The sequence below is a fragment of the Grampus griseus genome (genome assembly GCF_964374135.1).
Source record: "Grampus griseus genome assembly, chromosome: 17".
NCBI classification, from domain to species: domain Eukaryota; kingdom Metazoa; phylum Chordata; class Mammalia; order Artiodactyla; family Delphinidae; genus Grampus; species Grampus griseus.
Window position 1 is genome coordinate 78,619,262 of NC_139011.1, and position 144,179 is coordinate 78,763,440.

Sequence of the window (144,179 nt, forward strand, 5' to 3'; positions counted from 1 at the left end):
TGGATCTCACTGTGCCCAGCGGAGAAGCACCTGCTGTCCAGACACAGCGGCGAAGGCTTATAGCTCTTATATTTGGTGTTCTCCAGACACTAGTAAATTTATATATTTGTGTATAAAGAAATACATATATCTTTCTATCCTTTTTTTCCTACAAGACTTGAACCATTCTCTGCATACTGTATTTTTAAAACTTAATTAATTAATTTACTTTTGGCTGTGTTGGGTATTCACTGCTGTGCACGGGCTTTTCTCTAGTTGCGGCGAGTGGGGGCTACTCTTCATTGCAGTGTGCAGGTTTCTCACTGCAGTGGCTTCTCTTGTTGCTGAACAAGGACTCTAGGCGTGTGAGGTTCAGTAGTTGTGGCATGTGGGCTCCGTAGTTGTGGCTCACGGGTTCTAGAGTGCAGGCTCAGTAGTTGTGGCACACAGGCTTAGTTGCTCCACGGCATGTGGGATCTTCCTGGACCAGGGCTCTAACCTGTGTCCCCTGCATTGGCAGACAGATTCTTAACCACTGCACCACCACGGAAGTCCCTGCATACCATCCTATAATTTTGGGGTTTTTTTTAACTTAACGTGTCTTAAAATGTTTTCCATCTCAAAAATATAAATTTATGCCACAATATAACAGCTGTATTATATTACAGGATATACCTGGATCAAAATTTTCCTGATTATTCATCTATTGTGAGGAATACAAGTTGTTGTTTTCTATTTTCACTCTCATAAACAAAGACATGATGAAAAACCTTGCAGTTTTCCCATTATTTCCTAAGATTAAATTCCTAGGATTGAATTTACCCTGGATCAAAGGATGTTTACTTTTGAAATTTTGATACATGTTCATATTGCTCCCTGGAAAGGTCGATCCGATCTTCACTCTCACCAATAGCATGAGATTTCCCATAAAACCATCTTGGATGCTTAATGAAACACTCCCACCTTGAGATACTAACACCTGCTATGTCACACATACACAAGTGTATCAGTTTTCTTCTCAGATCATTCATTTATCATTTTTTTGATATGGTCTAAACATATACATAACGTTTTGATTAAAAGCAATTTTCCAGTGTAAAAATCTATACACAGACCAGAGGGCAGACAGCAGAAGCAAGAAATACAATTCTGCAGCCTGTGGAAGGAAAACCACATTCACAGAAAGATAGACAAAATGAAAAGGCAGAGGACTTTGTACCAGATGAAGGAACAAGATAAAACCCCAGAAAAACAACTAAATGAAGTGGAGATAGGCAACCTTCCAGAAAAAGAATTCAGAATAATGATAGTGAAGATGATCCAGGACCTCGGAAAAAGAATGGAGGCAAAGATCGAGCAGATGCAAGAAATGTTTAACAAAGACCTAGAAGAATTAAAGAACAAACAAACAGAGATGAACAGTACAATAACTGAAATGAAAACTACACTAGAAGGAATCAATAGCAGAATAACTGAGGCAGAATAATGGATAAGTGACCTGGAAGACAGAATGGTGGAATTCACTGCTGCAGAACAGAATAAAGAAAAAAGAATGAGAAGAAATGAAGACAGCCTAAGAGACCTCTGGGACAATATTAAATGCAAAAACATTCGCATTATAGGGGTCCCAGAAGGAGAAGAGAGAGAGGAAGGACCTGAGAAAATATTTGAAGAGATTATAGTTGAAAACTTCCCTAACATGGGAAAGGAAATAGCCACCCAAGTCCAGGAAATGCAGAGTCCCAGGCAGGATAAACCCAAGGAGAAACATGCCGAGACACATAGTAATCAAATTGACAAAAAACTAAAGACAAAGAGTAATTATTGAAAGCAACAAGGGAAAACTGACAAATAACATACGAGGGAACTCCCATAAGGTTAACAGCTGATTCCTCAGCAGAAACTGTACAAGCCAGAAGGGAGTAGCATGATATATCTACAGTGATGAAAGGGAAGAACCTACAACCAAGATTACTCTACCCGGCAAGGATCCCATTCAGATTTGACGGAGAAATCCAAAGCTTTATAGACAAGCAAAAGCTAAGAGAATTCAGCACTAGCAAACCAGCTCTACAACAAATGCTAAAGGAACTCCTCTAAGTGGGAAACACAAGAGAAGAAAAGGACCTACAAAAACAAACCCATAACAATTCGGAAAATGGTCATAGGAACATACATATCAATAATTACCTTAAACATGAATGGACTAATGCTCCAACTAAAAGACACAGGCTCACTGAATGGATACAAAAACAAGACCCATATATACGCTGTTTACAAGAGACCCACTTCAGACCTAGGGACACATACACACTGAAAGTGAGGGAATGGAAAGAGATATTCCATGCAAATAGAAATCAAAAGAAAGCTGGAGTAGCAATACTCATATCAGATAAAATAGACTTTAAAATAAAGATTTTACAAGAGACAAGGACGAACCCTACATAATGATCAAGGGATCAATCCAAGAAGAAGGCATAATAATTATAAATATATATGCACCCAACATAGGAACACCTCAATACATAAGGCAACTGCTAACAGCTATAAAAGAGGAAATCAATAGTAACACAATAATAGTGGGAGACATTAACACCTCACTTACACCAATGGATAGATCATTCAGACAGAAAATTAATAAGGAAACACAAGCTTTGAATGACATAATAGAGCAAATAGATTTAACTGATATTTACAGGACATTCCATCCAGAAACAGCAGATTGCACTTTCTTCTCAAGTACACACGGAACGTTTCCAAATTTTTAAGAATTCCTCTTTAGGAAAGCTGATTATATCAAAGCAGTGCACAGTATTAAGCAAATTACTACAGTGATAAATTCTTCCCTTGCAAAAATTCTATTCTTTAAACCCTCTGTGTTAGTTAAATCTGGGGAATCATATCCGGATGCATGAAGGTGCTGGTGGGTCTGTGAGGCTGTAGGCAGGCCTCCCTTCACATGGTTGGGCTGTAAAAATGACCATGCACACTGAAACCATGCTCAGTCCCATAACATCAAAGGGGAAAGTATGATTGTTCTGTGACTTTTTAAAGTTTTTGTCAAAATATTTAAAACTCTTGGACTTCCCTGGTGGTGCAGTGGTTAAGAATCCGCCTGCCAATGCAGGGGACACGGGTTCGAGCCCGGGTCTGGGAGGATCCCACATGCCGCGGAGCAACTAAGCCTGTGCACCACAACTACTGAGCCTGCGTGCCACAACTACTGAGCCCGTGAGCCACAACTACTGAGCCCGTGAGCCACAACTACTGAAGCCCACGCACCTAGAGCCCATGCTCCACAACCAGAGAAGCCACCGCAGTGAGAAGCCCGTGCACTGCATCGAAGAGTAGCCCCTGCTCGCCACAACTAGAGAAAGCCAGGGTGCAGCAACAAAGACCCAACACAGCCAAAAGTAAATAATAAAAATAAATAAATAAATTTATTTTTTAAAATAAATAAATAAAGCTCTTACTGTTATAAAGGAAAATGAAAAAAATTTAAACATTGTTAATGCTAATATTCAAATATGAATTTATATTAATTATACTAATATTCATTTAAATCCTAATGAATCCTAATTTTAAATATTAGGAACATTGAGAATAGAAATATTTTATTTCTTGAAAAACTTAAGAGCAACTTGAACACTGTATAACTTACAGAACAAAGGGAGCATATTTTCCTTGCTTTGGTCAATTATACTCCTTTCTAAATGGATCAGCTTCCAATATTTTATAGTTTGTGCCTTTGATGTCATGAAATATCGTCAAGAATTCCCTTAACGTGAAGCTTTCTGCCAGCGTCACGGTCTCTGAGACATTGTCGTCCTTTTCTCACAACCATGGTCCTTGTTTACGTTGATAAGTTCCTCTAGGCTGCACGACTAGAAGCTCTTGGGGCAGCAGGGTCAACATTGCTACGGTCCGGTTTCACTTCTATAATTCCATTGATGTTTCATTCAGATTTCACTTCCAGCATGGTCAGTTTTTGCTTCTTTGCTGCACTTTTGTCGTCGTTGGCCAGTTTCCTTTTCTGTGTCGATTTTCAGGAAATGTGACAGGGGTTTACAAGTGGGAGACAAGGAGTAAACAGAGCTACATGCTTTGCTGCCTGTGTGTGACCTGAGTAACCGCTCAGGGGCTCATCACCAAAGGACTTTGAAAGATGTGATGACACACACCTGCTATTTATGTAATGACATACACGCTGAAGACCTAGCAGTTAAATTTGTACTTTATCCACTTACAATTCATGTATGGTGGACACTGACGTTTCAACTGAGTTGTTGGGGGACTGCTTTATTGAGCTGAACGGGGGATAAATGAAGATTCATGCATATCGGGACCAACCAAGACAGGGGCTGCCTGTATTGTTTTTACTTGCACATGCCAATGACTTGGAGGAAACTTAGGGAGAGAATAGGACCTAAGACCCGCCTCCTGTTCCCTACATTATGTCTATGCAAGATCTTTCCTTTACCTATTTGCTACAGTAGCTAAAATCCCACTGATGGTCAGCCACCCTTTGGTGTTAATACCCTGCCCTCCTTTGATAAATATTTACTGAGTACGTCCTGTTCCGCACACAAGGAACGTAGTGGAGACGAGCAGAGAGGGATCTAAACGGAGCTTCCATTCCAAAGGAGAGAGTCAGAAAACAAAATGAGCAAATAAACCTGAAGCATGACTTCTGCCTGTGAAACTTGCTTTGGAGAAAGTAGAGAGGGCGACGTGATAGAGCTGAAGCCAGAGTGTGTGGGAGGAGGCTGTGTACGCGTGAAGGGGAGCAAAGGCCCGCTGAGATTTCAGATGAGCTGCGCCCTGCTGATGGGAAGAAGCCAGGTTTCAGAAAATGAAAATGCATTTGGAGTGTTTGAAAGAAAAGCGAGGAGTGCGGCTGGGGCCCCCGAGTGAGGCAGGGGGAGGAAGGGGACGTGGGATGGCAGAGCTGGGCCAGATCTCGGAAGGCCTGCAGGGCGCCAGAACGGAATGGGGTTTTATTCCACTTACAATGGGAAAAGGTTGGAAAGTGTTAGGCAAAGGACTGGCGTGATAAGAGCTTTGTTAAGATGGAAATATGTCTGGGAAGGGTGACAAGCTGCTGCCAGTTGGAAATAGAAATGGTAATTCTGTAGCTGAGCCGCGGAATAATTTGGGACGAGGGGTGCCAGCCACACCGAGGAGGATGAATTGGAACGCCTCCGTGCAGGGATGCGGTGCTCCGGGGCACCCAGGACCATCAGGAGGACAATGGGCACCCCTGGGCAGGAGGCCGACCCACGCTGCCAGGTGCTCTCCGAGCCCGGTGATCCGGCCTACAGCAGCCAGTGTGCTAGCGGTATAGACACTGCCTGCTAAAAACGGCAGTTTTCTACCCTGAAGGTTGTCATTGCCCGGCGTCCTTTTTCATTTCTTATCTGTTGTCGCTAACCCAGATCCCCTAAACCCAGCAGAGAGAAGTAGCTAAGAAAGAAAGAAGATGCATCGTGAGAGGCAGGAGGAATTGTTACTTTGCTGTGTTTCCAAGATCTTGGAAGGCAGTTGAATCTTTCCTTAACGCCTGGGGTCCTGGAAGTAAACCTGGAGTTCTGAAAACTGAAAGAAATCAGATTAAGAGCCCTTCCTATGATATTGTGAAATAAGGATCTTTTGTTAACAGAACCTCTTCGGGTTGGGGGATGGAATAGACAGGCTTTAAAGTCAAACGGGCTTAGATTGAAATTCCAGGGGTAAATCATTTTATGTCTGAACCTCCGCTTCCTATTTGTATGGAAAACGGGTTTTATAATCATACTGACCCCCCATGCTCCTCGGCAGGTGAGATGAGGCAAATATATAATACGTCAAAATCCCTGGCCCATAATGAGTGTGAAATAAATGTCTGGTATGTGAAATACGGAATCCATGGAAGTTTCCGGCTCCGATATGAGCTCAGATAGATTAGTCATCTTCCTCCCCCTCCGGCCGTTCCCCTCCCCGCCTCCCTCCCTTGAATGGGATGCATGGCAGGCCCAGACCATCTGAATTTTCTTCAGTATTAAAATATTATTATAAGGTGCCAGGATAGGAAAAAGAGGAAAAGGAAAACAGTCAGTCAACAGGAACATGCAGCGCGGAGCGGTTCTGGGGGAGCTGGAGGGCAGATCCAGGCGCCGCTGTCTTCCAGCGCTGGTTGGTGCCGCTGAGCCGGAGCCGTTTGCTAAAATGATGGGATCGCACCCCACCCCGGCCCTGAAGCATCAGCCATCAGTTCCCTGTGCACAGCACACTCTGGCGCAGCTGTTCCATGAACGGGGAAGAGGGCCCTCCAGGCAGGCTCGCAAACACATTCTTAATTTTTAAAACATCAAGTGACTGTGAAATGGTATTGAATGCTAAACAGAACATATATCTGTATTTTATATATATATATATATATAATATAATATACATATTATATATATTATATGTCCTTAATATAATATTTTTATATTATATTATATTATATATAATATATGTCCTTAATACCAGAACATATATCTGGTATTAAGGATAAGCGAAGACTCCTTACAACTTAGTAATAAAAACAAATAACCCAATGAAAAAATGGACACAAGATTTGAACAGATACTTCACAAAGAAGATATACAATTGGTCAGTAATCTCATTAAAAGCTACCCAGTGTCATTATTCATTAACGATATGCAAATTAAAATTGCGTAAGATGTCACTGCACACCCGCAGTAGCAAGTGCTAGCAAGCATATGAGGAGTAACTGAAGCCTCAGACTGTGCTGGTGGGAATGTGAAAATGGAACAACTACTTTGTAAAATGACCCCACGCTTCCTTCAAAAGGGAACCATACACCTACCCTAGCAATTCTCCTCCTGCGTATACGCCAAGTATCCATCAATAGGAGACTGGAAAAACATACTGCGGTGTATACATAAAATGGGACACTAATTAACAATAAAAAAAAGGAACAAGCTCTGAATACACACAACTACTGGAGGGGAACCTCAAAAGCATTATGCTGAATGAAAGCCTAACAGAAAAGAGTACCAAGCGTATGATTCCATTTACATGAAGCTCTGGAACAGGAAGACCTAACCTGGAATGTAGGAATGAACATAGTGACTGCCTCTGGGTGGGCAGGGACAAAGATTGGCTGGAGATGAGAAGGGGGGGCGAGTGTCTCAGGTGAAGAAGCTCTAAATCTTGATAGAGATTTGGAATGCATAGATGTATGCATTCATCAAAACTCACAGAATAGTAGACAAGATTTGTCTATTTCATTGTGTGTAAATTTTACCTTAAAAAAATGTAAACAATATAGAGTTTAGGGGAATTCCCTGGTGGTCCAGTGGTTAGGACTCTGCACTTCCATTGCCGAGGGCATGGGTTCAGTCCCTGGTCAGGGAACTAAGATCCCACAAGCCATGCGGTGTGGCCAAAAAAAATTTAAATATATGTATTATATATATATATATATATGTATATGTGTGTGTATATATATATATATATATATATATATCTTAGGGAAAGTGTACTGATTTCTGCAACTTACTTTGAAATGCATCAGAAAATAAGATGGGTTGATGGATAACAGAGGGATGGACAGATTGATAATAGGCAATAAAGCAAATAAAATGTTAATGGTAAAATCTAGGTTGTGGGTAAACAGGTTTATAGTGTAAAATTCTTTCAACTTTTATGTGTATTTAAAACTTCATAATTAAATGATGAAAGAAATGAACTTGAAAGATTTTCTTATACTTCTTGTAAGTTTAGAATTAATGCAGCACTATATTATTAACATCCATCTGGAACTGTCTACGTCTTCCAGATCTGGGCCATATTTGGCATTGCCAATCATGTTCTCACCCAGGCACCCCTCTTTATATTTGCACAGTTCATCGTCCCCCCCCCAAGCCCCCGTGCTCTACACTCCATTCAAATCTGTCAAGAGGCATCATGGTGATTATTGATCATGCCTCCATCTTTGTGGTCATTTTGAAACCATATACCTGTCAATCCTCTACCCCCAAACCAGGGCTGTGGTTTTCCAGGGCTTTTTACTCCATCTGATCTCTGTGCAGAGGCTGGGAGAATAGCAGTCTCCTGGGCTGGTCACTAGGCAGCATGTTTGCCCAGGTGCCTAATTTCAAGAGTCATCACATTGAGATTATTTTTAGCCACATAAATTTTTCAGCCACAGCCACCTTACACACGAGATGGCTCCCTGCTCCTGCTTTTCTCAGTAGGACCTTCTAATGAGACTATGCTATGGTGTGCTTAGGGTACCACAATTAGAGGTAAAATGAAGAGAGAAATCCAGGCTTTCTGATTTCACAAAGGTCCTTCCAGTGAATCCCCACCGATCTCAGTTCTGTTAATCTCATTTTAAAAAGAGACAGAGTAGAGATAAGGGAAAAGTTCTCCCTATTTGTGGAAATGTTTTATAGGAATACATTTACTCTTCTGAAGCACAGTAGGATGTCTGTGTGCTTAGAAGGCTGGGTGTCTGCTGGCCCACGAAAGCTATCACTAGAAGGAATTAAATGGTCTGAATGCCAACAGCCAGGTGCCGTCAGGATTCTCAGATAAATAGATGTGGATGAGGGAGAAGGTCAGATAGGAGAGGAGGGGGAGCAGGATAATGAGAATGAAGGTTAAATCTTGATTGTAAACTTTTCAATTCTGTAAGGCCATTTTCTAAAACTCTGTCATGTTGAAATGTTACCTTATTAATGACCATGAGCACGTCTCAAAAGATTCCAAACTTCTCCGTACTCTGGTCTTTCAAAGATAGTTTTTAATGCAGGTTCAGACATTCTCTGTGATACTGGAGAGAGCCCTGTTGGGCAGCAGGGCCCACGACCATTACCAATGCCCCGGGGAACCTCCGGTTGGGCTGCAGCAACTGGAATAATAACACCGAGCATTCTGACCTAGCCTGCAACCTCCCTTTGGAGCCCATGGGCCACCTGCCCACCTGTTCCCGTGCTTTCTATCAAGGCTACTTTCTACAGTAAGTGCTCTTACCTCCACCTTTGGTCTCTTTCCTCTTGAGTCATCACCTTAGTGTAAACATGATTTTCAACAACTGGTTAATTCTTTGCATTATACCTTACTTGTCCATTTTTGACCTTAGACCATTGTTTCCCTGTGATATTCCCATGACTTTACCTATTCGTATTCACACATCTACCAATGTAGATGTTCTTGTCTATGAGATTGGATAGAGGGATTCAATATAGGGATTCAAGGTATAAGGGAAATAACATAGAAGACTAGTTCATCTCTCAACTCAGAATCTTACTAGATGGGTGGCTTTAAAAAGTACACAACCTCTGTTTCCTTTTTAAAAGTGAAATAATACTATTCTGCCATCCTCTAAAGGTTAAGCTGATGGCCAAGTGACAAAATGTTTGTAAATTAGTTTGGGTCCCCCTCCCCCGTCCCGTGCAGATGAGACAAGGATTTAAATGCAAAGAGTGTATTTGGAAGGTTCTGGAAACACTGGTAGAGAAGGGAAGAAGTGACACCGGGAGGAGAGAAGTGACACAGGAGAAGAAGTGACACCAGGCAAGAAAATTCTGGGGAAAAGTACAAAACGCAAGTCTCAGAGTCATCCAACCCAAGACGCAAGGAAGCTGAATTGTTGGGTATGGAATGTTTCCGAGGGACTTATCCCCCAGCAATATAAAAACAATTGTTTCTATCCCACCTGAGAGTTCCTTTGTAGATGACCAATAAATGGAAATCAAAGCCACACTGAGCAGCAGTGATTTTTAATCAACTGTAAGAACTGTTTACATTAAGCACTGGTTTAGAGGATTTACTCTGGGTCTTTCAGGGTAAACACTTTACAACATTCTTTCAGTACATGTGCCACTAACCATGTACTAAAAAAGTTCTGCCCTGGGATAAGTGAGGGTTAGACAGGTAGATGTGTAATTTATTGTAATTTTCTGTCTGAACTGGTACACTTTTGAGAGTGAGAGGGAGTGGTATTAATGGGTTATTTGTTTTATTAAGTCCATCTGTTGATGGACACTGGGTTGTTTCTAGTTTTGGGTTGTGAGTAAATCTTCTTTAAAGATCTGCTATACTAGTATTTGTGTGGACATAGGGATTTATTTCTCTTGGCTAAATACGAGAGTGGGACTACTGAATTGTATGGTAAGCATTTAATATTTTTAAAAATTTTTTTAATGTATTTATGGTTGTGTTGGGTCTTCGCTTTTGAGCGCGGGCTTTGTCTAGTTGTGGCGTGCAGGGGTTACTCCTCGTTGCAGTGCATGGGCTTCTCACTGCAGTGGCTTCTCTTGTTGCAGAGCATGGGCTCTAGGCACACGGGCTTCAGTAGTTGTGGCGCACGGGCTTAGTTGCTCCGCGGCATGTGAGATCTTCCCGGAACAGGGCTGGAACCCGTGTCCCCTGCACTGGCAGGCGGATTCTTAACCACTGCGCCACCAGGGAAGTCCTAAGCATTTAATTTTTAAAGACTTAAACTTTTCCCAGAGTTGCTCTACCAATTTACACTCCCACCAGAAATGTATGAGAGTTACAGTTGCTTTGTGTCCTTGCCAGCATTTGGTATTGGAAGCCTTTTTAAATTTTGCATTTAGTAGGTATGGAGTGGCTTCTCATTTTGATTTTATTTTCCTAACGACTAATAATCACGAGCAGATTTTCATGCACTAATTTGCCATTTACTTCTCAGTGAGATGTACTTTGTTATGTTTAATCTTTCTGTTTCTTTTACTTGGGCTTTGACCTGTTCGTTTTATGGTTTTCATCATATGACAAATATTCAGCCGTTATCTCTTCAAACATTTTTTGTCTGAACCCCTTCTCCCTCCTTTCTAAGACTGATTATATGTATGATGTATATTAAGCTGTATTATGTTGCTCTATTCATTTTTGTAAACTCTTTTCCCTCTGAGTTTCATTTCGGTTATTTTCAATTGCTTTGTCTTCAATTTCACAAGCCTTCTTTTCAGCATCTGACGGTGTCTTACATGCTGTTAATCTCATCCATTGTTTTTTTTCATCTCAGATGTGATATTTTTCACATCTGGAAATTTAACTTGGATCTTTTTACAATGTGCATTTCGTTTCTCTAATCCCCTTGAGCATAAGAAGTATATTTTTAATAGCTGTTTTAATATCTTGTCTGCTGACTGTATTAGTTACGTCATTTCTGTATCTGCATCCTGGTTTTTTCCTCTTGGTGTTGGGACATGTTTTACTGCTTAATTTTATGTCTGGCAATATATGATTAGATGCCAATGCTGTCAGTTATATGCTATTGGATGTTGGGTTTTTTAAAAAATTCCTTTAAATATGTTAGGGTTTCAGTTCTAAAATGCAGTTAAATTACTTGAAATCCATGTGATCCTTTTGGGGCTTACTTGTCTAGCTCTATTAATGCAAACTATGAATGTATGATACCTAGCTAAGTAGTCTGTTTAATCTGATTTCAATTATAACCAAATAGCTGGGGGGGCGGGGAAAGGTGGTCCTGAGAGCTAATCCAATTCCCTTTATTCCATCATGGCCAGAAGTAGAAATCTATGCAAAATCTTTTTTGATAGCAGTTCCATGAGAATATTTAAGTTCTCTTATCAACCTTCAAGTACATAATACAGTACTGTTAACTGTAGTCACCATGCTATGTACTAGGTTTCCAGAAATTATTCATCTTATAACTAGGAGTTTGTACCCTCTGAACAACCTCTCCCCATTTCCCCCACCTACTGCTACTGCTACCACCACTGTTTCTATGAGTTCAGCCTTTTTAGATCCCGCATATAGGTGAGATCATCCAGTATTTGTCTTTCTCTGATTTACTTTGCTTAGCATAATGTCCTCAGGGTTCATCCACGTGACCATAAATGTCAGGATTTCCTTTTTCATGGCTGGGCTGTATTTCACTGTGTATTATTACCACATCATCTTTATCCGTTCCTCCATCAGCGGACACGAAGGTTGTTTGCATATATTGCCTATTATGAATAATGCTGCTATGAACATGGGAGTGCTGATATCTCTCAGAGATTCCGTCTTCATTTCCTTCGGATATATAGCCAGAGGTTGAATTGATGAATTATGTGATGGGGTTTAGTCACTTGTATTTCTTTAGTTACCTGTTAGTGTCATTTTGTCTTATTTCCTCCTTTTGAGTTCTTCATGCTTTTCTTAGAGATTTGTATGAGCTGTTTAGCTAATAAGCATCCAATCATTTTTTATAAATATTATTTCCTACTTTATTCTCTCATTTTATTCACAGTCAATTCACAACCATTGCGATGTATAGACATTTAGATCTTTTTTAGTCAGATCTCCCTACCCTTTCCTTTCAGAGGCCTGCCATCCCTTTGATGCTTAGAGACTTATTTACCTACCTCAGTGAATGGCTCAACAGCCAAACCAGAAACCTGAAACATACGTTATTATGTAAAGGCCCCTTGTTTGTTAAAATCATTATAAATATAAGTTTATTGTTAATGCCTAAACTAGTAGTAGGCGTGGTTGGCACCAGGACACCACAGAGACAAAAGTAAACAACATCCAGCCAGTCACCCTGCCTCTCCCAGTGTTTCCCTCTTCACTCCCACGTCCACCATCCTAGTTCCCATCTGCACCTCCTGCCTCTATTCATCTATGCATTGCTCCCTGATTGCCAGAGTGATTTTCCAAAAAGCCAAAACCGTTTCTGCCACTCCTGTGTTTAAACACCTTCAATACCTCCTTGAAGATGAAGTCTCAGCAGTGTAGCTTGACTTTGTTCATAGCTCATCTCTCCCCTTTGATTTAGTCACGCCCTAAATCCCACCGATTTTGCACACAAATTATTCCCTGTGGTGTTGGGAAAGTTTTAAATATCTTTTCTATTTAAACAATTTTTCTTCATTTAATACTACTGTCCTCTCTCATACACTCTACCCTTTGTCATAGCTGCAAACCTCCTTGGTTCCCCAAACAAGTGGAAATCTAACAAGTCCTTTCCACATTCTGATTTGCTTTCCCTTGAAGGAAGGATGGACGTGCAAAGGCAGTAATAAATGTATTCCCTGTCTACATTATAATGAAATACACAAGAGTCTACAGTGCCTTTTTTTTTTTTTTTTTTTGCCGCATGACTTGAGGGATCTTAGTTCCCCCACCAGGGGTCGAACCCACGCCCCCTGCCGTGGAAGCGCGGAGTCCTAACCCCTGGACTGCCAGGGAAGTCCCCACAGTGTCTTTTTAAATTTGCCTTCTCAAGGGTGAGGAAATATGCATGATGGCAACCACATATCAAGTCAAATGAAGTAGTCACTCTCTTAAGATGAACTTCACGGTAATGATTATTGGTGACGGAAAATTGCACGCGTTTTCGTTCATAATTTTGTTGCGCCCTAACTTATAGCCTCTGGAGGGGCAATTCATAAATAATCCAAACGATGAGGGCAAGCATTCAGCCTCAGTGTCACTGGCTCTTCTGGGTGAAGGTACTGATTCATGTATAGGTTAGGCTGCTAAGAAGCAGAACTGCACTTATCATGCCTGGCCAGTGGCTTCTGTGGCGCAAGTTTGCTGGGTGCTGAATTACCCCAGCACAGATCTAACTGTAGCTAAAAGCAAACCTACAACACAACCCATCCTTGCTTATCCTTTACAAATAAGAGAAATCAGACTGAAATTCCTATGGTAGCTTCTCAGCCTAAGAGCCTTGGTTCTTTATTGGTAAACACTGAATTTTGTGCACCTTTCTGGGTCAGAATGTCTGTAGCTATAAGCAAATTCCAGAAGGGGTTAATGATCCCCTAAAATGCTAAAATCTATAGTTTGGTAACCGGAACTCTGTTTCCTGTATAAACCCTATCCCACCTGACCCCCAAATTGAAAAGTATTCTATCTAATCTTCAACCTGAATTTACTCTTCCTGTTGTCCTTATCCTTCATTTGCCTGTTTATTTTGAATAATAAATACTGAATTAATTTTGTTGTGGCTTAATATTCAAATAAAAATCATGTGATTGACTTGAACTCAACATTTTAAAACATTTGAAGGTTTCTAGCTAATAGTGACCCCTGGTGTTACTTTGAAAAATATGCAGTATGCTATTCATATCTTTAAGATCATCCTTGAGATCTTTAAGATCATCTACTGATGGTCTACTGGCCGGAGTGGGCAAACTGTATAGAAGGCTCCTCCTTCCTGGTGACCCATGGGGTAAGTAGCAAATTTATCCACGTGAAATTAGATTCTGTGCACTAAACATACAAAAGAGCAGCACTGTATTAGGTAATACCTGCACATGCTATTTTAAAATTTTACAATAAAACCATTTGGGAAATAAATTCATTTTATCAACTCAAAACTATTAAAGCAATAGGAAAAATAAAAAGTGATTATAGGAATTCAGACTTATCTAATCTAGTGGAAGGCAATATCTAAAAGGAGAAACATAGATATTTTTCAAGTGCCTTAAAATCCACAATTATGCAGAATTAGGTGTTCCCCCAAGAAGAGCAAATTTAAGAAATCAGTTGTCTACGTAATAATATGAGATAAATCTAAGTAACTCATACTGAACACTAGAACATTTATCTCTGGATACGCTATTGTAATGAAAACAAAATGTTCACCTCAAATCCTTCATGGATGTATAAACATAATTTGTTTAACTTGTCTTCTATTAATGAACAATCCATATTTTACTACTACAAATAATATTTCAATAATTATTCTTGTTCATGTGTTCTTGTTCAGTTCCCATACGTGCAGTTATGTCTATAGAATAAATTAGAATTGACACTTTTATGGTAACATTAATCACAATGGATTGTCAAATTGCCCTCCTTTGAGGTTGTAATACACTTACACTCCCAGAAATAAATATGTGCCCACTTTCTCACCTCCTTTCCAACACTATTTTTTACTTAAATACTACGTTTTGGAGATATATATAGCTCTAGTTCATGCATTGAATAGTATTCAATCGTATAACTTAAATATACTGCTACTTATTTATCCACATCTCCACTAGTGGACAATTATGTTTTTCCCATGTCACTTTATCCTTGTCAGAGTGCCTCGTCCATGATAAATGTTTGTTGAGTGAATGAATAAACTAATGAATCAATGAGTAACAAAGAAACTGATTGCAAAGTATGTTAGACATCTGGTATGGAATATAGTTGAGAATCCCTACTACAAATTGCAGTGTCAAAGGGATGCCCAAGAAACTCCAAGCCCAGCTACCTGCTGTCTTTTCAAGACCTTAGAGGTGGATGGGAAGGGTTGGGGAAGAATAGCCTTTCACTGCTTTTAAGCTCTGTGTAATTTTTCAGTTTTCATAATTGGCATTAATATCCTCAATTATCACTTAATCGAAGTGTATATTAAGGATAATTTTTCTACTCTTAAATGTAAACAGTACCTCATTAGTGATCTTTTGAATTGTAGGGACACACCCAGCTAGCTACGGGCCACCACAACCTGAGTGTGGCTTATATTTACTGAATCAAGAATAAATCCGGCTAGGTTGCTTTGTTGTTAAAACAAGACCAGTTATTTGAAGCTCAAGTTCGAGTTCATATATTCTGATTCACCAGCTGGTTTTTATATCATGACAAAGGGACAGCTTCCACATAAGAACTTTTACAACACTGACATTCCAGTGATGGCAAGTTTTGGCATAGGACATTATTTAATATGTGGGAACGATGCATTTTGTGCTGGGGCAAAGGAACACTGAAATGTGGTCGACTGAGGCCAAGCTTAGAAATTTCTGATTCCATGGCAAAATGCCACACATCCTTCTTGCTGGTATCTAGCTTCCTACTATGGGAATAGAATTCACTCCAAAAGTTTTACAATTGTAGGTAGGAGAGAACATTTTAGGAGTATGTTAAAAGACAATAGTTTTGTTTCTCTCCTGTCCTATATTTTAGAATTGTACTTTATCTTAATGATTCTACATCCTCTTATTATTTACCTGTCTTTCAAAATAAAATTGTGCACCAAGACTTTCCTGAAAGAGCCATTTCCGGACAATTTTTCTTTGAGCTGAGTTCATGTTGACTAGGCAAGCTACAAACTTAATACATTATTCATTTGGCAAGCGTTAATTAAATGCAAGACTAAGCATCTAGGACTTCCCTTGTGGCGCAGTGGTTAAGAATCCGCTTGCCAGTGCAGGGGACACGGGTTCGAGCCCTGGTCCGGGAAGATCCCACGTGCCAAGGAGCAACTAAGCCCGTGCGCCACAATTACTGAGCCTGCGAGCCACAACTACTGAGCCCACGTGCCACAACTACTGAAGCCCACGCACCTAGAGCCCGTGCTCCACAACAAGAGAAGCCACTGCAATGAGAAGCCCACGCACCGCAACAGAGTAGCCCCCCCTTGCCACAACTAGAGAAAGCCCATGCGCAGCAACGAAGACCCAACATAACCAAAAATAAATAAATAAATAAATTTAAAAATAAAGTATGTTATATTATTAAAAATAAATAAATAAAATACATGTATGTACTAATATTTCCATAATCTTGAGACAATTGTCTTGCCATGAAGTATACTAATGTCCTGGAAAGGTATTCTTATTAAGAACTAAGAAAGTGCAGAAGTTTAAAAGTTACTAATTATATAAATAGTGTGCTACTATATTGTTTGGTTTTGAGAGAGCAATAATCAGCCCAAGACTGAGATAGCAACAAATCTGCTAACACAAATTATTCATGCTATTTAGAATTTTAAATAGAATTTGAGGAAAAATGGCCACTTAAGTAAGCCTGAGCTTGTATATAAAGCACCTACCATGATACCTCACACACGCTCATTCCATTTTCTTAGTTCCCTCTCCTTCTCTGAAATCAGTGGTGTACCCATTTAAAAAAATTTTTTTATTGAAGTATAATGGATGTACAATATTATATAAGTTACAGGTGTACACTATTGTAATTCACAATATACTTCATTCATAGTTATTATAAAATATATGCTATATCCTTGTGTTGTACAGTATACCCTTGTAGCTTTTTTTTTTTTGAGTTACGCTGGCCTCTCACTGTTGTGGCCTCTCCCGTTGCGGAGCACAGGCTCCGGACGCGCAGGCTCAGTGGCCATGGCTCACGGGCCCAGCCGCTCTGTGGCATGTGGGATCTTCCCGGACCAGGGCGCGAACCCGTGTCCCCTGCATCGGCAGGCGGACTCTCAACCACTGCGCCACCAGGGAAGCCCCTTGTAGCTTATTTTATACATAATAGTTTGTACATCTTAATCCCCTACCCCTGTATGACCCCTCCCCCTTCCGTCTCCCCAGTGGTGACCAGTAGTTTGTTCTCTATATCTGTGAGTCTGCTTCTGTTTTGTTATATTCACTAGTTTGTTGTGTTTTAGATTCCACATATAAGTGAGATCATACAGTGTTTGTCTTTCTTTGACTTATTTCACTTAGCATAATACCCTCCAAGTCCATCCATGTCGCTGCAAATGGCAAAATTTCATTCTTCTTAATGGCTCGGTAGTATTCCACTGTACATATACCACATCTTCTTTATCCATTCATCTGTTGATGGACATTTAGATTGTTTCCATAACTTGACAGTTGTAAATAATGGTGCTATGAACATGGGGGTGCATGTATCTTTTCAAATTAGTGTTTTGTTTTTTGGGAGTATATACTCAGGAGTGGAATGACTGGGTCATATAATGATTCTATTTTTAGTTCCTCCATACTGTTTTCCATAGCGGCTGCACCAATTTACATTCCTACCAACAGTGTACAAGTGTTCTCTTTTCTCTACATCCTCACCAGCATTTGTTATTTGTAGACTTTTTGATGGTAGCCATTCTGACAGGTGTGAAGTGATATCTCATTGTGGTTTTGATTTGTGTTTCCTTGATGATGAACGATGTTGAGCATCTTTTCATGTGCCTGTTGGCCATCTGCATTTCCTCTTTGGAAAAATGTTTATTCAGGTCTTCTGCCCATTTTTTAAAAGTGGGTGTTTTTTTTTGATGTTGAGTTGTATGAGCTGTATATATATTTTGTATATTAACCCCTTATTGATCATATCATTTGCAAGTAATTCCCTTATTCAGTAGATTGTTTTTTTATTTTATGGTTTCCTTCGCAGTGCAAAAGCTTTTACGTCTAATTAGGTCCCATTTATTTATTTTTGCTTTTATTTCCTTTGCTTTAGGAGACAGGTTAAAAAAATATTGCTATGATTTATGTCCAAGAGTATTCTGCCTATATTTTCCTCTAGTAGTTTTATGGTTTCCACTCTTACGTTTAGGTTTTTTAGCCTCCTACAATAAACAATTATCTGGCCAAAAATAACAACAGATTGAGGAAACCTGGCTTGGATTAACAAAAAATTTTTGGGGGAGAAGTATTTTTTTGGAGCATTGTTTAGGATTGCTGGCACATAGTGATAATAAAAGCAGACTGATAAAAGTTATATTTATTATTGTTAAATAATAACAATTATTTACAATATATTAATATATTATATATACAATATATTATAATAAATAATATATTATATATTATATATATTATATATATTATATATATTATAATATATAATATTATATATTATATATAATATATATTATATATATATTATATATATTATAATATATAATATTATATATTATATATAATATATATATAATATATATATTATATAATATATATATTATATATATAAAATATATAATATATATAATATTTATATATATATTTATATATATATATTATATATATAATATTTATATATATATTTATATATATATATAAAATATATAATATATATATAATATTATATATATAATATATAATATTATATATTATATATTATATATTATATTTGTGTATATATATAATATATTATATATACAAATATACAATATATTATAATATACAATAATATTTACAATATTTACAATATAACAATAACATCGACAGTGCTCTACCTTATTGCCTGCACCCAGGGCCAGTCATTAGATTTCCATTAGATTTCTCCTTCTAAAGGACTGCCACTTCAAGTGAGGGCTAAATTAGATTTCTGCTTTCAAAGTACTTTTAAAGCACTTCAGTGATAGTTAATGTGAACTAGAGCTTAGCAACAGGTGATTCACGTGGCTATGTTTTTCTGTTTACTACTTATTTGACTTTTTTTTAATAAATTTATTTATTTATTTTTGGCTGCGTTGGGTCTTCGTTGCTGCGTGGTCTTTCTCTAGTTGCGGTGAGCGGGGGCTGCTCTTCGCTGTGGTGTGCGGACTTCTCATTGCGGTGGCTTCCCTTGTTGCGGAGCACCGGCTCTAGGCGTGCACACAGGCTCAGTAGTTGTGGCGCATGGGCTTAGTTGCTCCGCGGCATGTGGGACCTTCCCGGACCAGGGCTCGAACCCGTGACCCCTGCATTCACAGGCGGACTCTCAACCACTGCGCCACCAGGGAAGCTGCCCTCATTTGACTTTTAAAAATATAATTTTAAAATGTTGTGAACTTTTTATTGAAATATAATTCACATACCAAAAATTCACCATTTTGGAACTTCCCTGGTGGCCCAGTGAGTAAGATTCCACACTTCCAATGCAGGGGGCCCGGGTTCGATCCCTGGTCAGGGAACTAGATCCCGCATGCCAAAACTAAGGCCTGGTGCAGCCAAAGTAAATAAATAAGTATTTTAAAAAAACAAAGCAAAAATTCACCATTTTGAAGTGTGATTCAGTGGTTTTTAGTATAGTCATAAAGTTTTGTAACAATCACCACTATTTAGTTTCAGAATATTTTCATCATTCCTATTTTCATCATTCCCCAAAGAAACATGCACATAATCTTTTAAAAAAATATTTATTTGGCTGTGCCGGGTCTTAGTTGTGGCACACGGGATCTTTTTTAGTTGTGACATGCAGGATCTTTAGTTGAGCCACGTGGGATCTAGGGATCGAACCCAGGCCCCCTGCATCTGGAGCGTGGAGTCTTAGCCACTGGACCACCAGGGAAGTCCCAAAACATGCACATAAGTATTCATCTCATTCTTCCCTTTCCCTAGCCCCTAGCAACCACTCATCTACTCTCTGTCTAGGAAAGTGCCTATTCGGCACAGTTTATATAAGTGGAATTATAGAGTATGTGACTTTTTCTGAGTAGCTTCTTTCACTTAGTATGTTTCCATGGTTCATCCATGTTGTAGCAAGTATCAGTACATTCCTCTTTATTGCCAGATAATATTCCATTGTATGAATAAGCCACATTTGGTATAGCCATTCATCAGTTGATATTTGGGTTGCTTTCACTTTTTGGCTGCTAAGGATCCTACGAACATTTGTGTCCACATCTTTGTGTGGACGTAGGTTTTTAATTACCTTGGGTATATACCTAGGAGTGGAGTTTCTGGGTCATGTGGTAATTGTCACGTGAGGAACTGAAATTCTTGCATCACATGTATTCTACTGTGTGGATGTGCCACATCTTGTTTATCCATTGGTCAGCTGGTGGATGTTAGGATTGTGTCCACTTTTTAACTGTTACGAATAATGTAGTACGAACATTTGTGTACAAGTTTTTGGTGGCGACGTGCTTTTGTTTCTCTAAGAATGGAATTGTGCGGCTCTATGATAACTCTATGTTTAACCTTTTGGGGAACTGCCGATCTGTTTTCCAAAGTGGCTGCACCACTTTACAATCCCACCAGCAACATACAGAGTTCCAATTTCTCCACAGCCTTGCTATCGCCTGTCTTTGATTTTAGGCACCCTAGCTGATATGAAGTGGTATCTTCTTGTAATTTTGGTTTGCATTTCCCTAATAACTAACAAAACTGAGGATGTCTTCATGTGCTTATTGGCTATCTGTATATCTTTGTTGAAATGTACATTCAAATCTTCAGCCCATTTGAAAAACTGGGTTGTCTTTTTATTATTGAGTTGTAAGAGTTCATTAGAGAGTCTGGGTACTTGTTCTTTATATGATATGTAATTTGAAAATATGTTCTCACCTTCTGTGTAGTCTTTAAACTTTTTTTTTTTTTTTTGCAGTATGCGGGCCTCTGACTGTTGTGGCCTCTCTCGTTGTGGAGCACAGGCTCCGGACGCGCAGGCTCAGCGGCCATGGCTCACGGGCCCAGTCGCTCAGTGGCATGCGGGATCTTCCCGGACCAGGGCACGAACCTGTGTCTCCTGCATCGGCAGGCGGACTCTCAACCACTGCGCCACCAGGGAAGCCCTCTTTTCACTTTTTGATGGTATCCTCTGAGGTATAAGTTTTTAATTTTGATGAGGTCCAATTTATCTAATGTGTGTGTGTATGTGTATTGCCTGCATTTTTGGTGTTATATCTAAGAAACCATTGCCTAATGCAAGGTCATAAAGATTTACTCCTATGCTTTCTTGTAAGAGTGTTATAATTCTCGCTATTACGTTTAAGTCTTTGATCCAGTTTGAGTTAATTTTTGTAAGTGGTATGAGGTAGGAGCCCCACTTCATCTTTTGCATGTAGATATCCAGTTGTTCAAACACCGTTTGTTAAGAAGGCTATTCTTCCTCCATTGAAGTGTCCTGGTACTCTTTTTGAAAATCAATTAACTTTAACAGTTCATTTCTGGACTCTCAATCCTTTTCCTTTAATCTGTCTAACCTTATGGCAGTACCACACTGTCTTGATTATCATAGCCTTGTCATAAGTTTTCAAACTGGGAAGTATGAATGCTCCACATTTGTTCTTTTTCAAGATTCTTTTGGCTATTCTGGTCCCTTGCACTTCCATCTGAATTTTATGGTGAGCTTTTGCCAGTTTCTGCAAAAAAACCTACCTGGGATCTTGGTAGGGCCTATGTTGAGTCTCTAGATCACTGTGGGAAGCATTGCCATCTTAGTAAGTCTTCTAATTCATGCACAGGGGATGTCTTTAATTTCTTTCAACGTTTTGTAATTTTCAGTGTACAAGTCCTACATTTCTTTGGTTAAACTTATTCCTATTATATGCTTTTAAAATGGATGCTATTAAAATGGAATTGATTTCTCTATTTCCTTTTTTAAATTTATTGCTACATTACAGAAATCTAATAAAAATGTTTTTAAGTAAACAGTACCACTGAGGCAGACACGTGAAATAGGAAAAGGATGTTTCTTAATCACTTAGTGTGGACTGTTGCTTTTTTTGAATGTGTACTATCTGCTCTGTTGAAGACATCCATTCCATAACTTCTTTAAAAAGCCTGGATGAACTTTCAGGAAACCTGTGATTCTCAGCTTATTTCTTGGTGCCGTTGGACATTTTTCAAAATGATAATCTTTTTTTTTTTTGACAGGTAAGAAGTGATTTAGAGAGAAACACACTCCACAGACAGAGTGTGGGCCACCTCAGAAGGTGACATCGGCAACAAAACAATAATCTTCTTGAAACAGGAGTAAAAGGTATTCTCGGGAGCCTTGTATAAAAAGGAAAAGACAAGCATTTCACACAAAGATCTCTCTTGGGTCAGCTTCTAGGAATTTAGAGGTATAAAGGAAGGAAGGGAAAAAGGGGAAGAGGTAAAAGGCCTATAATATGAATGTGACAAGATGTAAAATAAAGAAATTTGGGAAATTCTTTTATGTTTTAAACGTACCTAGATGTGTGTACTGACAAACACTTTATTAATTTCAAGAACTGATGGAGTTGCATTTTTCAAAATGTATCGAGTGGCCATTATATAATTATTGTTCTGGGCCAACACAACATGTCTTGAGTTGCCGTATATCTTACATGCCCTTTTTTTTTTTTTTGGCTCGCTGCATGGCTTGCGGGACCTTAATTGCTCTGACCAGGGATTGAACTGGGGCTCTCAGCAGTGAAAATGCGGATTCCTAGCCACTGGACTGCTAGGGAATTCCCTACGTAATATTTTTAAAATTTTAACCTAGAGAGTTAATGTGGAGTAGCTACAATAGGTATTGCCAACACCATTTTAACAGGAGGAACTTCAGATCATAGATTTTCCAAATCCAAATGAGATCTCAGGTTTTCCACCTCCTAAATGCCAACAACCTTATGAACTAGTTATGTAGAAATATACACATATTTAAAAAAATTAGGGCAGGGACACATAGTTTTAGAGGGCAGGAGCTCTCTGTGCTCCCCTTTGCCTGGCAAAACAATAAAGCTATTCTTGACCAGAGGGCAGACAGAAGAAGCTAGAAGAACTACAATTCTGTAGCCTGTGGAAGGAAAACCACATTCACAGAAAGATAGACAAAATGAAAAGGCAGAGGACTTTGTACTAGACGAAGGAACAAGACAAAACCTCATAAAAACAACTAAATGAAGTGGAGATAGGCAACCTTCCAGAAAAAGAATTCAGAATAATGACAGTGAAGATGATCCAGGACCTCGGAAAAAGAATGGAGGCAAAGATCGAGAAGATGCAAGACATGTTTAACAAAGACCTAGAACAATTAAAGAACAAACAAACAGAGATGAAGAATACAATAACTGAAATGAAAAATACACTAGAAGGAACCAATAGCAGAATAACAAGGCAGAAGAACTGATAAGTGACCTGGAAGACAGAATGGTGGAATTCACTGCCACAGAACAGAATAAAGAAAAAAGAATGAAAAGAAATGAAGACAGCCTAAGAGACCTCTGGGACAACATTAAACGCAACAACATTCGCATTATAGGGGTCCCAGAAGGAGAAGAGAGAGAGAAAGGACTTGAGAAAATATTTGAAGAGATTATAGTCGAGAACTTCCCTAACATGGGAAAGGAAATAGCCACCCAACTCCAGGAAGCGCAGAGAGTCTCATATAGGAAAAACCCAAGGAGAAACACACCCAGACACATAGTAATCAAATTGGCAAAAATTAAAGACAAAGACAAATTATTGAAAGCAACAAGGAAAAAATGACAAATAACATACGAGGGAACTCCCATAAGGTTAACAGCTGATTTCTCAGCAGAAACTCTACAAGCCAGAAGGAAGTGGCACGAGATATTTAAAGTGATGAAAGGGAAAAACCTACAACCAAGATTACTCTACCCAGCAAGGATCTCATTCAGATTCAACAGAGAAATCCAAAGCTTTACAGACAAGCAAAAGCTAAGAGAATTCAGCACCATCTAACCAGCTCTACAACAAATGCTAAAAAACTTCTTTAAGTGGGAAACACAAGAGAAGAAAAGGACCTACAAAAACAAACCCATAACAATTCAGAAAATGGTCATAGGAACATACATATCTATAATTACCTTAAACATGAATGGACTAATGCTCCAACCAAAAGACACAGGCTCGCTGAATAGATACAAAAACAAGACCCATATATATGCTGTCTACAGGAGACCCACTTCAGAACTAGAGACACATACAGACTGAAAGTGAGGGGATGGAAAAGGACATTCCATGCAAATGGAAATCAAGACAGCTGGAGTAACAATACTCATATCAGATAAAATAGACATTAAAATAAAGAATCTTACTAGAGACAAGGAAGGACACTACGTAATGATCAAGGGATCAATCCAAGAAGAAGATATAACAATTATAAACCTATATACACCCAACATAGGAGCACCTCAATACACAAGGCAACTGCTAATAGCTATAAAAGAGAAAATCAACAGTAACACAATAATAGTGGGGGACTTTAACACCTCACTTACACCAATGGACATATCATCCAGACAGAAAATTAATAAGGAAACACAAACTTTAAATGACACAAGAGACCAGATAGATTTAATTGATATTTATAGGACATTCCACCCAAAAACAGCAGATTACACTTTCTTTTCAAGTGCACATGGAACGTTCTCCAGGATACATCACATCTTCGGTCACAAATCAAGCCTTGGTAAATTTAAGAAACTTGAAATCATATCAAGCATCTTTTCTTACCACAACGCTATGAGATTAGAAATCAATCACAGGGAGGAAAAACATAAAAAACACAAACACTTGGAGGCTAAACAATACATTACTAAATAACCAAGAGATCACTGAAGAAATCAAAGAGGAAATCAAAAAATACCTAGAGACAAATGACAACGAAAACATGATGATCCAAAACCTATGGGATGCAGCAAAAGCAGTTCTAAGAGGGAAAGTTTATAGCACTACAAGCCTACCTCAAGAAACAAGAAACATCTCAAATAAACAATCTAACCTTACACCTAAAGGAACAAGAGAAAGAAGAACAAACAAAACCCAAAGTTAGTAGAAGGAAAGAAATCATAAAGATCAGAGCAGAAATATATGAAATAGAAACAAAGAAAACAATAGCAAAGATCAATAAAACTAAAAGCTGGTTCTTTGAGAAGATAAACAAAATGGATAAACCTTTAGGCAGACTCATCAAGAAAAAGAGGGAGAGAACTCAAATCAATGAAATTAGAAATGAAAAAGGAGAAGTTAAAATGGACACTGCAGAAATACAAGGCATCATAAGAGACTACTACAAGCAACTCTATGCCGATAAAATAGACAACCTGGAAGGAATGGACAAATTCTTAGAAAGGTATAAACTTCCACGACTGAACCAGGAAGAAATAGAAAATATGAACATATCAATCACAAGTAATGAAATTGAAACTGTGATTAAAAATCTTTCAACAAACGAAAGTCCAGGACCAGATGGCTTCAAAGGTGGATTCTATCAAACATTTAGAGAAGAGCTAACACCAATCCTTCTCAAACTCTTCCAATAAATTGCAGAGGAAGGAACACTCCCAAACTCATTCTATGAGACCACCATCACCCTGAAACCAAAACCAGACAAAGATACTACAAAAAAAGAAAATTAAAGACCAATGTCACTGATGAATATAGATGCAAAAATCCTCAACAAAATCCTAGCAAACAGAATCCAACAACACATTAAAAGGATCATACACCATGATCAAGTGGGATTTATCTCAGGGATGCAAGGATTCTTCAATATACGCAAATCAATCAATGTGATACATCATATCAACAAATTGAAGAATAAAAACCATATGATCATCTCAGTAGATGCAGAAAAAGCTTTTGATAAAATGCAACACCCATTTATGATAAAAAATATCTCCAGGCATAGTGGGAACCTACCTCAACGTAATAAAGGCTTAGATGAAAAACCCACAGTAAATATCATTCTCAATGGTGAAAAACTGAAAGCATTTCCTCTAAGATCAGGAACAAGACAAGGTTGTCCACTCTTGCCACTATTATTCAACATAGTTTTGGAAGTCCTAGCCACGGCAATCAGAGAAGAAAAAGAAATAAAAGGAATACAAATCGGAAAAGAAGAAGTAAAACTGTCACTGTTTGCAGATGACATGATACTATACATAGAGAATCCTCAAGGTGCCACCAGAAGACTACTAGAGCTAATCAATGAATTTGGTAAAGTTGCAGGATACAGAATTAATGCATAGAAATCTCCTGCATTCCTATACACTAATAACAAAAGATCAGAAAGAGAAATTAAGGCAATAATCCCATTCACCATTGCAACAAAAATAATAAAATACTTAGGAATAATCCTACGTAAGGAGACAAAAGACCTGTATGCAGAAAACTATGACATTGATGAATGAAATCAAAGATGACACAAACAGATGGAGAGATATACCATGTTGTTGGATTGGAAGAATCAATATTGTGAAAATGACTATACTACCCAAAGCAATCTACAGATTCAATGCAATCCCTATCAAATTACCAGTGGCATTTTTTACGGAACTAGAACAAAAAAATCTTAAAATTTGTTTGGAGACACAAAAGACCCTGAATAGCCAAAGCAGTCTTGAGGGAAAAAAACGGAGCTGGAGGAATCAGGTTCCCCTACCTCAAACTATATTACAAAGCTACAGTAATCAAGACAATATGATACTGGCACAAAAACAGAAATATAGATCAATGGAACAGGATAGAAAGCCCAGAGATAAACCCACGCACCTATGGTCAACTAATCTATGACAAAGGAGGCAAGGATATACAATGGAGAAAAGAAAGTCTCTTCAATAGTGGTGCTGGGAAAACTGGACAGCTACATGTAGAAGAATGAAATCAGAACACTCCCTAACACCACACACAAAAATAAACTCACAATGGATTAGAGACCTAAATGTAATACTAGACAATGGGCATCATCAGAAAATCTACAAATGACAAATACTGCAGAGGGTGTGGAGAAAAGGGAACCCTCTTGCATTGTTGGTGGGAATGTAAATTGATACAGCCACTATGGAGAACAGTATGGAGGTTCCTTAAAAAACTAAAAGTAGAATTACCATATGAGCCAGCAATCCCAGTACTAGGCATATACCCAGAGAAAACCATAATTCAAAAAGACACATGCACCCTAATGTTCATTGCAGCACTATTTACAATAGCCAGGACATGGAATCCACCTAAATGCCCACTGACAGAGAAATGGATAAAGAGATGTGGTACATATATACAATGGATTACTCAGCCATAAAAAGGAACGAAATTGGGTCATTTGTAGAGACGTGGATGGATCTAGAGACTGTCATACAGAGTAAAGTAAGGAGCAAAACAAATATCGTATATTAATGCGTATATGTGGAACCTAGAAAAATGGTACAGATGAACCGGTTTGCAGGGTAGAAATAGAGACACAGATGTAGAGAACAAACGTATGGACACCAAGGGGGGAAAGCGGCAGGTGGGTGGGTGTTGGGATGAATTGGGGGATTGGGATTGACATGTATACACCAATATGTATAAAATGGATAACTAATAAGAACCTACTGTATAAAAAATAAATAAAGTAAAATTCAAAAAACAATTAGGGCACATTTGAAAATGACAAGTGATTTCAAATGAATCCCTTCAACAGTACAAAGATATAGAAAGTTGTGAATGAATTAGTATTTATCTGATGAATTCATTTTGAGAGAAAGGGTAGCACTATGGATTAAAAGGAGAAGGAGTATTTTGTAGGACTGCAAGGGGCTGTAGAGATTTAGTCCTTTGTTCCTCAGGGCCATCATCTGCATTAGAATTCCCTTTAGACCATGTTAAAAAAGTCTTGGACCCTGTCACTGGTATATATCTAGTGTATTAAAGAGTGGATAAACTTCTAATACTCCATTTTTTCATATAACGAAATTAATTTAAGTAACAATCATGAAATAATAATAATGGCCAAAAAAGAAACACTGAAAATTTTTTTTAAGACTGAAAGTTTTTATTGAAAATTCATATAATCAAAGCAGTCAAAACTAAAGTTAAAAAATAAATATTACAGAAACAAAAAGGAAAACAATTTTTCTATAGTTTTCATATCTGCCTAAGAGTTTTTTTTTTTTTTTGCAGTATGCGGGCCTGTCACTGTCGTGGCCTCTCCCGTTGCAGAGCACAGGCTCTGGACGCGCAGGCTCAGCGGCCATGACTCACGGGCCCAGCCGCTCCGCGGCATGTGGGATATTCCCCGACCAGGGCACGAACCCATGTCCCCTGCATCAGCAGGCGGACTCTCAACCACTGCGCCACTAGGGAAGCCCAGCCTAAGAGTTTTAACATTAACCTTTTGTTAAGAGATCAACATGACATTTCGTGTAAATAACTGTCTAGCAAGTAATAAGTGAATTTTAATAAAACTGAGAGATCAAAAGATATCTTACGTAACTACTAAATCATACTGCTGATGTAATGCTTTCTTACTTGATTTTCGTTTTAAGTGGAACAACAGGCAATTAAGGATGAATTCCAATTTCAAAAGATGTTACTTAAATTCTGTAAAACATTTGCCGTGTACACTAAATTTGGCACTTACCAAGGGGCCCCACGGAATGACTGAATGAGATGGTGGGATGGAGTCCAGAGCCCACCACTCCCTTCAGTAGAAGGGACAGAAGAGTGGCTGGAGGGGGTACCAACAGTAGGCATGGATAGGTTTGCAGATTACTTGGCAGGAGAGCGGAGTTCTTTCTCACAGCTTCCACTTCTTCGTGATGTCGGAGGTGAGATTACTGACCAAGAGAGAGAAATTGCAAAGGAGTGGGGATTAGGGCTTTAAGAGCAGTGCAGTTTGATGGCGAGCAGAGTTCACTACTAGGGAAACAAACACAGCACAGATGGCTGAGGCAGGAATGGACACCAGGTTTCCAGACACCCAGTTTAGTGCTCTCTTTAATAAACCATATTAAAAAGGATGCCTACTGGGAAGAGTTTTACATGTATGGGCAGCAGGTAGGGTTCACTAAAACAAATGGATGATTTGAGGAAGCAGTAGTTTCTGCTTTTTTTTTTTTTTAATAGATCTAAGACAACCCAGTTCTACTTTTTGACGTTTTAAGTTCTTTGTCAAAATAATGAAAGACAGGAGCTCGATGTGAAAAAAATGACTGTTTTGTCTCAATCTATTGGTTTAAATCTGTCGGAAAATGAAGGATGCTGTATTTTCTTGTGGGTGTCGCATTAGAAACAGCTCACAAAGCTCCTCGCTAGCTCTGAAGATCCTCACTTGTAAATTAACTGTCATCATCATTAATAACATGTGAGTACCAGCAGAGCAGCTGACCGGGGCAGCTTTAAGGTCTGTAAATAGCACTGGACAGATTAACTGAATAATGCCAGAAGCCTCTAAGTATCGTACGTGACCATATCTTACACACCAAATAGCTATGGTCTTCAAAACAAAGTCCGAGACTTTTTAAAGGGGCTAACTTTTGAAAATGGAAAATTATGATTCATACTTTAAGTCATGTCCGTCGTGGTTACTGCTGTTTGAACATAATCTAAAAAATCAGGCTAATGACATGAAATTGTCTGAGAAAAATCTGACACAAATGGAGAATGAAATCCCCGATCAGGCAGAGTGAACAAAATTAAGTTGTGTACCGTGATCTTCCCAGTATCCTGATGTATTTTTGGTTAAAAGATTAATGTCATAAACTTGCCACTACGATGATTTTTGAATGATGCCCTGTCCGAGTTTTTGAGATACTTGAGGGCAGAAATTTTCCACAGTACCTTACCTACTCAACCTTCAACTTGAATATTTGCATAATTTATTACATTCAATATTTTATTAATTGCTAAGTGCCCAGCTCTCTATAAAGTTCTAGGAACTTAAAAATGAGTAATTCATAGTTCCTTGTCTTAAAGGTTTCAGACTTAGATGGGGAGCCAACAATTTACAGTTGTGTGATAGGAAGCAGAGGTGGTGGAAGGGGGAGTGATCGCTATGTTGTCTAGAAGCTGGCAGCTGGCTGAGGTCCAAGCTCTGTTTTAAAGGATGCCTCTGAAAGATGAACAAGAGTGGAAGAACATCCCTGGATGATGAAACTCATACCAGGCGTGTGTAAACGTGACAAGTGCCAGGAGATACCCTAGAGGTGGGTGGGGACCTAAGAGATTCTTATGCTAAGAAGCATAAATTGTATGTAAAACACCAAACAAAATCAGTGAAGGTTGTAGGTAGTTAGAGACAGGATGAGGTTGGTCTTAGATTGAGTAAATAACGAAAGATAAGTTGGGTGGTGAGCTGAGGTAGCAACTAAAAAAAACTGTAGGGCACTGTCAACAAATGTGAGCGCTCAGCACTGTACAGCATGCATTTGGGGAAACAGCTCCATTAAAGGACTTACATTTCAGCAGGTCAGATAGATGCTGAAAGGTACAAGGATCTAGGGGAACTACGGGCATGTCAGGGAAGACTCCCTAAGCAAGTGACAGTGAAGTTGAGACTTAGAGGAAAAAGAGGTGTTAAAGGCTGGATCTGATCTGAAGTATTTAGGGTGTTTAATAGACTTTTCCTACTCCTCTTACAGACTCAGAAAGAGAACCACTGTCTTTTGCAATCATGGGAAATCTATCAGAGGACCTAAAATGTTTATCAAATTAACGAAGTAGTGTGATGAGAACAAGATCAAGTCTCTTATCTCCGCGCCCACAGCACCTTATATTTTCATCATTTGCATCCGTATTATAACTACTTGAGAATTTGGAAGAGGTCCAAGTAAAAGAACAGATTTAAGAGCCAAGAGGGAGACACTACGAAGGGAAGGGGGAGAAAAAAAGATTTAAAAGTGTAACAGGGCAAATGGTTTAGAAGGTTCAAATTAAGTCTCAGCGTCGCCCATTTAATACAATAATTTGGGGGTCCTTATTAATCTGCAATTTCAGCAAGAAAAGTACAGTTGGCAAAAATGAGACTGTGGATCGAGGACTTCCTATCAAGAAGCTTGGGTGAGAAGGAACGCTGCATGAGGATTGTTTGTTCTTGTTTTCATTTATTAAGGGAGAGTGCAGAGGGTTTTCAATATCCTTGGTTTGAAGGAAAATCGACACACGCAGCATCAGGAAACTGTAACAGTGTTTTCTCTAGATAGTTAGATATATGTCAAAAAACGAACGTTGATACATTTTCACTTATCGCTAGGAAAGGACATGAGGCATATCAACTCTTACTATTTACACTCTGGAGAAGAGGAAGATGAGGATTGAATTAGGTTTTGTTTTGTTTTTTCCCCCAAATAAAGAAGTCGGGCAAGTAACATTTAAAACATTTTATTTAATAGATTATCATTGGCATATTCCAGTCCTGATTTTACACTCTACGGTGTATTGAAGTTGTGCTGCCGAACGTCACCGATAACTAAGAGGAAAGTCAAGCACCAATATCTTCTCTAGAGGCCTAATCCTGTGCTCCGCTTGCCAATTTTCTGGCTGAATCCCTTCTGACCACTTACTTTCTTTATGCTGGTTACCATGCTGTGCCTGATAAAATCAGCTCCTTTCTTCATCTTGCCAGTTCACACCTTCCCCCAAGGCATAACAACGGTTTAGCCTCTTAATTTTCAGTTCCCTGCAGTAGTACCTTGTTGGGGTGGTGTGATAAAACTCCACCCTTAAAAAAAAAGTAAAAATCACTCTCCAAAAACAAGACCTCTCCAGGATCGGCAGGAATGCAAACTTAAGAATCAAGTGGTAACACGTCTTAGCCCATCTCAGCCATGACTTTCAGATACCGGCTCAGCGCGATGGAAACTGAAAATCCGTAATGCTTACCAGCTGTTCGACGTTTTCTTTCAGTTCCTACCATTACAAACGACGGAGCGCAGATTTCGCTTGCCCGTAGCGTGTGTTCTGCTAGGGCGCCCTCGAAAAGGGTGCTGACACGCCTCTTTACGCAATCGCAACTCAAAAGCCCTCTAGTGACTCAGCGGTAGCACCTCCAAGCTGTTACTCATACCAGAGATTCCTGGACCCAACAGGAAGCCTAGAAGTCTTACGTATTTACTCTACCTGCAACTCCCGCTCCTCAGACTTGAATACTTGCGCGCTGCGGCTCCATTGCCCGTGACTCACCGTCTTCACAGCACCAGGACCCCCGACACTGCTTTCCTTAGGGGGCTCCTGCTAACCCACTAGAGAGCTCAGGCTCGAGCTGAAAAATGCGGTGGTCGCGGCGCTTCCGACCTCCTCCCCACCGACCCAGCCTTAACTGCCTTCTTTCCCTTCCCTGATCTGAGCCTGTGCCGCCAGCGCCTTCAGGCTTGCCAGGCCCCTGGCCGGCGGCCTGCAGGCCCGGCGGGGAGACACGCAGCCCCCCCTCCCCGGCGCCCCGTCCCCTCACGGGCCCTGGGCCGGTGGCGGGAGCCCAGGGGCCGCGACAGGCCGAGGGGGCCGAGCTCTTCCGCCCGGGTAACCCAGGATTCGGTGGGTCGGAGAGCGCAGGCCCACTCGCTGGAGCGAGAAGGTCAGGCTCACCTTGGGGCAGTCGCGCCCGGACAGCGGCCAGCACCGCCCCGAGCCGCCCAGCGGAGTCTCCCGGGTCACGCGAGGACGCCAGGGCCCCGAGCCGGGAAGCACCAACACCAGCACCGGCACCAGGCGGAGCCGGGTCCAACCCCTCCCGGCGGCCCGCCGACTTCCGGACCTGCGCAGAGCTGCCCTGCGCCCGCCGCGCCGCCCCTCCCCCGCCCGCTTCCCGGCGTGCCCCGCGCAGGAAGGGCCGGAGTCGACAATAACAAACCCGCGGCGGCCGTGTCCGCGGCCCTGCTGAGCCCGGCGCTGCCTCGGCTCCCCGTCGCCCGGCCCCTCGGCTCTGACCGGCCGCGGCCCGCCCTCCCCCGGCCCCCGACCCAGAGCCGAGGGGCCTGCCCGTCCCCGCCGCCCAGAGGCGGCGGCCCCGGCCGCGGCAGTTGTGTCGGTTGGCGGCGCCGATGGACGGTTGGTAGCAGCCGCCGAAGACAAGGCGGCGGCGGAAGATGGTGCCGGGAGCCGCGGGCCCTGCTGCTGCCGCCGGCGGAGGAGGAGGCGCTTCCCGGTGAGTGCGGCGTCCTGCCCCTCGGGCGCGGCCCAGGGAGCGGGTCCCCGGGCGGGGGAGGCGGGGGCGGGCGGCTCCGCGGGGGCCTGTGCAGCCCCGGCTTCCCGGTGCCTCCCGCCGGCGTCGGGAGCGCCGGGTCCCAGGGACGCACCCTCGCCGCCGCCGCCGCCGCCGGGCTGGGCCCCGAGGTGTCAGGCTCGGAGGCCGGACGGGGCGAGGGTCCCAGACGCGGCTCCGTCCCGCCGCGGAGCGCGAGGCTTCCCCGAGGGCACGATGCGGATAAAGTTACTCCCGGGAATGACTCAGCCTCCACCGCCCCGCGGGCGGGCGCGGGACGAGGCGCGGGTGCGGGTTTCACAGCTTCCGCGGCCGGAGCCGGACGGCCCTCGTGGGGGGTCATCGCCGCCGTGCCTCCCACCGCCTGCCGCGTGCGCTGCGTTCGTTGTAGATGGTTTCGTGCCCGCGTCTCCTCCGTCTGAAGTGTAGTCGCCCCGCGGGGCCCTGGGCAGGCGCAGGTGCCCGCTGTTGATAAAGAGGCGCGTTGCTGCGAGATCCGAAGCCGGAGAAGAGCGTCCGCCAGGCAGGGAGCAATGATTTGGGCCGCAGGAGCAGGGCCTAACCGCCGTTTTGTATAGTTTCTAGGTTTTCGTGTGTGGGTGGTGCTTGTGTGGTTTCTCCCGAGGGTGGGAAGGTGAGCCGCTTAGGAGCAGGGTACTCAGCTTAAGCAGACAGACAGCCTGTTTGATGAAGAATCTCGCCGTTGTATGTCCGTATTTGATATAAGCAGCGCGCTTCCGATCCTGACGTTACTATGAGGGGCAGCCAGGGACCACTGAGGAAGGTGGCAGACTGGATCCGTAAGGAGACCCTTGATGGCGAGGTGAAGATCTCTTTTTCCTTTCTGTTTTTAATGTTGCAACAATAGAATATGGTCTGGGTGAACACATTTTCTCAGCAACATTTTCGTGTTTAATATTGTGTTTAAAAGGTAGAGTTTTAGAAAAGAGATGCTTCCTGTTGATAAACGTGTGTGTTGGCAAATGCCTGTTGATGGACCTCGGACATGGACTCAGACCACGGTTTTAAAGAGTAATTTTATTTCGTCTGTTTGGAACCTTTTATGTTAGTCACAGGATTAGTTTGGGGCCTGATTCTTATATGGTGATGTTGGATGACAGGGAAGGCGAGGAGGCGAAACTCGTCTCTGAGGACAGTGTTTTTCTGGCCCTTGCCAGCAAGCACAAGGTCAGAACACATGGCAGATTTGACTTTTAGCAGATGAAATTCATTAAGTCAGAAGGGGCAGAGGGCCCAAGACCTTTGTTTTTGAAAAGCCACACTTTTGAACTTAAAATTTTTATTATGTAAGCTTGAGGAGCTTTTATTTAGCCTCTGATTTTGAGACTATCTTTAATTGTCATGCATTCAAGCAAATGTTTGAACACCTGCCCTATGCTTTACTTTTCAGCTGTATATAACTCTTCAAAAAAAGTAGTGGGTAGTGAAATTTTCTCATTCAGGTAATGCTGTTCTGTAACCCCAGTTAAGCTTTCTGTGTTCAGAAAATACTGGTTCAGGCAACTCAGGTAAAAATCTAGCAGTCCCTTTCCACGCACACTCATTTAGATGGTTAGTGTTTCCTTACCAAGGCAGACCGTTGAACCAGTTACTGCAAGGAATACAGGAATGTGTTCGATATTGTTTTTGCCTTTTATAACGAAAGAAAATTGAAGTCCTGTGTACAGTTAATACTATTTAAGCATTAATTGGAAGTCTGAAGGAAAGGCCCGAGAGAAGTGAGGAAGCTGACTGTGTGGCTGTGGGGAGAAGGAATTGTAAATGCAAAGGCCTGAGGACCTTGGCATATACGAGGGAAGGGGAGACGGTTGCTGCGGTGGGCGGGGCGAGCGAGGGGAGCCCAGTAGGAGCGTGTGGCGGTAGCAGAGGCTCCACAGATACTCAGGTGTCGGGGCTCTGAGTAAGGAAGGTAGCGTACTCTAAGCCCCACGTGCAAAGGCACAGAGGTTTGTTCAGGAAACCTGGCAGAGCTGGGAAGCAGCTTGGGCTGAGAGTCATTCCTTTGCTCGTGAAATGTTAAACCCCAGCAGGACCCAGTTTTAGCTCCAGCAACACGAGCAGTGAACAAAAGGAACTTTATATGTAAGCTTTGTATACAAGGTTGTAGGAAATGGTGAAACACCGGAAGTTTTCAGGAAGATAAATTGCAAACGCAGACTGCGCCGAGATGCTGAAGCAGACACTGTGCTGGGGGAGCAGACTGTGGAGTACTTGCCGTCTCTATGTAGTGATGAAAAGGATGCATATTCTCATTATTACATGACTCTGATTCTTCCATATTGGGGACCTAGTAAAGCTAATTTGTCTGTAACCTGGACCCCTTGTGCAGGGCCCTGGGAGGGGGGGCCTTTCTTCCATGGCTCGGTGAAGTTGCTGTTCGGTTAAATCTCTCTGCAGGTATGGGGCTGTAGCGCTGCAAGGGTCCCTTCCTCCGTCGGTTAGCGTCTGCTTTCACAGCCGTCCGGTGGGGACCCAGAGGGTTACGCAGTGTCTCCCCGCAACCGCCCCCCTCCCCCAATTTTGCTCTCTGTCGAAATCTCATATTTTATTGGCTTGTAATTACGCTGAGACGAAATAATGGTGACTCCCCCTCCTTTGGTTGCTGGTTCAGGACTATTTGCATCATGTTTTCCTTCATGTGCCTCACATAACTGGTTAGTAACCAGCAGAATATCGAAATGTTAGTCGCATCAGTACAGTACCTGTTCATATTTCCAAGGCTGTTTTAGCCATTATACTGCAAATTCCAGATGTGCACATCCTTTTTTGATATTGTTGTATATTTACATATAGTCCTGGTTTAATAGAATGAAACTAATTCAACATTTGCTGTAAAAGATAGTATTGGTTCCATTTTTTTACTTTTAGGATCTATTATAAATTGAAGCATAGAACTAGAAAATTTTGCTGTAGATACTATTGTGTGAGACTTTAGAGTTAAAAAAACAATTCATATTTAAAGAAGGTGTCATAAGTCGATACTGATATTTCAAAATTGTACCACGCACAGCCCTGGATTTAGCATCATCACGATGACACTAATACTGAAAAAACGGTTGTGGCTTCCATGGTTGATATTTGGAGGCCGGAGAGCTATTTTGTAGCAGACTGACTTAAATTCATTTTAATGGTTATTCTGAGAATCTATCAAATGACACATGAAAAATTTTTAAATGTATTAAGGATGAAATCGAATGGTACTCTCTATTGGGACTAATATTTTAGACTGTGTATTTAGTAATATTTCCAATTCCAAATTATCTTTAAGTCATGTGTTTTATGCAGTTTTTATGAGTGTCAGGACATCACGGTGTGTAATACATTTATATGTACTGATATGGAAAGATTCCCATGATATTATATTATTCAACTCAAACAAATTGCACGTATGCACGATGTTATCTCATTTTTGAGAAACCAAACTGTCCACACATAGACATGTACTTCCTGCACACGTAGGAAAAACCCAAAGCACCTACTCCACACTGCTGAGAGTATTCCTCTTGCCTCCGTTCTTGTCTGTCGTGCTGCCCTTCAGTCAGGTGGCCCGTCTAGTTGCAGGCAAGGCATTCATTTAGGACGCCCTGGGCCTTTATGGAAAGGTTCTCTTTCGGGGAGTGTAAGGAAGATGGCTGACCTACTCTTCTTTCCTTCTTTTTCTCCTTTTCTTTTCTTCTTGGCAGAGAAAGAGGAGGATCAGATGGGAATAAATCTGATCTGGAGAGGTTGAAGCCCAGTTTGCAGTCCCTGGGTAACCCGGACAACTCCATTTGTGGTGAACATTACTAGTTTCATTGGTGTAGCGCCCGTGGCCCTCACTGAGGTCCACCTGCTGAATTACAGTTTGCAGAATTGCAAATCAGTTTTCCTAATCCTTGTTCTTTATGAAGCTTTTGGTCCACCTTGTCCAGCGTCATCCACATTTCCTGTGTTCTGCTAGACTTGAAAGCAACTTGAGGGTCTTTGTACTCCCAGCACCTGGCATAGTGTCTGGCTTATGTCGGGTGTTCAATAAAAGTAGGGTGAATAATGACTGGCTTTGTTCAGTTTGGGGGGGCAGAGTTGTTGTCTGGGGCTTTCCCCTTGGTCTCCCCAAGTAGGGAAGCTGATTCTGAGTTTTGAATGGATTAGACCGGTTGACAGTAAGCTGGAGTGACTGACCTGATCATGGTGGTGGTAATCTCTCAAAGAGGAAATTACAAATTAATCTCCAATGATAAATGATAGACACTGTCTTTTGTGAGTATGAGAGATGCTTTCCTGTTTTTATGGGCATGAAAGTACAATTGTAACACCTGTATGTCTGGGAATAAATGCAGCGGAATCAGTATTTTTAAAAATATGTCTCTCCTTTCCCCCTCATTTATAGCTGACTTTACCCCAGGAGGATCCAGAAGAAACAGATGTCCTTTCATGATGTGAGATTATCCCCCCCACCAATAAGATAATTCACACCACTTGATAGTTAGTGAAGAGCTCTGTTAGTTCAAGGCAGGGAAGGGAAGACTGTGGGCCACCTGTGACTAGGGAAGACTTCCCAGAAGGGCTTTTTTAAAAAAATTATTTATTTTAGGCTGCCTCAGGTCTTAGTTGCAGTGCACGGGCTTCTCTCTAGTTGCGGCCTGCAGATTTTCTCTCGCTGGTTGTGGCACGTGGGCTCTGTAGTTTGCGGCACGCGGGCTCAGTGGTTGTGACACAGTGGGCTTAGTTGCCCCGCGGCATGTGGGATCTTTGTTACCAGGGATCGAACCCGTGTCCTCTGCATTGCAAGGTGGATTTTTTTTTTACCACGGGACCACCAGGGAAGTACCCAGAAGGGCTTTTGATCACAGTTGGATGAATAAAGTTCAGATGAGACGAAATGGGGGCGAGTTATTTTATCTGGTAAGACTATGTATAGATAAAGTGAGAGTGTGGGTTTCGTGTAGGAGAGTAGCTGGAGATACTTTTAAGAAAGACAAACTGGGGTTGATGATGAAGTCCTAGAATGTTGAAGATTACTTAAAATTACAATTGGCACCGTTTTAGAAGCTTTTATTATATTCCTTACACCATAATCTGAAATGCATTATTGCTGTCCCTCTCATACACTCTGCAGAAGGTATGATTTCAGTTCATAAACTGGTGTGAAGAGGTGCACTGAGCGTGGGAGAGCTGGCGCTCAGACACGGGTGGCTCTTGCTGTTTTCCTGCGAATCTAGCTTTAGGCCAGAGCTGTGGCTTCACACGTTTGACGGGGCAGGCAGAAGATGAAGTTCAGGGAGACTGTCTGTGTACACAACCGGGTCCTGCACCCAGGTCACAGACGGCGGGGCACGGTGGGCCGCTGGTGTGCCAGCTGCTCTGGCAACAGTGAGGCTCCGGGGTGGAGGGACGAGGCGGCGTTGCCCGCAGTGTTGTAAGTGGAGGGCGTGTTCAGGAAGGGCTGGAGCCGGATGAGGAGAGCTTCCAGGTTCTGAAAGAAGGGTTATGTCGTTGGAGAATGAGGGGTTTGATTATAAAGGGGAAGAGGGATAGGATTTAGACAGAAATAACTGAAGTCTTGGGTAGCAGGAGAACCATCGTTTTGTTCGCAAAAGAACTTAGGGAATAGCTTTAAAGGAAAAGCACTGAGTTGAAATGTAGACATGTTGAGTTTGAGGAACAGTGTGGTTTCTGACTGGAGACAGCAGCGGCCAGGCGCTGGTCCTGAGCTGAGGACAGAAGTCTGGGAGAGTTAACTGTCTTGCAGTCGGTTTGCATAACCCTCCTGTGTATGTGTAGATTCTTCTCTGCATTCTCACAACCTGTGAGTTGGGGAGTCTCCTTCCTTTTTGTATCAGAACAATTCAGGTTAGTTGAGGTCCATAGGCATCATACAGTCGGTAGTGGGGGCGGGACTTGCATGTAGGTCTTCTGACTCGTGATCTCACGTTCTTTTCACAGTTCTCTTCTCCCTCTTATGTGCACATCAAGACAGTGAATGAAACTTGAATGGCCATCTAGGGAAGTGTGCAAAGTAAGCGGGGTGAGTCCCCCTGGGGCCCCGATTGGGGGCCAGCCTGGGACCAGCAGGTGGGGAGGGTTGTCTTGTCTCTTAGCTGGACCAGCTCTTATAGGGCAGTATCTTCAGGTCCTTTATTTCTTTGGAACGTGTAGAGTGTTGTCTTTTTTTCTTTTTCGAAATGGAAGCAAGTATTTTTAACCTCAGATTGTAAATGTGATTTTAAAGACACCAGAGAGCGTGAAAGTCCTGCATCCAGAGATAGCCTTTGTTAAAAACATTGATGTTAAGTTGTTCCAAACTTTTTTTTTTTTTTTTTGTGGTACGCAGGCCTCTCACTGTTGTGGCCTCTCCCATTGCGGAGCACAGGCTCCGGATGCACAGGCTCAGCGGCCATGGCTCACTGGCCCAGCCGCTCCGCTGCATGTGGGATCCTCCTGGACTGGGGCATGAACCCGTGTCCCCTGCATCGACAGGCAGACTCTCAACCACTGCGCCACCAGGGAAGCCCATGTTCCAAACTTTTTTAATGCTTGTATCTGCGTATATACCCCTCAGTATTAGTTAATAAAATAAAAATAAAATCCACAAACAGAATCACATGATATATTCTGTAACTTGCCTTCTGTAACTAAATGATAAATATATCATTAATCGATGGGTCTAGATCTAATGAACATTTTAAAATGTCTGAGTAATTTCACATTATATAGTTGAACTGTAGTTTATTTGACCAGCACCTATGACAGTCATTGTTCTGATGTTTCATTGTTAATAACGCTGTAATGGAAATCATTGAATATATACCTTTGTACACTTGCCTGGTTATCTGCTTCCGATACCTTTCAAGAAGTGGAATTTCTGGTTTGCACATTTTAAATTTTGGTGCATATCGCCAGATTAAATCTCCTTGAAAGGTATACCAATTTATATTCTTGTCAGAACTGTGCCAGTGTGCTCACTGTTACCTTGTCAGCAGTTTTATTCATTAATCATTAATAGTAATCTGAAGTGTAAAAATGGTATTTAAATAGACTTTGTTTTTCTGCATGCTGTGGATAGCCATTTAGTATAATACTTTGTTTGAACAGTTTTTACTTTCTCTCAATTTGGATTTCTCCTATTGTGTATGTGTGTGTATGTGTTTAAAGATACGTTTGAATCTCTTCTGTTCCATGTGTTATCTATTAATGGACCAGAATCCTAGTTTTAATTGCTGTTATAGTATGTCTGATGTGTTTTGATCAATGTTCTTTCCTACAGTGTCTCAATATATGTACAGCAGGCTGGTAAGTTGTATTCTCAACCGACAAACTAAAGACAGTGTTTATGCAAAGGGCCACATAATTTTAAGAAAATTTTGTGTCAGTGGTTGAGTTACTAATCATTTGATTTTTTTTTAAATCTAATATTGGCTTATTTTCTTTCTTTTTTAAAAAAATTTATTTTTATTTTTGGCTGCATTGGGTCTTCGTTGCTGCGTGTGGACTTTCTCTAGTTGCGGCGAGCGAGGGCTACTCTTCCTTGCGGTGTGCGGGCTTCTACTGCGGTGGCTTCTCGTTGTGGAGCACGGGCTGTAGGTGCGCGGGCTTCAGTAGTTGTGGCACATGGGCTCAGTAGTTGTGGCACGTGGGTTCAGTAGTTGTGGCTCGCGGGCTATAGCCCACAGGCTCAGTAGTTGTGGCGCACGGGCTTAGTTGCTCCGCGGCATGTGGGATCTTCCCGGACCAGGGATTGAACCCGTGTCCCCTGCATTGGCAGGCAGATTCTTAGCCACTGCGCCACCAGGGAAGCCCCTGACCCTTTGGTTTTAATTTAGAATTGCGTTGTGTTAACTTGTGTAATACTGAGTATGATTTCATCTTGTAGAAATTAAGAAAAAGTTTATATAAAAAGACATGGCAAATTTTAGAAAATCCTGACGGGTGGAAAGTAATGTTACATTAGGAACTAAGCTTATATTTTATATGAGGCACATAAAGTTAGTTTGTAATTCCTTCAGCAGCAGTTGGCTTCTGTGCTGGTACTTTATAATTAATTGCATGTAAGGAAGGATGTCTTTGACCTTTTTGCTTAAAAATGGAGGCAATGAAATGATAGGAGCCAGGGCACAAAAGGTGAAGCTTATTCCTCCCTGTTCAGGAGGTCAGCGGAAACGGTGTGCAGCTTCATGTAGCGAGCTGTAGAAAGGCGATGCTGGAATGTTAGTCCAAGGAACTTAGATGATTGCGTAGATGTTATCAGGCGTTTTTAGTTTGGGGAGCAGTACAGTGACATTAAAGTGAGACTAAGATTGCGTAGTTGGTGATGTCCTCCAGGATGGCTTTGACATGACTGCTGCAGGTAGAAGGAGCTGAGCTAGGCTGTTGGCCCAGGTGTGCAGTAGCAGTGCTGAGTTAGATCGCTTCCTGGGAGTAAAATGGACAGAGGGGCGCACAGACTTGGGGCTGTTAGGTCTGTGCCAGGGAGTACTTCTTCACATAAGACATGTTAAACCAAACTGATCACCACTGGTAAAAACAAAGAGGTGGGTAGGAGGGGTAGTTAATAAAGAGAAGGATATGTTTAAGGTAGAGGTGATTATTACTGTTTTTTTTTTTATTAAGGAACCTTGGAATATGTTGGCTGCTAAAGAAACTACCAAAAATTAGCTACTTGGATGTGATCTCTCTCAGTTACTATTTGAACTCTGCTTTGCTAGTAGTGGAATTTTTGTTCGTGAGGACCTATTCATTCAACAGATAATCTTGAGTACTTTGTGTTATGTCACAAGATATTTCCTGTCCCTAGGCAGCATTTTGGAGTATTTACTGTGGAGTTGGCAGTGTGCTGAATATGCTCTTTTGTGGGCATTATTTTATTTGTTTTCTACAAAAGCAGTATGAGGCAGGTATTGCTAATATCCCTACTTTACAGGTTAGGAAATAGAAATTCAGATGGATGTGTACTGATGAGGACATTGGGTTTTTTTTTTTGTTTTTAACTCTGTTTACTTGACAGTGAAGCCATGTGGCTCATGGATTGGCTGGAGAAGATGTAACTCAGTAAAATTTTATAACTTTGATTTAGATTAAACAAAATTGGTCTTTATATAGGTCTTATGACATTTCTTTTAAAATAATTTAAAATATTAGCATGAGTAAATATATTTTGTTCATTCTGTTACCCTTTTAGAACATTTAATTTTATAACCCATACTTTTCAGTTAGAATCTGACCAGAGCTTTTATTTTGCTCACATACAGATTCCTATTTCCATTCCCTTATTATTGTGTCCAGTCTGCAGATTATGAAAAAAATAAAATTAAATGTAGAAATAAAATCTTTCCTCTACCAAACAAACTTAGCTTGCTGTGAAGCCGTGACATGACCACCTAAAAATTAGTCATACAAGGTTGAAGTTACAGCTCAAGATAGAAATAGATTGTTTTAAAGGACTTTAGTCTTAGTGGAGCTAAGGTAAAGGAGAGAGAACTTGAGATCAGGCAACTTTATGAGGAAATGCAAGTGGTGGAAAAGCAGGGGTCTCTGTGATATGCCTTGGCTTGGACTGGGACAGAGTGCTTGTGTGAGAGTCACCGGACATCTTTCTCGTTTACTGTTTATTTCACATCTGGCTCTTTGAATTGTTAGTTACATCTTGCTTGTTACCCCTGCAAGATGGTACACCCTTCAGGACAGAGACTCAATTTTGTCTGTTTCCAGGTACACAAAATTTACCTTATAGAACCTCCCTGGAGTAGGTCGGCACTGTGGGTGTCGTCCAGGGCGTCTTTCCTCTCAGGGCAGTGACAGGTTTGGGGAACTCTTAGCTCAGCAGTAATTTCATTTTTCCTGTCTGCAGTTCGAGAATAAGAAAGCCTGGACTGGCCTTTATGCTGTATGTGGGTCAGGCGTTGGTGCACAGTGCAGCTTTGGTCTGTGTGTTTCTGTGTATTTATGCTCACTTGTAGGAAGCTAGGATTTTCATTTCACTGGCAGTTGTTACTGTTCCTTTTAGGTAGTGAAGCATAATATTTATGCCTTTCCGTGGACACAGTGGCCACAGAGTCCCTCTGTACAGGCATTATTTGTATATTTTGCTCATTTTCATGGATTGGCTGCGAATATGATATGCTGAGAGCTGATAGGAGATGCTGGGTCCAGACTTACTTGACAGTGGGATGAAGACTGCCTTGGAGAAATTATGGAAAAGAAAATTTCTTAGCTCTGTCTTACCACAGTGAAAGGCTGCTCCAAAAGTGTTTCAGTGACTTGTATCCATCAACATGAGAAAGGATGACCAAAAGGTGTGGGAGGAATTAAGTTTTTGTCCAGCATGAACGGTGGGAGATCAGGTTCATAATTTCTGGTGTGCGTGTAACCCTTGCACAGGCATATGTAAGTGTCATTTTGTTCAGTAGTTATCTCATGGCCAATCTTGCTTCACCCCTTGCTTCACCCCTTCACCCCTCACTTCCCCTTGTCTCACTACTTTGATCTTGTAAATTTTGAAGAACAGATATGCCCCCGATAGCTCTGCAAGGAAGATATTATCTCTGCTTTTGAGATGAGAGAGGTGTGTGTTTATTAAAGTTTTACTTACCTATCCCAGGAACACCGGTTGCTTTTCAGGAAGGTCATAATTATTTATAGTAGATTCCCACCTATAATATATGAATGCTGAATGTCTTTAATGATTACCAGTATTTTGCCAATCTTATCTATCCCCCTGTCTAGCTAAACTCTCCCCTCCCTCCCTCTCTTCCTTCCTTCTTAAATTTGCTTTTGCTAGACTATTTTAGAACATTTCAAATATCATTTTACACATGAATTTTTTTAGAACTAATTATTTTTTACAACTATTATTTTATAACCAAAATGCTATTATCATCCAAAAAGAGGAATCGTATTATATAGATTTTTTTTTTTAGTTAATTAATTAATGTATTTATTTTTTGTCTTCGCTGGATCTTCGTTGCTGCACGCAGGCTTTCTCTAGTTGCGGCGAGCGGGGGCTGCTCTTCCTTGCGGTGCGCGGGCTTCTCACTGCGGTGGCTTCTCTTGTTGCGGACCACGGGCTCTAGGCGCATTGGCTTCAGTAGCTGTGGCGCACGTGTTTAGCTGCTCCGCGGCATATGGGATCTTCCTGGACCAGGGCTGGAACCCGTGTCCCCTGCATTGGCAGGCGGATTCTTAACCACTGCACCACCAGGGAAGCCCTGTGCGGTGGTTTAGTCGAATCTGGACTTAGATGGAGTGGTCCTCACAAGACCACTCTCACCTGGGATACCAGCCACAAGTTTGGTGGTGCCCAGGACCACCCTCACTTCGGACCAGCTGACTGCAAAGTCTGGCGTTCCCCAGGCTCACAGAATTCAGGAAGGTGCTGTGCTTATGATTACAGTTCTATTATAGTGAAAGGATACACATTAAGATGAAAAGCAGACAGAGGCAGATCCGCACGGAGGGGAGTCTGGAAGGGTTCCAGGCACTGAGCTCTGGTGGTGCCCACCACCGGGTCGAGGGAGGCTCCGTGCTGCCCTCTCTGCCGCAGCACGGAGTATGGTGCCCTGGGACTTACCCGAGTCGTTGGGCAGAGTTGTAACTGAGGCTTCATCACCTAGCGTCCCGTGGCTGGCCTGTAGTCTCTGGCTGCTCCTGGAGGCCAGACACACATCTTCATTCCCCATTTCCTCTGGGGATTGGGACTGATGCCGTGTTTCCCAGCTGTACGCACAGTTGAAGGAATAAAACAGAAAAGAGCTAGCGTAGATGTTGGAATTGCTTTTACTTAAAAATAATGTGCTTTTTTTTCTTCTTCTTTCGCTGTTCTTTCTGAAAGTAGATATCATGGGAGTTTGTGTTTAGATATAAAATTCTCATGTTGCCCACTAAGATGTAAGCTTTATGAGAGAAGGCAATTTTATTATACTGTTTTCTCTTTATTCCCAAAGCCAAGAAAATGCCTAGGATGTACTAGAGTCTCAGGTGAATTTTTATTGAATGAATGTTATTCATTGACCTGGGTTCAAGGCCCTGGAACGTGTATTTAATAAGTTTCTGCCTTCGGCAAGTTGAGAAAGCTCTGAGCCTTTTTGTTCATCTGCAGAGGGGGACGGTAATACTATAGGTATCTTACGTGTTGTGAAAAGTGAGTGAAGTGATGCTGAGCGTGATGACCGCATATGGTGCACCCCCCGTAAGCACCAACAATGATGATTTCAGGTGCCGCAGACCCTCAGTGCCGTGGACCCCGGGAATGATGACTGACCTCGCCAGCTGGGTTTTCTGCACACTGTTCAGGGGAGGCCCTTGGTGCGGGCTGACGGTGAGAGTGCGGAGTGAAGATTCGGAAGGGGGCTCTGGTTCACGCTGCCGGTTTGATGGCTGTAAACCATAGTCAGGAGATGAAAACATGGGACATCCTATCGGGGTGGGTGGGCTTCGGAGCTGTTGAAATGAGCTGAATGCTCAGTGATGGGGTCAAGTGTGCCGATACAGTGGAGTGGAGTTCTGCTGAGTTCTAGAGCCACTGACATCAGAACTGTCCTTGAAATTGGTACCTTGTTCATCAGGTGTGCAGACAGACTCAGTCTCAGATAAGTTTTGTTCAGGTTTTTGTCGGTGTTGTGAATGACTGCGGGTCACAGGTTGAGCTGCGGCTTTGGGCGGGCGCCCAGGTTTGTTTGAAGGACACAGGAGCTGCTGCAGCTTGTCAGTTTCTCTCATTTGCTGCAGGTGTTGTGGAGGAGGGCGGCGACACTGAGGTCGGTCGCTAATCTCTGATGCTCCTAATTGACTGAGAGTGAGGTCGTGAAAAGGAAAAGGAAAGGTGGAGTGTTCCAGATTGAAGGAGATTAAATAGATTTTACAGCTAAATGCCGCACATGGTCCTGAGTTGGATCCTGAATTGGGAGAAAAAAACTTCAAAGAATATTATTGGGGCAGTAATTTGAATATTGTCTGTGGATTAGATAAACAGTAGTGATCAGTGATTTGATAAATGTACTTTGATTATGTACAAGAAAATCCTTGCTGTTAGGAAATACACATTCTGAAATATTTATGGATAAAGAGACATTCTACTCTGTCTTCAGATTACTCTCATAGTTCAGAAAAAATATATCTAATATTTATATGTATCTAAAGAGAGAGAGGAAGAAAGAAAGAAAACCGTGCACGTAGCATGAACTGGTCCAAATGGTAAAGCAGTGGAGCACAGTGGGTGAATCTGGGCAAAGGGCAGAAGGGAGTTTTTTGTACTAGTTTTGTTACCTTTTTTCTTATGTGTGAAACTATATCAAAACAAAAAAGGTAAATAATATTGAAAAGGAAACAAAGAAAGAAAACTTAGAATAATATAGTGATTATTATAAAGACTTTATGTTTAGTCTCAGAGAAATGCTGTGTCTTCCTGTAGTGCTTTCCCCACCTTCCCAGGACGGGATTCCTCTCACCCCCTGCGACCCTGTCTAAATGGACCCACACAGAGGCCTGCTGCCGTCACCCCAACCTAAAGTAGGTCCTCCTTCCTGCCCACTCTTCATTCATTGTAATCATCACAACTTACATCATGTTTGCTTTCTTCTTGTTTGATGCCTTCTTCTCCCTCAAGATGGTGGACTCCATCAGGGCAAAGACCACATCTGTTCTGTTCACAGAATTCCCAGTCCTGGCGCCTAAGTTCATAGGCATTGGGTGGATTTGGATGAATGAATGAATGAATGAGTGAATGAGTGAGTGAGTGAGTGAATGAATGAATCATCTGCGCCACCAGTGTTATTATACTTCTGTTTTAGTCACATACTTCAGCTGTATAATCTGTCGTGAAACAAGATGGCTCCTCTTCACCTGTAAGATAAAGTTTGTGCATTCGCTGACATTTTTTAACTAATTCGCCCTTTTATCCATGAAATCTTCATTGACTGCAGTCATGTGATGCCCTGCTTATCTCTAGTTTCCTCTCTTGATAACAGCTCAGGTCTGCATCCTTTCCCTAGGGATGCACCCTCTCGCTGCTCTTTTCTTGTCAGTCTGAGTGCCTTTCCTGTTTCCCTATCATCTCTACATACTTCTTAGACAGTATTGCGATTATGGTCGTTCTGCTTACTTTTCCTGGCGGCAGATGTTACATTTTTTTCCATTGTTTCTGTATCTTCAATGCTCAGCCCTTGAATGTACAGAGTCTACAGAATCTAATGTTGGGTACGTTTCTCGAGTGCTTGTCTTAGGCGTTGCGTTGGATGTTTATATATATATCGTGTTGCTTAATTTTTAAGCTCACTGGATAAGATGAGTTTCCATTTTTTCTGGTAATTGAGGTTCACAGAAGTTCTGGGACTGTGCTGGTCTTATTTACTGTTACATCCCACGTCTAACATAGTGCATGGTACGTAGTAGGCAACCTATGCATGAATAAAGTCAAACTCAAATAATCAGAGACAGGGTTTACATGTAAAATAATGAAATACTATTAGCAAGCATTTGAAAATAGGGTGATAGCAAGGGTACAGCGACCTTGCTGACTGGGTGCGTTGCCTGAGGAGTATAAATTGGTAAGAGAAGCAAGCCTAACAGCCTTGAAATTTTGGATGCTTTGACGCAGCAGTTTTACTTCTAGGATCTACTTCATGGGAATGATCCTAAGCATAAGAACAAATGTGTACCTGTGAGATTAAAAAGCAAACACCTGGAGATAGGAAATAGACTGTGGTGAATTCACAGGTTGGAATGCGTTTTGGCCATCAATATTGATGTTTATGAAGTATTTGTAATGGTGTGGAAGGATGATTATTAAGTGATGGACAAGTAATTTAGAGAAGTCAAGATAGTCTGGATAATGTTCTGGTATGAAATTCTCATTTAAACTTTCAGTGATTTTTCACATGTTTTTCTCTCACACTACAAGCCCCACAGGGGTGGGCAGGGGACCGTGCTTATTATTACCCAGAGACCCAGCTCTGCTGCTTGGGATGCCCTGATAATCAGCTCTTTATTTATCACTTCAGCCTGTTGGCTTCCTAGTCACTTTCCTTTATTCATTAAAAGATTTGGTTCTACTGTAGTGTAACGGGAACATATCTCTTCGTGTAAGTTAGGTATCTGTTCAGTTGGGCTGAGCCGCTGGGGTTGCATTTGTAGAGCAGTTGCATCACCCATAATCGGTAGTGGGGCGAGTGTGTTGGTGGTGGGTGAAATGCAGCCTTACTTATCCTTGGTGGAGATAAAGAACCTGTGGTCAGTGCCACGCATGTGACTTCTTAGCAGTCTTCATAATGAAATCCTTTACTGGTGTAAGATTAATCATTCATTTTATTGAGAAAGTATTTTAGAGCTAGTTCCCAGGAATACAGGGTCCTTGCTTTAAAGAAGCTTGCCGTTCAGTAGAGGTGAGAACTCTGTAAAGAAACATCACAGTATATGCAGCGTAGAAGCGCACGTGGAGGACATAGTCAGCACAGCTAACGGCAGGATTGTGTGATTAACTCTGTGAAAGACTGTGCGTGCGGGGGTGGGGGCAGGGGGAGGGTGATCACAGCAGACCAAGGAAGGAGGCTCTAGGCTGGGGAACAGCCCTCACGAAGGCTCAGAGACTTGAAAGGGCTAGTTTTGTTCAGGAAGGTAGGCAGGGTGGTATCTGGGAGTGACAAGCTGGGGAGGGGTGGGAAGCGGTGGGGAGGCTGCGGGTGGAGAGGAAGAAGCCACGCAGCGTCTGCTGTTTTCCTGGGTGTTATCATTATGGTTAGAGACCCGAGAAGACAGAATTGGACTGTCTGGGTTTGAGTCCTCACTCATTACCCTGTGACATTACTGAAGCCCGTAATTCTTAGTTTCCTTGTCTATAAAGTGAGGATGATGATAGTATCTACTGTAAAGGATTCTTGTGAGGATCCAATGAAAACGTTTCATTTAGTAAAGCGTTTAGAGCAGTCGCCTGGGACATAGTAAATACTGGTAAACGGTGGCCGCTGCTGTTAAGGTCATCCTGACCCTGGTTGGTGTCCCGGAGCAGAAGCGCCTGACCACCCGGGTTGAGAATGGCTTCCCTGAGGGCGGTGGGAGGGTATATGTGGGGGTGGGGGTGGGGTCAAGGAGGTGGGGAGCCGGTTGAGAAAGTCCAGAGTCAGCGAGGGCTTGGGTAGTCACAGGAACAGGGGTAGGTAGCGTAGATGTTGCGTCAGAACCAAGCAGACGTGGATCGTTACCGACGTTTATGGATCTGTGAGGAAGACGGAAGATCTAGGGCAGCACGTGAGAATGGGTGAATGTCAGTTCCATCAACAAAGAGAAGCGAAAAATGAACAGAGTTTCAGGTGGCAGAGCGTATTCGAGAGGGGTTGTGTAGAGAACTTGGGGCCAGGGAGTGGTTCAGGCTGGGTTCGGTGGTCGGCAGTGGTGCCTCTGCAGCTCCGGGGGGGCGGTGAGGTCCCAGCCGAGCGCTAGGGAGGTGGCCTAGGAGGACGAGGGGCCCGGGCAGGCTGGCGGCGGCCCTGCCCAGCGCTGTCCTGTGGGCCTATGGTGGGCTGCCGCGCTACCTGTCGCTGAGGAACAACTACCATGATCTTCGCTGTTTAAAACAGCACAGACGTATTATTCCACGTTTGTGGGCACGGCTCGGCGGGGTCCTCTGCTTCACCGTCTCTCACAAGACTCCAGTGAAGGTTTCAGCCCGGGCGGGGTCTTGTCTGAGGCTCAGCAGGAATGATCCGCTTCCGAGAGCTCGCTGTGGTTGTCAAGAACCGGTGGTTCCTCGCAGGCTGTCGGACTGATGCCCTCGGCTTCTTTCTGGCTGTTGACTTCGGTTTCTTGCCACGTGGGCCTCCCCTATGACAGTGCATTCCATGGAAGCTGGCAGGAGGGAGGTCATGGTCCTGAGTAGCCATCATGTAAGTGGCACCCCATCACCTTGGCCGAATCTCAGTGGTTAAAGCAGATCACAGGCTCTGCCCACGTGCAAGGGGACTTGGGGAAGCCGAGGGGCTGCCTCAGAGGCCCAGTGCTACGGGCACCATTTTATTCCTGTCTTACAAAAGAAGAAACTGAAACAGTTAAGCATGCAAGTAGTGGGGCCGTTATATTTTAAGGACTGAAAAATGGCTGTACGCCTTGACAGTGTTGGGGAGTTCTTTGGGGACTTTTGTTTGGTGTCTTTTTAATGCAGTGGTGTAGGTCAAGGTCATATGCTTGTGGTTCAGTGAATGTGCAGGTAGGAAGAGAAGCAGAGTAGAGATTACTCTTTCAGAAGGTAATGTTAAAAGGAAGAGCACTTAACCGTTTTTTGTAGTCACATTGAATTATTTCTCTCTATAATCAGAAATTTTTCTTTTCCAGTTCACTGAGTTTAACCAGTAATGCCATTCAGTTGCCAGTATCAAGCAAAGCAAACATAAGCCACTTTTAATCTGCTTTTTAAGAAAGTGGTAATCCTTTTCACAGTGCCTGACGGTAAGTCACAGTTCCTGCCTTTATAAAGGAGTTTTGATCTAATGCATTTAAAATAGCGATTTTGGAAACATTAATTTTAAAGCCTTATTTGCTTTTTTCTTCCCTCATCTGCTCTAAGTTCATGTGGAGAGAGCATAAAGATAACTACTAGTTTCTGGAAATGTATTTGTCATCTTTCATCACTTACATTGATATTGGGGATTTTTACCTCCAGTTGTTAAAAATAAAACACTAGCTCTTGACATCTGTCCCTTTTATTTATAGATGAGGAAGCTTTATTTTATATATGGGGTTTTGACTTGGACAACTAGGTGATGGCAGGGTTGTTTTAAATATTCTGATTCCCAGACCTGTGCACTTTCTGCTGTTCCACAAAGTGATGAACTGTAAGGGCCAGAGTTTCTTACGTGAAGTGTTTCTAACTCAGCGTGGAGGTGGAACTCAGAGTAAGAGGCACCTGGTGGAAGGAATAGGGACTGACTCTTTCCCTCCTATTGCAAGTGGTGGCTCTTCTTGTTTGCTGTTAGTAAGTTTAACCTTAAGACTTTTTCATTGTTACAAGGTAGAAGCAGGGGAAGAACTTTTGGAGTTAGGATGATGTTGGACCAAATTTTTAATTTTTGTTTTTCTTCTTAATGTAGGGTGGTCCATGAGAGCAGTGTGAAATATACACCAAACTGTTCTAACTACTATCTTCTTTCTTCCTCAGAACAAATTATTTTTCTTTATGATAGAAGTTACACTTCTCATTAGCCTCATTACTGTTCATTTTTGTTTTTTAAGCAACAAGTTTACTGAATTGTCCAGTTAGCCGTTCTAGACATCAAAACCTATTCCGTTTTTTTGTTGCTTATGTAGTATAACTGTGCTCTGTCTTATGTGAGCATAATTGTCTTTGTACTTGCGTTTGTAAATTGACCACTTTTCTTGTCTGTTTCTTTCAGTAATCGTATCAGAGTGAGGTATAAGCTCACAGAATCCAGAGAAATCATCATGAAGTTGTATGTATTTCTGGTGAACACTGGAACCACCCTGACATTTGACACTGAACTTACAGTGCAAACGTGAGCTGGGTTTCATTGATTCTCATCAGTTTTGCATTTTGTACATTTAAAAAGTTAAAGAAAGATTTGATTTTGAGAATACTATTCCTTTATTAAATAAGAGTAGCAGTATGGCAAGTCTTCACTTTTTTATCCTCAGCATATTACGTATACAGTTGTCATCTTCCTCTAAAGCGCTAATGATAAATTTGTTAAGTTGTGCTTTGTTCTGTTTGCGTGACTGTGTTTTTCAGAGTAAACATACTGATTTCAAACCAAAGCAGTCGAATAGAAGTAAGTTTTCATAGCTAGTTGCTCTTCTGAGTTGCCCAGGGCGCTGCTGAGGGGGTTATTGCTATAGCTACATAAACCAGCATGTACCAGCCCTGTGGTTTTTCGTCACTGTTTTTATTATTTTATGTGAATAAAGTCAATAGTGTTTGTTTTGTTTGTTAATGATAGAATAAAATTTCGAATTAATCTTATTTTTTAATGGAATTATGAAATTATTTTTTTGAAAGTTCTAGTTTTTATAAAATCTGATTTGACCTGTAAAGGAATGGTTTTTTGAAAGATTAGGAAAAGAAAGCGATTTCCATATGGTGTAGACTTCATGTGTTTTGTGTAATGTGATGTGGAGATTTTAACACACATTCTTTGTTCTGAGGATTTTAACAGACCTGATGCTAATTTGAGCATGTTCCTTTGCTACGTTATATAAAGATCACAAAAATAAATGTTTCTACTGCCTGCATTTCATAAGCTCACTTTTAGGTGTGGGACACGGGTGATCGTTGACCTTCTAGTTATTTATGATTGGCTGGTTGATTATGGAATCCAGCTGCAGAAACAAGAAGCTTGTAGTGTTTACTACTGTTTTTGGGGAAATTTTTAGAGTGAAATTAATTTATCTGTCAGGTATTTTTACACAGTGCCACTTGGATAATGAAAAAAGTTGTCATTGGGCAAATGTAAATAGCTGATGTTTTGGCCCCCTGCCCCCCCTCTTTTAAAGTGTGGCTGACCTGAAACATGCCATCCACAGCAAGTACAAGATCGCTATTCAGCACCAGGTGTTGGTGGTCAACGGGGGAGAGTGCATGGCTGCAGACCGGAGAGTGTGCACCTACAGTGCCGGGACGGTAGGTGTCCAGGGCCTTTCCTTCCATGCAGACGCACTCCAGCTTCACGGAGGGGCTCAGGGCTCGTGGTCGCAAGGAATGTGTATCTGATTGGTGTATGGAGGGCAGTGTGCACGTTCGGTATTTGTAACATTTTACTTCTTTTTTTTTTTGAATTTTTACTTCTATAGGACACAAATCCAATTTTTCTTTTTAACAAGGAAATGATCTTATCGGAACGTCTACCTGCTATTCCTAAAACTACCTTTTCAACAGAAAATGACATGGAGATAAAAGTTGAAGAGTCCCTTATGATGCCTGCAGTTTTTCACACTGTTGCTTCAAGGACACAACTTGCAGTGGTAATTGTGATATTTATTTATACCTAGTACAGTTTAAAATTAAAAATTGGCATTATTTAACAGAATAATGTCTTATTCACATGCTTGGTAATGTTTTTGTGGACTATTAGCTAACTAGGCATTGGCAAATGATCTAAAAAATTGATTGCTTCTAAAAGCATTCAAATCTTGGGCTTCCCTGGTGGTGCAATGGTTAAGAATCCGCCTGCCAATGCCAGGGACACAGGTTCGAGCCTTGGTCCAGGAAGATCCCACATGCCACGGAGCAACTAAGCCCATGCGCCACAACTACTGAGCCTGAGCTCTAGAGCCCACGAGCCACAACTACTGAAGCCCACGTGCCTAGAGCCCGTGCTCCGCAACAAGAGAAGCCACCGCAGTGAGAAGCCCGTGCACGCAACGAAGAGTAGCCCCTGCTCGCTGCAACTAGAGAAAGCCCATGCACAGCAACAAAGACGCAATGCAGCCAAAAATTAATAAATACAAAATAAATAAATTTATTAAAAAATAAAAGCATTCAAATCTAAATAGCAGAGTAGTCTAAATTATAGAGGAAACATGCCAAAAGCATGAAAAATAACCAACTTTGAAAAAATATTTTGTGATTACTTTGTCTGGATTTTAAATTTCAGGCGTGTGCTTTGTTCGTCATCCTACGTTTGCAAACAGTTACAAAATCTTAGGGTGGAACAACTGTCTTAAACATGGTTTGTTTACTCTTTCCTAGATGATGGTGTGCAGTTAATGACTTCAGGACATTGCTTTGATCGGTGCAGTACCTATGTTTGAGTAGACAGACATAGGCACAGAGAGCTTAAAGAACTCTTAAGATTGTGACTTTTCTCTCACATCCATATTTAGGTCCTGGAGGAGCGCCCAGTCTCTTCCTAATACATACACCTCTGTTGCTGCTTGCAGCCCCCGTGCATTGTTTCCCAGCCATTTGGTTTATTTTTTGTTTTTTTGTGTTTATTTTTGACTTGCTGGTACTTAACTGTAATACTGGCTGTAAGCTATCAGTCGTGGGACACATTTTGCTTTCAGACATAAAAAAAAAATGTTATCTTTTAGAATCAACTGAAAAAGAGTATTTACCTTTTATAAAAATAAATTAATGAAATAAACTATTAAGTAGTAATATTTGCGTTCTTAAAAGAAATTTCAGAGCAGGTTGTTTTAATGTAGTACATACATTTGTGAAACTATACCATTTTTCACACAGGATACAACATAAAAAGAATAACCTCATCTTTCTGGAATATGCTTAATAAACATTAAAGAGTCAGGAAATGATTTTTAGAAAGCAAAATTATTTTTAAAAAGACAAACTCTGTAAACTGAATTTATGTAATAGAGTCCTTGAGATTTGTTTTCTGATTATTGGTCTATAAATAAATTAATAAAACTAATAAAGATAGGTTACACAGTTGCATGCCACTTAAAAAGCAATGGTTTTGATTTAATTGAAAAATATAGATACTACATGCTAATAGAAAAATGTAATATTAGATATAAAAATTATAGGCTAACCAAATAGGACATATAATTGTTAAGTGATTAGAGTAAAAAATCAAAAGAACAAATAAAACTTGATAAAAAGATTTAAAAATCAAACAGATGAAATGAGAGAGAGGATTAGTGTAGCAGTAAACAATCTTTGCAGTATCTAGTGATGCCAGGTGACAAGTTAAAGAATTGTAAAGGTTTAATCCAGGCATGGATTAAGTCAAGTAGGAAAGAGGAGGGCGTATAATGAGTAGCAGAGAAGAGCTAGGAATGGATACTATCTTCATTAAACTAGCAAAAATCTAGATAGGATATAATAGAAATAATAAAGTGAATACTAAACATAAAATAGTGAGATTAATACAGTCCTCCAGTATTTGGTTATTAATTAGCCAACTTTTCTCTTATTAAAAGAAATTTTATGGTATGATCAAAACAGAAAACAACTATGCCATCACAAGAAATACTGCTAAAACAGGTTGCTAAAGTATAAGAAGAAAGATATGCATGGAGCTAGTAGATAGTGGTTGTTAAAAGCATTAAACAGAAAAAAGTGAAATTAATAATAAAAGATTTAATTTGTGAAAAAGCCAAGCCACATCTGTGTTTGCCTATCAACACAGGCTAAAGATAACAATATTAATCCCAGGAGAACTTTTAATATAATGACGTACGTCAGTGTTCATAGCAGATGGTGGAAACAGCTCAAATGTCCAGTGGATGTATACACAAAATGCGGTATATTCATACAGTGGGATATCATTCAGCCTTCAACAGGAAGGAAATTTGTGATATAAGCTACAACATGGAGAAACCTTGAAGACAGTATACTAAGTGAAATAAGCCAGACACGAAAGGACAAGTAGCGTATCATTCCAATTATATGAGGTCCCTAAAATAGTCAAATTCATAGAGACGGACAGTAGAATAGATGTTACCAGGGACCGAGGAGTGAGGGGAATGTTGAGTTAATTGTTTAATGGATGCCGAGTTCCAGTTTGGGATGATGAGAGAATCCTGGAGATGGGTGGTGGTGATGGTTGCCCAGCAATGTGAACGAGTTCATGGTACTGAGCCATACACTTAAAGATGTGTTAAAACGGTAAAATTTATGTGTGTTTCACCACAAAAAAATTTTTAAGGGAGATTTTAATACATTTCTCTCATAATCAAAAGGATCTTGTGGACTAGATTGAATTCTCTGAATCCTAAAAATATAGAATATACTTTTTTCCTTATAGATAATAACCCAGAAGAGTATCAAAAGACTAATATATTAATAGCAAAAAGCAGATGTTATAGGGATACAAGGATGGTTCAATATTTGGATATGTATTAATATAATTAATTGCCTCAATCACTAATACTTTACAGGAGAAGACATAGAGCATCATATTAATGTTGTCTGGAAGAGGCATGTGTTAAAAGTCAGCAGCTGTTCCTAATTAATTAAATAGCCCTAGAAGGGAGCAAAATAAATGTAACACAGACTCGACCAAATATAAAAAGATAATCAGCTTTCAAGTAAGTGAAAAGCTAGAGTCACTTGCATAAATCAGAATAAACCTGCTCAGTATTCTTTTGGAACTTCTGGGAAATATACTGAAGTAAAAAAAATCAAGTAAGTGGTGAAGTTAATGGAAAAGAAGTGAAAACATCCATTTTAGATGATACGATTGCATATTCGGGAAATCTGAGAGAATTTAATACAAGCCCACTGGAAGGAATTGTAAGGTTGATTGGGTGTTTGATAAATAGATAAACATCATTCCTATTTCTCTGTATTGGCACTGCTTTAGAATAGAAATGGGAAATAAATTGCATTCTCAATAGCAACAACAACAAAAGTCTATAAAGTTCCAGAACATAAAAACTTATTATTTTTTTAATCTTTAAAAAAAATTTTATTTTATAATGGAACATAGTTTATTAACAATAAAACATAATCAAATGAAAAGATATATTCTTAATGTTCATGATCATATTCTAATTACTATCTGTTCACTAGCTTAATTAGTTACAGTTAATTGCTATGATGAAGCATTTTTGCTTTGGGGGGGTGAGGGGAATTTGGTTGTTTTGTTTGTTTTGTTTTACATAAAATGGATATTAAGTTTGCTTGGAAGGATCACTGTCCAGGAATAGCTAAGAAAGTGATGAGAAAGAAGAATGGGAAGTGGAGGGAAGAATGTACCTCTCAGTTTGTAACATTCACTCAGAGCTACTCTAACCAAGACAGAGACCCACAGTCAAACTGTCCATCACGTCAGCAATTAGAGGCTCGGTCTTTTTTTTGTTTGTTTTTTTGCTGCACCACTGGGTTTGTGGGATCTTAGTTCCCCCACCAGGGATCAAACCTGGGCCCCCAGCAGTGGGAGTGCAGAGTCCTAACCACTGGACGCCAGGGAAGTCCCCAGCCCTCTTGTCTTTTAACCATCCAGAGCGTGGTCTCCAGAGTCAAGTTTCCCAGTTACTTGGGTGACCTTGGACTGTTGTCTTTACTGCTAGTGAAATTAATAATAGAGTGTTGTTTATTGATAAACATATTTGAAAATGGACATATCACAATTACACATTCATAATTTTTAGTGCACTTTCACAAAGTGAACGCAAATTTTAAAATACGGTGTCACCCCAAAAGCCCCACTTCATGCTTTCTCCCTTTCAGGACCCATTATTTCTTTCATGAAGTTAACCAATATCCTGACTCCTAAAACGGTTTGTTTTCTTTTGTGTCTGGCCTCTTGGACTCAGCATTACGTTCCTGAGACTCGTTCATGTAATCACGTGTATTAGTGGTTTGTATTCACTGCTGTGTAGTATTCCACCATAGCAAGTTCACAGTTTTACTTTTGATGGTTGTTGCTGCGTTGCCCTGTGTGGACCTCTAGCTGCATTTACTCCCAGGAGCAATGAGTTCCTCCTCATTATCACGGCAACAAGCAGGAACCAGAAACGGAAACTTTCCTGTAGCAGTGCTTCCTTTGAAATGAGTTCAGAGCACATTCATGCATGTATGTAAGTACACATATGCAGACGTGCACACAAACATTACCTTCTTTTACCGATTATTTCTTCTTTTCCAATATAGGAGATGTATGAAGTTGCCAAGAAACTTTGCTCTTTCTGTGAAGGTCTGGTCCATGATGAACATCTTCAGCACCAAGGCTGGGCGGCAATCATGGCCAATCTGGAGGATTGTTCAAATTCCTACCAAAAGCTACTTTTCAAATTTGAAAGTATTTATTCGAATTACCTGCAATCCGTAGAGGACATCAAGTTAAAACTTACTCAGTATGTATGCCAGTAAAGTGGGTAATAAGGTGTTTGTTTAAAATACCTTTGCAATTTATCAGTAGTTTTAGTAACAGTAATTGCGTTCTTAGTAGGCCATATATTTATTATAATTGAGGTTCATGTTTTTGAGACTTTTATGATGACTTTTATGGACTGTAAGATTTTTAAAATTATGGACAGTTTTATCCTCCATATATTTTATGAATCTGCCATGTTTCTTTTTCTTGTATTTTCTTTATGTAAAAGACTCCAAATACTTCTGAAATCATTTAGAAACCAGGAACCTTTGTCTCTTGCCTTGCTACCAGTTTTACAATAAAGTAAAGCAGAATGCAGAAGTGACAATCTAATGGGGGTGGAAGGTTTTCAAACGTTAGGCGGGCAAGGAAAATTCTATTTTTCTTTTTAAATATTGCCATATGATGAAGGCTTGCTGAGATGGAAAGAAACCTTTGTGTTCCAGTTCTCATTTAGATGTTTTTCTGGTTCTTTGCATATAAGCCCATCTGATACCCATTGGTTCTTTTTTAAAAGGGCTATAATGAATGTAAAACAATACGGCAATAATTCCACACAAATGTAGCCCTTTGTTGTGTGTGTGTTTGTGCTTTCAGTGTTTTGTATTCATTTTTTTTTGGTTCTTAAACTTTTTATTTAACTAGAGTTGGAGGGAAGTATTTTCTTTTTCTTCTTTCAAGTGAACTTTATTAATTGAAGTTTCTCTATTTTGTGGCATGAATGTTTAGAACGTTTTGGCCTTAAGTGGACAATGGGGTGCATCTTGGGAAGGAAGGAATGATTAATGAAGACTGGAAGGAGCATTTACAACTTTTATAACCTGAGATTTCAAGTAACTGTTTTGGGGGGTGGGTAGTTCTCTCAGATGTTAATTTAATGTAGGATCCTGAATTATTTTACATAGTTTTTACAGAAGTCAAATCATCAAGATTTCATCTTTTCCCCATGTTTTTTTTTCTTTGTTTTTGTTTTTGTTTTGTTTTTGCGGTATGCGGGCCTCTCACTGTCGTGGCCTCTCCCGTCGCGGAGCACAGGCTCCGGACGCGCAGGCTCAGCGGCCACAGCTCATGGGCCCAGCCGCTCTGCGGCATGTGGGATCTTCCCGAACCGGGGCACGAACCCGTGTCCCCTGCATCGGCAGGCGGATTCTCAACCACTGCACCACCAGGGAAGCCCTCCCATGTTCTTTTGACAGCATACATCTACCTACCTGTTTATTTTCAGGGAGTGATGAATGCAAGAGTTAACCTTAATCTCTAATAAGAGTGTTAATTTTATGCTTTGCTTTCAATATATCAAAAATGTTTTATCTTTAAGCTAATCAAACATTAAACTTTCTATGGTAAATCTTTTTTATAAGTTCCAATTTTTTATACCTTAAGGTTTGTTAAAAACCAAGTGTCCACGTGTCTAGTGTAAACTTGCTATCTTTAGAGGGTGTTTCAGCATGTGAACGACATCCTCCTTCCCTCTGTCTTCTTTTAAAGAACACCTCATGGACTACTTAGATGCATGTAGTGTTAACAGAGAGGTGGTGAGATTTCTGTGTGTGATAATAACATATTATTTCTTTCAAAATGCTGACCTCTGACTAGAGCAGTCCCATTATTTTACTGACAGGTCTTTTGTACTTTAAGTTTAGGAACTGCGGTTTCAGTCATGGCCAAGATTCCACTGTTGGAGTGCCTAACCAGACATAGTTACAGGGAATGTTTGGGAAGACTGGATTCCTTGCCTGAATGTGAAGGCTCAGAAAAGGCCGATATGAAAACCTCCACTGAACTGGTGCTCTCTCCCGATATGCCTGCAACAATGAACAAACCCTCCTTAACCTCATTTCACAAGTCCGTGCAACATGTAGCCCCAGACACCACAGATGCTGAAAGTGGAAAAGAAATGAGGGAACCTTGTCCAAGTCCTGTCCAGCAGGACGAAGCTGCAGTAGATGCTAAAGACGGTGACCTGCCTTTTTTTAATGTTTCTTTGTTAGACTGGATCAATGTGCAGGATAGGCCTAATGACGTGGAATCGCTGGTCAGGAAGTGCTTTGATTCCATGAGCAGGGTAAGAGTCATCTGATTTTTCTTGTCATTTAACCACTTGAAATTATGTTACCTGTACTAAATATTTTCTGTACAGTAATGGGAGAAGGGGCGGGGGTAGTACCATGTTATAGCGGAAATAATGAGCCTTGGAATAAAACTTTATAACCATATCTAAGACTTTGGACAAATCAAATCATTTAATGCATAACCTTATTTATGAACTGATAGTAAATTTGGGAAGATTATTAGAAGTAATATAGGTAAAATCTCTATGCAGTGCCGAGCCTTGAGGTGTCCACTCCAATGGGGATGGTCTTGGTGGTGGTGGTACTTTGAATTTTTTTTCTCCTGATCCTGTAATATTGCTTGGACTTTTTAATATCTTCTATCCTCTAATTTGTCCCTACAGTTAGGCTCTTTGATCTGCTAGGTAAAACTTGAACAGTCTTGCTGGTTTTCATTATTGCGCCTTGAGTACTGAGCATTCTCTACAAGTAAATCGATAAAATGATAACATTTGGCCATCGCTGTTTCTTACATTAACTTAATAATGATTCATACGTTCACATTTACAGATGCTGTAGAACTTTCAAGCTTTTGGGGGGAAAATATTAATGATATAATTTCGTTTTTATTTATAACAGTTTTTTACACTGAGAATGATTGACGTTCGATGAAATACACAAGTCTCGAGTGGTTAGTTCACTGGAGTAACCAACATCCAAAGGCAGATACATTGAACCTTTCCACCTCCCGGAAAACCCCCATGGGCCTCTTTTGCATCACTCCCCCCGCCACGCCCCCCCGCGCCCCACCCCCTCCCAGGGAACTCATCTCTGAGGTTTAAAAGAAGTAATTTTAGATACAGTATCTGCCTGAGATATTTTAAAATTCAAAACCTAGACATTGCGTTTTTAGTTTGTAACCATAGTGACTTGTGTTTTGGATTAAGTTCTCCCCCAAGTACACTTATAAAAACTTTTAAACCTGGGGAATAAATCTGGAATAAACCTCTTCAGATCTGATCAGTAAGTGGATAGAAAATCTTTGAGGCCTGAGAGGAGGTTGTTGAGGCACATGCGTCAGTGATGCAGACCATATGAAACAGTATTTTGAAGGCTGCTGTTGTCTAAAGATGATGGGCAGAATACTTAAACTTTTCTCAAAGGTAAACTTTTGACTTGGAAAAGAGACTTATTAATCTTTGGTTGGTTATTGGGGGAAAGGCAGCACACTGTCTGGGATGCCTGGAAAATAGCAGCATGTTTTCTCGTTTAAGTTGTTGGACAGTAGAAATGGAATGCATTCCAAAGTTTATTCTTAGTTCTCTCAGTGCACCCATTTCCTTGATGACATCCTTTAGGCATTTCTTTCATTTTGACCATTTATTATTTGTTGTCAAAGAACGCTTCAATTAAGACATTTGCCAGGGTGGGGAAGCATGGAATATATTGTGCAAAGATTACTGCCAAAAATGAATGAAAACTAGTGTTCCTATTCAAACTGTTGACATTTTAGTAGCCTAAAAATTCCATCTGTGATTGTGGAAAATCAACCACGTGATTGTGATAGGGTGATTGAAGCGTCATCTTTTATAATTCCACGTGAATCAGAGAACAGGGCTCTAGGCCACGAGAACCACTTTTTTAAAGGGCTTGCATTTGGCTTTGTGTTTGCATGTTTAAATGAAATCTAGCAAAGCCATAAGTTTTATTCACTTTATATGACAAGAGAGAAGAAACGGTGGTCCTTTTCTGGCTTAATAACGAAAATTCACAATAATTCATACCTACAGAATTCAGTGAATCTTAAAATATTCTTCCATGCTTGTCTGTGTAGTTGTGTTGTACTCTGCATGAATTATGAGATACAGAAGCATTAGAACCAGGAGCCATGGTTTGGAGTTTGTTTTTTCTTCCTTAAATCACTGCTGTGTTTTACGTATAGCTGTAACTTGGCCCAGGTTGAAATTTTGATTATTTTAGTCATCTTTTTTAGCCTTTTATCACCCTCATAATTTATAACTAGTCAATACTTTGGATTGGAAATGTGTGCACATTGGACTCACCATGGAAATGAGGAAATGTTCACATATGCACAAGTTTTAGTTAATATTGCGTGAAGCAGGTGCTGCCCGTGTTAAATAATGGCTGTTAACTTTTTTGTGATGTTAGAAATGCAGCTTCTTATTGACTACACTGAATTCTTGATAACAGTTCATTTTTAACTGCTTTCGTATGTTGTCTGTGAACCTAACACTGTACCTAAACTGAGTAATTTACGGTCCCTTTGTGGCGATCAGGGAAGACACGAAGGAGGTGGTATTGACTAGGCTCCTCACAGGGGGGCTGAGGTGGGCTTCAGCAGCTGGCAGGACAATCCGTGTGAACAAAGATGAAGCTAGAGAAACAGCATTTGTCTGCAGTTCAGTGTTCTGTGCTTTGGGGACGCGTCTGGGTGCCGAGGGAGCCGTTTCGGGATTCCAGCAGAGGACAGCTTAGTAATCACGGCCGATGTCCCCGTGGAGGTGTGAGCGGGCAGGCAGAAACCCGCTGAACATTTGTGAGAAGGATGAAGGGTTGGACAGGCGCGGGGAGTTCACCTCCTTCGAAATCCTGTAAGAAACAGTAAGGATGGGCCATAGCCCAGAGTCCTGCGGGATCTCGCCTGTTTATGGAGGAGACAGAAGAGGAGCCAGACCCAGCGGAGGGGACGCCCGAAGCTGCGAGGGGTGGTCTCCCTCCCACGGGTAGGTGGGCTACACTGTGAGCCCCGCCGGAAGCCAGTGCACGGAAGACGCCAGTGTGCAGTGTTCTTCCAGGGGAAAGTGGATCAGGGTGGAGAGAATTTTGGGGGTTCCTTGAATTACCTAAATCCCAGAAATCTTGGAGAATTAAAGCCCGGGAACAGGAGAGATTGCAGAGTAAGAGAGTGTAGTTGATCAAGCAGCTTCCTTGAGGAGCTGCAGACTGAGAATAAAGGTCTCTCCAGGAGGGAGGGAGGTTTGAAGGTGTTACTTTGTTTTAGGGGGAAGTTGATCGATCAGACAGGTAATGACCTAAGAATGTGTTTTCGTTATTAGTTCTGCTCTACTTCATAAGACCTTGAAAATAACATTTTCGGTGGGATATTGAGAATTGAAAGAATTGTGGCTTGAATTGAAAGGTGTGATGCGGCTTCCCTGGTGGCGCAGTGGTTAAGAATCCGCCTGCCAGTGCAGGGGACACGGTTTGAGCCCTGGTCCAGGAAGATCCCACATGCCGCGGAGCAACTCAACCTGTGCGCCACAACTACTGAGCCTGCGCTCTAGAGCCCACGAGCCACAACTGCTGAGCCCACGTGCCACAACTACTGAAGCCCGCGCGCCTAAAGCCCGTGCTCCACAACAAGAGAAGCCACCGCAATGAGAAGCCCGTGCACCACAGCAAAGAGTAGCGCCCGTGCGCAGCAGTGAAGACCCAACACAGCCAAAAATAAATTAATTAATTTTAAAAAAAAGTTTAAAAAAAAGTGTAATGTCTAGAACTAGATTCCTACTTATGTATCCCAATATAATCAGTAATAATTGTGTTTTATTAACACCATAACTACCCTGTTCTTAACCTTCTTGTGGAAATATAACCTTGATTTCTCATGCTTTTGCTTTTCTGTATTTTTCACTATTACTGTTTTTCATTAAAGATGTGTATCAAAATAGTGTGAAATACATTTTAAGCTATTTGCAGAAAATTTCATTCGCACATGTTTCCTTGTCATTCAGCTTGATCCACGGATCATTCGGCCCTTTATAGCAGAATGCCGTCAGACTATTGCCAATCTGGATAATCAGAACATGAAGGCCATCAAGGGGCTGGAGGACCGGCTGTACGCCCTGGACCAGATGATCGCCAGCTGCGGCCGACTCGTCAACGAGCAGAAAGAACTCGCTCAGGTGCTTGTCGCAGACTTCTCTCAGGAAAAGGAATTCGCGGTTTTCTAGACCCGTCTTTTATGTCAGTTGCTGTGCACCGTGTTTTCACTTCACCCATGAATGCTGTTCACACGGTATTACTGGTTCCACGTAGTAAAGGTGGAGGCCAGTTCTTCGCGTTCGGGTTTGAGAGCACCACGTGAGCTGAGGCTGCGGAGGGTGACGGGGAGGCGGCCCGGAGACGCTGTGAGCGGCAGGGGAGACCTGCGCACGCGACAGCCCCGTGCTCGCCACCCGAGCAGCCCCCTGCTCCCTCCTGAGGAAGCCGGGAACCTCAGAAAATTTAGGTCTCGTTTAATGCAGTGTTCTAGGAGCCCCGTTGCCAGGTTAGGTTGATGACCAGCAGAGGGTGGTGGAATCGAGGGGAGTTTTCCACGTGGTGACTGGCTGTGACTCTCGACTGCTTTGTGTGCCCCTCCCCTGGCGAGAGCACTCTGTGAGAACAGCCTGGAGCCAAAAGAGGCCACTTTTCTAACCTTGACGCTCACACATGCTTTGCTGGTTCAACTTGCCCTGCCACCATTTTTCCTCTAAATGTCTTCTTTCATTAGAACGTCAGAGTGGTCACTTTAATGGGTACAAATGTTGTATTTCACGTGCGTGGCTGAGGACGTGTAGTATCGGGGAGGTAGTTAAAGCGTGTAGATAGAGCCTTGCTGTGTTCTTTTTAAACATGTTTAAAATATTTATAGCATTTTTATAGTTTACTAACTGAATTCATCTTGTAATTACCAGGTTCTCTTTTTCTGTCTCTTGATTTTGGATCCGGCCCCCTTACTGTGAACTGAATTTCTTTATCTTGTGTTTGCACCGAATGGAGCCCTCCCAGTGTAATGCTAAGATAGATGTGATACTGGGTGTCCTTGGTTAATTCCTGATCTGTAAAAATGATCGACATTTCACCATTACAGTGTTCGTAGTGGGTTGTTTTTCCTCCTTGTTTTAATAGAAACCCTTTATCAGATTAAGAAAGGTACGTTCTGCTTCGAATCTTGGACCATCCTTGGATTCTTGGAATAAGCTCAATGTGGTCATAGTATACTGTCTTTTTAACGTATTAGCTGTATTCCTTTTAAGGAATACATACATCCTTGATGTATTAAAGTCTATCATACGTTAACATATCCTTTAGTATTTCCTTCCAGGGGCAAATGCAGGTTTTGTCATTTGAAAATCCTTTGTTTCTGAAGGATATTTTCTCTTAATAGAGAATTCTAGGCTGTTACTGATTTACTTGTAGCACTTTGCCTTTGGTTTGGGTTTTAACAGTTTGACTGTGACATGGTGAGGTGTGGCTTTCTTTGTATTTCTCCTGCATTGGGCTTGTACTTCATGAATTGTGGATTGATGCCATATTTTTCTTGGATTCAGTAAAAAGCAATTGAAAACCTATTAAGATTTTATCAAAAGAGAATAAAGCAGTAAGTTACTTTTTAAAAATAGATTAAGTTACAGAAAAAGCACAGCCACGGTTAAGCACGCAGGATATTGAAAGAAAAATAAGATGTAAAATAATTACTAAAATTATCTTACTTTCATATATTGAATCATCTCGACTTTTTTTTAACACACATCATTTAAACTTAAATATTTTCATGATATTTAGAAAAAACATGAAACAGAAAAGAGAGAGAGAACTACCAGAAAGTAAGAAGACACACTTGCTGTCCTTTGTTGGTTGTGTGGTTGAGCCCTACCAGGATAATTACCTATAGTAGCAAGTGTGACAGCGAGATGGGTGTGCAGATCCTAAAACTTCTATAACATGGTAACTAGTGAGTAGAGTAGGGAAAAAACCTGTGAATACAGTGATCAGCAAGATGTCTCATCAAGATGTCTTTGGACTTTTTTTTTTAAGTGTTTGCTCTTGGCTTTGGCACATCTGTCTGAATTAATCTATAGTCTAAAAACCATCCCTGCCTAACAGAAAGATGCAAGGTTCACCTGTGAAAATAAATAAGGATAGCTAATAAAAAAGTGTGATAATTACTCTTCCTATGAAACAATAAAATACACTGTAGAAGTCATTGTTCTAAAGATAATGAGCACAGATCAGTGGAACAAAGTGTATAATAGCCCAGAAATACCAGAGGAGGGAATGACTTTTCAGGGAGTAGTGCAAAGTCGATGGATTTTTATTGGGGGAAGTGTATAATATGCTATTGAATATCATTGATTAGATTAAATCTGTTGTTAGTTTTCACAGGGCTTCAAGTCAGTGCCCCTGTTTTTATTTACCTGTGCTCTGACTGAACTGTGGTGTAACAGGAGTTTACAGTCATAGGTTCTAGTTCTGATTTGCCTGCTGTGTCCTTGGATATGTTGCTTTAGCTTCCTGGGTCTCATTTTTTTTTTTCTAGCACGAAAATGGAACAGAATTAGATGAGCATACATTTCTTAAGAACTCTGAATCTTTGCTATGGACACACCTACTACACTCAGAAAAGTAGGAGATTTTAAAATCTTATTTGAAAGTAGAACAGTTCATGTCTAACGTAAAGCTTTTCCTCTTAAATGAATGCTCATGGTTTTCATGAAAGTTAATATCCTTTAAAATATTTTCTCCCAAAGGGATTTTTAGCTAATCAGATGAGAGCTGAAAACTTGAAAGATGCGTCTGTGTTACCTGATTTGTGCCTGAGTCATGCAAATCAGTTGATGATTATGTTGCAAAATCATAGAAAACTGTTGGATATTAAACAGAAGTGCACCACTGCCAAACAAGAACTAGCAAATAACCTTCATGTCAGACTGAAGTAAGTGATTCTAGGGTATCTAATTTGGGATGTTGAGAGTTGATTTTTTTTTATTTCTCCCAAGTGATGGCGTAATCTTATCCCCATGTTGACATACTTCACTGGTTGATTGACATGGGCTTGGATGATGTTTACAGAGTTTGTGTGTCTTGATTTCATTCTGTAGGTGGTGTTGCTTTGTGATGCTTCATGCTGATCAGGATGGAGAGAAGTTGCAGGCTTTGCTCCGCCTCGTTATAGAGCTCTTAGAGAGAGTCAAGATCGTTGAAGCTCTGAGTACAGTTCCTCAGATGTACTGCTTAGCTGCTGTTGAGGTTGTCAGGAGAAAAATGTTCATAAAACACTACAGGGAGGTATGCAGGTTGGATTGTACTTTGATTGTGCCTGAGCCTCAGTGACTTGGCGTGTGACACTAACAGAGGCTTTCCTTTTCTTAGTGGGCTGGTGCTTTAGTCAAAGACGGAAAGCGATTATATGAGGCTGAAAAGTCAAAAAGGGAATCCTTTGGGAAGTTATTTAGTAAGTGTTCTTTATTAATAACTTATACTTTTTAAGAAAAATGCTGTTTTTATTTCGTAGATACGAATAGCATTATATAGGATGAGTTGTAAAATAACCATATTGTTAATTTCTTTACACAGGGAAGTCCTTTTTAAGAAATCGTCTGTTTAGGGGATTGGACTCCTGGCCCCCATCCTTTTGTGTACGTAATTTATTTTCTAATATGACTAAATCCTGTGTGTGTTCAGATCTTTATTTCAGAAGTAGAGATATTTATCAGAAACAGAAATTTTTTATCAAAATGTTTTTGGCTTTAAGATGAATTCATAGTTTTTGGTCAGGAGTTTTCACTGCATGGGACGATGAAGTCCTACTGCACTGTCCAGATGGGTGGGAACAGATTCTCTCCCTCACCTTATCTGTCTCCACCCCTCCTGTCCCTGCCGCCCTTTCCCTCCCCTCCCCTCCCCTCTCATTCATGTTGCACAAATCCGAATAGGGTGACCCATCAGGTCATCTTCATTGAAACCATGAAAAATAAGGTTGCTGTATTTCTAAACCAGAGTGGTCTGGGGACCACTAATTTTATTACATGAAACATATGATTCCGTGATCAAAGAAGTTTTGGAAATGCTGTAGGTTTGTTGTTTTCTCCTCAGACACACTGCTTAACTGTTAAACATGTGTTTGTACTGCAGGATTCCTTAGGACTTTAAATGTATGTGCTTTTGTGTATCTATGAATGAGTGTTGTAATAGGCAGGATTTCCCACACTCCTTTATCTAGGAACCCTGCTTAATGAAGGGTGTCTTGACGTCTCTAAATCTGCCTAAGTGATGACTCAGACCATTGGAGCTATCCTAAAAGGTGCATTTCTTGGCAGTATTTATAAAGAAATGGTAGATAATTTTTTTATGAATCTGAAATTGGCTAAGACTTTGTATTTTGGAAAATGTAATGAAAAGGTGAAGAAAAGGGCAAGGAGGAAGTTTTGCGTAAGAAAAAACGATCTTTACTGCATTAAAACAACACAGCACGCTAGTAGGTGACAGGAATAGATACAGAGGGCTGGGGCTGTCCTCACGACTGTGCTGTTGGTCAGGTAGAAACTTGGCAATAGCCTATGTAATAGCGAGACAAATGGGTTCCTTTAATGCTGGCGAGAATGCCAGAATTCCCATGAAAAGACGCTGAGAACAGAGAAGTGGGGAGTGAGCACGGCAGTTGATCACCAACAGCTTGCACGTCCCTGTTATTTCAGACTCAGAAAAGTGGTCTCCCCATCCTCACTGAATAGTCCTTCATTTGCATTTTATTATTTTATTCAGTTTCTTAGGTGTGAGGAGATCATTTGAAGCATTTTTGTTGGTTATTGAATTTGATTATACTAAGAAATCAGTTACAAAATTATACTGTATATTTTTTTGTAAATTACTATTTTTTTAATATAGACACAGAAGCCTCGAAAGTTTGACTGTGAACTTCCAGATATTTCATTAAAAGATTTACAGTTTCTGCAATCATTTTGTCCTTCCGAAGTTCAGCCGTTCCTCAGGTAAATACAGTTCATATTTTTAGCTTTAGTTCCTGCCTTGTGATGATTTCGTTACTCTGGAGCTGTGGGAAGGGCAGCAGCACCGCGAGGGGTGCCGGAGCAGAGGAGCACATCGTGAGAGCTGCCTGCTCGTGGCTGCTGGGAAGTTTCTGGGGAGTATAAAGGTGATCAGAAAAAAACGAAGAAGATAAACTAGGAGGGAATTAATGCCTTACATGAAGTTAATTCTTTTCTGGTAGTGATCTGACATTGTTGCATACTGTGAGAGATTTCTGATTTATCACTTTTATTTACTATATATTTATTTATTTATTTATTTATTTAATTGGAGTATAATTGCTTTCCAGTGGTGTGTTAGTTTCTGTTGTACAGTGAAGTGAATCAGCCACATGTATACCTATATCCCCTCCCTCTTGGACCTCCCACCCATCTAGGTCGTCACAGAGCACTGAGCTGAGCTCCCTGTGCTATACAGCAGGTTCCCACTAGCTATTTATCTTACACACGGTAGTGTATTTATGTCAATCCTGATCTCCCAATTCGTCCCACCCTCTCCTCCTCCCCCCCTTTAATGATATGTCTTAGTCTGCTTAAACTATTCCTGGTATTGACTGAAAGACGATGGTGAGTTGCTTTTGACATAGTTTATAGTATTTGGTTGCAGTTATCCATTTTTCATTGAGAAATTAGAAATCTAATTCGATTGTGCTCTGTTTCAGGGTGCCCCTACTTTGTGACTTTGACCCTCTGCACCAGCATGTACTTGCGCTACATAATTTGGTAAAAGCAGCACAAAGTTTGGATGAAATGTCACAGACCATTACAGACCTACTGAGCGAACAAAAGGCAAATCCCGTTCTTTCCAGTGGTTCGCCCGTTAGCGTAAATGCCTGTGTTGCTGCAGCTCTGTAAGCCTGTCCCTCTCTTTTCCAGGCATCCGCGAGTCAGACGTCCCCACAGGCGGCTTCCTCACCCCGGATAGAAAGCACGACAGGAATCACAACTACTACCTCACCCAGAACACCCCCTCCACTCACTGTGCAGGGCCCCTTGTGTCCTGCAGTCTGTCCCTTAGAAGAATTGTCTCCGGATAGCATTGATGCACATACATTTGATTTTGAAACTATCCCCCATCCAAACATAGAACAGACTCTTCACCAGGCTTCGTTAGACTTGGATTCATTAGCAGAAAGTCCTGAATCAGATTTCATGTCTGCAGTGAATGAGTTTGTAATAGAGGAAAACTTGTCATCTCCCAATCCTATCAGTGATCCACAGAGTCCAGAGATGATGGTGGAATCCCTTTACTCCTCAGTCATCAATGCCATCGACAGCAGGCGAATGCAGGACACGAGTGCCCGAGGTCAGGAGCAATCGGGCCACCACGCGTCTCTCGGCGTCCAGCTGGAGAAGTGCCGTGTCACTGCCCACGACTCGCACCTCAGTGTACAAACCATAAAGGAGGACCTTTGCCACTTCCGAACGTTTGTGCAGAAGGAACAGTGTGACTTCTCAAATTCTTTAAAGTGTACAGCAGTAGAAATAAGAAACATTATTGAAAAAGTAAAATGCTCTTTGGAAATAACACTAAATGAAAGACACCAAAAAGAACTACAGTCTTTAAAAAGTGAATATGAGGGCAAACTTGCTGCACTAGTAAAGGAGAGTGAAGAAAATGAAAACAAAATCACAAAGCTGAAAGGAGACTTGGTGTGCCTTGAGGAGGTTTTACAAAATAAAGATAACGAATTTGCTTTGGTTAAACATGAGAAGGAAGCTGTCATCTGCCTGCAGAAGGAAAAGGATCAGAAGTTGTTAGAGATGGAAAGTATAATGCATACGCAACACTGCGAGATGGAAGAACTGAAGCAGTCACGGGAGACCGTGCTAGCAGACTTAAAGAGGCTCCGCGTGGAGAACGATGAGAAGCTCCAGCTGTTGAGGGCAGAGCTCCAGTGCCTGGAGCAGAGCCACCTGAAGGACTTGGAGGACACTCTGCAAGTCAGGCACACTCAGGAGCTCAAGAAGGTCATGACCGGCCACGAGGTCTGTTTGGAGAAATTAGAAAAGGAAAGTCAACAGAGAATCGAGCAGATGCAAGATTCTCATGCCACAGCCATCCAGGAAAAAGAACAGCAGCTCCAGGAATTAAAACTCAAGGTTTCTGATTTGTCGGACATGAGGTGTAAGTTAGAGGTTGAACTTGCCCTGAAGGAAGCAGAAACGGATGAAATAAAAATTTTGCTGGAAGAAAGCAGAGCCCAGCAGAAGGAGACCTTAAAATCTCTCGTCGAACAAGAGACAGAACATTTGAGAACAGAGATGGGTAAACTAAAGCAAAAGATTCAAGATGATAATGAAAATTACCAGGTGGGCTTGGCCGAACTACGAACTTTAATGACAATTGAAAAAGATCAGTGCATTTCAGAGTTAATTAGTAGACATGAAGAAGAATCTGATATGCTTAGGGCCGAGGTGAACAAAGTGACGACATTGCATCACCAAGCATCTGAAGTAGAAAAAGGCCTGAAAGAAGGATTGGCTGAACTGCAGAGTAAACTGGACTCAGAACTGAGTGCTCTTGAGAAAGAAAAAGATGAGAAGATCACCCGGCAAGAAGAGAAGTACAGAGCTATTATCCGGAACCTTGAAAAAGACAAAGAGGAATGTGTCATGTGGCACGAACAGGACCGAGAACAGCTGATTCAGAGGCTTAATTGTGAAAAAGAGGCAGCTGTTGAGACTGCCCGTAAAGAAATGAGCTTGGAAAGGGAAGCTGTTGAGAAGGAGTTGTTAGAAAAAATTAAACATCTTGAGAGTCAAATAGCAAAAAGGTAAGAATGAACTTTAGTCTATAATCATAAAATTAAAGTCTCAGTGATGGAGATTTTAATTGTGAGCGTAATCACAGTGCCTTGATTTACTCATTTACCTTAGGTAATACCTTAGGTAACGGTAACAGTGGAGATACTTTATGAAGTAAAAACGTACTTTTGAAAGTAGTGTTTCTCATAGACATCTAAAAAAATTAACAGGCTACGTGAATCCATTAGGATGGCTTTTAAAAATGGATTCGTCTTTTGGATTTTGAGAGGAATAATTTTTGAAAATTTCCTATGTTTTCGGGATCTTCTTATTCCTTTTTTAAGTTATAAATTTCCTTTTGGTTTGTTTGTAGTTCTTTCCCTAAATTCTTCATTTGAAAGTTACTTATTTTCATTCTTTTAAAATACTGTATGTATGTATGTATAAAGAGCAGCAGTTCGTAACTTCCGGGTTGGTGCTGTGTAGCTTTCTGGTGGTTATTTTCTTGATATTACGATTTCAGTTATTTCCTCTGTGATTCAAAAGATAAGGTTAAATGCTGCGTTTATACAGTGGTGAGGGTTTTTGCGTTGTTATTGTTGCTGCCGGATGTTACTGCCTTGGCTGAGAGAAATTGGGCTTCCGCATTTCCACTCGTTAAAATTATCTGAAGGGGTTTGTGGCCTAATAAACAATTTCTAGAACGTTATCGGTTGGTTCTATCATTAATTTTTCCAAGGGAACACATGTATAGGTATATTTGCATTGGCTATTTTAACCTCTGGCCGGAGGTTAAAGGGACTTTTACACCGCCTCCTGTGATCGACTGTCCGCTGTGTGGTGTTCATACCCTGGTGCGCAGTTCACCCTCCGCGTCTGTTTTGAAGACAGAAAGCCTTTATGTGTTCTGGAAGGATGGCGGGCTCTTAGAGGAACTAGGCCATACTCGAACCTTCTCAGAGCTTGGGGGACGCCGAGGTACCGACAGTCACCGCAGAAGGCCGGGAGGGCACCGGTGACACAGCAGGAGGACAGACGCGGGCGCGCCCACCGCGGCTGGCGGCCGGCGGGGCCCCTGCGACGGCGCGGCGGCTCCGGGCGTCCCCGCGGGGCCCAGCGATGGGCTCGGGGTGCGGCTCGGCCCGGGACTGTGTTCCTGGACGACGGGAGCGGCCCCGGGGAGCAGGCCCAGCCGCCCTTCTCCTTCCGGACTCCACGCTCGTCCTCCTCGTTGGCGGATTTCCGGTTGCAGACGGGGTTCCGGGAATAATCCGGTGCAGGAGAGGCTCTGGCACTGGGGTGGGCGCAGCACGGCTGGCCGCCCGGCACCGAGCACCCTGGCCTCCCGCGGCTCCCGCGTCTCTCTCACCCGCACTGACCTGCCGGAGCCAGGCTCCTCCGACGCGGCCTCTGTCCCCCGTCTCCCCTCCCTGGAGCGTTCCCGCCACCCCGGAGTGGATGCGCGGCTCTTCGTTCACCTTTCCACACGGACGGCCTCTCTCCCATACTCTGTTGGCCGGTGCTCCCCCGGGGCGGGCGTCCTCGAGTTCACTGCTGATCATGGGCGCCCCTGTCTGCCGGGCTCTCGTCCTGCCCTTGGGCTCTGGAGCCAGGCCCGCGTGTTGTGCAGCGTCCTCTGGAAACCGGGCCCGCCAGTCTGCTTCCCTGCCGGGCTCGCCGTGGCTGTGATGGAGGGAAGGGAAGCACCTCCTGTGCCCGCCTGGCGCTGCTGGGGCTCGTGTGGGCCCGCCTCGCGTCCACCACGTCGTCACCAGAGTGTCCCCCCCGGCGTCCTGGCTCCATGGACGAGACAGTGTCCTCTTCCTGACAGGCGGCTCGGGTCACGCGGTAACTGGGGAGAGCACGGTCAGGCTGTCGGCCTCTACAGACCCAGGAGCGAGCCCTGAGCCATCTTACGGAAGGGAAACGCTCACCTGCTTCAGAATCCTGAGGGCCTCAGCCGCGATTCTCCTGTAGGACTTGCCGAGGCCCCGTACACTGCCCGTTTCTGCCGCAGACACGTCTGGCACCCGCTGGGAGACGGGCCCCGCCGCAGGGCAGCTGGCACGGGTTGCAGGGGCTCCCACACAGCAGGAGGCTGGGCAGGTGTCCAGGAGGAGCTGAGCGTACTGGGTGCTGCCCACAGCCCTCGGGGTCCTCACCCGCACCCTGGACGGGCGTCTCGCAGGCCTGGACTGCCAGGCACTCAGAAATCTCGCTGTGCTGACAGGCTTGTGGGCTTCCGCGGCCCTCATTGCTCACCCCGCCGGCACTCATGTGTCTTGCCCTGGTAGCTCAGGTAGTGGCTAATTCCTGTTTACCAGGCCTGAGGAGCATGTTGCCATAAGTGGGTTGCATTAGTGTGATTTCTTGAGGGATAGCAGGAAGATCGATAATGCCTGCCAGCGAGACTTCAACAGAGGCCCGGAGAGTTGATCTAATCCTGGATAAGACAGAGTCGATTGCGGTCCCTGTTGGTGAAATCACACTGCTTCCTGTGGTCTCTACCCGGGATTGATAGTCTGTGGCCTGTGGGAATCCAGCCCACAGCCTGGTTTTGTAAACACAGCTGTATTGGCTCACGGAGAGGCCATTTCTGCTTTGTGGCTGCTTTCAGCAGAGTTGAGTAGCTGTGACGGAGATTGTCTGAGTAACATTTATACTATTCAGTATTTGTCTTTACAGAGAAAAGTTTGTTTATCCCTGGTCTGTACTAATAAGAATAAAGGGGGAAGAAATCACCGAATCAGTAGCTACATGTCAGGTAGTAGTGGTCTTGTTAATTTGCTCCAGTGAAGAGGTTATGTATGAAATAGCAGTTTTATTGGAGTCACTACCTGATTAAATCATGATAACCCGTTGCTTGTTTTTATGTTTCCGACAGGACGCATACTTAAGTTGAGCGAGATTGTGGTAGAAATCTCCTCTGTGTTTCAGGGATTTTATGGCTCTTCCTGCCGTAATGGTCCTCGTTCCATCAGTAGGGGGACCAGCAGTGATTCGCCAACAGTTGCTTTTACATCTGTTCCATTTCAGATCCTGGATGGAAGGACGCGTCTCTTGTGTATGGTTGTCAGTGGTGTCCTGGTGGACCACAGCGGCATTAGAGTCACGTGAGAGCCGGTGCTCAGGATTCCCTCAAAAGTTGATTAATTACCTTCCTTGAATACACACTCAGCCTGGAAAATGGCCATGGGTCTCTTTGAAGGTTGGAAAGAAAACTCTGTATAAAATTTTGGCATTGTAGTTGGTGACTGACTCAGGTCTTGGAATTGGGTGAAAGATGGCGACTCTCTGGAAGTTAGATCTCTGAACGCCAGCTACTGGGTTTTTTAAAAGTCAGTTTAAAAGCCTTTATCAGCCCATTCTGTTAGAGCCCTAGTGACAGCCACTGCCAGAGGTTTTTCTGGGTCAGACTTTCGGTTGCTCAGGCTCTGCTGCCTGTGAGGGTGCCACGTCCTGCGTCTGGTTAAGTGGTGCTGGTCGGCCCCTCCCCTCCAGAGCCTGTCCTGCCCGTGAAGCTCGCTGAATTTTACTGGCTTGTCCCGCCACTCTCCCTGTCCTGCAGGCGCCCTGCAGAGCCTTTGGGGTGGTGTTTCTGAAAGCCTTGGTGAAGGAGCATTCTCTGGGCCCTACCAGGGGTATATGATAAAGCCCGAGATTTTAGTTTCTTTTTAAAGTGTCACATTTTGTCAGTGGTAACAAATTATGTCATTTATTCATTGAAGTAATGTTGATCATTTTTGAGAAAACATCTATCAAAAACGCAAGTCTAAGTAACCAAAGCTTGTCATTTTTCAAATAGAAGTAGCGCACCATGAAAGAAGGTGCTCCTTCGGCACACACAGAACAGCTGTGCAGGTGCTTTGCCATGAGACAGACGTACCTCGTGATGCAGAAGGGCTTCGTAGGTACTTCTCGTTTTGTCACACAGAGGATTAAAAGATGTAGGCTCAGTGGTCAGGATCCAGTAATATTAATAATTTTACTGCATCAAGGATATTCCAAAGTAAACCTGCCTTCACTTGGAGCGCCTTGAAGTGCAGGATACAGTGATTGAGAGTATAGTTGGTGCTACTGTCTCTCCATTAAGGTGTCAACAGTTTTATCATCTGTGCGATGCCAGCAGGGAGTAAAAGACAGCATCTTGGCGTCATCGTGTGAGTAGTTCTGACCTTAGTGATCCCTGGACAGTGTCTTAGTTACCTCTGGGGTTCTGTGGATCACCCTTTGAGAGTCACTGGTATAGAGAACCAGTTGGCACTTTCTGTGAAGGCTTCCTTTTCAGTATTCTAGGCTTTGTGGCCTAAGTGGTCTCTGAGCTATTTAGCTTCGCTGTTGTATCAAGAGGAGTGAGAGAGATGAACGAACAGGCGCGGCTGTGCTCTGGTGAAACTCAACAGGTCACAGGCCGGATCTGGCCCGCAGGCCGTGGTTTACCCGTTAGGTCCACGTTTCAGGCAATCACCACAGCAAACTGATAATAGCTAATATTGAATCTAGAGTCTCTGGTCTTTACATCCACGCAAATTTTGGCCTGATTCTTCCTGTTCTAACTCTCATTGGATCCATCCGTGTACATACTTCCTATGATTCTGCCAAAATAAATGAAGAAAATCTTGCAATTGTATTTTCTCCTTGGTTAGATTTTTAGCTCCTCTGGGATCTGGGGATTTGAAAGCCGCTCTGGGTCTGGTAGTAGTGAAATGGTGGGAGGGGTTGTCGAGAAGGAAGATCAGCTTAACTGAGAAGGGACCTCAGGAAGGTGATCCTGATCTCTCCAGGGAAGGGGGTAGGGGAGCTTGGTGGGCACTGGGGGCTCCGCTGGATGTCTCCAGACTCTCGCTCCCGGAAGACACAGCTGTCCGGTTCTGCAGTGGGGGCCTGGCTCCACTGGAGCGCCCATTGCCCTGGCGCCAAGGTGGTTGCTGCCTTCCGGTTGGAGCCGGTCAGAGAATCAGTTCCAGGTCCCTGTCTTGATGGTTTTCTCCCCTAGGGTCGTATTTGTATCTGTCTGGTATGAGCTTAGAAAAATAGAACCTCTTTTAAGTATTCTAAGAATAAAGGGTGTAATACTAGGTTTAGAACTTGTGTGAATTTGGGGAGGGCTGGCGGAGCGAAGGGTAAGCGTTGCTGCTGAAGGGCTGGGAATCGGTAGGTTCACAGTCACCTTAAGTACAAAGCTGGTGGCTCGTCAGGAAACCGTTACAGATTCTCTGGAGATTGCTGCCAGGTGTCTACTGAGACGTCGACCCAGGAAACCCCTTGTGACCCTCACTGCCCTCCTGTCTGGTCACAGCGCCCTCTGGAGTGATAGACTCTTTAGCACTCCTTCATGCAGGTAACTTTTTGTTGCCAAACTTGAAACCAGAGCTTCCTGGGAAGGGGATTCTGGATAGTGTCGTTCTCGGCTGCCGTTGCACAGAGGAAACCCTTGAAAAGGAGTGAGGAGACTTGAAGGGAGTGGTGCTGATGTGACGGCACCCGGGCCAGCTCCTCTCCCAGCCGTCCCCACTCGGCCGGTTGTCCATCTGCCAGCAGCAGCGTTGAGAGGCCACCTGCCTGGGAGAAACGTTGGCGAGATATAAATGGGAGTATTAATTATGTCTGTAATGTCAGAGAGGTCCCGCAGATCAGAGAGAAAAGGGCAAACAATCCATGAGAAAAATGGGCGGAGGATGTGAATCGACAGGTCAGAGAAGACAGGAGACAGACAGCCAGGGTGCGAATAGCTGCTCCGTCTGCTTGGGATTAAGGAAATGCAGAATTAAAAGTGCGTACCTTTTCTCCGTATAACTGGGAAAAATGAAGTCGGTAGTATATATTATTTTGAGAGTTGAGGGCAAGGGCTTTCTCACACCCCGTGTACACGGAACACGCATGCAGGACACGTGTGTGTGGTTTGCATGTGTCGGGAAGCCTGCCTCCCGTGCTGCTCATAGGCGTGTGTCCAGGAGCAGTTGCTGTGGGTCTGCCTGGGGATGGGAACACTGGAATAGGGTGTCGTTTGGAATCTCTTATTCTGTGATCTCAGAAGAGTTTTTAAAAACCCACGATCAACTACTCGGTTACTAGGCCCAAATCTAATACAGTCACTGATGGGGGAGAGGCCACTCTGGTTCAGTGTGGGTTTCCTAGTTACTAGGAGCACTGGGTGTGATAGCTTTGCTCGCACACACTGGTTCATGGACGTGGGGGAACCAGAGTTGCTCTGTTTCAAGTTCTGTGTGATGGGATGACGTTCCCAGCTGGTAACAGATATACCTTGCTTCCTTCAGTTTTAAGTTCAGGGCCTTTTTAAGGTTTTAAATTAATATATGGAAAGATAGGGTTGTGTAAGTTTCTCTTTTGGGGGAGGGCAACCTTTATTGATAAATTTCTTAGATTTCCATGGTAGTACCGCTGGATCAGAAACAGCTTTAGCTAAATTGTGAGATACTGGAACCCTTTTTTATGTCTTCTCCCCACACAACACAAACATGGCTCCTAATTCCCCAGAGGAAGCCCGCCAGTGATGCTGTTAAAAAAACTACTTAAAATATTCAGCTCTTCCTTACTGCTCAGTTTGCTAGGGTTAATGCCCCCTGAGGTCAGCCGCCTGGGGCCTTGGAGTCCTGCAAACTGCATCTGAATGATGCGGCTGCTGGTAATCTGCAGCGTTTTCTATGGGAGCCTCCAGCAGTGTGACACTGTGTACTTTGGCTCAGACTAATAATAACAGTCCCTCGATGTCATGGGATTGGTTCCAGGACCTCCCCCAATACCAGAACCCGCCGAAGCCCAAGTCAGCTTGTATAGAGTGGTGCGGTGTTTGCATATAACCTCCTGTGCACGTCAGAGCATCTCTGGATTACCTGTAATACCTAACAATGCAGGTGCTGTGTAAATAGTTGCCAGCCCTCAGGCAAATTCAAGGTTTGCTTTCTGGGACTTTCTGGGATATTTTCAACTCGTGGTTGGTTGAATCCGCGGATGCGGAACCCAAGGATAAGGAGGGCCGCCCATAAAGCCACGAGAAGCCCTGCCCCAGCACAGCATGGTTCTTGATCATTCTTTGTGTTAAAAGCTCTTTTTTTGTTGTTTTTTTTTTTGACTGCGTGTGGACTTTCTCTAGTTGCGGTGAGCGGGGGCTGCTCTTCCTGGTGGTGCGCGGGCTTCTCATTGCAGTGGCTTCTCTTGTTGCGGAGCAGAGGTTCTAGGCGCACGGGCTTCAGTAGTTGTGGCACTCAGGCTCAGTAGTTGTGGCGCGCAGGCTCAGTAGTTGTGGTGCACAGGCTTAGTTGCGCCGCGGCAGGTGGGATCTTCCTGGACCAGGGATCGACCCCGTGTCCCCTGCACTGGCAGGCGGATTCTTAGCCACTGCGCCACCAGGGAAGCCCCGTAAGCTCTCCTTTCTTTGTTTTTACTGCCAAGGTGTTCACCTTGCGGGTCAGTATATACCCTGTGCTGATGTCACGGGTGCTCATCCTGGGTGTTGGGGATGACCGTGTGTTTACAGAGTCAGTAGTGTCTGAACGTCCTTGTGCCTGAACTGTCCTTCCTGCCTCATCCTCGCACAGCACTGACCCTGAAATAGAAACAGCACTCCCCTCAGTGCACTGGGCAGCGTACAGGTGCAGGGCACCTAGGAAGGAAGGTCCTTCCTGCCTGTGCATGCACACGCGATGTGAGCGCACAATTGCACTCCTACAGGATTCTTATTACTTAGCGTCCTGTGTCAGCTGAAACCTCTCATGCAGACATGCCCCGGTGTTCTGACCAGGATCCTTACAACAGTCTTTTAAAAATCTAAATTCACTATATGTCATTCTTTCTAGACAAAATTCTTCAGTGACTTTACATTGTACTTAAAATACATTTGGTTACTTTTTAAAAAAAATTTTATGGTTGAGAGTCTGCCTGCCGATGCAGGGGACACGGGTTCGTGTCCCAGTCCGGGAAGATCCCACATGCCGTGGAGCGGCTGGGCCCGTGAGCCATGGCTGCTGAGCCTGCGCATCTGGAGCCTGTGCTCCGCAACGGGAGAGGCCACAGCAGTGAGAGACCTGTGTACCGCAAAAAAAAAAAAAAAAATGTTATTGAAGTATAGTTGATTTATAATGTTGTGTTAGTTCTGTGTAATTTTGAAAAAATTAATGCTGTATTTAATTTTTAAAGTCATACCATTGAATCTACCAAAGAAGATTCTTCAAGCCTAGTCGCTGAACTTCAAGAAAAGCTCCAGGAAGAAAAAGCTAAGTTTCTAGAACAACTTGAAGAGCAGGAGAAAAGAAAAAACGAAGAAATGCAGAATGTGCGAACGTCTTTGATTGCTGAACAACAGGTTTGTAGGTCTCCCACCTTACTGCATTCATTTGAGGTCTAGAGGAGATGAACATACATTCACAAGTAAATTTTCTTTGTGTAGCTGAGGTTTCTTATATCTTAAATGTGATTTTCCCACATTGATCCTGATGGCATTTATTATTAAATATCTTCTTCGTGATAGAAGCATTTTCTTTTTAACCGTCGTTATGTCACATAGTAGGTGCTTCAGAATGAAGCAGTGCTAGGTTAGAAAGAGGCGATGTAAACTCTGTTCCTGGTTGCCTAGCTACCTGTGTGACCTCGTAAACAGCATTTAACCTCTTCACATCAGTTTGGTGTTTTTGCAAATGAAAGTGTTTGTACTGCTGCATAGATGATATTTGAATTTTTTTTTCTAAGCTCTAAAATTTTATTCTAAATTACATGCTGATAATTCTTATCCATGTGATAGGCTGGCGGTAGGTTATGGTGGAATACTGTTGAACTTTGGTGATTCCCTTATTAATATGGATCAGTGGTGAGAGCTGACGCTTGTGAGGTCAGCAGCGGCCAGTCCACTGAGGGTCAAGATGCCCTGTGAGGGAGCATTACATCAGCTACGGTGCTGGGCGGCAGTAGGAGAGGAAATGAAGGAGCGACGCGGTTGGATTTCTCCGTAATCAGGATCTCTGGCTGGGGCGCAGGGCAGAGTGAGGGCTGCCAGACCAGACCGGTGTGAGAGCAGGTGTAAGTCAGGCCAGGGGTAGCACGACATCCTTTTTTATCCCGAGGAATACGTTTCTGAGACTGGTAGGCATGTTACAGTTAATGTGCACATTTAATGTGGTGTGGTGTAGCTTTCCTTTTCTTATTGTCTTTTTAGAGTTAATAAAAATGTCAACCAGAGAACAGAAAGAAAATGTAGAAGTAAAGCTCCAAACACTTAGGAACTTTAAATGTTAAGGCCTGGGGAAAGACAGAGGAGCCTGGAAAAGGGGGAATGAGAAAGAGTAACCGGAAACAGAGTGTGCTTCACGGAAACCAGGGAAATGCACTGCCCAGGGCTGGGAGGAGCCACCAGGTTTAAAGTGAAGAGGCCATTCAGGTCTGTTTTTAGAAGTCTGAAGTTGTGCATTCTTTCATGTCTCCTCCTCCGTGAGCTAGGTCTTTCTCTCCTGCTTTCTTGCTGCCTGTCTCTGTGCTCCTGTGAGCCTGTGCAACTGCAGACTTCCAGGATTAAGGGGGGATGAAATAAGACGGAGACCAGCGTGGAAAGCTGCCAGCCATCTGATCCAAATGTAGTTCTTCTTTTAATAGCTGTCAGATGAGAGGGGAGGTGACTCCTAAGGTACCTGCCAATTTTAAGTGGTGCTTGGATGTTAAGTGGTGGTTACTTGAGTTGATTTGTAACTAGCTTTATAAGGGCTCCTTGGGCCTAGTTGGCTCTTACATTAACTAGTCTTGTTTCTAATATGTGTATTATAAATTGTGTTAACTTTTCTGAAAATCCATTTGATATTGCAGAAACAGCCAGAGGTTATGAAAACAAAGTAACTAATGTACTATTATAAATATTTGTTAATTTTCTACCATAAATGATACAGAGCAATGGTTTAATACAAAGGCATATCATAAATATTCTTTTTGAGGGGATCTCCCTGTCTGCTTTCTGGCTAGAAATGAGTTTAACTCAGTATTTAACAAATTCACTAATTTTGGCCCAAGAATGCCACGTTCTTGTTAAACGTCTCTGTTTCTAGCATCATTGGCATTAATGATTGACTGGAGGATCTTGACTCTTAACTGTGGAAATTGGCTCACGGGATCTCTGCAGGCAGCTGGCATGTATGAGATCCGCAGTGAGCAGGCTTTCCTAGAAGTCGAGGAGTGGCAGGTCCAGCCATTATGAACCAGCAGATACCCAGATGAGAGGAGGAGATGGGATACAGTCATGTCCAAAATGTAACTGTGGAATCGAGATTTAGCTAAGGACAGAAGGAAGATTCCAGAGGCAGGGAGATCACTAAAAGGAACAGTTAAGTATATAACAGCACTGGTTAAAGTGTTGGTTATTTTATTTCTTTCCCCCACATTTAAGACATATTTACTGATGCTTTTCCTCTGACAATAAATATGTGGACAATAATGTGAAAATAGCATTCATTTTCAAGATATTAAATTGGAGCATATCTTAGTACAGAACTAGGAAAATACAATCAAATGTGTTTACCACAGCGTGGCATTTTTATTTCAAAATAAACATCACTTGTGAATTATGCTTTTTCTTCTCCCCATAGAGATGCACCGTGCAAAAATAGACGTATTTTCTTTAGCTCTGGCTGCCCTGTACATGCAGATAATTTAAGTAGTTATCGTTCTGTTGTTCCAGACCAATTTTAATACTGTTTTAACAAGAGAGAAAATGAGAAAAGAGAACATAATCAGTGACCTCAGTGACAAGCTGAAAAGCACGATGCAGCAGCAGGAGCGGGACAAAGGTCAGTGGCGCTTCGCTTCCTCACGCAGCGTTGTCAGTTCCGTGTCACACGCAATGATTGTAACGCTCACGTCCGCCCGGGGCTGCAGATTTGATCGAGTCCCTGTCCGAGGACCGCGCACGCTTGCTGGAGGAGAAGAAGAGGCTGGAGGAGGAGGTCAGCCGGCTGCGGGGCGGCGGCCCTGTCCCCTTCCCGGGGGTGGCCGCCGCCCCCGAGCTGTATGGGGCCTGTGCGCCCGAGCCCCCGGCGGAGGCCCCGGATGCCCTCGGCGAAGGCAGGCCGGACTCAGCGCTGGAGACCAGCACGATGTCTGTCCGGTGAGTGCCCGTCCTACTCGCCGGGGGCCGCGGCCCGCGGACCTGAGAGCTGCGCGTGTGAATTCCCCGGGCCGCGGCCTGTGGTAGCGCCACTGACGGTGTGCGGGAATCCACTTCGGCACGTTTTCACACCGTGCCCAGGTGCCCCCGCAGCGTGCAGGCGGCCGGGCGGGGACCCTGCAGTGGGGTCCAGGCCTCGAGGCCATGGCGTCAGGGGCGCAGGACTTCCTTAGGGTGCGTCCAGCGTGCTGAGGCCGTGCTATGGGGAGGGAGTTGTCACTTCTGTGTGGAAACTGAAGTAAAATCAGATAAAATTCAAACTCACGGAAGCAGAGAGCAGGAAAGTGGCTGCCAGGGGCTGGGGTGGAGCGTGGGCGGTGTTCTCACCGAAGAGGCGGGTAAATGACGTGAGGTGATGGGTGTGTTAGTTAACTTGATGGAGGGACTCCTCCCACAGCGCACATGTGTATCAGGCCATCGCGCTGCGCACTTTAGATGTATTACGTATTACGGTTTTACTTGTCAGTTATGGCTCAGCTTAAAAGAATGAAATAAAAGCCTGCATGCTCGCTCTTGTTTTCTTTTCTGATTAGTTTCTGACTACCTCAGTGTGATGGGCAGATTCACACATGACAGTGACTAGGGCTTTGTAGACATGTAGGAATACTTTTGTAGTCTTTATATAGATTTGGTTTGTTCTTTATGAACTGAAGCTTTGAGTTTTATAGCTCACTCAAGGACTTGTGGCATTTTGTTTGTTTCTAGTTTTAATGGTGAAGCCGCCCAAGAATGACCGTTTTATCTGTAACATGGATAAGAAGAATGGTCCCTGGGAGAAAGCTTGAAATTTCAGACATTATCCCTAGAAAGATGCATGCGCAAAGTTTTGCTCATAATTTCAAAAGGTTTATCAATGTAGATTCAGGATCTGTGGTATAAATTTCATACCATCCTACACCATCAAAATGGGTCCTCATTTAAACAGGCTGCTTCTGAAAATTTAGTACAAACCCTTAAATCTGTAAAGTGCTCTGTATTAACAGTTACGTTTCTAAAACCTTATTGGAGACTGTGAAGTCCAGAATTTTAAGACTTAAACTAAAATAAGCCATTCTCTCTTAGAGAAAACGTCCACATGCTCTCTGAAGAAAGGCAGAGGATAATGCTGTTGGAACGAGTAAGTGCATCGTTTTCTTGAAACACAGGGTTTAATAAATACGTTCACTCCGGGATGCAGTGAAGTAAACCTTACGCTGAAAGCAGACTTGTGTTTTTAGATTAGGTTTTTTTTTTTTTTTAAATTAATTTTTTTGTCTGCACCGTGTGGCTTGTAGGATCTTAGTTCCCCAACCAGGGCTCAAACCGGGCCCTGGCAGTAAAAGTGCTGAGCCCTAACCACTGGACCGCCAGGGACTTCCCCAAATTAGATCTTTTTTAACAGTTATTTTTGTGGTTACTTTCGAGAAGTCCTGTCATCTCTGATCCAAGCGGCCAGGAACAGTTCAGGATTCAGCAATGCAATAGAAGTGTGAATTTCACTTACTAATTTCAAAAAACAAAATATTAACTATTTTCCAAAGTAGGGCACAAGTAGAATATGGGAATAATGAAGAAAAGTTCGGGTTTTTATAGTGATTAATTGAAGTGAAGAGAAAAAATGGTAATAAGGGGTTTCTTCTCAGCTGCAGACTTTACACATCCTTGTTCAGAGACCACTTTTCATTGCTGAGGCTTTGAAGATTTTTAACACTTTAGCTCCCTACGAGATAACCGTCTGATAAGGACTCAGAGTCAGAATTGTACAGATTTGTGCTCTTGCACGTGTGCTCTTGTTAGTGAAGGTTCATCAGCATCTGCTGGCACGAGTAGTATAATTGCAGATTCCTCCTCTTGGGCCCGACCTCCTAACAGAGCCTCTGGGGATGGATCTCAGATAGTTACTGCGTATTTACAAGGTCACAAGTGGTTCTAATGCATATTAAACTTTGAGAATCCTTGGCTTAAGGAAATAAACCTAAAATTGTTCTTATTCTCTTTTAAGCCAGTAAATAAGACAGTTGGAAAGGATTCCTAGAAAAGAATGTCCCCACAAACCTTTTATGGTAGAACCAGACTTGAGCACGCAGACTATATTTTCGAGCATAAACCAGGGGTCTCTCTTTCCCACCCCTGCAGACACTACAGTTGAAAGAAGAAGAAAACAAGCGGTTGAATCAGAGACTGGTAAGGTCTTCTCGCCCAGTTGATTGACATTTAAACTGTTTGCATTGCATTGCATTATAAAGATCAGAAGGCTGTGTGGCGTGATTAGTTCTTTCCTGGTAGTTTTCGTTGAGCTGCGCTGGTCACTGATGACAGTTGACTCTTAAGCATGACCACATGCACTGTCTCAGTCTTACGATGTTAAAAGCAGCCGGCAAAATCCAGATTGTCTTTTCTGATTATTAATAAGCTATAATCTCTTCGGATTGCATAATTACACGTGTTTATAATGTCAGGTTGGGGCTCTTGGTTAAGTGCGCAGGTAGTCAGAACTGCTCCTCACGAGGCTCTTGGCGCGTCCGCCCGGAGGTGTGTGGAATCAGCACGTTCTGTCCGTCACGGATTTTCTTTCTTTCTTTTTTTAACTCAAGGTGTTTGAACCTGACACCTTGCCTGAGACCCTGCGTGGCCCTCTGAAGTGCCGTGGCTTTCCTCTAGCCTGTGAATCTAGCCAAGTGCTTGATGAGTCAGTTTTACAGTCAATCTTTCCTGCTTTAATAAAGCAATTGCTTCATTTTTCAAATTCTGGTGATGACAGTTCATGAGGAAATAGGAACAGTTTAAGGCCTGTGTTCAGGACTTTTGAAAAATTTTAAGGTACAGATTAGAATTGAGTTTTTTTTGTAAATAAAGTGTCTTGTAGGGAGACATCTGTGCTTTCTTTCGTTTGCCTTTTTTAACTTGAACAGCAAAAATTACGTATTAATTCCATGGCTCTGCCAGACTGTCAGTCATGAATTTATCACCAAAACAATTCTTCGAAGGCTATTTGCTGTTTCCGTGAGTGAAGCAAACCCTTTTCAAGGAGCCTTGGAGGAGTTGCCTGCGGCCACTGGGGACGCTGCACGGAACATACATGCTCCACGTGTGCTCCGTGCAGCGTCCCCAGTGGGATGGACGCTGTGCTGGGCGAGGGTTTAGGCACTTTGTTCACAGGTGTGCTCCTGGCACCCGGAATAGTAGGTGGTGCACAGCACACAGCAGATGCTGGGGAAAGGCTTACGAGGGAAAGGGTCTGGTCCTTCAGGTCCCCGCGAGCGGCGCCTCCGGGTCACTCGCACTTTCCTGTCGATTGCCAGCTGTGTTCAGCCAGGGCTCCCTCACGTCTAAGCCCTCGTTTGTAACAAATACGTGGAGAGCTCAAGCTTTTTTAAGAAAACCTAAACAGAGTTGAATACAGTCTGAAAAATGGATCATTAAACTTGTTCTCACTGGCAGCATGTAGACTATTTGGATGATTTTGAAGACAGGTTGGAATACACTTTTAGGTCTTTCTAGTCAGTATTTGTTGTTTTCTTTCTTTTGTTTTTAAACATTAATTGAGACCCTTCGTAGTGTTCAAAGGGAAATGGAAGAAATTCTGAGCGTCAGAATTAAACTTACGAACAAAGAGAAATCCATTTTTTCTGTCCTTGATTTGTGTGGTTATAACTGGGCCCACACTGCTTGGGAGGGCTACCGTGAGACCCATGTCCCACGTATCATGTGACAGTGAGAGAAACGTGCGGAAGCCCGACTGAGGAGCGAAGAGTCCCGGCCGGGCTGAGGCGGCCACAGGCCAGTGAGCCTGTCCCGTCCCGTCCCGTCGTGTCCCCTGCGATGCTCACTGTGGGGGGGGGGGGCAGCCCCTTCCTTGTGTCATGCTTGCTCGGAAGAGTGGGTTTTAAACTCTCCTCGAAAAACATGTCTCCTTCCTAGTGATATTTTTTAGGATTAAATATGTATTTATAAATAAAATTCTATATTCAGTCTTGAATCCAGCCAAACCTGATTAAGAAATAACATAAGTAAAAGTGTAGGTAAATTTGTCCACTGAAAGTAATTGTTGAAGGAAAGGAATTACATTAATGGAGCAGAGAAGTTTGGACCCCGAAACCTGGGACACAGACGTGAATGTGTGTCACGTTGGAAGAAGCGTTTGCAGTGTGGACCTAGTAAGTGCATCGAGAGAACATGTTACTTGTGTAAGCTTTGTGAACTGTTCTCTCTCTAGATGTCTCAGAGCATGTCGTCCGTGTCCCCAAGGCATTCGGAAAAGATAGCTATTAGAGAGTAAGTATTTGATTTGTATTTTGTGCTTTTTTCTGTGAAAATGATATACCGAACTGAGTAGTATTGAATTGTCAATGAAAATGTATTTCAATGGCTATAATCTTTCAACTTCAGGTTCAGTCAGCTGAGTGTTTTGTACTCATTCGTAGTTAACATTTTTTTTTATTGAAAAGCAAGGTTTTTCTAAATTATTCTGGGAACATTAGGATTGTATTCCAAGTCCTTCCTATCATAGCTTTAATTATCACTTACACATACATTCCTGAAGCCGTTGGATTCTACTTCCTTTTCAGCTGGTGCCACCTCTCTTAAATCCCGTTTATCACCTTAGTCTTTTTCATTTTAGATTGGGGAATCTCGATATTTGAAGTTGGAGTGTTTCTTCATTCTTATTTCTCAGACTTCATTTTATTGATATGCTACCAATCCATAATACACTGTTAAAATTATCACTTGAATAACTTAATAGACAATATTCCAGGACCAAATTACCCCATAGTAATGTATTGATTTTTGGCATGGGCTACTGGAAGGGAGGGTGTCTGATAAAGCATTGTTAGCAGCTTGTGAATACTGGTCATTTCTTCTCTACTTGTCAGGACTGACTTAAAAATAAATAAGACCCTCTGTTTTGTCCGTAATAGATCCATCGACCATATGTTTGGTTATCAGGCACTCCCGTTACTGATCTTTAACTTCTCGTTAGACTTTTATCTTTTCTCAGTGATTTGGAAGGGCTGGGTGTATCAGTCTTTATCTGCCAGCTGTATGTCAAGTCAAATCAATATAAGGTTTTTCAAAGATTAGAGAGAGATGAGCTTAAAAAAAAAAAAAAAAACTGCCTCAGAGAGGCCCTATCTTCCTTTTTTAAGGTATTATCCTCCAAAACAGTGCCTGTCACATCTTTTTAGGCAGGCAGTTAAGTGTAGAATAAATAATTAGTGGATGATAGACTGTTAACTTTTTAAAGTTTCCCCAGTGATGTTAATGATTTATTAGGTGTAGGACCCACTAAGTTATCTTAGATCTAGGTTAACTTTGAACTGATATTCCAAACGACACTTCGACACTTCCGAAGGACCCTGGAGAGACAGACACCAGCTGAGACACCCTAGGCGGTCACACCTACTCTCTCCTTCTGCGCCCTCCTTGCTGGCTTCACCCCGAGTCGGGCTGTTGACTTGTTTGAGCCTAACTAAGTACATGCAGCTGGTTCAGTTGGGTTTTCTTTCAAATTGAGGAGACTACTTGGAGACCGGAGAAGTAGTATAAGGTAGTTCTTTCTCTCCCACTGTGACTAAGTTTGCTCCCCCAATTTATGTTTTTTATTGTAAAATGAAAGATGAGAATGAATGCCTTCTTTCTATACTAGATGCACTATAATGGGTATTCTTTATCTCCCCCTCACCCAAGCCTGTTTTGGGTTGTGTTCTTTTAAACAGTAGATTTATTGGAAATTTTATGTTTAAAAATTTTGGGTCTTTGGCGGTTGCTCGCGTTAGCCTTTGAGCGTCTGTGTGTGTCCAGCATTCCCGTGAGGGCCTGGGTAGAGTAAAAAACAAATCATGTAAGTATGAAATTTCCTATTGCATTGTTAATTGAATGTTTCGTTGAACGTTGCAGAATCAAGGTGACTCCTCAGATCAATGAAATCATTCCTTTGTTCAGTTTTCAGGTGGGAGATCTGGTCCTCATCATCCTGGACGAGCGCCATGACAATTACGTGCTCTTCACCGTGAGTCCCACCTTGTACTTCCTGCACTCAGAGTCGCTGCCTGCCCTGGACCTCAAACCAGGTGAGGGGGGTAAGTGTCACATCTGTAACCAAAACAATAAACCTAGAGTGGAGAGAATATATGAAAGATTTTTCTCCCACGTTGTCTAATGATGTCAGAATTAAGTAGGTGAGCAGGAACTCTGCCTTATCAGGTTTTTGTTTGTTTGTTTTTCTAAAATCTTCATTATCCAGATTATTGTTCCTGGATTCTGCTGATGCAGTTGGGTCAAGTATCTCATACTCTAGCAATAGCAGAATTACACTGTCAAAATTCTCATACCTATTTAAGCTTCAATATAACATGCTCACTTGTTTATAAGGGCATTACTTGTTTTGGCAAAAATAAATTATTTTAAATTATAAGATGTCTTTTCTCTCCTATTTATCATCCTGTTTCTACCTTTTTCTTTCATTGACCTTGTCAGTAATTTTTTTTAAAAAGGCAGTAAGCTTTGTTAAAGTATACTAAATTACAGTTAGTATATTACTATCATCGATTGCATTAATCTTTAAAGAACTCAAAGAGAACAGAATAGGTGCCCTGGGATACTTAGGCTAAATGGAATTATTCAAACACAAGACTGTGTGTCCGTTTGGTTTGATGTTCCTGTTTGAAATGACTTGTGAACATGGTCATGTGCCCGTTCTCTGAAGTAGGCCACACACGATCACACCACCATGGCTGTTGGTGGTGGGTTATGTAGAATGTGACCATGAAAAATGAGAAAAGAAGCTTGCAATTTAATTTACTGGTTTTGTACCTTGAAAACAATGAACTTGATTTTTTTTCTTTAATTTTTTTGGTAGGTTTTTTGTTTTTCATTTATTTAGACTGATTTGAAAATGGTTTTTAAATTTACCAAAAAAGATGCATAAATAAGGACAGTATAAAAAAGCCCGATATCCCTTCGCCCAGAGTCACCTGCTGTTAACGTTCTGCCCCATTTGCATTACCTCTGCCTGTGCACGTCTGAATGTACTGATCCACAGCTGTACGCAAGCAGGCGCACGTTTGTTTCCAGGCAAAGTGACATCCTGCCCCTTGAACTACTTCACTCTGCATTTCCTAAGAACAGAAAGGGTTCAGTGTTTACATCTGGTAGCCGCTCACCGTCAGCCGCGCGCATTTGCATTGTGAAGACTCTCACAAGTCCCACAGAAAAGAATTTATTTAATAGTCTTACTTTACCACAGAACTCAGGCCCCCTGTTTTCCTCTTCCTCCATCCCTCCCTCCATCCCTCCCTCCCTCCTTCCCTGCATACATACATGCATACATACGTACATGCATACATACAGAACAGGATGCCAGTTGGGGTAATGCTGCCTACCGACTCCTTGCCCAGGGGGTGTGTGGGTGACCAGGGCGTTGTTATGCCCATGACGGGGACTCATCACTCCTTGGACCTGAGTGTTAGATGATTCTTTTCAGAAATTGTGAATTAGCCTTGAAGGGCTTTATTAGTCCTTAGACTAATATCCTGTGGTCCAGGAGCTTTTTTATCTTTGTATCACATGGTAGTGTCTGTATGTTCATTTCAGATGGTTTATTCAGGATATCTTTTTTATATATCATGCCAAGTAAGGTTTATGGAATAAAAAATCAGTTTTAGCTTCTCAGAGGCTTTACCCTTAACAGATAATTTATTGGTCGAATACTTTTGGAATCAGCTCTTTTATGACAACTTCTCTTCCGATGAATTTTAAAAGAGAATGAGTATTTATCTCTTACATACTTTGCCGTGTGAGAACTAGCTTTTTCATCGTGTCTCCTTCCACATTTTTTTATCTCCCCTCCACACAAGTACTGCCCTTTAGACTTTCTTTCATCCTTATTAGTTATTTATTGTGCACTGACTGGGTTTGCATTGCGGTGCCAAAAAGAAAAGAGAAGACAATGCTTTGCTTTGAACCTAGAATATAAATTTTGTCTGTGTAACTGTCTGCTTTCAGTAGCAGAAAAGGTCATGTGTTAGCACTTTCAGTAGGTGGCACTGCTGAGCTAATTTAGAATTCCTAGGTCTGTTTGTTCATGATTTGTACTCAGATTGTGTTTTTGTTTCTTGAACTTTGTCAGTTCTGTGATTTGACTTACCATCTGCACTTAATGAGTAAGTGAAGCCAAAATTAGTGGTTGAAAAGTAAAGCGAATTCCGTTTTGTTTTATAAATCGCTATGCATTTCTGTGATTTCACTCTCAGAATGTCATTAAACTGTTGTGACTCGGGCAGTTACGTTTTCATGAATAATTATAGTTGTACTTTAAAAAAGAATTTAATGGTTTGATTCCATAGCTTCAGGTGCATCTCGAAGACCATGGGTCCTTGGAAAAGTGATGGAGAAGGAGTACTGTCAGGCCAAAAAGGTAAGCCCATCGTGGGACGTGGACCTAGGAGTTTAAGAAGATTCTCAGGATGCTTTATGCAGAACAGTGCTCTTCTTGGCCTTCTAATTCACTTGAACTAGGCCTGAATTTAATGAGTGTGAGTTTGCACCAGCAATTTTATGAATATTTATGTGATTCACCTTACAGTAGTAGAGGTAGATGGCCAGCAAGCTATCAACATATCCAGGAAAACTACAACAAGTTTCTGTTCTGAGTATTAAATTACTAGTGTTTTCATGTGCTAAAAAAGGAACACAACATAACTGGTGATTGATCTGTTTGTAGGTAGAGCTGATGTTTCCTTACTTTTATAATGCTACCCCCAGTGAAGAAAGGTAATGTGAGATATTGATGGCTCAGAATGCACCTGACTGATGTCGGCAGCGTCCGTGCTGTAGAGTCAGAGCAGTGAGCAGTCTTCCTAGCTCGTTTGTGGACCCTGTGCGCCAAAACAGCAATAGAAGTTGATCTGTGTGTTGTTGAGGTTTCTTTGATGTTTAAAATAATAACACATGGCTCACTTTGTACTGTATTATTTAGCAGTGATTACCGACCCTTCCGTCAGTATTAGTGGCTCGTCTGTTATATGCTCATCTGGTGAGGGACGGATCTGTGTCCTTTGAAAAAGACACCCCTCTTCCCACAATGATCGAGCATGGCATAGTGTGGTAGGATGGTACCTCTGTAGTTTGGTTTAATCACCCTTTTCTTTCTGTCTTAGGCACAAAACAGATTTAAAGTTCCTTTGGGGACAAAGTTTTACAGAGTGAAAGCTGTGTCATGGAATAAGAAAGTATAATTTTGGAAGAAATTGAGACATTCTGTGACGTTTTTCTGATTTGTCCCAACAGTGCTCATTCATCACTCCAAAAACAGCAGGCCATCTTTTTATATACAAGTCAACACGACAGCATACTTCTTTCGTGTATATCATTTACTTTCTACCTGGCTACATTTTAGGAACAATAAATTCATCAAAACCCTTGGCTGAGTTAAAATGGTTTTGTTTTTGTTTTTCTACCCAAGTAACTCTAGAAATGCGGACCAAACTAGTTCACCTTCTCAAAGGGCACACCCGTGCACTGTGGTTTATGATCAGCCATATTCTTTGCCTGTTACATATACCTTAGCTTGAACTTAGATATTCAGTGTTAGTTGTTATTACCAGCATTTGTCCTTTTGTGAAATCAATATCAGAAGACTTGCACTCTTTAACACATTCTTTATAAAATGTATAAATTCTTCAAAACTATTTAAGGAGGAGTGTCACTGCATGCAGATAATCATAATTTTGAGTTTGCCTCTGTAGATTACTAAAACAAATCGTTTCATTTATTTTTTTAATGCCCTTTGATGTTTCCAAACAAGAAGGAACTCTAATTTGATTGACTGACTTTACGATCAGCCATAATCAGCAATCTTCAAAAGCACTTTGAACAGATTGGTCGCCTGGGTTCTACAGGGAGGAGTGTGCTAGTGGTGGTTTCTCAAGCAGCACACAGACCTTCCCGACACTTTATTATTCTGTTGAGAAGAATCATATTGATGAGGTTGTAATTCATGGTTCAGTTTCAGAAAAAACATATTCATTGTACATTAACCATTTAGAGGTCATTTAAATATAACAAAATGTTGTATTGTAAAAGACATGTAGAATTTTAAAACAATAAAGATTTGAACCTGTAAGTGTGTGTGCCTTTTAAAGAAGGATACATGTTTAATATATTTGAGTGATTGCTGGGAAGTGTGAAAAGCTTGTTCTGTATCATATCAAAAGAGAAACATGTTTATTACAAAAATGTTCTTTAACTATATGCTATGTAACAGGGTAAAACAGTGTTACGTAGAGTAGAGTTGTGTGAAGCCGATCTTTAGCTAAGTGGCCACGGAGCAGGGGTATTTAAATGAGTAGTTGAGTTGGTTGAGACTTGTTTCAGGTTTGTTGCTAGAGAACAATAATAAAGTGTTTCTTTTTTTCAGAAAATATTTAATTTCTTCGTAAAAATAAGTTAAATATTTTTTTAAATATGTATGTCTAATAGTACAGAAAATGGAATAAACACCATAGTGTATAGAAAACTGAATTTGACAACATATTAATGAATAAATGAACAAATGATTTCACATGTTTCTATTCAATCCTTCCATTACATCTTCACGCAGAGAATGTCAAAGCACTGAAGAACTTTATATGCAGAGTGGTCCTGCTGAGCAGATGTGGTTGGTCTGAATGACTCTGCTGGGGACCTGTTTGACTTGAGATTTCACGTGGTCATTGTGCCGTGGGGCTGTGGGCTGACGTGTGACATCTCAGGAGTGTCGCTCTTTAACGTTGGCTTCTGTTGCTTAGAGTTTTTCTTATATCCCTTTTCATATCCATGCTATCATTGGTCACATAACCCTTCACAAAGCGAACAGAAAGAAAATGCAGTTTTCATAGTTAAAAGGAAGAAAAATGAAGCCTGGTTGAGTCCTTACCATTGGGTCGTTGAGATGAGCCTTGGCGTCAGAATGTCCACGCTTCAGTCCCAGATCTAACTTTAATTTTGGCCAAGTTGCATAAACTCTGAACCTCAGTTTTCTCATGTATAAAATGGTGTAATAATAAGACCTACCTCGTAGGGTTATTTTGAAAATTAAGTGATGAAAATTATAAAGGGCTTTGAACAGTTTCAGATAAACAGGTTAAGTACTGAATAAACATTAGCTATTATAAAGATTTCTTTATCAGAATCTGTAAATTCACTGTTCAAACTCGAGTAGAAATGTAGCTCTCTTTATTATGAGAATGAAAGTTTAAGTCACATTTAACTGCAAGTAAACTTTAAGCTTACGTGAATTACGTGGATAGTTTTATTTTTGCAAGAGTACCTGGATATCCTAAGAACAGAATGAGCAAAAATTATACAAACTTTCATTTTTATTTATTTAAAAAAATTATCATGGTATAAAACATGTACGTGCTTTCAAAAAAATTAATATGCCCTTAAACCCCTGTCCTATTTCCCAGTTTTGCCATGTGGAAATAATTTTGCTTGTTTGGCCTTTTTTTTTTTTTTTATGTGCCAGACTATACGACTATACTGGTATTTCTCGATACCAGTAAATTTCTCGATCAATTTATATTATCAGTTTACTTTCTCATAGGATACGAAGATTTAGTTACATCACAAGAACCTTTCCTCAACTGTATATTACTTTCTAGTTGGTTCATTAGCATTTACATTATCATGACTTTTTTTTTAGTAGCCATCCTAAGTGGGTGTTTTATGTGCTTGTGGGGCATTTGTATATCTTTGTTGGAGAAATACCAGTTCAAGCACTTTGCCCATTTTTTTCAGATGTCTTTCTGTTGTTGAGTCGTAAGAGTTTTTTATATATTCTGGATACTAGGCTCATATGATTTACAAATATTTTCTCCCATTCTGTACGTCATCTTGTCAGTTTCTTGATAATCTCCTTTGATGTGCAGAAGTTTATCATCTTGATAAAGTCCAATTGAATTTTGTTTTGCCTGTGCTGTTGATGTCATATCTAAGAGTTTTGTGGTATGAACTCATATTTAGATTGTTGAGTCATTTTAAATTGACTTGTGTATTTGGTGTGAGGTAGGCGTCCAACTTCATTCTTTTGTATGTGGATATCCAGTAATCCCAGTACCACCTGAAGAAACTTTTTTTCCTCCAACTGAATTGTCGAAAATCATTTGACCATTGACGTATGGGCTTATTGCTGGACTCTCAACTCTGATTCATTGCGGGGTGTGTGTGTGTCCTTAGTACTGCAGTCTTCACTATATTGAGTTTTATAGTAAATTTTGTTATAAGTTTTAAAATCTGGAATTATGAGTCCTCCAACTTTGATCCTCTTTGAACATTGTTTGACTCTTGAGGGTACATTGAGTTTCCACATGATTTCTTTTTTTTTTGGCCACGCCGTGAGGCATGCAGAATCCTAGTTCCCTGACCAGGGATTGAACCTGTACCCCTTGCAGTAGAAGCATGGAATCCTAACCACTGGACAACCAGGGAATTCCCTCCATATGAATTTTTGAATTGGTTTCTCCATTTTGGAAGAATGACTTGGAATTTTGTTAAGGATTGCATCAAATCTGTAGGTTGCTTTATGGCAGTACTGCCAATCTTTTTTTTTTTAATTAACTAATTAATTAATTTTTGGCTGTGTTGGGTCTTTGTTGCTGTACGCGGTCTTTCTCTAGTTGCGGCGAGCAGGGGCTACTCTTCGTTGCGGCGTCCGGGCTTCTCATTGCGGTGGCTTCTTGTTGCAGAACACGGGCTCTAGGTGCGTGGACTTCAGTAGTTGTGGCATGTGGGCTCCATAGTTGTGGCTTGCGGGCTCTGGAGCGCAGCCTCAGTAGTTGTGGCACGCGGGCTCAGTAGCTGTGGCACACGGGCTTAGTTGCTCCGCAGCATGTGGGATCTTCCTGGACCAGGGCTTGAACCCACGTCGCCTGCATTGGCAGGCGGATTCTTAACCACTGTGCCACCAGGGAAGTGCCTGTATTGACAATCTTAGTATTGTCTTTCAGTTCATAAATACATGATGTCTTTCCATTTATTTATATCCTCTTTATTTTAGAAACATTTTGTAGCCTTTGGTGTACAGTCCTTTTTTAGTTAAATTTATTTTTAAGTATTTTATTCTTTTGGCTTTTGTAAGTGGAATTGCTTCCTTAATTATCAGATTATCTGCAAATAGAAATTGTTCTACTTCTTCCCTTCCAATTTGGATGCCTTTTATTTCTTTTTCTTGCCTGATAGCTCTGGCTAGAACTTCCAATACTGTGTTGAAAAGAAGCAGTGAAAATGAGAATCTTTGTGTTCCTATTTTAGAGGGAAAGCTTTCAGTCTCTCACCATTATGTATGCTACTCACTGTGGTGGGTTTTTCACGTATGGCTTTCATGTTGCGGAAGTTCCCTTCAGTTTCTAGTTTGTTGAATGTTTTTAATCACAAAGCGGTGTTGAAGTTTGTCCAATGCTTATTCTGTATTAATTGAGATGGCCATGTGTTTTTCTTGTCCTTCCTTCTGTTAATGTTATGTGTTACGTTGATTTTCATATGTTGAGTCATGCTTGCATTCTGGAATAGACCTCCCCACCCCACCCGGTGGTCATTTTGTGTAATCCTTTTAATCTGTTGAATTCGGTTCCTAGAATTTTGTTGAGGATTTTTGCATCTTAAATGGAGGGACACATTCTCTGGATACTAATCCACCATCTTTTGTGACGTCACTATTGGATTGATCCTTTTAAAGACAAGAAAACAGATTTGGAGTGATTAGTGACTTGGCCAGTGTCTCAAAACTAGGAGCTCAGTGAGAATCACATCATCACTGCTGACTTAGCATAATGTTCTTCCAGTTGAGGGAGAGAGAGGAAAGCCCCAAAGCCCTGGGTTTATGGCTCAGTTTATTCCGATGGTTGGAGTCATTTACATGAATTCCATTTCTTTCAGGCATTGGCCTGAGAGAACAAACACAGATGGAAAGATATATATTTGCTAGAAATTAGGACTATACATTTATCATAAGTGCTCTGAAGTGGATCGTTTATATCCTCCTTCCTGCTTACTCAAAGTTGGGAGTCGAGAGGTCTTGTTTATTTTTAAAAATGTCTTTGTGCATATATGTTTATCAAAGTACAACTCCCTTAAAAAATGCTGTGGGTTTCCTATAAAACTGTTTGGAGTTCCCTAAATGTCCTTTAAAAGCTAAATCGTGATTCACACAGACGTCTCTGGAATAGTGAAGTGCTCTGGGAAAAATCTCTTAAGATGCTTAAGAACTCCTTTGTGTAGCTGAGAGGATTTTCTAGGTGCTGGCGTAACCCTGAAGTCTTAATAATGGGCATAGCAGTTACAGTCTTGATTTGATCATATGACCCAGGAACCATTTCGTACTTTGAGAATCTTCAGCTCTGCAGAGAGTGGACCCAACCTTACAGGTCCTGTGTCTTCTATATTTTTGCTGAACTCTTCTTGCAAATGAAAAGTTCCTTCTCTCTTTCATGTGCCTCTTCCCATGCCTCATACAGAGCTGAAGGAAACCAGTGGACACTTTGAACATTTCTTAGAAAGTTTCTTAGCCAAAAACACACATTTGCTAGTTTTGCCAGTTGTTTTGCTACTTAAAGATGTAACTCACCATCTTTCCAGCTTCCAGTAGCAGTTTTGCTTTTCCAACCTTCACGGACAGTTAGTTCCCTGTTCTCCCAGGCTTGTCAGGCAGTGCCAGGCGTTCTGGGTTTGGGGTACCAGTTTCTGTGTCAAGTACATTGTAACTGCACATTCAGTGAGCAGTGGCGTAAAGTATCGTTCATTTGCTTTACGTGGCGTGGCTGCAGTCGTCTGTCAGTTCACTTCAGAATGGCTGACATCGCTCAGTTGGCTGGAACTGAGTTAGGGTCACCGGGGATGCCTTGGTTCCTTATGTGTCCTGTCAAAGTGCCCTGGTTTCTAAATAGCGGCTGCAGGGCTGCAGTATTCCTAAAAGAGGGGGCAACAAAGTCGGAGGCTTGGAAGTCAAATTATGTCACTTCTACCGCAGTCTTCTGATCATACTGAGTGACTGAGCCACAACTCAAAGTAGAGGAGTAGCTGTTGGCCTTTAATGTTAGGCATAAACGTCCTTGAAGATTTTTCTTCTTAAAGCATGTGATTTAATGATGCCTAAAGCAACAAAACTGAACACTGTTTTGTTTTTTAAGATTTTTTTGATGTAGACCATTTTTAAAGTTCTTATTGAATTTGTTTACAGTATCGCTTCTCTTTTGTGTTTTGGTTTTTTGGCCGTGAGGCATGTGGGATCTTAGCTCCCCAACCAGGGATCGAACCCGCACCCCGTGCATTGGAAGGCAAAGTCTTAACCACTGGATCGCCAGGGAAGTCCCCAGTACTGTTTGCTTTAAAATCTAATTTTCATAAATTTCCCCTTTTACTTAAACACTTACTAGTGATGACTGGGAAGCAGTTTAAAATGTTATTAATGTCCGTTAATTGATGGCTTTTATGTTAGTCATACTCTTAGAATATAAGCAAGCCATCTTTGGCTGATTCTGAAAAACACTTTGTATAATTTATAATCTTTAAGGGTAAGATGGAAATTCAAACAATTCCTAACATAGTGGTAATGAGACATCCTGTCAGCTGTAAGCTATTTGGTTTACATACTTCTTAGGTGTCTCAGACACCACCGAGGTTGAGCCCCACCTGATTGTTTCCTTCTCACCTTAAGATAGATGAGGCCTAGTAGCAGCATCACTTCCAGTGTTAGCGGAAACAAGCCTCCATATAACGAAATGGACCGTCAGTCCTCTACATACCCTTGTGGTGCAAGCAGTACGTGTGTGTGTGTGTGTGTGTGTGTGTGTGTGTGTGTGTGTCACGTAGGGACACTTCTGTCCGGGGTCTGCGCCTCACTAAAATGCTGGGCCGTCAAACCACTTTAACAGATGTTACCCTTTTCCTTCAGAGCAGGGCACTAGGCAGGAATCCTCCGTCGTCACTGTCACTAGAGTTTAATGGCAATTTAGGAAATTTCAACACTTTCAGTGGCGTTCAGGGACTATTTTTACAAACGTTATGTGTCGCTTCAGAAGGATCTCTCCAGTTTTGTGGACCCTAATAGCACAGATGCTTCTCTGACAGTCTAATTCTGAATTGATGCTGTAATACTTCTTAGACCGACTTAGGAATGCCACCAACTAATTCCCCCACTGGTCATAGTAGTAATGTTACTCAGTGAATAATTAACTAGGTGTCACTCGTAATCTCTTTGGAATTCTGTTTGGCCAGTGGGTGTCTGCTTAACCAGCTTAGGCTTTTAACATGAACTTGGTTTCTTAAAGAATGAGTTCTTAAATAATTCCTACAGAAGTGTAAGGCCTAACCTTACAAGCATATATGATGCCTGAATTCTTGGCAATTTCAGTCACAATCATACACAAGCTTATCTCTTCATCCTACCTGTTTGAGAAGTATGGTTTCTGGAGATGTCACTGTCTAAATAAGTGGTACTGCTTTTTTTTTTTTCTTTTGCATTATGCGGGCCTCTCACTGTTGTGGCCTCTCCCGTTGCAGAGCACAGGCTCCGGACGTGCAGGCTCAGCGGCCATGGCTCACGGGCCCAGCCGCTCCGCGGCATGTGGGATCCTCCCGGACCGGGGCACTAACCCGTGTCCCCTGCATCGGCAGGCGGACTCTCAACCACTGCGCCACCAGGGAAGCCGCTAGGTGGTACTACTTTTAAAACAGGTTGTACATGGTCTAGTCGGAATGCATACTTTTCCCTATGTTTTCATGCCACCATATACTGAATTAGGTCCTTTTAAAAAAGTAACATTTTCATGAATGTTACTCAGATTTAGGCTGTAGCATTGAAGAATACAGGGGAGCATGAATGAGCAACTTTTTCAACTATGGCAATGGCCATGTATGCTCTGGAAATCTTCCCAGAGGGCTCTTCTTACCAATTAGCACTAAAAGCAATTGTGCATAATTTAAAATATTTTGAGATGCCTTACAAATAATAGTATCATTATGTAATAAGTAAGAGCATTCAAAAATTATACACTCTACAAGAATTCTCTCATCACTCTGCTCCTGCCTTTTCCGTGGCGATCAGAGTGCTAGACAGAGGCCACCTTTCAACCTTGGTGCCTGCTACTTCCCAAGCATTTCTTTTTTTTTTCTTTTTTCTTTTTTTTTTTTTTGCGGTATGCAGGCCTCTCACTGTTGTGGCCTCTCCCGTTGCAGAACACAGGCTCCGGACGCGCAGGCTCAACGGCCATGGCTCACGGGCCCAGCCGCTCGCGGCATGTGGGATCTTCCCAGACCGGGGCACGAACCCGTGTCCCCTGCATCCGCAGGCGGACTCTCAACCACTGCGCCACCAGGGAAGCCCCCAAGCATTTCTATATTAACCAGTGATAATGTGAACCACTGTGTACTCCTTAAGACATTGGAGAGGCTTTTCAAACCATGAAGTTTTGATTTCTTGGAAAACTAACTGGCCATTTACTGTTAATCAGTAATCATGGTATTCTCAGCTGAGGGAGCTGAAACCTCACAGCATGAACTAAATGATAATTCCTAGTGGGTAGAGGCTTTTGGATATAACTGGAACGTCAAAACAGTTTCTCCACTTTCGAAGCATAAACGCTGTCTTCTTATTCCCTTTGAATTACTTATCACTTTCCTTCTATAAGCATGTCAGTGCTGCTGTCTTCTAAATATCTTTACGCAAAACTGTTTCCTAAATATGTATATATATACACACACATAGATATATATTTAAGAATCAGTAGTACCAATTTTTCCATGATTATGTATAAAGGCAGACCATGTCACAGGGGTCGTGGTTCTGGTATAAAGCAAAACCATGCTGATTTGTGGTGAGTAATATAGTTGCCAAGGGAACATAGGATACACGATGGTCCAGCTTAACTTTTCGACTACCATGTGAAAGCGATATGCATTCAGTAGAAACCGTACTTCGACTTTTAGATTTTGATCTTCTGGGCAGCGAGATGCGGTGGATCCCCTCGTAAATGCTGGGCAGGGCAGCAGCAGCTCCTGTCACCAAGAGGTCTCCAGGGTGATCCACTGATGCACTGGCAACCGTTCTGTTTTTCGCTTTCAGTACAGTGTTCAGTAAACCGCATGAGATAGGCAGCGTTTTAGTATAAAACAGGCTCTGTGTGAGGTGATTTTGCCCAGCTGTAGGCTAACGTGAGTGTTCTGAGCGCATCTGAGGGAGGTGAGGCTGAGCTACGGTGTCCAGTACGTTAAGTGTATTCAATGCCTTTTCCACTTGAAATATCTTCGACTTAATGCTGGGTTTATCAGGATGTAAACCCAATGTATGTCAGGGAAGATCTGTAGTAATAGATGAAGTCTTTCTCTTGTTGGAAGCCATACATCCACAGCCTCTAAGACTTTCCAGATGACTAATGCATTTTTTCTCTAAACTTTTCTAATTTTATTCAAGTTCTAGGGATGCCTGCATGTGTTCTCTGCAGTTGTCTATTAGAATAAGCAAACTTAAATTAGAAATACACAGATTATTCACAAAAATCTTGACAATTCCAACACTTCTGACATACCAAAATACCTGCTCAGTGCTCACTGCCATATTATTTCTATTTCGTTAAAAAATTACAGAGCTTGTCGCTAAAAGTTTATGATTAGAATGAAGTTCAGAAAGTTTCCATTAAGTAAATGCCTGACATCAGAATGATTCTGCTCTTCAGGCAACAGCGAAATTCAAAGTTTGATTGGGGTTAGAGGGACCAAAGCCAAATGCCTTCTACTTCACGTGCAGCGTTACTTAGGAGGGTGCAGTTACGAAATGGGAGATGACTGACATTTAGACTATCAATTTATTACAATTACTTTGCTCAATATTTTCTCGTATATTTTTTTCAGTGTTTGGGGAGCCTCTATATTCAAGTTTCCCATGATAACAAAGTTGGATGTTACAGAAAGTGATGCGTGGTGGCTGTGATCCTTTCTGGGAGCAAGTTCTGTATGTTAATATAAGAGCACAAGCAGACCGTGTAAGGATAGGGTTTGTCCGACAAGAAGTGTGTTGACTGTTTCCTGCTTCATGATCCTCTTATAACAGGATGAACTGCTTTGCTACGGGGAGTCTTCCCGAGTGAATGCAGGGAGAGGAGGAAACAAGAAATCCATAATTTCACCGTTAAAGTCGCACATACTGCTGAACCTATGTTTATGGGAACCAGGTGCATTCTGAGATGGACTTAGACATTTTCACAAGGTATTAAGTATTCAGTGACTAAGTACTTGTAGAGAATTGAATTTGGTAAACTAGTCCCACTGGGTGCATCAGAGAAACTGTGATCAATACTTACATCAGGAGGTTTTTTTTTTAGTTATCGTGTGAAGAATATGTGTAATTTTATTTCTTAAAAATATCACAGCCAAAATATACACAAATATTTCTTCTTGTAGCTGTTGTTGCCTTCACAATCAAGAGCTAAAAATGTGCTTTTCTAATTAAAAGATAGTTTATAATTTGCAGTGCAAACACAGATAGCATGAATATCTATAATTATAATAAATGCCAAGATTAAAGACAAATGGATGTAACATTTTTTTTACTCATAAAAGGAAAAGGAAAAGTTAAAACCCCAGGTCATAGCACTAGCTGCTATTTATTTCCCTGAGATCTCATTTGTAGAATATTTCTAGTAGGTATCCATATATACAACCAGGAATATAGAAAATGAATTATGAACAATGCAAAATAAAGGCTCCTTGGGCATTCATGTAATTTCACTTTGTTTTCTGGATATTGAGTTAAGGGACATATTAAATTTTGTATTATTTTTTCTATTAGAAAAAGTAGATGTAATAGAATTTATAGTAAAAAGTGTCTGGATCACCATGGCCATTACATGGCCTACAGCTCTCTGCCGTCTTTGGCCTTATAAAGAGATGGAAAGTAAGTCAGGGAAAAGAATCAAAAGAACTCTACCAGAGCAAAAGCATTCATGTCTCCACCTAAAAATAGCATCTTGGGAAATGACTGTCTCCGGTCTCACAATCCAGTTACGGTTTCTGCTCACAGGGTAAAATGGAAAAGAAACAGAGTCCAGAAATAGACTCGCATATATACAGTCACCTGATTTACTAGAAAGGCACCATTGCAATTCAGTGGGGAAAGGATGGTCTTCTTAATAAAAGATACCAGATGCAAACTAAATGCACCTTGGCCCTGACTGCAGATTATGCACAAAATGTATTTGAAACACACAAAAAATGTATTTTGAAATGGATCATAAAATTAAATAGAAAAGGTAAAACAGTGAAGCTTTTAGGAGAAAAAAAAAGGAAAAAATATCCCTTTTTTTTTCCCCTCTGGGGAAGGACCAAAGAAAACATTAAAAGAAAAGATTGAGACATTGGATGTCATTGAAACTAAGAACTATTTATCAAAAGACCCCCTTAATTAGAGTAAAAAGACAAGTCACAGACTGGGAGAAGATATTTGCTGTACATGCATCTGACAAGGGACTAGTATCTAGAATATATAAAGAACTGCAAATTGATAAAAAAAAAAAAGACAAGCTGATTTAAAAGTGAACAAAAGACTTGATGGGTTCATCACAAAAGAGGATAACCAATGGCCAATAAGCTATTAGCAAAGTGCTTATATTATTAATCATCAGGAAAATGCAAGTCAAAACCACGATGAGGTGCCACTACACACCCACTCGACTGGCTTAAATTCAAAAGACTAACAATACCAAGTGTTGACAAAGAAGTGAGACAATTGGAACTCTCGTACACTGCAGGGGGGAAGAGATTTGAAAGCACGGCAGTATCTTTTGAAAGTACACACTGCACTGACTTGGTAATCCCACTCTTAGGTATTTACCCAAGAATAATAAGTGCATATGTTTACCAAAAGATGCATACAATAATGTATAGAGATAAAACCTGGAAACACCCCAAATGCTTTTCAGTAAGAAATGGATAAATAAATTGTGGTACATTCACACAGTGGTGTATTATGTAGCAATTTATAAAAGAATGAGCTATCGGTACACATAAAAACATAAAGAAATATCACAGACATAACAATGAGTTAAAGTGACAGATACAGAGATTTCATACTGAATGATTCCATTTGTATGAAGTTCAAGAATGGGCAAATGAACCATGCTGACACAAGTTAATTTTGTAGAAGGGCCCTGAGGGAGACTTCGTGGGTGCTAGAAGTATATATTTTCATTGGGGTGGGTTAAGTGGGTGTATTCACAGACTTCACTAAATGTGTGTTTCACCTCAACTTTTTAAAATAACTGCAATGGTTGATTTATGTATTTCTTCTATTTTGCCATATGTTGTTCTATGTATTTTTAGACTATATTGTTAGGTAGATCTATGTTCATAATTGTTACATTTTCTTGATATATTTTCCCATTAACCTTTATACAACATTTTTCTTTGTTTAGTGTGATGCTTTTAGTTTTAAAAAATATATTTTGTCTTATTTAATAGCTACCCTTGCTTTCTTTCAATCCATATTTGCCTGACATCTTTTTTCGATCTCTTCATTTTTATCCTTTCTTGCATTTTGTTTTACATAAAAGTGTCTCTTGTAGAAAATATATTGATGGATTTTTAGAAAACATTTACTTTAAATATTGTTATTTTAGGACTTAATTCTCTTTCCTGATATTGGCAGAATTTTACTCTGCTTCCTTTTTATTTCTACTTGTGTAAAAGTTATACACTTAAAAAAATCTTTCTGGTGATTATCTGTAATTTATTAAGACCCACCTATATGCTTCTTTTTCCCATAAATGTCTAAAGCTTTATTTATTTATATTTATTTCTATCTATGCTTTTCCCTAAATAAAACCTTTCCTCTATACAAAGTCTTAGCATGCTCATTAGTCCCTTTTGTTTCTCTTGACACTGCCTGTATTAGTGTTGTTCAGAGGTTTTTTCCCAAATTTTTTTAAAATTTATTTTATGTATTTATCTTGGCTCTGTTGGGTATTCATTGCTGCGTGCGGGCTTTCTATAGTTGTGACGAGTGGGGGCTACTCTTCGTTGCGGTGCGCGGGCTTCTCATCGTGGTGGCTTCTCTTGCTGCGGAGCATGGGCTCTATTGTGGCACGTGGGCTTCAGTTGTTGTGGCACGTGGGCTTCAGTAGTTGTGGCTCGCGGGATCTAGAGCACAGGCTCAGTAGTTGTGGTGCATGGGCTTAGTTTCTCCACGGCATGTGGGATCTTCCTGGACCAGGGCTCGAACCCATGTCCCCTGCATTGGCAGGCGGCTTCCCAACCACTGCGCCACCAGGGAAGTCCCTTTCCAAATTTTTTGACAACATATTTCTTTCCTAGAAGTTCAAGGATTGAGCTGAATCAGAGAGCCAGGTTCACCATCTTTTCCAACCTCGAAATAAATCTCTTTCTCTGTTTTTACATATAAGGACACTGATACTCACAGGGGTTAATGGAGTAGCTCAGGGTCAGGATCACAGATTCTGTCAATCACTCACCAGTTCAACAGTTACAGAGAAATGGAAATACTCGCAATTACCTCCTTTTCCTGGCTTCCCATTTCCTACCGCAGGCAGCCTCACTCCGCCTTCTCCCTCTCACTTCCACTGGGAGGTCCATGTGTCCCTCAGACCCTTGCTCAGTACTTACTATACACAAGTCATCGTGAGGGCGAGGGGGTGTGCTGGGGACAGTGTGTGTCCCCGGTGGACACGACCTTCCCGTTGGTCCCCAAATTCAAACGTGGTAAGCATCATATTGGACCACTGCTCTGAGGTGCTCAGTTCCCGTGGAGGATGTCTTAGACTTTTAAATGTGCTGTCTGCCCTTGTGTGTCTTTGTCTCGCGTTCATCACCCTCCAGGCTGTGAGCCCCAGAGAGGCAAGAACGGTGCCTGGCAGAGGTGCTCAGAGCAAGCTTGCTCCCTCCTCCTCGGCTTGGGGAAGTCCTTTACCTCAAGTCTAAATCCAGCCTGACGCAGTTTTATTTTATTTTGTTTTATTGAAGTAGAGTTGATTTACAGTGTTTGTCAGTTTCTGGTGTATAGAAAAGTGATTCAGTCATACTTTTTTTTTTCAGATCCTTTTCCATTATAGGTTATTGTAAGACATTGAATATAGTTCCCTGTGGTATACAGTAAATCCTTGTTGCTTATCTATTATATATATAGTAGTGTATATCTGCTAATCCCAGACTCCTTATGTATCCCTACCCAACCTCCTTGGTAACCATAAGTCTGTTTTCTATGTCTGTGAGTCTATTTCTGTTTCGTAAATAAGTTCATGTCATATTTTGGATTCCGCATATAAGTGATATCATATTTGTCTTTGCCTGGCTTGCTTCACTTACTATGATAATCTCTAGGTCCACCCATGTTGCTGCAAGTGGCGTTCTTTCATTCTTTTTTATGGCTGAGTAATATTCCATTGTATATATGTACCACATATTCTGTATCCATTCATCTGCCAATGGACACTCAGGTTGCTTCCATGTCTTGGCTATTGTAAATAGTGCTGCAGTGAACATTGGGGTGCATGTATCTTTTTGAATTAGAATTTTCTCTGGATATATGCCCAGGAGTGGGATTGCAGGATCATATGGTAGTTCTATTTTTAGTTTTTTAAGGAACCTCCGTACCGTTCTCCATAGTGACTGCACCAATTTACATTCCCACCAGCAGTGTAGGAGGGTTCCCTTTTCTCCACACCCTCGCCAGCATTTGTTATTTGTAGACTGTTTGATGATGGCCATTCTGACTGGTACGAGGTGATACCTCATTTTAGTTTTGATTTGGACTTCTCTAATGATTTGCAATGTTGAGCATCTTTTCATGTGCCTGTTGGCCATCTGTATGCAACCTCATGCAATTTTAGACTGCTGAACCCTTGGTCCATGTCTACTCACAGGAGGAACATGGTCAGAGAGGGGAGTTCAAAGGAAGACAATGGGGGAGGGCTGTGTTTTTCCTGTCGCCGGTACTTTACGGAGCATGCAGTGCTCCGTGGCTAGCATGCCCAGGACACTCGGGGCTCAGGACAGATGATCTGCCCGATTCTGAGATTCAAGTTAAATCAAATTCAGTGGTGTAGCGTGAGCCTGTAGGAGGTGTGTGTGTGAACAGAGAAGGGCAGATCCACATCCGATGATGGGAAAGGACAAGAGAGCAATGACTTATTTTGCGTTTCTAAGCCCCTCCCCACATCGAGGGGCCTCCTTGGTCACCGTTGGGTGCCTGGTAGCGCCGGATGGAACCCCACAAAGTGACCCTCGCCAGCATCTTGCGTCTCAGTCCTTGAACAAGACCTCTAGCAGCTCTCGTTGCCCTCAGCTAAACCCATCACCCAAGGCTGAAACACACCACAAGGGAAGAGCTGAGTCCCACACCCCTTTATAAAGCAGCGGAGGAAAGAGGCCCATTTAGCCAAACCAACACACTTTATAAATGTAGGCAGCTGGCTCGCTTGCAAAAAAAAAATGAACCTAGTTGCCTGCCCAGAATAACATCCAGATGAACTGAAGATAGAAAATGTAGATTCCATTTAAAAAGCAGCCCAGTGATGGAGTTAAATACTTGTTACCACCCTGGAAGGGAGAAGACTTTCTAATCTTACAAAGAGAAGAAATCACAAAGGAAAGGAAAAAAGCTAAACTTGTCTGTGCTAATGGAAAAGTATCTTCGGTGAATGGAATAATGGCCAGCAGCTCACAAAGAAATATTATTTCTACAGTTACGATAAAGGCTTATTATCTTATGTAACTATAAATAAATACAAATTAATAAGAAAGTTACAGTACATGAATGGGTGCAGTTACTACGGAAGAAGCCAAGAAATTTTCTAAACAAATTGGAACCTGTTTTACTTTTTACCTTTTAAAAAGAGTGTATCAAAAGAGAACGTTGAAACTAAAACCGGTCTCCATGGCCTTAATCACACACTATATCCCGGCAGCTTTAATCGTTTAATCCCACCTGCTTCTTGGTGGGTTTTAATTTCTCTTTCAGGAGAACTTCAACTTTTCAGACACATCAAAATTGTTCTATCAAAATGTTTAGTTTTATTTCTGTTTGTGACTGAAAAGCCTTGGATAATCGTGAGTTGTTATGTATGGATTCAAGCCTGCCCTTCATCTGCCATGTTCTTTCTTTCTTCCTTCTGACCTGTGTGTTTCCGCGTCGCGCTTGGCGTGCTTTCGAGCTCCCTACCTAGTGAGCACTCTAGGTGCATCGGGGATGGATGCTTATGGGAAATCTCAGAGCTCCCAGCCTGAATTTGGAGAGCAAAAAGTATAAGTAGGTGTCAATAAATTCAGCAGTACTGTGGCAGTCTCGTGCAACTTGGGTTAATCTGTCCAGTACGAGTTGTTAGGTCATAACCCTTGAAGACGTTCGGGAAGCTGCCTTTTTGCAAGAGCGTCGAATTCCCCAAACTTGAAGAGCCAGCAGTTACAGGTCTCTCTACTGAACTCCAGTGACGGACCTTCCTGTGGGTCCGGGGCTGCATTAAGTGCACTGGGGGGCGGTGCCCAGGCTGTCTCATTTGCTTTCTGTCTTTGGAAATTTCGTCCGAGGCCTCTTCTTTCACGCTCGGCTCGTTGCACTGAATTCGCCGGCGGCCCCCTTGCCGACTAAAGAGGCGCGGAGAGCAGGGGCGGCTTGGACAGCAGAGGCGGCTTGCAGCGCAGCTCACGACGGCCACCGGCAGCGTCCCCAGAAAGGGTCCGGGAGAGTCCGCGTCCCCCTCACGTTAAGCATCAGAGGCGCTGTGCTGATTCCTGCGTGGCTGAAGCGGGCTGCGAGTGCAAGGCTGACATTGTGAGCGTCTAAGGACCATCTGTTTTCTACACGTCCCGTGTTGTTCATGAACAGTTTTTAGATTCGTGTATACTTAAGACTAAAATTCTTAAAAATTGCCTTCAATTAGGAAATCATGCCATAAATAAATGCTACCTCATTAGCATCTTCGGGGCAGGAACAAGAGGACCATCGGAGGTCCGTCCGGGGGGTTGCCGAGGTCCAGGCGAAGGGCTCCGTGTGCCCTGGTGGTGCCGGCCGTGCCCGGGGGACGTGGAGGAGGGCCGCTGCCAGCCGACGCTGCCTCCCAGACGGCCGCCGTCCTTCGGCCACTGTCCACGGTGGCCCTTCTGGGGCTGCTGCATCCTCACAGACACATCTCCTCGTGGGGAAGCTGGAGTGCGTTATCTCAGCAGTCACGTAGAATGCTTGCAGCCAGGCCAAGGACCTAACTGCTGATTTTGCAGAGGCGCAGACGTGCTGCCTGGAGAGGGAAGCCAAGCTCAGAGCAAGCTCCGCGCACGTCCCCTGACAGGTCAGAGCCAGAGCCTCCTGACCGGCGAAGCTGGTGACGTCGGATTTGGTTCAGATGATTCTGTTCGGTGGATGAATCGTGTAGAAGGAAGAAACAGGAAGGCGATGGCGTCGGCTGGGCACAGAGAGCATGAAGTCTGGAAGTTCAAGTCCTGACTCTGCCGATCACAAGCTCTGACCCTGGACCAGTGACCTTCTCCAGGATTCAGTCTCTCCATCTATACGATGCAGATGGGGATGGTCATAGTATTAACAGCTCATAGGTGGCCGTGAGGACTAAAGCCGTCATCAGATGTAAAGGGCTTGAAACGAAGCTGGCGCGGTCTACACAGTGGATGTGAGCTGTTGTCCTTGCGTGGCCTCCATCCTCCTCGTTAGCAGGTGTTTATCTTCCCTGTAATGAGCACATTACCCCCCAAAGTCAAACATACTAACAAGAGAGGGGATGAATCACGATATATTTCAGTAAAAGTACTTAATCCTCTTAGGGAGTTATTAGTAATTTTTACTGGTGAGTATTGATTATTTCAAGAGTATGATCTGTTAGAAATTGTGACTCAGAACCAGTGGCAAAAAGCCTTAGCAACTCAGTTTTGTTTCATCAGACTTAATACTGACAACAGTTTGAATCAAACATGATCTAAATAGCCATTTATTCTTTAAAATGATACCCTTTATGATCCTAAAGACGTTCTAAACCATGTTATAAGGCAGTATTTCTCAAGCTAGCGTTCACAGCCATATTCTCATGATTCCGTTAAAGAATTCTTTGAATTTAGAGGTGATACTTAAAATGAAATTATTTTAGCAGTAATAATGACTAAACATCTAGTTTATAGGGCTACATCACAGTTGAAAGATATTTTCATACAAGAAGATTACATTTAGTGCTTCTAAGACAGCTTTTCTTTTTTCTTTTTTTAATTCTAATTTCTTCTAAAAGGCTGAGGATCAATTTATAAAAAGGCCTTAAACGTACATTCCAAAGTATGTTAGCCTGCAGGTACAATAAAGGCCTCAACACCAATTGCTGACAGCATCAGGAAAAAAAAAGCTCATGTATTAGCAACTGAAACAATATCCTGTAACTTAGAGATGGCCTCAGTGACGTGATTTCAAACCCTAACCCTAACCCAACCCTGAACCTAACCCTAACCCTAACCAAGTAGTCTGAACTCCTCTAACAGTACAATAAGGACAAAGATAAGAGAAAGGGCATTTAGAGTTTGAGTGATACACCTAGGAAACATATTATTACTCACCATCTGCTTCTCTAAAATATGCCTGGACGTGATTCCTAGCGACAGAAGGTGAGACCAGGCAAAGTCTCACCACTGTCAAGGATGGTCCCACTGAAAACAACAATCACCATCTTGCTAAAGTGACTGTGCTGTTTCAGCGATTGGTCATCAAGTTTATGATGCACTATTTCCTCTCTCCCACTTGACATCGATGAGTACTGGTTATAAAGGTGGCAACTGCTTTAGTAATTAGGGCACCGAAAGAGCATGTGAAATTAACTGTGTTTCTTTGCAACTGCCCAGTATTTACATGCAGGGTGCAGCAAGGCCTCTTTATCATACAGCTACGCTCACGTCTCTTTGAGCTGAGGAATAATGGATGAAAACATCTAATATAAACCTGGAATTTTTTCAACTATCTAGATCTCATTCATACAATAGGTATTTGATGGAGTCTTCCTGCAATTAATGACTTAAAATCTATTCTCTTCATTAGTTGGCAACTTCTGAGGAAAATCAAAATTTAATAGATGATTCCTTTGAATAGCATATGAGCTTTTCCACTGTGATTTGGATACAAAGCATGAATTCAGTTACCTTGGCTCCAGTATTCTAAAATTCAAACCTATTATAACTCATCAGTAGAGTTGTATAAAATCAGAAAATATCAATATCAGAGACTGCCAAGGCCATCATCACCAAAATCCGAAACGATGCTTCTTGTCTGTAGCATGTATGGATTTCCTGGGGCTATCCAACTGAAGGTTGAATTGCTCCAGAGATGCAAAATTTACTACCACCCAGGACAGGGTTGAAAAAGTGTAAACCTTTACTGTAAAAGTAATGTCTGAGCAGATCAGAGGAAGGAACGTCTCAAACGAAAGCGCAGGGCTCTCAGCCCTGAGGTTCTGGGCAGAGTGGGAGGTGTAGAAACACCTGTTCAGTGTGATAGAAAAAGGCAAGGCTGCTTAGCAGTGACACGACTCAAGGGACAGAATCATTGTCGTCGCTGCATAAATTTTTAATTTCCCCAAAGAGAACTGCAGGCGAGAGGCGGAGCATAGAAGGAAGGTCTTCTCAGGTGAGATGTCCGAGGCATGATCTTGGGATTTAACTGTGAAGGAGGCAAGCCTGGGGCGAAGGTGTCATCTGTGGAGGACACACAGCTCAGGTTCTGGCCCCGGACTGGGAATGCAGGAGCATCCCACGGACGCCCCAGAACGCCGCTGAGCAGCTGGGAGGAAAAAGACCGGCTGGAAAGTAGAAAGTAACTAATACCGTCATAAAACTGTCAAAAACCCTCTTTGGACAGTGGGTTTCAGTAATCATATTAATCACCCTCACGAGGTTTCCAAGGTTACTAGCAGATAAATAAGGTCACTTGTTTCCTTAAAGGGTTTGGATTGGCTTTATAGTTAAGACTGTTTCAGAAGATAGAAGATGGAAATTGAAACAAACTTTACATAAGTTTAAGGAGCACGGCATCCCTGGACAGCTGGGGATTTTCCCTCTCGCTGCGTTCTCAGCCCAGCCTTCGACCTCACTCAGAAAACATGCATTGATTTGACTCGTGGCACCGAGTCCATTCATAAGAAATAAACCGTCCTGTGAATGGTTTATTTAAAGCCAATATTTCTATCTATATACCTCAAATTATATTTTTCAATTTGTTTTTAATAAATGAGCATTCTTTCAAGTAAGTCAATAGTCCTTTAAGTCATAAAAAGCCATTTCCCTCATTCTCATCATTTGTAAGCATTTTAATCGAAGTAGAAGGTGGTACTTTCTTCAGACTCAAGTAATCAGAGTGAATCTCCTTCATTGCTCAGGATGGCAAATCCATTCGTTTGTTTATGGCTCGTAGTAACAGAGTATTTACATGAATTATTGCAGTGGAAGGAAAAGATGCCCCCCTGCGCCCCGATCTCACGGAACCTCTTCCAGTCTGTGAAGTTAGCACAAGAGATAAGAGGGCTTCTGCTGACGAGGAGGTCAAGACTCAGCTCGTTGGCGATTTGCCCAAATTCACACGCTCGGAAGTGGAGAAGCTGTTTCTAAACCCTAGTGTGTGTGTTGTTTTGTTTTGTTTTGTTTTTTGCGGTACGCGGGCCTCTCACTGCTGTGGCCTCTCCCGTTGTGGAGCACAGGCTCCACACGCGCAGGCTCAGCGGCCATGGCTCACGGGCCCAGCCGCTCCACGGCATGTGAGATCTTCCTGGACCGGGGCACGAACCCGTGTCCCCTGCATCAGCAGGCGGACTCTCAACCACTGCGCCACCAGGGAAGCCCTGTTTTGGTTGTTTTTTAACCAAAACTTCAAATCGACTCTCTTTCCTGACTTCCTGCTTCAGGTCCTTCTTTGGAATGAAGTCAAAGTTACACAAACATACATACCACTGCTGTTGGGTCTACTTAAACATACTAACTTTTTACAGCATCTTGAAGTACAATAATGTGTTTTATCAGTTTTTCTACGATGGTTCCTTATACAGCAAGCCTCAGGACATCCAGAGCTCTCCAAAGACCAGGATTAAGAAACAAAAAAGAAAAACAAAAACCCTTTTCCAGTACTGCTAAGAAGTCCTGGTGTTACAATCTTGAATGAAAACCAGTGCTTCTTCGTCCCCCACAAATGCTTTCCTGCAGTGGGCAGAGAAGCTGATGGGTCCTGGGGGAGTGATGACCCTGAATGAAATAATTCCCCTGAAGCTTCAGGGGGGGAAACCCTTCTGAAGCAGCGAGACCACCTGTCGTGATTAGAAGGATGTCAAAGTGACTGAGAAGCCCTCGTGCCCGAGCAGCGGTTCCCAGGTGTGGTCCTTGCTCACCTGCATCTCAGTCATCGAGCAGCCACAGTGACAAACGCAGATTCCAGGCTGCCGTCCTGAGCCAGGTTCTCTGGAGCTGGTCTCTCTGTTTGTTTCCTAAGCAATTCTATAGGAGCGCCTGGCGGACACCAGAAATTCAGTGATCACCTCAGTCTGATACAGCAGGCTTGGGGAAAATAAGCGATGCGAATCCACCTCACCTGGGTCTGATTAATAAACTAGAATGTTCTCAAGAGCAGGGACTATACCTGACTCACTTACGTGTCTCAGAGCTTAGAGACGGCCTAAGTGATCACAGAAGCTCACTAACTATTGGCCGAACACATGCTAGAACAGAGTTTCTCAAACATAGACAAGGAATTGAATAAATAAGTATGGAAATAAATGGGAGAGAAAAAGAATCTAAAAAAAAAGAGTGGAGATATGCATATGTATAACTGATTCATTTTGCTGTACCACAGAAACTAACACAATATTGTAAATCAACTATACTCCAATAAGAATTTTCAAAAAAAAAAACAAAAAGAAAACCAAAAATAAATAAATAAATACATAAATGGGGGAGAAAGGCTGGTTCTACCTTAAATACACTGCCAACTAATAAATGTAGACTATTGATAAAAGTGGAAAATTACCATTAAGCAAACACACAGGAATAATTGTTGCAATCAAGAATCAGCAATGGGGCTTCCCTGGTGGCGCAGTGGTTGAGAGTCCACCTGCCGATGCAGGGGACATGGGTTCGTGCCCCGGTCCGGGAAGATCCCACATGCCGCGGAGCGGCTGGGCCCGTGAGTCATGGCCGCTGAGCCTGCGCGTGCGGAGCCTGTGCTCCGCAACGGGAGAGGCCACAACAGTGAGAGGCCCGCGTACTGCAAAAAAAAAAAAGAATCAGCAATGGATGCTAAAATTAGATGTTTAAAGTATGATGAGAAACAAGATATTTGGTCAAGAAGTACCTCTCCACAAGATACCTATTCATTACAAAGGGAAAACTAGTAAATTTACAGTGGGGATGTCTGTCAGACGAATGATCAAAGATGACAGCAGTAATGAGACATAGTCCCCAAAATATAATTTATTCACTGTGAAGTCCCCTGCTTTCATTTTCCTTGTTATACGTGAAAGTTGCTAAGACAGTAGTATGAAATGTTCTCACCACACACACAAATGATAATTAGGTGATGGCGGTGTTAACTAACCCTGTGGTGGTAATCATTTTGTAATATATGTGCCTCACATCATCACCTTTAAACTTACACAGTGTTATATGCCAGCTTATCTCAATGACGCTGGAAAAAAATTATACACAATCTAGGATTTTGTTTAAACTGTTTAATTTAGAACAATTTTAGATTTACAGAAAAACTGTGAACATAGTACAGAGAGTCCCCGTATACCCCACACCCAGTGTCCCATATTATAACACCTTGCATTAATATGGTACACTTGTGACAATTAATGAACCTGTATTAAACCTTGTTATTCCTAAAAGTCCATCCTTCATTCAGAGTTCCTTAGTTTTTAGCTGCTGTCTCTTTCCTGCTCAGGGTCCCATCCAGGAAACATTACGTTCGGTAATTGTGTCTCCTTTGCCTCCTCTTGGCTGTGACAGTTTCTCAGACTTTCCTTGTGTTTGATGACCTTGATGGTTTTGTTCAGGAATTTTGTAGAATGTCCCTCAGTTGGGGTTTGTCCAAGGTTTGTCTCATGACTGGGTGATTGGTTTATAGGACGAGGACCACAGAGGTAAGGTATTAATACCGTTTGCATCCCATCGGAGGTGGGATATGTACTCTCCTCGTGACATGTCTCTTTCTGTTGACCTCACTCAGCTGTCTGAGGTGGTTTGGTCAGTTTTTAGTGATTAGAAGTAAAGCCACTGTAAACATTTGCACGCAAATGTGTGGACATAATTTCCGGATCAGTTGGGTAAATACTCAGGAGTGTGATTGCTAGATTGTATCTTAAGACAATGTTCAGCTTTGTAGAAACTATCAACTTGTCTTCCACAGTGGCTGCACCATTTTGTATTTCCATCAACAGTGGATGAAAGTTCCTGTTGCTCCACGAATTGATACTGTCGGGGGGTTTTTTTGTTTGTTTATTTGTTTGTTTTTTGATATTCTGATAGATGTGTATCGATATCTCATTATTGTTGCAGTTTGCAATTCCCTAATTACCAATGATGTTGGGCACCTTTTCGTATGCTTATTCGCCATCTGATTATTTTCTTTTGTGAGGGATCTGTTCAGATCTTTTGTCCAGTTTAAAATTAGGTGGTTTGTTTTCTCGTTGTTGAGGTTCAGTTCTTTTCATATTTTGGAAACCAGTTTTCTATCAGATACACTTTTAAAACATGTTTTCGCCTGGTCTGTGTCTTCTCTTTTCATTCTCTTACAGTGTCCTCTGCAGAAGTTTTAAATTTTAATAAAGTCCAACTTATCCATTTCTTTTCTTTCATGGACCATACATTTAGTGTTGTATCTAAAACTCGTCTCCAAACCCATGTTCATCTGGATTTCTTCTACGAGGCTATAGCTTTGCAGTTTACATTTGAGGTCTATAACTCATTTTGAGTTAATGTTTGGGACAGGGGTAAGATCTGTGTCTGCTTTCATTTTTTTTTGCACATGGATGTCCAGTTTCTTCAGCACTAGCTTTTGAAAAGACTACCTTTCTTCACTGAATGGCCTTTGCTCCTTGGTGATGGTATTGGCAAGAATTTCATAATCAAGAACAATGATCATTTGTTGAACTTTTCAGCCGACCTTTTGCTCTCTCCCAAGAGCACATACATTTCCCTCCTTCTGTCTGGAAGCTCGCAGTATTTTGAAAGAGAGCACATGTCTTTCATCTGATCTTGAAAACCACCTAGCGGGGTAGGAAAGCCTTAAAGAAACCAAGTGCTGAGGGAATAAGGAACTGGGAGATCAATCCCAACTGAGCAGGCACCAGGGAGTGGGTGGGAATATAAGGATACGTACAGGACACCTGTGCATGAAGAACAGTTGAGGAGACTAGTTTAGCCAGGTAATAAAATAAGAGTAAAAATTACAAAGGCCCCAGACAGTGGCCATTTGAGAACCAGGACATTGTTTGGACTTGGCACTGCCAGCCATGGGGAGCCCCTCCACGCTGAGCAGGGGCTGATGCAGTCAGACCGGCTTTTATGAACATGACTTAGTAGAAATCCCAGCGAAGGCTTAAAGAGTTGAGACAGAGAAGTCTAGCTGAGGGAATTCCTACAACTCCAACTGTTCTGACCGCCATAGCTTAGGGCAGCGGCAGACAGAGCTGAGAGAGATGGGGAGGGCTTTGGGGCCCTGTAGAAAGCACAATGCAGGGATGGAAAATGAAATCGGGCACTTTGGGCAATTTACTGCCTTTCTGGTATAATCATCTGTCCAGAAATTAAGTCACCACTGCCATCTATTGGTGAATAAGCCGCCTGTTCTAACGTTGTCCTGCACAGAAATATACCGACAAGAACCTTGTTGATTTCTCTCACTCACTCCAATCAACCCACCCCAAAATATCTATTGAGCTCTGTTCAAAGTACCGAGGGGAGTGAAAAATAAATGCCCTGTGTTCAGGCTGGGAGAGTTTAAGGTATGGTTTAAGAGATAATATATGCAAAACAGCTACCTACTCATCTGTTTAAGTGCAAGGTGAGGCCCCAGGGGGAGAATTGGACGGGACTAATTTAGCTTGCTGTCGGCTGAAAGGCGGTGGAAGGTGCCCATCCATAAAGGACACACGCAGACGGAAGCTTTACATGTGGCCTGAAGGGGGAGTCCCCAGGTCCAGTGCACCCTAGAGCAGGGGTCCTCAACCCCGGGGCCGCAGACGGGTAGCAGTCCGAGGCCTGTTGGGAACCAGTCCACACAGCAGAAGGTGAGCGGCGGGCAGGTGAGCGAAGCTTCATCTGCCGCTCCCCACCGCCCCCCATCGCCCCTCCCCGCCCCCCATCGCACCCCACCGCCCCCCACCCCCCACCGCTCCCCACTGCCCCCCACTGCCCCCCACCCCCCACCGCTCCCCACTGCCCCCCACCGCCCCCCACCCCCCACCGCTCCCCACTGCCCCCCACCGCCCCCCACCGCCCCACCGCCCCCCACCGCCCTCCACCCCCCATCGCTCCCCACCGCTTCCCCTTGCTCCCCATCACTCCCCACCGCTCCCCACCGCTCCTCCTTGCTCCCCCTTGCTCCCCCTCGCTTTCCACTGCTCCCCACCGCCCCCCATCGCCCCTCCCCGCCCCCCACCGCCCCCCACCGCTCCCCACTGCCCCCCACCGCCCCCCACCGCCCCACCGCCCCCCACCGCCCTCCACCCCCCATCGCTCCCCACCGCTCCCCCTTGCTCCCCATCACTCCCCACCGCTCCCCACCGCTCCCCCTTGCTCCCCATCACTCCCCACCGCTCCCCACCGCTCCTCCTTGCTCCCCCTTGCTCCCCCTCGCTTTCCACCGCTCCCCACCGCCCCCCACCACCCCCCACCGCCCTCCACCCCCCCAGCGCTCCCCAGCGCTCCCCACCACTCCCCCTTGCTCCCCATCACTCGCCACCGCTCCCCACTGCTCCCCGTCGCTCCCCACCGCTCCCCCTCGCTCCCCACCCCTCCCCATCACTCCCCACTGCTCCCCCTCGCTCCCCCTCGCTCCCCATCGCTCCCCCACCACTCCCCATCACTCGCATTACCGCCTGAGCCATCCCCCCCATCCCCCCCCAACCTCAGAGAAAAACCGTCTTCCACGAAACTGGTCCCTGGTACCAAAAACGTTGGGGAGCACTGCCCTAGAGAACCGTCAGCCTCGGGCTCCAGTGGCATTTCTAACAAGCAGGTTTGAGAGTTAATTGTCCCAAGCTTTGAGCCAGCTGTACTTTTCCAAGATGTATGAGATGCTACGAGGAGAAGAACATCTCCTTTCTTTAAAGACACCGTTTCCAGGCAAGAGCCTGCTGTGGCCGCCTCCGCGAAAGGAGAAGACCCAGATGCATCCAGAGAAATGAAAACATCCACATCACTAGCAAAGGACTGAAAGCTGTTCGTGCTAAACTAGAGATCAAATGGCAGCTGGTCTCTGGCTGTCCTGGGATTTGTATTTACCTTAAAGGAGACTAAAATTAAGTCTAGCCTAGATGTGGCCATCACCGAAAGTGAGTGGGAGACAGAGGCTTGGGGAGAGTTGGGTACCCCTAAGGTCACACGGCTATGAAGTGCAGAGCTGGGATTTGCATCCAAGTAGGCCGATTGGGACCCCTTTTTCTGGAAATGTCACGTTAGACTGTTTCCTCGACTTTTACTTGAGTTAACTGCAGCTACCTGATACAGCATTATTAAATTGCTGGTACCATGAACTATGACTAATTTTTGTTATTTTAAGCACAGTCTAACAAACACTATCTTGTTTTTCCATTAAGATCAGAGTAGTGTCTTATCATTTTTCTCCATATAATATTTTACATATAAAACTTTATGACGTTCAAATTCCAGTCTTTTACTTTTTTGAATTATTCCCAATCACTTGGATGGTTTATGTCTACTTAGCCATGACATAAATGTTTTAAAAGTTTGTAATGATTCAAATATTTACCTAAGAACATTGCAATTTGTTTCTTTATCTTTCTGAATATCTCAACTCAAAAAAATATGAATAGAATGCACTATGATGCCCTTGCTAGAGAATTACGTCTACTATCTTTTTCCTCCTACTGCATTTAAGTATGCTAGTTAGCTGATTCAGAATCATAAGAGTGACATAAAGGTAGCTCAGACTAAACATGTATGAGAGAAAGTACACAAATTAAGCTTTTTATAATTGTTGACATAATTTTTACTATCTTTAAAGACCCCCATGTGTTCAGAGTGACCACTTTGACAGCACTATCACGTGTGTTTGCATGATGGACCCAGAGCCGCTTTCCTGTGTTGCCTTCTTTGGCAGAGACCGTCCGTGTGGAATCACGAAGCACAGGTCACCAAAGAGAAACGTGTAGTACAAATATACTGTATAATTCTCTTCTGGCGTTGACTTGATTAAAAGGGACATATGGGCAAGGAATCTTTTAAGAGTTGTGTGAGAGATTATAGTTAAAAAGAGAAAAAGGTAAGTGTGAAATGTAATACACCAAGTTCTAGAGAGAAATGAGCTTGAAAGATTTTATTACTATCAGAAAGGGTTGATTCCACGAACTCCATGACACACTTCGTCTTGGAAGTTCCCCCAGGTTTTTGTGTTACAGTCCTAACCTGTTCCCTGAATTCAAAACTGAATTGGGGTCCTGAATTTCTAACAGACAACCTTGAATCGATAATCACAGCTGACATGAAATAGGACTTGTATTCACTTTGCTCAGGAAAAATAATCTTGTTACCAAGAAGGTACAAAATACATATGGAGGGCACCTTCAAGATGGCAGAGGAGTAAGACGTGGAGATCGCCTTCCTCCCCACAAATACATCAGAAATACATCTACATGTGGAACAACTCCTACAGAACACCTACTGAACGCTGGCAGAAGACCTCAGACCTCCCAAAAGGCAAGAAACTCCCCACGTACCTGGGAAGGGCAAAAGAAAAAACAGAGACAAAAGAATAGGGACGGGACCTGCCCCTTCAGGAGGGAGCTGTGAAGGAGGAAAAGTTTCCACACACTAGGAAGCCCCTTCACTGGAGGAGATGGGGGGTGGCCAGGGGGGAGCTTTGGAGCCACGGAGGAGAGCACAGCAACAGGGGTGCAGAGGGCCAAGTGGAGAGATTCCCGACAGAGGATCGGTGCCGACCAGCACTCACCAGCCTGAGAGGCTTGTCTGCTCACGCGCTGGGGTGAGCGGGGGCTGGGAGCTGAGGCTCGGGCTTCGGAGTTTAGATCCCAGGGAGAGGACTGGGGTTGACGGCGTGAACACAGCCTGCAGGGGGCTAGTGCGCCACAGCTAGCCAGGAGGGAGTCTGGGAAAAAGTCTGGACCTGCTGAAGAGGCAAGAGACCATTGTTTTGGGGTGTGTGAGGAGAGGGGATTCAGAGCACTGCTAAACGAGCTCCAGAGACAGGCGGGAGCTGCGGCTATCAGCGTGGACACCAGAGACGGGCATGAGACGCTAAGGCTGCTGCTGCTGCCACCAAGAAGCCTGTGTGCGAGCACAGGTCACTGTCCACGCCCCTCTTCTGGAGAGCCTGTGCAGCCCGCCACTGCCAGGGTCCCGGGATCCAGGGACAACTTCCCCGGGAGAACACACGGCGCGCCTCAGGCTGCTGCAATGTCATGCTGGCCTCTGCCGCCGCAGGCCCGCCCTGCATCCGTACCCCTCCCTCCCCTCAGCCTGAGTGAGCCAGAGCCCCCGAATCAGCTGCTCCTTTAACCCCCTTCTGTCTGGGTGAAGAACAGACACCCTCAGGTGACCTGCATGTAGAGGAGGGGCGAAATCCAAAGCTGAGCCCCGGGAGCTGTGACAACAAAGAAGAGAAAGGGAAATCCCTCCCAGAAGCCTCAGGGGCAGCGGATTAAACCTCCACAATCAACTTGATGTTCCCAGCATTTCTGGAATACCTGAATAGACAACGAATCATCCCAAATTGAGGAGGTGGACTTTGGGAGCAACTGTAGACTTGGGGTTTACTTTCTTCCTCTAATTTGTTTCTGGTTTTATGTTTATCTTAGTTTAGTGTTTAGAGCTTCTTATCACTGGTAGATTTCTTTATTGATTCGGTTGCTCTCTTCCTTTTTTTTTAATATATAGATATATATTTCTTTTTTCCTTTTTCTCTTTTTGTTACTGTGTATGTGTATGCTTCTTTGTGTGGTTTTGTCTGTATAGCTTTGCTTTTGCCATTTGTCCTAGTGTTCTGACTGTCCGGTTTTTTGGGGTATTTTTGGTTTTGGTTTTGGGTTTTTTTAGTATAATTTTTAGTGCTTGTTATAATTGGTGGATTTGTTGTTTGGTTTGGTTGCTCTCTTCTTTCTTTCTCTCTTTTATTTAAATTACTTCTTTATTTTTCAATTTTTTTTCTATTTTTATAACTTTATTTATTTATTTTTTATTTTGTTCTTTTTCTCCCTTTCTTCTGAGCCATGTGGCTGACAGGGTCTTGGTGCTCTGTCTGGGTGTCAGGCCTGAGCCTCTGAGGTGGGAGAGCTGAGTTCAGGACATTGGGCCACAAGAGACCTCCCGGCCCCACATAATATCAAATGGTGAAAGCTCTCCCAGAGATCTCCATCTCAACACTAAGACCCAGCTCCACTAACCGACCAGCAAGCTACAGTGCTGGAAACCCCATGCCAAACAACTAGCAAGACAGGAGCACAACCCCACCCACTAGCAGAGAGGGTGCCTAAAATCATAATAAGGTCACAGACACCCCAGAACACACCACCGGACATGGCCCTGCCCACTGGAAAGACAAGATCCAGCCTCATCCAGCAGAACACAGTCACCAGTCCCCTCCACCAGGAAGCCTACACAACCCACTGAACCAACATTACCCACTGGGGGCACACATCAAAAACAACGGGAACTATGAAACTGCAGCCTGTGAAAAGGAGACCCCAAACACAGCAAGTTAAGCAAAATGAGAAAACAGAAATACACAGCAGATGAAGGAGCAAGGTAAAAAACCACCAGGCCAAACAAATGAAGAGGAAATAGGTAGTCTACCTGAAAAATAATTCAGAGAAATGATAGTAAAGATGATCCAAAATGTTGGAAATAGAATGGAGAAAATACAACAAGGACCTAGAAAAACTTAAGGAGCAAACAAACAATGATGAACAACACAATAAATGAAATTTAAAATTCTCTAGAAGGAATCAATAGCAGAATAACTGAGGCAGAAGAACAGATAAGTGACCTGGAAGATAAAATACTGGGAATAACTACTGCAGAGCAGAATAAAGAAAAAAGAATGAAAAGAATTGAGGACAATCTCAGAGACCTCTGGGACAACATTAAACTCACCAGCATTCGAATTATGTGGGTCCTAGAAGAAGAGGAGAAAGAAAAAGGGACTGAGAAAATATTTGAACAGTTTATACTTGAAAACTTCCCTAATATGGGTAAGGAAGTAGACAGTCAAGTCCAGGAAGCACAGAGAGTCCCATACAGGATAAATCCAAGGAGAAACACACCAAGACATGTATTAATCAAACTATCAAAAATTAATACAAAGCAAAAATATTAAAAACAGCAAGGGAAACACAACAATTAACATACAAGGGAATCCCCATAAAGTTAAGAGCTGATCTTTCAGCAGAAACTCTGCAAGCCAGAAGGGAGTGGCAGGACATATTTAAAGTGATGAAAGGGGAAAACCTACAACCAAGATTACTCTACCCAGCAAGGATCTCATTCAGATTCGATGGAGAAATTAAAACCTTTACAGACAAGAAAAAGCTAAGAGAATTCAGCACCACCAAACCAGCTCTACAACAAATGCTAAAGGAACTTTTCTAGGCAGGAAACACAAAAGAAGGAAAAGACTTACAATAACAAACCCAAAGCAATTAAGAAAATGATAATAGGAACATACATATTGATAACTACCGTAAATGTAAATGGATTAAATGCTCCAACCAAAAGACACAGACTGGCTGAATGGTTACAAAAACAAGACCCGTATATATGCTGTCTACGAGAGACCCACGTCAGACCTAAGGACATATACAGACTGAAAGTGAGGGAATGGAAAAAGATATTCCATGCAAATAGAAATCAAAAGAAAGCTGGAGTAGCAATTCTCATATCAGACAAAATAGACTTTAAAATAAACAATGTTACAAGAGACAAAGAAGGACACTACATAATGATCAAGGGATCAATCCAAAAAGAAGATATAACAATTGTAAATATTTATGCACCCAACATAGGAGCACCTCAATACATAAGACAAATGCTAACAGCCATAAAAGGGGAAATTGAGAGTAACACAATAATAGTAGGGGACTTTAACACCCCACTTTCACCAATGGACAGATCATCAAAATGAAAATAAATAAGGAAACATAAGCTTTAAATGACACATTAAACAAGATAAACTTAATTGATATTTATAAGACATTCCATCCAAAAACAGCAGATTACAATTTCTTCTCAAGTGCTCATGGAACATTCTCCAGGATAGATCATATCTTGGGTCACAAACCAAGCCTTGGTAAATTTAAGAAAATTGAAATCGTATCAAGTATCTTTTTTGACAACAATGCTATGAGACTAGATATCAATTACAGGAAAAAAATCTGTAAAAAATACAAACACATGGAGGCTAAACAATACACTACTAAATAACCAAGAGATCACTGAAGAAATCAAAGAGGAAATAAAAGAAAATACCTAGAAACAAATGACAAAGAAAACGCAACGACCCAAAACCTATGGGATGCAGCAAAAGCAGTTCTAAGAGGGAAGCTTATAGCAATACAATTCTACCTCAAGAAATAAGAAACATCTCAAATAAACAACTTAACCTTACACCTAAAGCAATTAGAGAAAGTAGAACAAAAAAAAAAAACCCCAAAGTTAGAAGGAAAGAAGTCATAAAGATCAGATCAGAAATAAATGAAAAAGAAATGAAGGAAACAGTAGCAAAGATCAATAAAACTAAAAGCTGGTTCTTTGAGAAGATAAACAAAAGTGATAAACCGTTAGCCAGATGCATCAAGAAAAAAAGGGAGAGGACTCAAATCAATAGAATTAGAAATGAAAAAGGAGACATAACAACTGACACTGCAGAAATACAAATGATCATGAGAGATTACTACAAGCAACTACATGCCAATAAAATGGACAACCTGGAAGAAATGGACAAATTCTTAGAAAAGCACAACCTCCCGAGACTGAACCAGGAAGAAACAGAAAATGTAAGCAGACCAATCAAAGCACTGATATTGAAACTGTGATTAAAAATCTTCCAACAAACAAAAGCCCAGGACCAGATGGCTTCACAGGCAATTCTATCAAACATTTAGAGAAGAGCTAATACCTATCCTTCTCAAACTCTTCCAAAATATAGCAGAGCGAGGAACACTCCCAAACTCATTTTACAAGGCCGCCATCACCCTGATACCAAAACCAGACAAGGATGCCACAAAAAAAGAAAACTACAGGCCAACATCACTGATGAACATAGATGCAAAAATCCTCAAAAAATACTAGCAAACAGAATCCAACAGCACATTAAACGGATCATACACCATGATCAAGTGGGGTTTATCCCAGGAATGCAAGGATTCTTCAATATATGCAAATCAATCAATGTGATACACCATATTAACAAACTGAAGGAGAAAAACCATATGATCATCTCAGTAGATGCAGAAAAAGCTTTTGACAAAATTGAACACCCAGTTGTGATAAAAAACTCTCCAGAAAGTAGGCACAGAGGTAACTTACCTCAACGTAATAAAGGCCATATATGACAAACCCACAGCCAACATTGTATTCAATGGTGAAAAACTGAAAGCATTTCCACTAAGATCAGGAACAAGACACGGTTGTCCACTCTCACCGCTATTATTCAACATAGATTTGGAAATTTTAGCCATAGCAATCAGAGAAGAAAAAGAAATAAAAGGGATACAAATCAGAAAAGAAGTAAAGCTGTCACTGTTTGCAGATGACATGATACTATACATAGATGCTACCAGAAAACTACTAGAGCTAATCAATGAATTTGGTAAATTTGCAGGATTCAAAATTAATGCACAGAAATCTCTTGCATTCCTATACACTAATGATGAAAAATCTGTAAGAGAAATTAAGGAGACACTCCCATTTACCATTGCAACATAAAGATTAAAATACCTAGGAATAATCCTACCTAAGGAGACAAAAGACCTGTATGCAGAAAACTATAAGGCACTGATGAAATAATTAAAGATGATACAAACAGATGGAGAGACATACCATGTTCTTGGTTGGAAGAATAAACATTGTGAAAATGACTATACTACCCAAAGCAGTCTACAGATTCAATGCAATGCCTACCAAAATACCAATGGCATTTTTCACAGAACTAGAACCAAAAAATTTCACAATTTGTATGGAAACACAACAGACCCTGAATAGCCAAAGCAATCTTGAGAAAGAAAAATGGAGCTGGAGGAATCAGGCTCCCTGACTTCAGACTATACTACAAAGCTACAGTAATCAAGACAGTATGGTACTGGCACAAAAACAGAAATATAGATCAGTGGAACAGGGTAGAAAGCCCAGAGATAAACCCACGCACATATGGTCACCTTATCTTTGATAAAGGAGGCAAGAATATACAATGGAGAAAAGACAGCCTCTTCAATAAGTGGTGCTGGGAAAAGTGGACAGCTACATGTAAAAGAATGAAATTAGAACAAGCCCTAACACCATACACCAAAATAAACTCAAAATGGATTAAAGACCTAAATGTAAGGCCAGACACTATAAAACTCTTAGAGGAAAACATAGGCAGAACACTCTATGACATAAATCACAGCAAGATACCTTTTGACCCACCTCCTAGAGAAATGGAAATAAAAACAAACATGAACAAATGGGACCTAATGAAACTTCAAAGCTTTTTCACAGCAAAGGAAACCATAAACAAGACGAGAAGACAACCCTCAGAATGGGAGAAAATATTTTTCAACGAATCAGTGGACAAAGGATTAATCTCCAAAATATATAAACATCTCATGCAGCTCAACATTAAAAAAACAAACAACCCAATCCATAAATGGGCAGAAGACCTAAACAGACATTTCTCCAAAGAAGACATACAGAAAGAAAGAAAGGAAGGAAGGAAGGAAGGAAGAAAGAAAAAGAAAAAAGCTCTGCACAGCAAAGGAAACCATCCAAAAAACTGAAAAGGCAAGCCACTAAATGGGAGAAAATATTTGCAAACTATCTATCTGTTAAGGGGTTAATATCCAAAATATATTAAAAACACACACAATTCAAGACCAAAAAACCCCCTAAACAACCTGATTAAAAAATGGGCAGGGGAACTGAATAGACATTTTCCCAAAGGAGGCACACAAATGGCCAACAGATACATGAAAAGATGCTCAGTGTCACTAACCATCTGGGAAATGCAAATCAAAACCGCAGTGAGATATCATCTCACACTTGTTCGTATGGCTGTGATCAAAAAGACAAAAAATAGTTAAGCATTGGTGAGCATGCAGAGAAAGGGGAATCCTTGTGCACTGTCAGTTCCCAGTTGGTTCAAAATTAGTACAGCCACCATGGAAAACAGAACTACCATATGATCCCGCAGCCTCGCGTCTGGGTTTATAGCCAAAGGAACTGAAACCGTATCTCAAAGAGATTTGTGCACTCCCATATTCATGACAGCATTACTTACAATAGCCAAGGTACGGAACCTCCTAAGTGTCGGTCAACAACAGATGAATGGATAAAGAAGAGGTCACATACACACACTGGAACACTACTCAGCCATGAGAAAGAAGGAAATCCTGCCGTTTGTGACAACTTGGATGAACCTGGAGGGCATCATGCTAAGTGGAATAAGCCAGACAGGACAAATACCGCATGATATCACATATGGAATTTTTTAAAAGTCAAATTGATAGAAACAGAGTAGAAAAGTGGTCGACTGGGCTGGGGAAACAGAGAGAGGCTAGTAAAAAGACAGACTTTCAGCCATAAGATGATATGGTCTGAGGGTGTTTTTCCCCGACGGATAGTTGATGGGGAGTCCCTGCCCCACGGTCGTTTCTATATCCTTCTTCCGCCAGCTCCGAGCTGGGGGCGGGGCGAGGGGCTGGGGGCGGGGCTCGAGCTCAGGGGACCCGCACCTTCCCTCCCAGCAGCTGCGTCTCCGCCGCCGCGCGCCGCTACTGCGCCGCTCCCCTCGGTCCCGGCCGCGAAGTTGATTCTCTCGATCCCTGTGGGCTGGACGGGGCGGCGGACAGAGCCGGCCTTGCGCGGGGAACCCGGACACCCGCAGAGCCGAGGCGGGGCCGTCGGGGAGGCCGCGCGGACCTGTGAGCATCTGCGCGCTGGGCCTCGCCCAGGTCCCCGGGGCAGCCGCGCGTCCCCGCCCGTGTCCTCGTCCTGCGTCCCTCCCCGAGGCGCGCAGGTGTCGCCCGCCGTCCGTCTTCGGGGCGCGGACCCTCCGCCTCCGCCCGAGACCCGCCTGATCTCCCTCCGGCCGCTCCCGCGCGCCCATGCGACCGGCGAGGCTAAGCGCCCGGCTGCCCGCGCTGCTGCTGCTGGCGCTGGTCCTGTCGCCGCGCGGGACCCAGGGGAGGCCCGGGGGCCGCAGGGGCGCGCGCGTCGCGGGCGAGGAGCCGAAGCCCTGGCTGTCCCTCCCCGCGGCCTCCCGGAGCGCAGGTAAGCAGCCCCGCGCCCGCGGCCCCGTGCGCCGAGCCCAGGGCGGGAGGACTCGTGCGGCCCGGAGAGGCGCGCGCTCGGGGCGGCCTGGCTCGCGCACCGCGGGAGCAGGCCGGCAGCGCTCGCCGCCGACGGCGGGCGCTCGGGGAAAGAGGCAATGAGCTGGTGAGACGTACCGCGGCCGAGACGTTAAGTATCCAGAAACCCATCTTGCGGAGGAACCGGCTCGATGCGCCTCTTCCCCGTGAGAGAGGCCGGGCCTCAGAAGCGGGGGCCCGGAGCCCGAGGACATGCGCTTCAGTCCCAGCGGCCGAGGCGGGGCGGACAGGTTAGCACCTGGCGGCGCCTCTTTCCGGTCCAGCCCGGGTTGGGGATTGGGCCAGGGCCCTGGCGTCGCGCGCCGGGACGCCCCTTTGCGGCCCCCTGGAGCTGGCGCAGGGCCTGGGTAGCTGAGCAGGCTCCACCCGCCGCCGCGGCTCCCGGATCAGCTCTGCGCGCCCAGGTTCCTGGCGTTTCGCTGCCCAACGAGTGATGGGGATGAGAAAAGAGATTAAAAGTAGCCGACACGAGGAGTCCTGAGACACCCCAAGGCGGCGAGGACGGCGGCCGAACGAGGAGTAAACGTGAGAAGCCCGGGGCGAAGCGGCCCGACGGGGCGGCGGGGCTGCGGCTCGCTTAGGGCAGGAAGGCCGGGGCGGAGCAGGAGGAGGGAGCCGCTCAGACGCGCCTCTGCTGGGAGCCCGCGCACCTGCGGAGCGAGGACGCGCTGGCCGCCCAGCCCGGGCAGCGGTAGGCGCCCCTTTCCGGGGGCCGCCCCCCCGGCACCCGCTGGCTGAGAGGTCGCAGCCCACAGCAGCCTTGCTGTCATCTCCTCGCTCTTCTGCCTCTTACTTCACTTTGAACAAAGCAGAGAGGGGTTTCTTAGGACCGTTTTTCTTTCATGATATTTATGATATAAATATATACACATTCACTGCACAAATTTTCATCCAGTACTTGCTGCGTGCCAGTCACCAGGCAGAGGCCGAGGCCACCCAGGGGAGCAGGCAGTCAGGTGTCTGCGTTCTGACGGCACGTTCTAGGTGGGGAGGCGGGGAGGCTGGCGCACAGGTAGACCCAAAGAGGAGGCCAGTGACGGGCTGAAGGGGAGGCGGGGGGTGGAGAAGGTCCAGGAAGCTGAGACAGGAGGACCCAGGACCTCGTCCAGGGCTGGGCAGGGCTTTCCAGCGTGGTGGGGACACACAGGGCTTTCCCGGAGGGGAGCTGGGCAGGATGGTGACCACCGCAGTGATGCAGTGACGGCACCACACCCTTCGCATCCTCGGACTTGCAACTTCTTGGCCCCAACGTTTATCTGAGAATGGAATGTCACTTTGTAAAGTAAAAGAGTGGAAGAAAGTCTCCAACTACTGGAACATTTGTGGTAACATTAATTCAGACCTGTGTCATTGAAGTTTAACAGATCTTTTCTCTGTAAAAGGCTGAAGCCTTACCGAAGTGAGTTTCTAGGGAGAAAGAATATTTTATTAAAAGTTACAATGTAAGTGGCAACAATCCGAAGTTTAAAAAAACAACACAGCCCGGCAGAGCGTGATCTGTGCACCACATCGGTTGCTTTCTCCAGCTGTTTGTGATGTAGTCTTTGGATGACGTGAGGAGGAAGGGTGACTCTTTACATCCGTATCTGAGTCTGTGAAAGTGAAGGGGACACTCGGACATGGGTCAGGGACCAACAAGGACATGAGCTGGCCCTATCCAGGTGGTCCTCACAGGCACACTCGGGTGTGGCGGGGTTCACAGCTCATTCAGGAGGAAACATCTCCCAGGCTCTGGAGGCTAAGGACTGTCATCCCTGCCAGGTACCTCGGGAATTCTGACCCCGTGATTCTGCGACATAGTAAACACCATCACCCGGGCCTTCGCATGCGCTCTGGGCTCTGAAACCCTTGCTGCACCTGCGGCTGCGGTGCCTCCCTTTTCTGTAGGTCAACGGCTTCCCTAAACACTCCCGTGAGGCTCGAGGTGCAGGGATCGGTCCACGTAGGGGAAGCAGTAAGTGCGGAAGCCTCGGGTGAGAGGGTGACCAGCGAGGATGCCGTTAGAATTGGAGGGGGGCACTGGGAAGGAGGAGATGCGAGAGGCAGGTACCCATCACCCTCAGGATTCACCATCCCCGGCCCCCCTTCCTCCCCGCCCCATGCGTTGTTCACGCATCACCCATCCATCAGTTCATCTAGCCACTCACAGCACACACCTGACGTGCTCTGATGGGCGTGGGAATACGAAGTTAACCAACATTATTGACTCGTGCTGAAGGAGCTCAGGTTAATGACCAAACCCCACTCCCCAGGTCTCTGCAATCTGATCCTTCCTTTTTATCGTCCTGCCCATCGCCCTGGTTCAAGCCTCAGGACAATGTCACACTGCCTCCCTAACTTGGGTGGCGCCCTCTGCTGGGCTGCCTCATTGGGCTAAGCGTGGAAAGTGTGTGTTTTCATAACCTGTATCCCTCTCCCCCTGTTGTCTGACCATCACACCAGCAGAATGGAGCAAAGAATCGTTCCCAGAACTCTGCAAAAGAAAGGGAGCACTGCGGTACTCGTCACTGAAATGAAAACAGAGTCAGATGTCTGAGAAGTGGCAGCGGTGGGGCTAGAGAGGGGGGTTGGAGGAATTTGGGACAGAGAAGGAATTGGTGTGAAATTCGGGAGATGGAAGTATGAGGGGGACTTTTAGAAAGTTTTGATGGAAAAGCTTTGCCTTTTCAAGAGATGTCACTGAACGTTTACATTCTTCTGCAGACTTCATGGAATCAGATCTGTGTTGCTGGGTTGTTTTGGGTTTGTTTGTTTTTAATGTGAAACCTTGCTGTCATGAGGCTTAAGGCAGGAATGTGAAGACCATTTTGGAGAGGTTCTTACAAACAATTACAAATGAATATTCTTTTTTTGAGATTAATACATCATTTTAATTGTATTTTTTAATTTTTAAAATTTTTTTTATTTTTTTTGCGGTACGCGGGCCTCTCACTGTCGTGGCCTCTCCCGTTGCGGAGCACAGGCTCCGGACGCGCAGGCTCAGCGGCCATGGCTCACGGGCCCAGCCGCTCCGCGGCATGTGGGGTCTTCCCGGACCAGGTCACGAACCCGTGTCCCCTGCATCGGCAGGCGGACTCTCAACCACTGCGCCACCAGGGAAGCCCTTAATTGTAATTTAAAATATAAAATACATATTACTTAGGTTGATCTTATCCTAAGTGCTGAAAAGTAGGTGCTTTAAGTGTCTTTTAAAAATTTTTTTTTTTACTTTTATGTTGGACTATAGTTGATTTACAATGTTGTGTTAATTTCAGTACAAATGAATATTCTTAGTAGTGCCAGGCTGTTTCCTCCCCAGTCACAGACCTGCAGTGGCTTCTCTGGATTTTCCAAGAAAGCCCTAACTTCTCTTGAAGGCAGGACATTTAAGTCCCCTGTGACCTGCCCCATCTTCCCTTCTGTGGTTCTCCCAGGGTGTGGGTCGCATGGGCGGGGCCTGCCCCTTGCAGATGCCGTAGCCGCTGTCTGTGCTTTTCTGCCAGCTCCTGGAACGCGCTTCTGTCATCTCTGCCTGTCACAATTCACCTCTCCTTCCAGGCCCTCTTCCTTCATGATGTCTTTGTAGCTATTTCCATGTGGGAAAAAAAAAAACTAAATCCTAAATTCTTTGTAATATTATCAGTGAAATATTACAGATACTGTACATTCCAAAAATATATTTTGGCAAGTATTGTGGTACAATTTTAAATAATTTGAACACTAGGTATATTAAAAATCAGGGTGCCCCTACGTACCACACATATGTTTCTTTGCTCCGTCAACTGCATGGGCCTGGAAACAACCATACCCCAGTAGCAACAAGCACACCTGGTACCCGGACTTCGGTTTCCTTTTTGTTGCCCTCGACGCAGCTTGTGGGATCTTAGTTCCCCGACCAGGGATTGACCCCAGGCCCTGGGCAGGAAAAGTACCGAGTCCTAACTACTGGACCGCCAGGGAAGTCCCAGACTTCGGTTTCTAATACCATCCTCTATAAGAGGAACCAGGGCTCCTTGGAGAAACGACTGGTACTAACACCGAGACAGGAAATTATTCAGGAGGAGCCTGGAGCATCCTGTAGTGCCCGAAAGTAAAGAAGTGATAAAAATTCAAAACACCGCCAACAAAGCCCCCCATGATGAGATAATTTTACTGGAAAGAATTCTGTGTCTTGTCTTCTAATAATCACAGACTACAAATACATTCGTAATAATATTGTAACTTATTGATTATGAAGTAATTCACTGTTGAATGTTCAAGAAGTTTTGTATCTTGTTTGGAACATTTAGTTTACTGCTTTCAAACTTGAATGTGCAAATAAATCTCCTAGGAGTTCTTGTGAAAGTGACTCTATAGGTCTGGGCCTGAAATTCTATATTTCTTACAAGCTCCCAGAAGACCCATGGAACAGAGTTATTAATAAACATGAATTTTTTTCAAACACTTACATTTTCCCTCAGTGATTCTCTCAGCACTGATGTAATAAATCTAGTTCTTATTTTTGAAAGTAGAATTGTTTTTATATATTTAGAAAGAGAATAATCATGCCAGCTCCTTAACTAAAGGAAATGATAACTCAGGGAACTATATAACAAACATTTCAATTCAAGTACATGAAAAATGCTAGATTAAAACATAAAGTAATGCCCTTCAGTACTTCCAGAGGTACTAAGGATCCACTAACGTGGCTTTGTAAAGAATCGATCATGGCAGAGTAAATTATCTCTATGGTAAGATATTAAGTTATACGCAAGTAAAAGCAAACACCAAACATTTTCTGTTATTTTCTAGTTGTTCTGTATTATGATTTTTTTATTATTTCACATGATCTCTGCTCATTTTTAACAAGAAGTAGGTACAAGAGATAAGCCTGCCAACATTATATACATAATATGCAAGTCTGTTCCTTTAAAAATATATGATTGTAAACTTAAAATTGTTGAGGGTGGCAGATGGTAACTGTTTTGGTTAAATGAAAACTAGAAATTTTCATAAATTGGATGAATGAGATGATAGGTTATTCAAGTTGTTCCAGGATAATCATCAAGCATTACCTAGGGATCCTTTTATTTATTTATTTTAACTATTTATTTATTTATGGCTGTGTTGGGTCTTCGTTGCGGTGCACGGGCTTCTCATTGCGGTGGCTTCTCTTGTTGCGGAGCACGGGCTCTAGACACGCGGGCTTCAGTAGTTGCAGCACGCAGGCTCTGGAGCGCAGGCTCAGTAGCTGTGGCGCACGGACTTAGTTGCTCCGTGGCATGTGGGATCTTCCCGGACCAGGGCTCGAACCCATGTCCCCTGCATTAGCAGGCGGATTCTTAACCACTGCACCACCAGGGAAGTCCTGGGATCCTTTTATTTTTAATCCATCTGTACATGTAATCTCCCATACCGTTGTCCTTAGATACCAGAGGGGTGAAACCTACATTCTATTCTTGTGCCGTCCAGCATGGTAGCCACTGGGTACCTATGAGTACTGAACACTTGCAGTGCGGCTGGTCCAAACTGAGGTGTGCTGTGAGTGTAAAGTACACCTTGGGTTTTGAAAACTTAGTATAAAAAATGTAGACTATCTTACTAGTAATTTTAAAATATTGATTACATATTGAAAGGATAATATTTTGGATATAATGGGTTAAATAAAGTATTAATTTTAATTTAATTAAAATTAATTTTAATTTTTCAACTTTTTTTTTACTTTTTAAAATGTGGCTACTAAAAATTTTAAATTACATATGTGGCTCCCATTTCTATAATGGAAGCTGATTGTTAAGATTGTTTTCCATCAGAGCCCAATCATCTAATTTTGTTGTTGGGGGTAGTTTTCTCATATTCAGTCCTTCATTTAATATTTCGTTGATTGAAAGTTATCACCAGGGCATCTAATCCCTAAATACAGATTCATTTTCAGTTAACTAGTTGCTTATTGAAAAATGAAAACAGATTTACATTGAAAAAAGTTAAAGTTGGACTTCCCTGGTGGTTCAGTGGTTAAAAATCCTCCTGCCAATGCAGGGGACACGGGTTGGAGCCCTGGTCTGGCAAGATCCCACATGCTGCAGAGCAACAAAGCCCATGCACTACAACTACTGAGCCTGCGTTCTAGAGCCTGCGAGCTGCAACTACTGAGCCCGTGAGCCAGAACTACTGAGCCCACATGCCACAACTACTGAGTCTGCACTCTAGAGCCCATGCTCTGTAACAAGAGAAGCCACTTCACTGAGAAGCCCGTGCACCGCAACGAAGAGTAGCCCCTGCTTGCCACAGCTAGAGAAAGCCCGTGTGCAGCAACGAAGCCCCAACGCAGCCAAAAATAATAAAAAAAATAAATTAATTTTTAAAAATGTTAATGAAAAGAGTATGCACTGAAAAATCTCTCTTCCCTCCCACCCCCAGAATCCTTGTCGCTGTTGCCTCTCTGCAGACAATCACCATTTTAGCTGAATGCAAATAGGATGCTACAGCAGGCGCTGGCAACCTTTCTCTATTTCAAACATTTTCAAAATATTTGAGGCTCGGTGAGCCATGCAATCTCTGCAACAATGTCTTGCCCCCGCATCGTAGCACGAAAGCAGGCGTAGGCCACACGTAAGTAATGAGCATGGCTGTGGTCCAATAAAACTTTATTTACAGTAACAGGCGTGGGGCAGGAGGAGTCCTGAGGGCAGTTTGCTAACCCCTCCACAGGCCAGCGCTGTTCCACACACGCACGATAACTTCTCTGTAAACCTTTTATCCCATCTCTGCATCGACTCTCGCCCCTCCGTACCAGGCATGATGATCTTTAAAATGAGGTATCCCTCCCTTGCCTAAAAATCCTTCCCTTCTCCTCACCCTTAGACAAAGTTTATAAAGGATGGTGAGTAGCCTCACCTCACCTCTCCCCGTCACCCTGGCCAGGGCTGGACATACAGACTTGGAATCAGCTGCGTGAACAACCACAAGCTCATGTGTTTAGTGCTTGTCATTATAGTCTCCTTGTAAGGATATTAAAACTTTTTTATTGAGGCAAAATTGACGTACAACATTACCTTGGTTTCAGGCGTACAACATAATGATTCGATGTTTGTATACATTGTAAAACGATCACCACGAGAAGTCTGGTTACCATCCGTCACCGTACAGTTAACTTTCAGGGTTTACTCTTGGCAACCTTCTAACGTGCTCTACAGTATTACCGACTATATCCTCATGCTGTCCATCGCACCCCCATGACTTATTTATTTTATAACCAGAGGTTGGTACCTCTTGACCTCCTTCGTCACCTATTCTGCTTCCTCCCCAAAGCCCCTCCCCTCTGGCAACTACTGTTCTGTTCTCTGTTTCTGTGAACCTAGTTTTGTTTGCTCATTTGTTTTGTTTTTTAGATTCCACGTGGAAGTGGAGTCATATAGTATTTGTCTTTCCTGTCTGATTTATTTCACTTAACGTAATTCCCTCTGGGTCCATCCACGTTGTCACAAATGGCAGGGTATCATTCTTTCTTATGGCTGAGTGCTATTCTGTTGTATACATATATACCACATTCATTCATCCATCAGTGAACAGTGAACAAGCACTTAGGTTGCTTCCGTATCCTGGCTGTTGTAAATAATGCTGCAGTGAGCACGGGGGTGCAGATATCCTTCTGAGTTAGTGTTTATAAGGAGAGTTTTTAATGATGGAAATGCATTCAAGAAATTCTAAAGGTTTTTTTTCTTTTCAGAAATATTCCCAAGAGATTTGAACTTAAAAGACAAATTCATAAAGCATTTCACAGGTAGGCGTGAACTTTATCAGCGATTCAATTAAAAAGATTGTAGCATATTACTCCATGAGGCATTGAGGGCATGAAAATAAATGTCTGTTAGAGGCTCACAGTCCTGTCAGGGAGGTAGGCAAATGCTACTAGCTTGTTTTAATGGTGATGGGAACCAGATCTGGGTGAATGATAGAAGTGTAAACAGAATTTTAGGGAGACACAGGAAGTGGACAGTTTTGCCAAGAACTACCAGAAAAGGCTGTCGTGGACACAATATATGAGCTGGGCTCTAAGGATGAATAGGGTTTTCCCAGATGAGAGAGGCATCCTGGTCAGAAGCAATCCTTTGGACACATGGTGTGGTTTGGGGCAGGACCGGGCGGCCAGTTTAGGCAAGGGTGTGTGTGGCCACTGGGCAGAGTGTGGCTGGAAGGTGGGGGGAGTTGTACTGTGATGAGTCCTCCGTGGTGTGCTGGGGATTTAGCTGTGCTCCCGGTCGGCGACACAGAGGAAGTGTTTCTCACAGGGCAGAGCAGATTCCCTTCATGTGTCACATGGTGAGCACCGGTGGCTTTCTCTCCCACGACACTCCTTGGTTCTTCGGATCAACTTGGGGAATCATTGCAATCATCCTGTGCCCCATGTTCTAGCAAATCACTTAATTCGAAGCGTGCACCCTGACCTTTACTCTGTGCCTAGTCATTCCCCCGCCTTTCCCTGTTTTACATCTCAGGCCAATAAGCTGGCAAAGATGTGGGTTCCCCCTTGACCAAAGCCCAGGGCCACCTTGTTAATTAACTTTGGAACGAGGTCGTGAAGACCCTCCTGAGGCACGGAGAAGTGTAAGAAATTTCCTGATGTTTCTAGAACCCTGGTAGTGGCACCGTGGGCTCCCCTACTTCTACCACTTCCATAAAAAGCAGACTGCAGATGTAGGGATGAATTTTGGTGAGGACTCTCTTGGGTTTGTGGGGAAAATAAGGGAAGTCTCAAGACCCTGTCCACCTTCCAGTGGTCCTTGACACAAATCACTCTAAGTAGAAAATGGAATAAATGTCTCTGCATATAAACATTCACTCCTATTAAATAAAATGAAGAACAGAAAGTGGAAACCGTGGATATTTATTTTTTATTCTTTCACATCCGCTTGCTTTGCTCTCTGCAGATTTTTTGTTTTTCTGTCTAGAGCTTTTCTCTCTTACTTATTCTGAGGAGTTCTCCTGAAATAGACTTATGTTCCATTATGTGAGATGTTGAGAATGTGGAGTGAATTTCGATTGTTTTTCACAGATTACACCTCACTGCCTGCCTCAGAGTCTGGGGGAGGAGACGTGCCCCCAGGCAAGGTCTTTTAAGGGCATGGAAAGATGTAAACCAGTTATATTATCTCTATCCATAAAGTGCTGGCAGATTTGATTGGAAAACACACCTATGTGTATCGTAAGCATTCTTTTCCTGTCCAATAGGGCCGGTCACGTTTTCAGCCGAGTGTAGCAAACATTTCCACAGGCTCTACCACAACACCAGGGACTGCTCAATGCCAGCTTGTAAGTAACTTGGGTCATTTTTGTCCTTTTTAAAAAATCTTTATCCAACAGTAAATGCACGTGATTTTAAACTTCAGCTGTCTGTGAGTGGGAAATAATAGACTAAACATTGTATGACGTGCTGTTTACAACATTGACGGTGCTTAAATTTAAGGTGTGTGCGTTCTGTTGACACCATGAGCAATGAAACCACATTCTAATTGGGACTATTTCAGACAGATCTGAAAATAGCCAGATTTCCTTAAGGACCACAATGTCTGTCAGGATTTATCATTTGATAAATTATAAACCTTTTATCATTTATCAAATTCCTTGGCATAAATAAGGCACTCTCTTATATAAATGGAAAAAAAAAAAAGATGACCATGAAGTGTAAGTCAAAATTTCCCCCTAAGTTTTTTTTTTTTTAAACAAATTTTATTTATTTTATTTATTTATTTTTGGCTGTGTTGGGTCTTCGTTGCTGTGTGCAAGTTTTTTCTCTAGTTGCGGTGAGCGGGGGCCACTCTTCATTGCGGTGCGCAAGCTTCTCATTGTGGTGGCTTCTCTTGTTGCGGAGCATGCGCTCTAGGCGCGTGGGCTTCAGTAATTGTGGCTCGTGGGCTCAGCAGTTGTGGTTCGAGGGCTCTAGAGCGCAGGATCAGCAGTTGTGGCGCACGGGCTTAGTTGTTCCACAGCATGTGGGATCTTCCCGGACCAGGGCTCAAACCCATGTCCCCTGCACTGGCAGGCGGACCCTCAACCACTGAGCCACCAGGGAAGCCCTCCCCCTAAGTTTTTACGAGTAGTTTCATATCGCATCATTTCTATGCTGAGTGATAGACTTTTCTGAATAACGGTAGCGTGCGTTTTAAAGGTTGTCTAAAGAATTCTTTGGGATTCTTAAGTTACTGAACTAAATAGCAATTCCAAACATTATATTTAAATGCTCCCCTTTAAACTGCCCAAATCATCATTAAGTGTGGTAACTCAGTTGGCTAATTTTAAATTCCTTTCTAAATCTAAACTTTCTTTTTAAAGAAAATGAACTTTAAACGTTTTGCATTTTTTTAAACTAAATTGGTCATCTTGAGGGATATTTAATTTTACTTGGGATGTTCAGTCAGAGTTGTTATGATTTTTTCAAAAACTGCTTGTGTTTGATGACTAGAGAAAATGAATCTTGTTGGCATCTAGGCAGAATGATTAAGTGGTAGCACAGCATATGGTGGAGAAACTCTGGGCTTTGGAATGAAACTGCTTACTAGCTATGAGACTCTTAACATTTTGAGGCTGTTTTCTCATCTCTAAAGTGAAGATGACAGTAACATCTTAGCTGCTTATATCATCAGGAGAATCAATGAGAAAATCCGGGTTAAGTACTTGCTATATTAGATGTTTATTAAATTATGGCTATCATTATTAAGAATTAGCGACAATAACTTAACATGGTTTTCCCCACATTTGTAGTAACCATATACACAATTTACTTTTAAATGTTTCTCCTAGATTACAAAAGATGTGCTAGATTGCTCAAAAGATTAGCAGTGAGTCCTCTGTGCTCACAGGCATAGAAGACCTACGTGTGAGTATGTATTTATTAATTTTTCTTATTCTGTTTAACAGCCTGACTCTCTTAAGAAATTTTGAACAATTTAAAAAGCCCAGGAAGCTGATTTTAGCACCACCAAATAACTTTAACCTGTGGATTTTCCACTTAGTGTTAAAGCTTGGTCTAAATGGTTTATTGAATTAATAAAAAAATGTCCTCAACAGTGATTGAATTAATAGAAACAGCTTTTGGGCAGCCTTACGAGTCCTCAGTGATTTTTTAAAATATTTCAACATTTGATGTTATGTCATTATTGTGCAGAAACCGTATGCATATACACATTAGATGAACCAAACTGTTTAAAGGTCTACCTTTTTTTTAACTGGTCAAAGTATAATAAAAGTAGATATAATAAAAGTAGGGCCCTAAAATTTTGATTTATGCTATATAGGTTATAATAAGAGAGGAAGTATTAGAAGAATAGAAGAAAAAGCAAACAATCAAACGTATAGTGAACATGTAAGCATTTTGCCAGAGTGAAATTAAGTTAGAATTTTCGTTCTGGCTAAATGACCTTTGGAACCCTAGGGCAATAAAGTATTTGTATGACCTAGATAAATCAAAAGGAAATTCTCACATTTATTTACAAAAGTAGAGTCTATACAAAAGACTGAAAGGTGTTCATTTCTTTGCAAATATCTTTCTAATCAGTAGTTCTTTCTGGTGTAGTACAGAGTCAACATTTGGGGGGTGGGAGCGGGGAAGGGGGGTGTCCTCAGCGTTCCAGTACCCCAGACAAGTCCCTTTTAAAGTTCCTCAGCTTTCTAGGGTGGACATCAAAGTCTGGAGAACCTGTAGTCTGGAAGTATCTGTGAATATCTCGATCTGGCCAACGTAACTTAATTTATCCCAATAACTGCATGGGGATGTGATAGGCTCTGATAGGTTTGCTGTGACAATTACTGAGACAATTCTGGCCTATTGTTGATGTTGCTTTTCTTATTCTTATTGAAAAAGCAATTATAAATTAATAATAATAATTGGCACTCAATTCTGCATATTTAAATTTGCTGAACTAAAAATTTCCCCTTTTTTTTAGATTAAGAAAATCAGTTAGATCATTTCAGTGTTCAGTGGCAAGATATTCACATCAGTTACTCTCATCCCATCTCCAACCTTTTGAATAATGCAAAATAAGAATAAATGAAGAAAACTCATGAGGCTCTTGAAGTGACCTAAGTCAAGCCATGTTTGAAAAGAAAATCAATCAGTCACTCAAGCCACGTTTATCTTGTTCTTTGCTTTGATATATTTTATCCGAATGAGTAAATGTACATAAAGTCCAAAAAGCAACCTCATAACTGGAAAACTTCTCAAAAAAACAAGTACTGTATTATAATTTAAAATATTTTATGCAAACTTACATTCTCCTGGGACAAGATGCATAGAGGACAGACCTGATAAACAGGCCCCTTTAAACTTGCAGTGTTTGGAGATTTAGTGAGTTTTTTTCTGGAGGAGTCATCTCTGATAGTATCTGTTTCCACGTACTTAACAAGGAATTCGAGTATTACAGATGAATAAATTTTAGGAATATTTTTGAGTTATTTAGGTGATGTCAAGTTCACTTTTTGGCTTCTGCAGATATCTTAAAACTTGAACGGTGGAAGTCATCATTTAAACTTTCTGAAAGTACCGATCAATCCCCTCCACATACACGTAAATCTACATTCTCAGGATTTGACTGTAAATTAAAAGTCCACAGATTCTTTAAACAAAATAAAATAAAATATAACTATATTAAAACTATGCATATGTTTAAATATGTTAAAAACCAGATCATAAATGACATTTTTCTTCTTCCCTCCCACAGGTATTTCTTAAGAACGTAAATCTAATTCGAAGGAAAAATAGTACCTGGAATCGTACTAACTGTAAAAAAGAGATAAACTTCTAATTTTATGGTGTATTAAGATGAGTAAAATAAGAGACTTCTCAGAAATAACTGGTGAGCTGTGTCCTAGCATAGGATGCGATCTTCCTTGGTTTATTTTGGTGTATATAGTAATTTGAAATTTTTTAATACAAAGTTTAATTCACATATTGCAAATAGAATATTAAAATTTATGCTATTCTACTTTATTTTTGCTATATATATTATTTTCTTGTATGGTTAACATTCCATAGATGTAGGAATTATATATTTAATTATGTAAATTATGTCTGAGCATGCCAAAGAGAAATGATATTTTCGATATGATTTTTTGTAACATGTTTGTTGAATAATCATGTACAAGGTCCCCTTTTATAATTCTAATTTAATAATATTTAATACATTTATTCAGAATTTGTTACTTTTATTTGCATTCATCTGAAACGTGAATTTTGTTCAAACTGAAATATGAAAAATCTGTGTTTTCTTGAATTAAAGACATTTGTAGCAGAGCTCATACTATTGAAATAAGATTACCATATATGTATACATGTGTAAATATTCATTTTCTGAACTGATAGCTGAGATCCTGAGACCATTTATGTCTTTTTGAACTTGGAGCATATGGTATTGCTGCCTTAAATAAGAAAAAGTCCAAATGAACTTGGTGAGGAGAAGAATGTGTGGGCACCTGGGAGCTCTGTTTAGAAAATAACAACACGCCTGACGCATTTAATCAGTTTCATTTAAAAACAATGATGTAAAAATGAGAAACCTAAACAAAATAAGAGGAAACCCCACCCTTTTAGAGGTCCTCGTGCATGACCCCGTGCAGGCTAAGAACTGCCGACTTAACTGACTTGAGCCTGGAGATCTACGGATAGTGTGAGATGCAGAAAGGCCTCAGACAGCCCCGGGGAGCAGCCTCTGGAGGATGGAGATGCCGGTGATGCTATGGCCGTGGTGAGTTTGGGGGAAGAGGTCCAGGGTGGTGACTGGGGGGTGGACGGGGACGAGGCGTTCAGCCCAGGAGTCCGCGTGTAGTTAAAGACCGAGACCCCCGAGCCGCCGGCTGCACCGTCACCTGCCGTTAAGGTCAGAGAGAGGAAAGGACACCCCCCGATAGAACTGCAGTGGAGTCTTGTTAAGGGGACTTTTGAGTTCCTTAATTATCTGTCCCCAACCCAACCTAAAACCAGCCTCTCTCCCGACTTCTAACACTGCAGGTTAGCTTTGTTTCTTTCTGAACTTTCTATGCACAGAATCTCGTAGACCCTCCTGTTCTGTCTCGGCCTGCGTTTGCTCACCACTGCGTTTATGAGGTCTGTCCCTAGCACTGCACACCACTGTCATTATCACTTACAAAGTGATGCGCTTTGGCTGTCTTGGATGGGACATTTCCCCGCTTGCTTCTCAGTTGTCTTTCATCTTTCGTCAATTGTCTTTATGGAGGTTATAAGCCAAAGTAACAGATATTTTTCAGGGAACAGATTGGCCCATAAACTTCTGCAGTAGCTGTAAGGAAGCAGTGTGGAGTGGGGGTTTAAAAACGTGGCTCGCGACGTTCGGTCTTGAATTCTGCCACGGCAGCAGGTAGTCCTGGGTAGCTCTTTATCCTCTTTGGACCCTGGGTTTCCAGTCTGCAAATGGAATGATAACCCTTAACTCATAACGCCTGCAAACCCTTTAGCCCACTGTTGGGCACACAAGAGCATACACAGATGGGGGCTCTGATCATACAGCCTCAGACTCTATTTTAAAAAATCAGTTTATTTCTCTTCTAAAAAATGTAATCATGGCTATTCTGTTTAATTGGAATGGAGCTAGCTGTCTATTGAAAACTGAGCATAAATTAGTTGTGTGGTTTGCGTTTCATGGGTTGGAGAGAATTCAGCTGAAAATTTTTCTGCCCACTCCTAGATTTTCATGCCAAAACAGAAAGAAACAATCTCCAATTTTTGCAGCAAAATATTTCAAACAAATAAGTGCTAGTTTCTTTTATTTCATCAATATATTTGTGTATGTGTTCAAAATTATCTAGTTTCCTAATAACAGAAACAACATTTTTTATTTTTTAATTTTTATTATTTTTTTCTTTTTTCAAAGAAGATGTTGGGGGTAGGAGTTTATTAATTAATTAATTTATTTTTGCTGTGTTGGGTCCCCGTTTCTGTGCGAGGGCTTTCTCTAATTGTGGCAAGCTGAGGCCACTCTTCATCGTGGTGCGCGGGCCTCTCACTATCGCGGCCTCTCTCGTTGCGGAGCACAGGCTCCAGACGCGCAGGCTCAGTAGTTGTGGCTCACGGGCCTAGTTGCTCCGCGGCATGTGGGATCTTCCCAGACCAGGACTCGAACCCATGTCCCCTGCATTGGCAGGCAGACCCTCAACCACCGCGCCACCAGGGAAGCCCTATTTTTTAAAATGTTTATCTTATACTGGAGTATAGATGAATTACAATGTTGTGTGAGTTTCAGGTGTACGGCCAAGTGATTCAGTTATACATATACACATATTCATTCTTTTCCAGATTCTTTTCCCATATAGGTTATTACAGAGTACTGAGTAGAGTTCCCTGTGCTAGACAGTAGGTCCTTGTAGAAACAACAAGTTTTCGATTAAACAAAGAAAAGACCATTTATGGCAGGACACTAGGGTAACTCATGGGTTCCAACTTTGACCTTGAGACAGACAGGCATCCAGGGACCCTGGACCTTAACAGTAAGAATTTATGGTTAAAAACATTCTACTCCAATGAAGACATAGAAAAAAGAATTTATGGAACTGCCCTCGAGAAGACTGCCACTGGTGAGATGTAGCTTTTTTAAATGCTCAATTTCCATGTTTTTCCATTCAAATGTTAAAGTTTTTGATAAGGAGGACCTGACTAGCCCAGATCAGATCCTGTGCTGACATCAAAGAGTGAGCTTTTTTTTTTTAATCTTTTTTTCTTTATTTTTTTTAACATCTTTATTGGAGCATAATTGCTTTACAATGGTGTGTTAGTTTCTGCTTTATAGCAAAGTGACTCAGCTATACATATACATATATCCCCATATCCCCTCCCTCTTGCGTCTCCCTCCCACCCTCCCTATCCCACCCCTCTAGGTGGTCACAAAGCACCGAGCTGATCTCCCTGTGCTGTGTGGCTGCTTCCCACTAGCTATTTTACATTTGGTAGTGTATATATGTCCATACCACTCTCTCACTTCATTCCAGCTTACCCTTCCCCCTCCCCGTGTCCTCAAGTCCATTCTCTAGTAGGTCTGTGTCTTTATTCCCGTCTTGCCCCTAGGTTCTTCCTGACATTTTTTTTTTCCCTTAGATTCCATATATATGTGTTAGCATACGGTATTTGTCCTTCTCTTTCTGACTTACTGAGTGAGCTTCTTTATGGGGAAAAACAGTCTGCTACTCACTGGCTGTGTTGCCTCCTAGTGGTTCCATATTTTCAACAGCCTGTCAAAGCTTCTCACTTCTGTGAAACATTGAACATCTCTTTAATCCGTTTGCTTGACTAAAAGCCAAGAAGAGAAGCTACAATAGGGTTGAGGAGGAAGGAGCTGAGTTCTGTTTATTCTGCTAATTCCGCTGCCCCACTGATTTATCACCAGTGCGCAGAAGGGCCTTCAGTGATTCATGGAAAGTACTTGCTTTGCTGTAAAGAATTAGACTCTACCTCCATCACTGTTTGGGCTTCTGTCATTTTATTAAAATAGCAGCCTCCAAAATTAGAATTTGAGTTCATCAGCTCCAAAGCACTTGTGGAATGACTTTAA

General features: G+C 42.4%; 2 protein-coding genes across 4 annotated transcripts; both read left to right on the forward strand.

Annotated features, from left to right (window-relative positions):
* Window positions 1-33,103: 33,103 nt before the first annotated feature.
* RB1CC1 (RB1 inducible coiled-coil 1) lies at window positions 33,104-93,370 on the forward strand. 3 transcript variants are annotated; one of them, XM_082674917.1, is made up of 24 exons: window positions 33,104-33,243; window positions 50,617-50,730; window positions 51,675-51,794; window positions 52,789-52,915; window positions 53,086-53,256; window positions 57,854-58,056; window positions 59,715-60,141; window positions 63,883-64,053; window positions 66,664-66,848; window positions 67,015-67,201; window positions 67,286-67,367; window positions 67,490-67,551; window positions 68,801-68,904; window positions 69,624-69,750; window positions 69,838-71,738; window positions 79,867-80,032; window positions 82,385-82,493; window positions 82,582-82,810; window positions 83,933-83,987; window positions 84,986-85,033; window positions 87,066-87,124; window positions 88,793-88,929; window positions 91,195-91,265; window positions 92,008-93,370. In XM_082674917.1, exons 3-24 carry the CDS (start codon window positions 51,724-51,726, stop codon window positions 92,083-92,085), a joined length of 4,770 nt encoding a protein of 1,589 aa, XP_082531043.1. In that variant the 5' UTR covers window positions 33,104-33,243; window positions 50,617-50,730; window positions 51,675-51,723; the 3' UTR covers window positions 92,086-93,370. The 3 variants fall into 3 exon arrangements, with proteins under 3 accessions (XP_082531043.1, XP_082531045.1, XP_082531044.1); XM_082674919.1 differs by having other exon boundaries at window positions 88,793-88,920; XM_082674918.1 differs by lacking the exon at window positions 33,104-33,243 and adding an exon at window positions 50,061-50,171.
* A 34,034-nt stretch (window positions 93,371-127,404) lies between these two features.
* ALKAL1 (ALK and LTK ligand 1) lies at window positions 127,405-138,491 on the forward strand (the record flags this gene model as incomplete). Its single annotated transcript, XM_082674683.1, has 4 exons — window positions 127,405-127,570; window positions 135,356-135,409; window positions 136,858-136,938; window positions 138,427-138,491. 4 exons carry the CDS (start codon window positions 127,405-127,407, stop codon window positions 138,489-138,491), a joined length of 366 nt encoding a protein of 121 aa, XP_082530809.1.
* Window positions 138,492-144,179: the final 5,688 nt, after the last annotated feature.

Excerpts from the sequence above, each read along its gene's own strand:
- RB1CC1 (XM_082674917.1), top strand. The coding sequence starts at position 51,724 with ATGAAGTTGTATGTATTTCTGGTGAACACTGGAACCACCCTGACATTT. Across the intron at positions 64,054-66,663 it reads AGCAGAAAGAACTCGCTCAG|GGATTTTTAGCTAATCAGAT; the intron begins GTGCTTGTCGCA and ends TTTCTCCCAAAG. Across the intron at positions 68,905-69,623 it reads GAAGTTCAGCCGTTCCTCAG|GGTGCCCCTACTTTGTGACT; the intron begins GTAAATACAGTT and ends GCTCTGTTTCAG.